The sequence below is a fragment of the Pezoporus occidentalis genome, unplaced genomic scaffold (assembly GCF_034315485.1).
Source record: "Pezoporus occidentalis ecotype Australia unplaced genomic scaffold, CSIRO_AGI_Poc_V1 ctg54, whole genome shotgun sequence".
In the NCBI taxonomy this organism is placed as follows: domain Eukaryota; kingdom Metazoa; phylum Chordata; class Aves; order Psittaciformes; family Psittacidae; genus Pezoporus; species Pezoporus occidentalis.
The window spans coordinates 5,430,752-5,541,902 of NW_026915877.1; the positions used below are offsets into that span (position 1 = coordinate 5,430,752).

The 111,151-nt window shown below is 44.7% G+C and overlaps 2 protein-coding genes and 2 long non-coding RNA genes across 5 annotated transcripts; 2 read left to right on the forward strand and 2 right to left on the reverse strand.

The window, feature by feature from the left end:
• Positions 1-4,584: 4,584 nt before the first annotated feature.
• ACVR1 (activin A receptor type 1) lies at positions 4,585-69,933 on the reverse strand. 2 transcript variants are annotated; one of them, XM_062637849.1, is made up of 10 exons: positions 69,777-69,933; positions 37,693-37,766; positions 28,767-29,012; positions 28,061-28,278; positions 23,317-23,416; positions 20,865-21,011; positions 18,388-18,663; positions 14,736-14,933; positions 11,176-11,306; positions 4,585-10,168 (listed from the first exon to the last, which is right to left on the reverse strand). In XM_062637849.1, the coding sequence occupies exons 2-10, from the start codon at positions 37,757-37,759 to the stop codon at positions 10,034-10,036; spliced, it is 1,518 nt and encodes a 505-aa protein (XP_062493833.1). In that variant the 5' UTR covers positions 37,760-37,766; positions 69,777-69,933; the 3' UTR covers positions 4,585-10,033. The 2 variants fall into 2 exon arrangements, with proteins under 2 accessions (XP_062493833.1, XP_062493832.1); XM_062637848.1 differs by lacking the exon at positions 69,777-69,933 and adding an exon at positions 69,296-69,512.
• Positions 69,934-76,630: 6,697 nt separating this feature from the next.
• On the reverse strand, positions 76,631-88,755 carry LOC134173636 (uncharacterized). Its single transcript, XR_009968331.1, has 3 exons — positions 87,798-88,755; positions 77,803-78,090; positions 76,631-77,318 (listed from the first exon to the last, which is right to left on the reverse strand). It is a non-coding gene; the product is annotated as an uncharacterized LOC134173636 (long non-coding RNA).
• Positions 88,756-91,364: 2,609 nt separating this feature from the next.
• On the forward strand, positions 91,365-93,813 carry LOC134173637 (uncharacterized). Its single transcript, XR_009968332.1, has 2 exons — positions 91,365-92,128; positions 93,488-93,813. It is a non-coding gene; the product is annotated as an uncharacterized LOC134173637 (long non-coding RNA).
• A 4,563-nt stretch (positions 93,814-98,376) lies between these two features.
• UPP2 (uridine phosphorylase 2) lies at positions 98,377-107,663 on the forward strand. Its single transcript, XM_062637850.1, is given in 8 exon segments — positions 98,377-98,573; positions 99,166-99,283; positions 100,321-100,479; positions 102,638-102,752; positions 105,335-105,544; positions 106,578-106,625; positions 106,628-106,720; positions 107,222-107,663. Coding segments are annotated over 8 exon segments (942 nt in total). The 5' UTR covers positions 98,377-98,547; the 3' UTR covers positions 107,395-107,663.
• Positions 107,664-111,151: the final 3,488 nt, after the last annotated feature.

A 111,151-nucleotide genomic window follows, 5' to 3' on the forward strand; every position in this document is an offset into this window, starting at 1 on the left:
GCAAAAAAAGAAAAGAACAACAAAACAAGGGAGGGAGACAAAAAAACCACATTTCGAGGTATTGAGGCAAATGTGCTCCCAAGTTAGATGTTTGCATGGCATGGTTCATAGAACAGAAATAGCATATCCTGGGGATTTAAGAGTCTCTGGAAATGGATAACACCATAAAAACAATTGCCAACTGGAAGTACTTCTAGGGCTGGCTAGAAAACAAGAATCTTATTTTGTAATTTGTTTTGCTCCACATCAGGACAGCACTGAGACCTATTGAAATTTTGTGCAAGCAAAACAAAATGAAGTCTGTGGACATCCCCGAACGGCCAGCACATCAGTAGTTACCACTTACTTTGGTCATCTACATCCCAGGTCAGTGTTCTAACTACAGAGCTGTCTCTTTTGTCTTGCAACAAAAGAGTCTTGCAGTCTGTTTCCCACTCTGTTCATCCAAAAATGCTATGAAACCTTAAAGAAACTACCATCAGAATGATACATTCCTGTAAATACATTATATTGCTGACCATAGCAACTAGAAAAAGAGTCAAAAAAATCCCAAACTGTTCCAAGAACCATTTTACAGTTCCCTAGTCACCACCCCTACCCCCTCTCCCCAAATGCTGCTTTCTACAGCTCCAGAGTCTTTGTAGAATGGGTTGGGTTGGAAGGGACCTTAAAGATCTATTAAACAGTAGCTGCCCATAAACCTATATTAAAAGTCCACATTAACCTGAGCAGGTGTCTTCTTGATGAGGAGGGTAACATCAGAACGTCTCAGAACCTTTTAGCATCATTCAGACATAAGAAGTGTTTAAAGAGTGCAATTAGTGCAATTAAACAGTTAATTCTCTAATGGGACTGCCCACTCTGTCCTTACCTCTGTTTCTTGGGATGACTGGCAGTGTTCCTCCTCTCACCATGGCAGCATTGACAGTGACACCTCCTCCTCATGATACTGCTGGTGCTGAGACAGCAGTTGCTGCAAGGAAAATGGCAGCAGAACCAGAGCATGATGAAGCTGCTGACTCAGGCACTTGGTCCTTGCTCCTCTTTGTTGCCTTCTGCAGCATTAAGTATGAAACATGAGCTAAGCCCAGACCAGCTTTTTAGCTTGAGCTCTGCTTCATGCCCAACCTAACCTAGCAAGGACTTGACCTTTCATTATTACCTGTGAAAAGCACAAGCAGAGACCACTGCTCAGAGGCCAACAGTGCTGGGGATGTTCCCGAGACATGTCCTCACCAGTTCTTTCTATTCCAGTATGGACAAGAGCACACCATTTTAGTCTTCCTATGGCTTCCTACCACTAATCCTGGCTTTGGGTCAATCAGCATGTACTGGGCATCAAGGCTATGCAGAGTATTTTCTGCGGGGAGCTCCTGGAGGCCCAGTTTAGGAACCACCTTGCAGGGGAGCGAGATAACAGAAAATTCATGAGGAAAAGCAAAAGGAAAACTGAACCATCCACTGGTAATTGCTGGAAATGGCCAAGGGAACAAAGGGCAGGAGTGTTGATGTTCAATGGATGAACTCCTGACAGAAAACACTGTTGCTTGTGTTCCACATTTAGAATCATAGAATAGTTAGGGTTGGAAAGGACCTTAAGATCATCTAGTTCTAACCCCCCTGCCATGGGCAGGGACACCTCACAATGAACCATGTCACCCAAGGGTGTGTCCAACCTGGCCTTGAACACTGCCAGGGATGGAGCATTCACAACCTCCCTGGGCAACCCATTCCAGTGCCTCACCACCCTAACAGGAAAGAATTTCCTTCTTATATCCAATCTAAACTTCCCCTGTTTAAGTTTTAACCCATTACCCCTTGTCCTATCACTACAGTCCCTAACGAACAGTCCATCTACAGCATCCTTATAGCCCCCCTTAAGGTTCTGGAAGGCTGCTATGAGGTCTCCATGCAGCCTTCTCTTCTCCAGGCTGAACAGCCCCAACTTTCGCAGCGTATCTTTATACGGGAGGTGCTCCAGTCCCCTGATCATCCTCGTGGCCCTCCTCTGGACTTGTTCCAACAGTTCCATGTCCTTTTTATGTTGAAGACACCAGAACTGCACACAATACTCCAAGTGAGGTCTCACAAGAGCAGAGTAGAGGGGCAGGATCACCTCCTTCAACCTACTGGTCACGCTCCTTTTGGTGCAGCCCAGGATATGGGGGGATTTCTTAAACAGCTCAAGATTATGACAAATATGCTATTTTTAACTCCATGCATTAAAGACTCCAAGATCCATGTACAGTAAATAGTCAAACAAGAATAAATGGGTAGGCATTCTTTTTCCCCTCATTTTTCAGCTTCTTTGTACACTGAGTTATGGTAAATTTTTCTCTATTAGCAGTTCCACTATCCTTATTCCTCTCAATTTTCTCCTTTGCAGCACTTATATTAAAGATACATTCTCTTTATTGGAGGTAGGCAATGTAATGTGCTAGCTATTTTTGAAAGTTCCTGGCTAGCATCCAACAGTTCTCTATCTCCCATGTCACCTTGGGTAGGTTTTAAAGCCTCAGGTTTTCCAGGAGAACATTCCAAGAATAAAAAGAGATCTATGCTGTGAATCTGAAATGGTATTTGGGGTAGGGGGTTCTTGGGTGGTGAAAATGGAGAAGACTGCTGCAGAGACCTCTGGGGAAGAGATTGGAGCAATGCAAAGCCCTTGAATCTAGTTAGCAACAGTCACTGAGCTTCAGTCAAGCATGTCACGATCTTTTAAGATCAAAGGAACAAGTTGACTGCAGATTTTAATGTCTTTAACAAAAAACATCCCTGGCCTAGCTAAGTGCTATTTCCTTCTGGCACAGCTTTCCATAGCTGATGCACAGCTTTTCTCTCAGCCTGGAAGGAAAAGAGCAGTTCACAGAGATCAGAGGAAGGTGGGCACAGCCGAAGGTACTGCCCTCAAGAAGTTGTCCAGGCACAAGGACAACTTCCCAGACAGGTGAGGGAGGAACAGATACAGAGAGGGAGTTTGGGAAGGAGGAGACAGAAATGGTGGCAGATGGGCTCCAGTGTGCCCATGGCCAGCAAAGAGAGGGGTGGATTGGGCTGGGAAGCGCTGTGGAGGGGAGCAGGGCATCAGACGTTCACACAGCTCTTCCACAGGGTGCATGCCCAACGCTCAATGCAGAGAACTGCTGCAATCCTCAGCTGTCACACACATATCCCAGTGAAGCTGCTGGAGTGGGGATCAGGCATGCACACTTGAGCAGCAGCATGTCCTGAGGTCTGGGCAGCACACGGCTGAGCCTGCAGCATTCCCAGACCCTGCCCAGGCCCAACTCCACACCTCATGGGCTATTCAAGGCCAGAGCTCAGAGCTCCAGGACACCAGCCCAGCTCACAACCCCTGGCGAGACCACACAGGCTGGCTGCTGTGGGTACAAACAAGCAGAGTGCTCAGCAAAATCCACCGTGCTGCAGACACCTGCATGTATGCATCAGGAAAACCTGGAACAGACACCCCACTTCCAACAGTGGCACTGAGGCTCTCTGTTGTATTGTGTTCACAAACACCTGGACTAAAGGCACACAGCAGACTGAGCCTGGGCAGCAAGTTGGCTGTTGGAGGTCACACACCTCAGTGAGCTATCACATGTTTAAAAGCTCTTCCTGCAGTTTAAGTGATTAGGAAAACATGGAGACCAGGTAAAATCCTGATGCAACTCGCAGGGTTAGATCCTGATTTTACACCTGTACACTGGCAAGGTATAAATATTGCAGCTTTACTCCACCTAAGGCACTCCGGTATCTTTAAATCAGTAAAAAGAAGCAGCCATAAAGTGTAGCATTAACTCTGGACTGACCTGAAAGCTGTGCAGTACTGTAACCGATTGCCTCTTCCTCCCTTTCCTAAAGGGCTGTTTTAACCCCAGTTAACCAGGTCAGAGTGTACTGGCTCCTTCTAGATGCTGTGAAAGCCACCAAAAAAAGAAAAAAAAAAATTAGAGCTTTCCAAGATGCTTACAGAAAGATTAAAAATATACAGGTGTTGAGGCTGAACACAGCATCAGCTTTTCACTTGTTGAAAGGAACAGATTTTAGCATTATCACAAACACAAGGAGCTGCTAAAATTGATGCCAGTATCTGAATGTTAGTGATTTTAGGAGCTCAGGGCTTCTGTGACAGTGAAACCCTCAGTTATTGCACTGGAAAATATGGCTGGCATTTTGGTAGTGACTGCAGTTGTAAAGACAGAATTTGTAATTATCAGTGTTAGGTAATTGTTAAAACACACCTTACATCATCTGTGAATCAGCTGCTTCATCACTCATGCAGTTCACAAAGATGAAACATGCCAGGACGAGGCCCTTTGAAGCATGGGCTCAAGCCCCACAAGCAGCTGACCACACAGCAGGGAGGAGGACAGAGCAGCTCCTGTGGGATGCTTCCCTCTTCTGCTCCCAGGGACACTGCACATCCCACACCCCACACACCCTCCAGCAGAGCCATGGCCTCCATGAGCCTCCCCATCTGGTGTAACCCCCTGCCTTGCACCAGGTCAGGGGGAAGCACAGCCCATGGAGGCTGCACAGCGCTGCTGACCCAGCCAGAGATATACAGTAGGAACATCTTGGTCAAGAACAAGCAGAGATATTTATTAGATCTGTAAGTATAAAGAAAGTCCTTGAGGAGCTACACCAGACTGGAAAACAGGACATGCTGCTGTGCCAGGGCTACACCCCCCGATTTAGACATGTTGCTGGGACAAACGCCACTGCACACACAGCAAGACATGGCAACGACCGTGGCGGAAAGGGGGACACCTTTAAAGAAAAAACAAAAAAAAAAAAAAACACAAAACCCAAAACCAAACCAACAAAAAAGCACCACCAACAAAAATATCCCAAATAATTGAGTCTCCCAAGGCTGATAGCTGGCAGGCACTTTGGTGTATCATTTTGCAGGCCACCATCCCCACAAGGACCATGCTCCTCGACCTCTGAGCAGTCTGGCTGGCACAGAACATGTTGACCCAGTGAGCAGATGTCCCACACCCATTGGAAGATCCCTTTTGCAGACTTCACACAGCTCTTTTAACAAGATGAGTCCGTAACCAGAGAGAAAGTGCACTTTCCACAGAGAGCATTCCAGCTTCTCCTCCACGTTTTCCGGAGGTCCCTCTTGCAGCCCCTCTTCCACCATGATGAGCAGAGTCTGATGTAAACCATGTACGGCTGTGCGTTGCTTTCCCTGGCGTGCTTTGGCCTGTGTCACGGCACAGTTTTTTGGTTCAGGCACTAGAAGCATGGTGGGTTTTTCTTCCTTCCAACTGGGAATAAAGCAAACGTGCTATTCCCAGGTGAGCATACCGGTCACGGCAGACCATTAGCTCTACAGCTGACAAAATGCTTGCTTTTCCCACATGCATTTTAGCTTTAAAACATAAAAAAAAAAAAAAAATTGTATTCAGTGTTTGAGAAAGAATTAACTTCTCTATAAATGGCACAGCACCTGTAAATTGTTGTTTCCCTTCTCCTCTGCCAACCACTAAGCCAAGGTTGATCTTTCTGCACAGCTGCCATTTCACCCTGCAGGAAGAGAATTCCTCCTTGTCCCTCCTTACCAAAACAGTTTAATCCAGGTAAGTACAAAATTCTAGAAGCCCAATATAGACTTTTCATGGACAATTCCAGCACAGAGGCTCACGACGAAAGTTACAGACAAGTGGGAGGAAGCCTCCAGTGACTTCACTACCACAACACTAACTTGAGTTGCTGGCCTTGGGCTGCTTTAGCCAGCCGTCCCCAGACACTTCTCAAAGTGCAATGTATTCCTAACCAGTAAGCAACAAGCCTCCTGCACATGAGAAAAGAAATCTAGACAAAAAGCAACAAGCTCCCTGTCCCCCCTCCATCTATAGTACCTCTGTTTTTTTTCCCAGCCTTCCTCCTGTAACTGGCAGGCAGTCATAACTATCAACAGGAAAGCTGAATCAAGCACTGTTACTCATGCCTCCTCTTCATAGGGCTCTGATATATGGCCAGGCACTGTTCGAATGACAGCACCCCAGATCCATACTGGCTGTGTACAGTGCAAATCTGCCATACATGAATAATTCAACTACGGAACTGCTTGTGCCATCTCCATAGTAATAAATGCAGCGTTAATGCAGCATATTATATATAAGCATTCCAAATCTCTTTAGAAGATTAGATTTTATGGGAGTATTAGAGGAACATTGATTAATAAACATGCTAGAAAAACAGCATGAGGGATGGAGGTATTACCTTCATATACATCACTTGGAGACTCCCACATACACACTGCCAAAACCTTCAGGCCTTGAAGGGAAAAGCAGCAACCAATTTCTCCTGACTGTCCAGACACCCAAAAATGAGGTTAAATAACACAGACCACACATAATCAATCCTTCAGTGGCTGTCACTCATCTTTTCCTTCTCTGCTCCCAGGCATACCACCATCTAGTTCCCAAAGGACTATTTACAACACTGTCATTTCTGATTTCTGAAAGTACAGACCTCCACTATCCTCAGTAGCAAATATACACTAGAAAAGCAAAGTGCTGAATGACTTACCCCTAACTCCAGGGATAAGAAAATACTTAATTATTTCCACTCAATTTGCTTGACTCAAGTTTGCCAGTCACCTAATTAAAAATAATTTAGTTAACAGTTCAACTAGTTCAGTCAAAGCTGGGACCAAAAATACTCCATTAGCAGGGTATGAATATGAATTGTTTTTAAAATAATCTCTGCGTGTTTTGATACACAAAAGGAAGCAGCAGCTGCACCAATGAAAGTGACCTTGTCTAGCACATTGATAGACATAATTTTTTACCCTGCCAATGACTTGCTTCTTTAATCTTCTTCACCTAACAGGGGATAAATGGGATATTATGGAGTGCTCTTATGGTTTGTGTTTTCATCCTGCAGTTGGTTTTCCCTTGCATGCCCAGTGAAGGGCAACAAAGGTGATGAAGGGTCTCGAGCACAAGTATCACGAGGAGCAGCTGAAGGAACTGGGTTTGTTAAGCCTCTCTACAACTACCTGAAAGGAAGCCATACAGAGGTGGGCGTCAGTCTCTTCTCCCAAGTGACAAGTGTCAGGACGAGAGCAAACAGCTTCAGGTTGCACCAGGGGAGGTTTAGATTTGATCTGAGGAAAAATGGCTTCATTGAAAGAGTTGGCAAGCACTGGAGCAGGCTGCCCAGAGGAAGCGGTGGTCACCATCGCTGGAGGGATTTAAAGATGGGGCACAGTAAACTGCTATGGAGTATACAGAGCTGTTTCCAACCTGAAGTCATGTCCTTCTACTTTTCAGAAGATGCTACAACAGAGAGAGGAGATAGATCAAGTATTTAACATGACCATCTTCCCTAATATCTAGTCAGACGCTGTGACTCAGTACCTTAGCATTAGAGAAAGGCACTGCAAATTCAGCCAACATGGCCAGAATTGTTAATCATCAGCATGACAAATTGTGTCTCTCCTTCACTAGCTGGTGCTGGAAAATGCTGCAGATGTGAAAACTCCAAGTAAAAAAAAAAACCTCACCATCCACTTCAAAAAATCACTGCACACTGAACTTCCACCTCTGGCTCTGTCCCCATCTGTTGCTGGAGCCACCTCCTGTCTCTCCCTCCACTGTCCAGACACCCCCACCCAGCTGTCCTCACTTCTGAGCGCTGCAGCAGCCTGGAACCCCTGCAGGAGGTTGCCTCACTCCCCTTTTGTGTTAAAAACTGATGCCGGTTCCATCATGCAAATACGGTGAAAGAAATACATACACATGCACTCCAGGCACCTAGAACTTCAGCAATGCTCTATATCAAAAAATTGTCACCAATACAGATACTTATTTGCAGCTGTAACTGTCTCTAGTTACTTCCACTGATACAGCATCTTTACTCCAACAGACTGATTTGCCCATGTTGGTGCTGAAACACTGTCCCCCCTGGGCTGCAGCTACTGAACAGTTAGCTCAGTGCATCACATACACAAATCAGTTTAAAGCAAACTAGAATGCATTCAGGCAACAGAGCCTTTAACTTCCTACTAAAACCTAACAACTAATCAGATCCTGCTTTTCTTAATTTTTTTCAGCACTGCATCTGCTCAGATTCTCTTCAAGTATAATTAAGAGACCCAGCAACTGGTATCAATTCAGTCTGCTTTGAAGAGTGACTGGACCATGCTGCCTCTTAACCTCATGCAGAACATGCCCTGCAAACCTGGCTGCCACTTCTACACTGGAAATGCAGAAAAAAGAAAGGTATGCCACGTGGCTGGAGTCAGGCAAGGAAGCCTGGGCTGAGAAGGAAGAGTTGTAGAGAAACAGGAGAGCACAACCTGGTGGACTTACAGCACAGAAGGGAACCTCAGACAAATTTAACCCAGAGAGAAAGTGTCTCTGAATCTGATTACTATTCAGGTCCTTAGATTACTTGGAAGATATCAAGCCCATGAAAAAAGTTCATTATGAAAGATGAAAGGGCACCGTCACTTCCTAGTTACTCTTCCACTTGGCGTAACAAATAAAGAGTTACCAAGAGGTATGGGCAGAGAAAACAGTTCTCTCTGCACAAAGCTCAGCTCTTCCCCATAAGGCTAGGAGATGGCATTCCACCTCCTGCAAGGCATGCTCTGGGAGGTTTGTATGAACATGGGTGATGTCACATCTAAGGAGAGTACACCAGCTCCCTGCTGTACTATTTTGGGATCCAGTTCAGGACAGGAAAAACACACCTAGACAAACAATTGTTAACAGCTTCAGTCCCTCAGTGTTCCACCTGATATTGACTTCGACCAGGCTCTATTCACCTGCAAGCACATGACTGGCAATACCCACTGCTGCATTAGTACACCCTTGTTACTGACAAGCAGTAAGAGAACTAAAACACTTTTGTTTGACTTGAAAACATTCTATTTAATTTATACAAATAACTACTAAATAGAAAAAGTAGGTTAAAACAAAATAGTTATTTTTCTGGCAGAGTTTAAATGCATATTATATAGCTTAGAAGAAATAAAATGCATTTTCCCCACAGCATCCATGACCTAAAATTCTAGTTAATTCCTCCATAGCTTTCCTTTTCTAGATCAGTAAGATACTAGACACAACATCATGTGGGTAATGGCTATATATATGTTCCGTATTTGAACTGAAAATATGTTACAGACCACACACCTACAAATGTGAAGCACTTAAAATGTGACTATCAAGTTGTAATATGATAATACAGAAAACAATTTATGTTTCAGGTTATACTGTGTTACAAAAACATCTGTGTAAGAAATCATGAAAGAGGCCACATAAAAATAAGCTTTAACTTTATGCACTTATTTTACAGTTTAAAAAAACTGGCAAGTGCACTAGTAATAAATAATTTGCAAGTTTTGTATAAACGAGAAATTCCTAATGTTCAGCATTATTGTAAACATCAGTACACATGTAAAATGCAGCTAAAATCTGACAGTTACATTTTCAGTTTACCAAATTCATTTCCTATTATTCAGGCATCGATCAATGTAGTGTACAGCCAATCATATTTTTGGCAAGTCATGTCATTAAAATTAACAGTGACAGTGCAAGTAAGGAATGCAAAGAATTCCTAGTGCAATAAAGAAGAGAAGCACAGGCAATATTGCTGATTAAAATTTACCACTTCCATGTGTTTGCCCTGGGAGTGATTAGGAGAATTAAAAGTAAAAAAATAAAAAAAAAGAAAAAAAGGAAAAAAAAAAGAAAAAAAAGAAAAGAGCTGTTCAAAGCCATTATTTAATGCCCTGATCTTGTCTTAGGATTTCTCTGTCTTCCTTCAGGCCACTACCTTTGCAACAGTACATCCAGCGTGAGTCCTTATAGCTTGACCATTTGTGAAATGCCCATTGCAGTCACTGAGCAAAGTCCATATGGTTCCGATATCTCCCACACAGATGGCTTGGTAAGAACTTCTGCCTCTATAAGTAGCCACATGGGGACCAATCGTATAAACTGTCTGTCCAGACTACTTCTGAACCAGACAAACGCCTTCCTATCAGGAGAGCACCACGAGAAGAAGGTCAACAGTCAGCTTTCAGTTTATCTAAGGAATTATCAATTTTGGTCAAAGTCTTTTTGATTCGCAGGGCTGTTAGTCTCGCTGATGGATTTTGATACCAGCATTCTTTCATCAACTTGGCAAGAGATGTTAATGTCTGGGAAGAATAAAAAAAAACACAACAAAACACATATTAAGTCCACAAATAACAAGCCAAGAAACCACTAGATTGAGTTTTATTGCCTTATTAATACTCAATTTTCAGGATGTACAGAGAGCTTATAGGTGTTGAAAAGCCCCAAGTTTGATAACTTGGTTAAACCCAGAGAATAACTAAACCATGGCCTGGCTGGAGAAACAAGCTAGCATAATTTTAAACAACGGAGTTTTGTTTTTTTCCTAATTGAGAAAACACTCCACAGAATCTCTTCTCAATGAAACTGACTCCAGTAAGATTGATGAAGGAAGCCAGACAAGGTACAGATTTCATCATGCCTTGTACAACTTTAAATGGCTGTGATTCACAGCTGGCTGGTGCAGCCAGCTCTACAACCAAAACCATATAGCTCGGACATCTCCTCTTAGTTGACCCTAGCCAACCACCCAGATTCAACCTGACCTCCACAGCTTCAGTAATAAGGAACAAGAACTGGTCAACCTGGAGAGTCCAGTGCTGAGGAAAAACTTCAGCAGCAGCCTTTCAAAAAGGACAACAAACCCTTATCCTGTAGGCAGGAGAGAGACCAAAATTCTGTTCTAAATCTGCATGCTTATAAAAACCACAGGAAGTTCTACATGGGTTACCTTTCCCTTAAAAAAAACAACAAACAAGCAACGAAACTCTTTGAAAGAAAACAACAACATACAAAGAGTCGCTTTATAATAGTTATTGTTAAATCATGCTTCTAAAAGAGTCATCTGTGAATAGCTCAGACTCCACAGTTAGGGGCTTGCTCACTACTCCAACTAAATTTGCTCTTACTGCTCCAACACAAAGGTCCATGCCAGCATGCTCCTGCAATCTGTACAGGTAATGCTCTCAACAAGTAGCACTGAGACCATTTTAATTTCAAGTGACTGAAAATAACTTTCATGACTTTATTTCAAAAGAAGAAAGGTCAAATTGTATCTTTGCAAACCACCCACAGGCACACACCCACTTACAGGGTCTGAGAACCATCTGTTGGGAATGTTCGGCCTTTGCTGATCTACACAGACCACTTTTCTCATGTCTTCAAAACTGGGATCATTTGGAACCAAGTCATAAAATGGTGGTTTGTAGTCTTCCACAATACCTGGTGAGACACAAACAAGAGGCATTATTTAATGACTGTCAGTGAAACAGCATTTCTGCATGCATGACCTAGCTGTCTAAAAAGCAGAAAAATCTGTGAAAAGTTAACACCACTGCGCCAAACAGCCATTAAACAACAAAATAGCACTGGAATAGGAACAGCTTTTTCTACCTAAAATGTTAATTAATAGTATCCTATTACAGCCCCACAAAGAACTACAACCATTTTACAGACGCTTGACCTGAAATCATGAGGAACAAATTCACTTCCCAAAAGCACATCTTTTATAATGCACAGGGGTTTACTGACTACCATAAAACTGTGATTTCTACTAGCAAATGCAAAAGAAAATTAAGGTCTGCACTGTAGTTTTTAATAGGCTTACCACATACTTTGCATAGTTTTATGATTCCTGAAAGTGTCCAATAAGCATGTCAGCATCTACAGACCCTCACGCTGGTGCTTCAAATAGTTTCTTTCTTGTTACAAATAGTAAAATACCTAGGGTAACTGGCACCACATGCCATCACAAAGCCAAACGCCTGATAGCCTGTAGCACCCAGTGTCTGAATGCATGTTCTAGGATTCTGCATTGAAAACCAAATATGTTATGTGCACTCTCACAACTTGCCAGCCAGCCTACATCAAACTGGCAGGATGAAAAGCCTTTTTCCTACTAGCACATGTGTGCATGGCTGCTGTTTCATCAGTTTTGTATACCAAACATCACCTACAGGGCTGAACTTTTGGCTTTACAGTCCTCCTGCTTCCTCCCAGAACACAGAATAACATTTTGTGTGAGAACTCAAGAGCACAAAAAAAAACCCTCCTGCATACCCACACTGTCCATGCCTCCATTTCAAATACAGTAGTGGCCTTATACAAGCCAAATGCAGAACTTCAGAGATACATCATATAACTCTGAAAATACTTCCAGGGTCATTAGGATGTTACAGATGAACTTTATCACTAGAAAAGTCTGGCTCTAAATTACTGTTTTCATGGGGTCTTTCCAAAGTATAGGGTACATAACTGGCTGTTACAGATAAAGGTGGACAGTAAAAAGAAAGAAATGAGGTGGGTCTAACCTTTACTCCAATAGGGCCAATCTAGTTCTACCATTCTCTGTTCTACCACAGCCAAACGTCACAGGCCCCAAGGGACCACTGCTGGCTCCACCAGCAGCCTGCCAGCAGCATCAGCAAGCCACTGTGACCTCTAGCCCACACCGCCCCTCCTCACAAAGCCAGCACTGAACTGTGACACGCTTCTCTTGCTCACGCCCTGGAAAGCCAGCCACTTGCTTCAAGGGATGCCCTAGTCCCTTCAGCACAACTTCTAGCATGCTGCTTTCTGGTCAGCTTTAAGATGACTTCTGTCATTTATAATATATTGCATCTCTTGTGGTTGCTGCCTTTTTGCCACTCAAATAAACTAGAACTTGCACATACATCCATATTTTCTTCACCTTTATTTCTCATTCCTTTAGCATCAAGTCATCCTATGCATGCACAAATGTAACTGCTGGAGCAAAGCAAAATCTACACAAGCAACCAAGCAACAGACACATCCTTGCACACATAATGATGATCACACACCAGTGCTGGCTTTGAGCAGTAACCATCTTTCAGCTTCTAGCATCACTATTAATATCCTAATACTGGGAACAATAGTGAAGATTCACAAGGAACAGAACCGTAAGTGCCTGGCACCAGACAGTGATGATGCAGGGCACTGCACGCTAGGAAGGGAGCACATCTGAAAAGCAGCAACCATCCACTCTGCAAGGAACAAGTACTGGTCTATTAAAGAGAGTAAAATACTGATTTGGGGCCTTAAACTGCATTTCCATGTTCAGAGAGAAATGCTGATTGGCTCCTGCTACAGCACAAAGACAACAGACAAATACTCTTGGTTGTGGTAAAGGAATTTCCTATCACATTTTCCTCCTTATACTAAGCCACAATAGAAAAATACTGAGAGTCACCAAGTCACCTTGAGGACCATTAAGTGTAAAGAAAATATTAAAATATTAAAAATTAAAAATCTTAAAATAAACATTTTTAAAACTTTAGAAATATTTTTATCTATTTTTTAATATCAGACTTATTAGCCAGATTACACTTCACAGTCTCCACAAAACTGAAGTATTAAATCAGGCTGACTTTCTGGAACAGACTTTGCATCCCGACCCAGTAAATGAGATATGAAGAGTGTCCATCAGTATGGAATAGCAACATATACACTACCAAGTGCCTCTAGCCCACCGAAGGCACGCCCTAGCACACTACTGCCTTGACCTCAGCATGCTCAGTCCTGGTGCCAAAGTCTTACTACAAATCAAACAGGGTTATCTGAGCAACCACCTGATGTAATAATGATTTCCACAAAGCTAAACACTCAGATTTGAGAGAAAATGTTTGCTCCATTTCAAACCAGTGCAAGGAAGTGTAATTACCTATGGAAACAGCCAGAAATACAGAGCAACTGGAAAGAAGTATTGTGGAATTAGTATCACCATCATGTTAAATTTAAGACTCTGGCGGCACAACAAATGTTATTACATCTCTGTATTACTTCTTCCATTGTGGCACTGAGCTCAGCCTGAACAAAATTACTGAAGCATTTACCTATCACCTCTGCCAGGTCTGCATACTGAGTTTCATACCATCCTGGCAAAGCTGCCAGCATGCAAGGTAAGCTTGCTAGTTTAAAAGTAGCTCAGGTAAATTTTCTGTGAACTGCAGATACTGCAGCAATACATACAGAAACTTCAGCCCAGGAATATTTAGATTACAGCTACTGTTTCATAGAATTTTCATTTCAAGAAGTAACTAGGTAAGACTGTATTTTTAGATATGTTGCACAGAGTATACACATGCACACATAAGTACAAATATGTATTCATAAACAAAGGGAACAAGACATCTAACATTCCACAAAGGATTACCAGCCTCCAAAACAGTGTGGCTTGACAGATTACAGATGAACTACTCAAAATTCAAGACTGGCAATGAAAACAAACTTATCAAAAGCTTACATGTGAAGTTTTGTCATCACATAGGTCAGCTGCAATGTTCAAACAGACAACACTCTACACAGTGCCTATGTGCAAGCACCTATCTCTGGTAAACCCTGCTGGTCCCAACACATGGAACAAGTTTATAGAGATTTTATGATCTAAAATTTTCAATGTAACTATTTGGTATAAATTATTTCTCATCATGATTTAGAACATCACAGAAGACAGGTCTTTCTTCTCTCATACCAACAACTTCAACAGAGGCGGCAAGGCATCAGGAATTACCATACTTCAGAGGTCCAGTATTTTACTGTGCATCCTGTGCATTTTGGTAGCTGATGCTTTGTTGTGAATTACCATTTACTTAACTCCTTCTAAAAACAAGTAAAGGAGTCCCAAATACTTACCATTGCTAACCATGCGTCTAGCTACTTCCCAAAGAACTAGCCCAAAAGCCCAGATATCAACCCTTTTATATGAGTCAAAGCAGTCTGCCTGGATAGTTTCATCCAAGACTTCTGGAGCCATGTAGCGTTTGGTACCCACACGGGGATTGTTCCCCACATCCAACTGATTCGTGCTTTGGGAGTGCATAACTGCAAGGCCTGAAGGAAAGGAAAATAAAAACCCACTGTTAAACTCGCTTTAAAACTATAGCAGAATACATTTAAAATTACATGTGAACTGTGACACCCATCAGACAGTTTCTTAAAAAGAAAGAGCTGAGAAACCAATTGACCAAAGACCAACTGGGTCAGCTCCAAACTAGCTATCTAAAACAGCCACTGTGTCGGCAGACTTAGACCAATTATCTCCTCAGGGATTACCATTAAGCACTTTATTGCACTGTTGCAAAATGTTGTCATTAAGTGTTCTGCAGCCACTGGATGTCACCAGTGCTCTAGGCACGTATACACAGAAGGCCAAGCATCTGTTACTTAGGAGAAAACAATTTGACACAGCATTCAAATTTATTTATAGAACTTTGGGGTAGGTGGATATATCCGAACTGTGGGGAAAAGAAGAAAAACACCGCATGATGGATATACACAAGTTACAAAAAAAATAAAGCTGGAAAAGAAAAAACCAGTAGCTTGAAAAATAAACATCCTCAAGCTGATCTAAAATGAGTCAGTCAAAACCACTCTACCTGGTTTCTACTAATTACTAAACATTTAAGCAAAGAACATTATGTGAGGGACTAAATTACAGTAAATTTGGAAACACACAGAGTACTCATTTTGCCATGGTAAACAGAGAGCACTGCAAATTGAACAGCAGCAGGTGCATGACATAACTAAGCAATAGAACGGACAACACAAATGCTCCTAATTTCCTCAGGAAATCTTGTAAGAAGAACATATACCATTTACATTTAACATGAGTTTATTTTAGATGAGACTTAAAAACCTTATTAGCACTGTCCCACAAAAATTTAACCTATCACCAGGTCATTAATAATATTTTCTCTTCCTGAAGAACAGTCTGTACTTCAATAGAAAACTTTTCTACAATTGCACTTCAAGTAATTTCAAGGTACCAAGAAAATGCTTACAGCACTTCTAGAACGATACCATCTACTAACCCCATGACTACTGAGAAGATAACTTGCAAAGTTTGCTCTCCAGATAAAAATGTTTTGTCATATATATGCTCATACAGGACATTTACGCACATTTGTACATACATGTTTGTTTATATTAAATTATACAGTATGTATGCATTGTAACATTTTTCTGGGGGGAAAAAAAACAAAACAAAACAGCCAAGCAAAAAAACCTGGCACACTGGAAACAAAGGTTAAAAACAAATTTCCTGGCAAACTCTGAAGACATCAAGACTTTGGAGAACACTTTGACAAAAACCATAATAGTCCATCCAAATTGGGCAAACTAGATTCAATAGATTGGCAGGTCAAAGGTCTACAGCTGAGGGATGCAAGTCAGCATCCTGTACACTACAAATTGAAAAAATGTTGCAATAAGGTCAGGGGACAACCATGTTGTAATCAGGGTCTCATCATGGGGCATCTGGGCTGTTTACAAAAGTCAGGAAACAGATCTTGCACTGCTTCAGTTGCTTTTCACCTCAGGAGATCTCAATGCATATTTAACTTAAGTCTGCGTAAGTGCTTGTCAGAGAAACTCTTTCAAGATTCTACTTCTTCAAAAAAAAAAAAAAGAACAAAAAAAGAAAAAGGCTTGACAGGCATACAAATCGATGAAACACACTGGTTTTCAAGACAAAAAAATCCTCTTTAGTATACTGGAGTATCTGCTAAAAAAAAAAAAAACAACAAACAACCCAAAATTTAGCTAAAATAATAAAACCAACATTTTGTTATCATTCTTTATACCTTCTTCACCAATACCAGGCATTCACTGCTCTACATGGAGGGGCAAGGGGATGGAAGGAGTTAAGAGGAAGGCTAGGGTTTTTCTTTTTGTACAAACGTTATTCTGCTGTTCTATAAGGTTGCCCAACTAAGACCTATCACCATGCATGCAAATTGCTTTAGGAGAGCAGAACTTCTCCACAGTGCTGACAGACTGAGGCAAGATTAACATCCATCCTTGGACTTTATCACACAGTTTCTGCTTAGCTAGAACACATCTGAAACAGCCAATTTTGTAACTGCGACTCCAGATACTCGGGTTGCCGGTCAAGATACTGGTTTCCACGATGCCTGGTGAATGATGAACGGCCAATTCATAAAGCTCTCGCACTTACTGCCAGCCATTAGGACTAGGACTGAATGGCAACAAACACCCAGGCTGCCAGCAAACCAGATAAGATCACATCAAAGCAATTTTTTTTCCTCTCTGCTTTGAGAACTGACATCTATTTTTAACAGGTACACTGCAAGTCCAGAACCTGGTATGACCCACAGAACCCAAGCCCAGCTCATGTCTGGGCAGTTAGTGAATCTTTCCTTCTGCTTATACTTAATCAGTTTCTAAGTGCCATTTTTCTTGTATCTTGCATGTGTTGAAACAGAGGAGGCAAGTTAAAAAACAAACAAACAAACAAAAAAACAACACAAAAAACCCCACAAAGCTATACAGCAAAGAAAAGACAGCATAAATATATGCCAGAAGGCAACAAAATCTTTGGTAACTCTCCTTTACAGATAAGGAACAAACATGTCAGATACATGCCTAAGGATTTCAAATTATAAAAAGCTATTGCACCACCACAAAAACCTAAGAAATATTTATTGCTGCTCCCAGAAAATCTCTCAACTATCTGAAGCCTCTAGATAAATAATGCAGATTTCACTTTATAGCGTGATGTTAATCAATACCAGTGTATGCTGCCTCTCCTCAGTGTGAGCTACATATTTACTTAAAAGCCAACCTCTGAAGTTTTATATTTTCATTTTTTACCATTTCCCCTGCAAATTTAGATTGGCCCAGGTGTGTGGCTTTCATGCATTCCCTGTGTCTCTCTCATGTCCATCAGGCAAAAGTGATAAGAACTGTGCAGCAGAATTACTGGAAAAAACTTCCATCCCCCAATATACTTTTTGCCTAGTCAATGACTCTCCAATACTATTTTTCACTTTCTCTCTGCAACTGCAGACTGGTTCTCAGCATTCTACCACCTTAAAGCCTAAAACTTGGTCATGAAGAACCCTATTTTGGGCTTGCTGAATTATCTGGTGAAAGACTCAAGCAAGCTGTATGGACCCAGAGAGCTTGGGACAGTGAGCGCACTGTTCTGAGACTGCAGGTGGAAGGACCTTTATTAATTCAGAAATGAGCTGCAGCCTAGTAATTGCTACACTCTGGGATCTGTGAATGGAATTTACGATCAAAAACCCAAGAAAATACCAGCTCTGCTCCCAAACGCGGAAGTTATGCTAGGGCTCCTCAGCTATGGAGCAGGATTTCCAAGCTGTAAGTGCCATCTAGTGGCTGTCATAAACCTTCAGAGTAACCCCACATCATGGAAAGGTTACATTAAGGTTTACTTTAAGACTTTGGCAGTTGGGAGTTATCCAATGTATCTGATTCCTGAAGGAATGCACTGAGTATATTAGCATCTAAATGAACTCACCTAAATCTGCTATGCAGCACTGTCCATTTTTCTTAACGAGGATATTTTTGCTCTTCAAGTCCCGGTGAGAAATGGCAGGCTTCCCCTGGGTTCCAAATATCTCTATGTGCAAATGTGCAAGACCACTAGCTATGGACAGTACTATACGCAGGCAGCTGACAGTGTCCAGGGTAGTGAGCTGCAGGTAGTCATACAGAGACCCCATTTCATGGTAGTGGGTAATTAGCCACAACTGGGTACTAGAGTTTCTGGAAGTCATATCGGATGCAATGAAACCTACAGAGAGGAAGAAAAAAGGAAAAACAACAAAATAAAATGTCAGAGCTCCTTCAAGACTCCTTCAAGAAAAGAATCAAGGTTACTAGGCCCCTCTTGCAATTTAAAACTGTTTATTTAAAACTCTTCCACAACTGCACTGAAAACAGACTGCAGGTATTACCATGATGAAAAAAGAGCCGATGTATTCTGGAACTCTAACTCAAGTCTGTTCACAAGAATGTTCTTTTTAAGGACTTGGGGGTAGGGAAGTTTCCAGTTAAACAAAAAAGAGCACCAGGCTGTAGCACATCTGCTGCTGTCCACTCAACAGGAAAGAGCAATACCTCAAACAGGCAAGTCATAAGAAATGTAAGAAATTATTTCCATTTTTAAGGACAAGTGCAGGCTGCTGAGAAAAAGGTTAAATGCACATCATATCCCAATAAACAGACACCATATGCTGTGCCAGCTTCACATTCACAGCCAAGGTAAGCCTACTCAGCACTTTCAACAACTGACCTCAACATGTCACAAGCTTGCTGTCCCCGCATGGCACGTCACACCCTTCTGATCAAATACAGGTTGAAGAAAGCATATCCCACCAGAGCAACAACTTGCTCTCCAACGATCTCCAATTGCTTAAAAGGCTGCAGAGACAATGCTGCAGCCTAATAAATCAGACTCATAGGACTGCTCTAAACCACTGTGGGCTCCGAACGTCCGATCACCTTAGCCTTTCACCAGCTCACGTGGGAGCCACAGGATATAAAAAGTGGCAAATGGCAAAGGACAGCCCCAGAAGATCAGCATAGCAAAAAAACCAAAGCAGAGCAGTTATTCACTTCAAATACTAGACAGTTCAACTGATGTGCAACTGACTTCCATGGTAAAATAAGGCAGAGCACTTTAAGCACAGTAGCTGTAATTCACGATTTTCTACAAAGAAACAAAAATTTCTCTATGTAACTCATGAACCTCAGAAGCGGCTTTCAAGAAAGTGTTGTCTTAAAACCGAACCCAAAATTCAAGAGTACCTCCCTTTCCGTTGCACAGTAAATTCAACCTCAACAGGCTGAGGCTGAATTGACCTCCACAGCTTTAACTGGGAAGCAACAAAAGTTTTGTTCCCAAGTTAGAGGAACAAATCATGTTTATTAAAAGCCCACATACGACATTTGTCAGAAAGAACGCCCACTACTTTCTCTCCTGATGTCAGATTACTTCAACAATGTGACACTTCTGTAATCTGTGATATTGTTTAATACTGCATCTACAAAATTCTATAAAACAGCTGACAAATCTGACAGTTATCAAGAAAGACTAAACACAGACAGAGGAACATGGGAAACGTGTAATGTAATTTCAGCCATGTTACTTTCTCTCTCTGGAATTAAAGTTCAATAATTCACATTTCAAGAGGCCACCAAATTATTTCTGTAGTAACAAAGGAACTGCTTCAGGAAACATTAGACAAATGTCTAGGCAGGGTGAGCTATAGAGCCAAGGAATATTCTCTGACAGGAAACAAGAATAAGTAGCCCAAGTAAAACTGATTGAAGACAGATAGATTGTGGGTGAGGTAATGTCAGCACTCAGAAAACATGCTGCTGCTTTTATTTGTAATGGTGGCACACCAGTGAAAGGTCATGCCTGCTAGGAATCAGAAGGGCTGCTTAGACTTCAGCCACGGCTCACAATACAAAAAAGCCATTTGCTAAGCTTTTAGAACAGAGCACACAAGGTACAAGGGATGCAGAAGATTCAAAATCATTGAACTTCTGTATTACAGGGAAATGAGATACATCATAAAGGGTCAATTCCAGTTGAAATCTGAACACCAAGGGACCCTGAGCAGAACAATTAAACAGAGGAAAGTAACAGATTCATACTGCAATTTATTCAGGCACAAGGAAAAGTATTCTAACATTTAAATCTCACTGTAAAGTCCTCTCCACTTTTTCTCCCTTCATTTCTTCCAGGTAAGGTGAAGTTAGAAGAACTCACAGATCACTACATCTTCTACACCTAACACACTGTGCAAAACACTTTTGTCATTTGGCTGTCCTGCAGAGCAGCTGCAAGGGTGAATTCCTAGCACACAGGTCTGCAGCACCTCCATCCTTTACATGATACCTGGCAAAAGAGCAGCACTTTGCAAGCAAACTGCTCAGTTAACTCACCTTTACACCATGACACATGAATATGGTTGTTCTACTTACCTAAAATATTTTCATGCCGCAGCAATACAGTGTTGTACAATTCAGTTTCCCTGAACCAGGATTTTTCATCCCTAGAAGAGAAGATCTTCACAGCAACATTTTCTCCTTGCCACTGACCCCTCCAAACTTCTCCATAACGGCCCTTACCTGGTGGGGAAAATCACAGTAAAAGTTGTCAACTAACAATCTTCAAAACGTTAGGACAGGGTTAGCTAATAGAATGGAAATAACAGTTATGGCCCAAATATCACACTGATGTAGCTGGATCACCCCTGCATACCACTCTACAGTCAGGCTGTGCTCCACTGTCCCTTAATTTTTCCTGTTTGTTTCAATTGCAAGCTCCGAGTATGGACCTCTGCTCCTTTCATGCTGGAACAGTACCCACAGGGTTTGTACTGGACAGGTGTAATCATTCAGCTACCTGCAATGGAACTGCCTCTGCAGCTTAAGAAACTTAGGCAGCATACAAGGCTGATGTGAATAAAGATTTTAAAAGACAAAATACAAACAAACAAATCAAACTAAAAACCCCAACCACCACCCAAAAAACCTCCACAAAACAAAAAAAAAGCCAAAACCCAAAAATGATAAAGGGATAAAAAAAACCAAACCCCCAAAACAAAACCACACACAAAACCAAAACACCCATAAACAAAACCCAAACAAGAAACCACAAGTGACACACACAAAAAACCCCCACCCACCTCTGTTTTGTGGAGATCGGGACACACTGGCTTGCATGCCAGGCTTTTTACCCAAACAGCTTAGAAGAAATGCATGAAATTATCAAGTACCCAACAGCAAAGTAATGTCCTGGACAAGGCACACCAGAAAAGTTCTGGTCATTGACATTTTCATCACAGCCAGAGCACACCAGCCTCAGGCTTTGTGCAACAAGTTGTGCTAGACTGGACAACAATAAGAACAATAAGAGTTCTGCCCTTTCACTACTCTGCCATTCGGTGTTCTTCAGAGGCATGTAGTATGAATAAGCTGCAGGTACAATCAAGTGGGGAAAGATGCCCAACACTGATGTCTCAATGCTACCACCCAGAAGATACTTCCTGTGTAAGTGCTTTCATCTAGTCTGCTATACAGGCTCAAACACATGGTCTCTGGGAACAGTGCTAGCCTGGGTTAACTTGGGAGCAGGCACAACTCCAGGGACTCACACTGATTCACACGCATATACATGCACAAAAAGATGTCTCTATTGCAGGTGAAATCATCATGCATACCACGTTCCACAGTTTTTGATGAAAAGAAACTGCAGAGGATGTACATTTGGATTTAACGCAAGCGTGAACATTTTTACCTACTCAAAACTTACTATAAGCCAAAAGCAAAGAAACTGGTTAAGTGCAGGCCCAGTCCTACAGACTCACATTAATCTGGTTTAGCCAGGCTGGATTTAACACCCTGATGAATTAAAACTTCTAGTAACTTACAGGAAGGTGTTAACTCGTTCCAAGTTCAAATCACTGAAGCAGCAGCATAAAATATATTTATAAACAGGCTGGTTTTCTTACTAGGATGAATCATTATCAAACTTTCCTCACCTCTTAAGTTCCAGTACAGCACCTCATCTCAATGTCACCGCCCCAGTACAACTTTGACCCAAATGCTTCCTAAAATGACTATACTCAAATTTAACATTATTTAATTAATAATATATATATGCTGAAGAAAAATCTAATGAATCCTTAAAATTAACACTAAAAGTCCTGCAAAAAAATGAAAGACTGAGAAGAGTTTTAGGGCAGAATTACCAGAAATATTTTCTCTTTAAGGGGCAAAAGAGCAGCAACAGTATATCCTTGCCTGCAAGGTGCCCCAAAGTAACACTACAGACCAAGGGAACTGTATGTTTCCATTCCAATTGCACAAAATCAGTTGTGGGATTTTTGTTTGGTTGGGTTTTGGGTGTTTGGTTTTTTTTTTGGGGAGGGGGGGGTTTAGGTGGTGGGGTGGTTGGTGGTGTCGATGTGGGTTTTTTTGTTTTAAAATTCCACATCAGCTTGATGCTTCAAATCCAGATCTCTAATCAAGGTGATCCTTTTCTAACTCTAAATCTAACTGAACACTAGTTAATGAACATGTCTGTTTCACAGTTTGACAGTTTCAAACTTCAAATTGAGCCTGCTTTTTCATTTAGTTTACAAAGTACCCAAACAAGCCTAATTTGTATTTCTTAAAATTGCTTTACTAAACAAAACTTAAATTTTTCAATTGTAAAGCACAGATGACATTTGAACCTTTCTTTTGCATAGATCTGAGATGAATTTTTTCACTTCACTTTCTAAAACCAAATATGTTCCATCAGCTGATGCCTGAAGTTCTGTATATTATATAAGCAACTGAGGAAAAACAGTTGATCAGGAAGGAGATAGTCTTCTCTTTGCATTGTTGCCAAGACCGGGCAATAAATGCAAACAAGAACTGTACTCACCTACACACTCTACGAGTGTGATCTGGCGAGCCACCGTTCTTTGCACCAAGAAAGGAAGTCCAGAACCACTTCCAGATGTGCAGGAATGATCCAACAAATCCTGTTCAAAAGGAAAAGCAGAAGATTACAACCTATGAGAAACTGTAGCTCCCCCACACACACACCCCATTTAAATACACAAAAGTACACCACAGGACAGGTTAAGTTGAAGCCCATTGGTATCTCAATGGCTCTGGCATGCCCTTTGGTCAATCAAGAGTCAAGACATGCTGTTTTCATCATCATACAGATGGACAGAAAATGCTCTTCACAAGATCTTACCACTTCAGAGAACATCCCATGCCTAGATGAGGCTGGTAAGGGAATGGTAACTTCAGCATCATCACTTCCTCTTGGAAGTTTTATAAACAGCACAACAAATCAAGGACCAGAAAACAAATCAAGCATTCTCAGATTTCATATTCTGTCTCTATCTTATATTTGGCATTGCAGTATCATTTCATTTGCTAAATAATTCTGTTAAATAAATTACAATAAAATTACTGTCTGTGAACCTGGAAGCTCACTCACAACCAATCAGCTATCCTCTGTGGTGAAATTCCTCCCTGTTCCAGCATTTTGCTCTCGCACTTTGCTTATGCTCTCCCAGGCCTGTACGTCACCTATTTCAAATAGCTTAGTAACAACATTTTATTGCAAGACAGAAAACTACAGGAAAAATCTGAGCCACCTCAAAAATAAACAAACTTGTTTTCTCTGACTTGTATGTCCAAAACCTTCATCCCTATACAGTTAGCAGGAAGAAAAACCACAGCTGCATTTGAACATTCCCTCAGACTTTTTTTCCATTCTTCCAGCCACCTGCAGTTTCCTCCTACAAAAGAAGACTAGGAGGACACAGCAACATAAATGTGTTTTCACTAATTAGAGCTAAGGTCATGTTCCAGCCCCACCAAACTGTGGTGTAGAACACTCTCAAGATCTATTTTACAAATCCTTATGAATAAACATGTATTAGAAAGAGACATTCAGAACTGAACTTTAATTACTATAAACAGACTCTTGAAACAGCCACTGCTGCAAGTTTTTAACTCAAACAGTAAAACAAAGCCAACATATTCCTGCAATACAACTTGCTTTTTCAGCACCTTTTTAATCCAGATTGTGTGGCCTGCACACAAGACTTCTTTAAAAGACAATGCTCAGTTTATTATAAGTTTCCTTCCCTAACTTCACTGTTACGGAGGCAATCTGCCAGGTTAAGATTTGCAGACGCAGGGTCCTCTGCAGTATGGCAAAAAGCGGTAGCTACAGAAGCTACACCCCCAGAGAGGGGAAGAGAGATGCATGCTTTGATTACAGTCATTTCACATGCATTTCACAGAAAATTGAGATGATAGAAAACTGTTACTCCCCAACTACAAGTTCTCCTTCAGCCTTGGCATGGGGAGGAATTGTGCCCTGACTCCATGGAGAGCTCCATGCAGCATCCATGGGGGAACAGACTCACGTGCCTATCAACAGACATTTTAAACCACAAGCCTCTGAAGTGCCTGAAGACTGAGATCCCCGAGAGAAACGGCCACAAGCATGTCTGGCACCCAGGGGGTTCTCTGATAAATCTCAAGTCTCTGCTACAAATCAGAACTTCTTTAAAAGACAACACCCAAATAATTTGTCATAAGCCTCCTCCCCTCTGGTGGCTGAATTGTGCTAGATGCACAGTCCCTCAGGAAAAGAAAACAAAAAAGCCATTCTGTGGTAGGTAAGTCATGGGAAGTTTTGGCCTAAGCTATTCAAGTTTGGTACAGTTATTTATAACGGAAAATGGTTTGGAAATGGACAAGGCGATAGGAGATACACCTGTATCACCTACATTAAATGTCATTTATACTCCACAAGATTTGCGGTAACAAGTCTTCCTTGAAAGTTTTTATCTGTTTATGGTATGTTTAGTGCAAGGAAACCAGATTTCAAACTGTAAGCTTATTAAAAAAAAAAAAACAACAACAAAACAAACAAACAAAAAATAAAAACCCCAAACTGAGATTCTAATTGAATGTTAAGATCCTCTTAGCCTTTTAAAGTACTAATACCCAGCTGCTTTCATAGCTGGGACTTACACACTACTTTCAAAGCATTAACTACCATCTTACTGGAGGGTTTTTCTGTTTTACAAAGGAAAATGGGATAAAAAAATGCATAAGCATAATCAACTTCCTAGTATTTCCAGCAAACTGTACAACTGGGCTTTAACCAGATGAAATCTTTCTTCTAACAATTTTTTAATGAGTGCTCAAGAAAACGATAATCTAAGAAGGCCAGGAGACTGCTATTTTGCTTTTTAATACAAACTGAAAGCTAATTTTCCTTCCTGCTTGTATGAGAGGCAAAAAAAAAAAAAAAACAACAAACCACTCCACCATAAACTTATCTGCAATGACTGTAAAAACAAGATTTAAAGAGGCCACAGCCCTTTCCAGTCCCCATTAGGAAGCCTGGTGATTTAAGCATTTGCTACACCATGGAGACTAATCCTAAATGTAAACCTATCTAACGTGTAACAAACCCAGCAATTTAAACCACACAATGGAAAAGAAAAATCGGGAATTTAAAGACTACTTACTGTTTAGATTAACTTTTAGAAACAAGAAACTATCTTTTTTTTTTCTCTCACATCATCAGCACTCAAGAGCTACACCAGAGGCATACTGATCATAAAACTAAGAGCGTCTTACACAAACCAGCAGACCAAGCCTTTACAGTTAGCAACTTCTCCACTTTCTTTTTAGAAGAAATTTTGATTTATTCTTCTCAGGTTTTATCACTGTTTCCAAGTAACATTAAATGACTGGATGTGCAAAATGTTCACAAATGGAATGGAAATGGTCTTGCACTGATAAGAGATAAGAGCTGGAAGCCAGTGCTTAAAGACAGATAAACAATTGCACACATGCCTAATTCATGGTGAACACATCAAAACTGGCTGGTTTTGAACAGTAACACAGAACCAGGCCTTCTGGGTTAATTGAAGAAACCCAAAGGCATTCAAAAAAAGATTAACAAGTATAGTTTATAGAGGCCCAAGCTGAAGCAATCTAGCAGGGCAGCAATAGACAGCTGCTGCAGTTTGTACCACAGCTGATCCTGCAGTCCCATGAAGCGGCTGGACACATTAAGCTCAGAGGAAGGCAATTTCCCTTGCTCTATCTTACTAAGGAAGCAACCATTTAGAAGCCAAAACTCTTACCAGAATTGCCACCCTGAAGTCCCTCTAGATCAGTATCTTGTCTCTGACTACACCCAAATCCCATGCCTTTCATTAGCATATTACCAGTGGAGCAAACTGGAGTACTAGACATAGGAATATTAGATAAATGGAACTATATAAGGGCATTAGGGTATTACACTATTGGGATACTAAAGGTGGAGTGAATTAGAAGCAAATATAGGAATACTTTCACACACAGGATACTTTCATCTAACGCTCTCCCAGTCTCCAAGCACACTGAGCTCAGGAACTTCCTTAGCTGGACTTTTCTTTAATGTGTTTAGCATAGTCTTTTCATCCTGTTGCTCTTTGAATGTATACAAACCTATAGTACCTTGAAAAATCATCAGGCAAGAATTCCACTGGCTGAATTACCTCTGTGTTAAGCACCACCTTCCCTATATTTATCCCTGCTCTTGCACACTAATTTTGATGCCTTCCCGTTACCATACTGAAGAAGGCAAACAAGCTGATTCCTATCCATCCTCTCCTATCCCTTGCCACACAGTGCATCTTCATCATACCCCATACCTCCTTAAGATAACCAAGCTCTTCTTCCTGACTGAAGAACTGGTTTACTTGTTCCCTACACAGGCTGTTTCAAAAATGCGTACTGGGGAATCCAGATCACCATAAGTCTGATTACTCAGTTTTAACTTATTCCTCCTTAAAAAAGGAATCTTCCCTGCCTCAGCAGTATCCCTTACCAGCCATCTCAAACCCTGAAAACTTACTTGTCAGGACATACTGTCTTGTGAATGAAAGGCTTTTCCATGTGACCCCTGCAGCACTTATTCACAGCAGTATTTTACAGAAGCATCACTGCCTCAAAACACAAAGATGCAAGAAAGTTTCCAAGCTGCCTAAAATACTTCATTTTCTTGAGCAGTCCCATGGGTCTTTCTTTTAATAAATTCCCATAGCTGGGCCTGCAAAGTAGTTGTCAACTTTCAGGCAATGAGGTGCAACCATTTTCTGGAATACTTTTTGGACATAGTCAAAATTGCTTCCCTAGTTGATGGTAACCAACACTTTCTTCTAAGGAAGATACTGAAGGCAATTCTACACTTAAAGAAATATCTGTTTCAGTTTCTTCCTCCTATGGAGAAAAACACAGTCCAAAACACAGAAAGAAAATACCCAGATGATTTATTTAGTAATATAAAAATATTTGGGGTTTGGACCATTTTTCTTTAGCCATTTAGACATTGTTTCTACAAACAGTTTGACTACAGTTTATAGCAATTCTGCAAGTCAAAGGAGCTCTATTTGCAAAAGCTATCTTTGAATAAATTTCATTTAAACTATGCCTTCACGAGCACAGGAATGTCACCACAGAAGTCCTGGTCCTAAGTGACATCCCTGGCAGCAAAAGGTCCTGTTATTGACAGGGCTGTATCTGGAGGGTACTAGAGGGGAGTTGAGAAGTGAAGAAAGCTCACATGAATTTTCACATGCACACAGGTTACTTACTGCTAATGTGCTGTCTCCAACATTTGATGCAATGAGTCCCTCAATTGTGCCATATTCTGCATCCCTAGAATTGAGCCTCTCCATATGGTTTTTCTGTATTCTCCGGAAGACCAGCACAGCTACTGCCGAAAAAACTATCAACACTATCACAGGAGCCAGTATAACGATGATTAGTGTTTCCATGCTGTAACCTGCAGCTTCACCTTGAAAAGTTTGCCCTTGGAAAGAGAGAGAAGGGGAAAAGGGCAGTAGGTGAGGGTAAGTGAGGAAAAAAAAAAATACATATTTCCAGAGAAAGTCTTTAAAAGCAGTAGCACTGACACCAACATTTAACTTGGTAGCCATCTAGTCTGAAAGAGAGGCCATGAAGCAGCCAGGGCTACAAGTGTGCACTTACAGAGACTACTACCATGACTTCCTGACTGCAGAGCAGTCAGAACAACCCAGATGCTTCAGAACACTCACAGGCAGTAACTCAACCCTGACTGCACACTCTAACCGCTGTCATTCATCCAGCCATACAGATCATGCAACATGTGGACATCAGACATGTGCCAGTGGACCCCAGGCTGGGGAACAAAGTTGAAAGGGCCTTACTGTATTGATTAAAGCCTGCCTTTGGCTAGTGCTGAAACTATCTCGCTCACATCACACAAAAGCAAAACTTCTTTTCTTTCTCAAAATTCACTATTAATAAGCCTCTCACCTTTAGAAGAAGGCAACTGTGCAGTGATATTCATGTTGCACAGGTATCCTTGGCAGCACTCCACAGCTTGGTCAGGAGATGGTGGTGTTTTGCACGTCATTTTCCCTTGTTCATAGACTTGGAAGCAGCCTTTCTGGTAAACCTTAGCACCATCATTAATGCTCAGGGAAGCAAAACATTGCTGCCCTTGGCATCGATCTCCATTCCCACAGGACATGCCTTCACACACACATTCATAGGGTTCATCTGTAAAAGGGAAGAGTTGAGGAAAACACACTATTGTATTCTTAATAGCTTCGGTTACATAGAGATAATGAAATCATTAGACAATAAACCCCTCTGTTTAAGGGAAGAAATATTACTTGCAGCTAAGCGTTGAAGAACCACCAAGTAGGAGCTAACAACACTGATTTAGCCATTGCAGCAGGGTAAAGATAAGAGCTTGCACCAAATACCAGTGCTATCTGCCCACTCCAAGCACTCAAATTCTAGAGTGTAGTGACATTTTACATGAACTTTCTCACATATGCTACTGCAGGTATGCAACATGAGAGTGTTATCTACACAGCTATGCTCAGCAGAAAAGAAATCCCTAACAAACAATACAAATTTAAAACAGATATGCTAAACCACATTAACTATTTCCACATAAAAACATTCCCAAGCACTTTGGCAATTACCTTAATCAAATTAAGGCCATTTAGATTTGCAGTGGACATACCTACACAGGATTTAGTGGGTCTAACTACCCTGCTTGAAAAATAAATCTGGCCCTACTTTCCCAGGAAGGCAAGCCTTTGGGGAGTATCTTGCAAGTCTGAGTAACCATAGAGATAAAAAGGCAAGCAGCAGCACATACTAGCAGCAGGTACACCATCTCCCTTCCAATGCCAGAAGCTTCAGCTAAGTAAAAGGATAAACTTTTAACAGAATGTACAGGGTAGGATAGTAAATTTTTAAGTATCCTCGGCAAAGTGCTAGCCGAGATGGCTAGCTGGAAGAAACCGGCTTTCCCTGTGCCACTTTCAGGAACGGCACCTGCCTTTAAACATGCAGCACTAGATCACTCCAGTTCCTGCAGGAGAAGGAACCACCCTCAGCAAGCTAATGGAGAATGCTGGGAGCTCTTCAGTTTCCTCAAAAATGCAGGTACCTGCAGTGGTAAGCAGCCACACACACTCACACAGAAGGCTAAGGCAATGAAAAAGTCCTGTCACACACACACAAATCCTGTGGGACACACACACTTATGGCAACTTATAGTTACATTCTTCTTTTCCGTTCTAACACACAAGAAGAATTTCCAGCCACACAAACAGTGGATGCTCTTAAAACAGGAACTAAGCATATCACATGTTAGACTTTTTCAAGCCTATCATTAGGGTTTGCCCACTGGGAATATAAGTCAGCTTGTCTCCTGCTTTGTTTTCTTCCCCTTCTTCCACAATGAACAAAAACACAAATATAAATTTTCATTTTTAAACTACTAACAAAAACAAAATTGGGGAAAGGATCCTGAAATCAAACAGTGTCACATTGATTTCAAGTACTGGAATGCACTGCACCAGTAACTTCACTAATTTTGTAGAACTTAAAGGAAAAAATCTGCCAAACATTTCTATAATAAAATATGTTCCTTCTCCTCCCACAACAGCAGCAATAAAACACAACCGGTATTGTAACACACAAGCCCTTAATCTTGGTCCATCTGGCTGCAACTGCCACCGGCATTCAACGCCAAGACCCTATTTCCTCCCAAGGCACGGTCACAACTGCCTGAGAGCACAAAGAACTGTGCCTTCAGAAAGGACAGCCTTCCCCAGGATTTTGGTACCTCCCAGTGAGTGAAACATTCCTACTGTCACTGACAAAACACTGGCCTGTGTGACAGACCTAAAGAAGTTCACATTCTGGAGTAACACAATTTCAGCTATTAACTGACAGCAGAACAAGCTGCTATATGAAGGACAACTAAGCTACCACTGGAGATCCACACCAAGTCCACAAGGAAAATTAATCTATTTTGCAGCCTGATCCAGCCTAAATCTTCCCTCTTGACCCAAAGTCCCTTTCAGGTTGAGCAAACCTCACACAAGCCAGAGGAACAGTTTCTAGCAGAAACACCTCCCCTCATGTGCCACCTCTTGGAGGAGCTGAGCAATCTCCAAACAGACCAGAAAGCAACTGAACAGCCACAAGGCAGTTGATCAGTCCACACACAGCAAACTCGATACCCCTTACAAGCAATGAACTAAGGCACTGCAACTCCAAACACATTACCTGTGTTTTGGAAAGCCTGTCCTAGACTGAAGTCAGGGCAAGTGATCTAACATGATACAATGGCTCTGGATCTACTTAATAGACCAAGAAGACACAGCAACACTGACTATATATGTTAACTGCTGCAGATCCCAATGTTTCCAAGGGGCAATACAGATCAATTAGATGTAGAAATGACAGATTTCCGGTAAAGAACTCCTGGATTGGAAACAGAGATTCCCACAGATGACTGTTACTACTTCTTATGCCCAAACTGCTCCTTTCTTTATTTAGTTGTTTTTCCAACTCAACAGTATATTACCGTGAACTGGCCAGCCCTTCCCTTATTAACGCTCCTACAGTGCCACACTCCGCTTATTCAGCAAGACTTTATGAACAGCAAGGTTTATTCAGGCTGCAGAACCAGCCAAAGCCCTGACCATATCCCTCCTGCTCCCGTCTCCGTGAGCCATCAGTTGAGACAGAGCAGAGGTCAGACACCTGAGAGCAGACAGACGGGGCAATGCTTCAGTGAACACATACAAGCTGAACACTGTACTGCATCAACAAAGCACTCTCCCGTGCACAAACCCAGCTGTGAAGGGCTGGATATTTGCGCCGTATTTCCCCAAAGTGAAGCCAGCTGCACTTGCAGAGCATAGCTTTGTTGGCATAAGGCAAATCCACAGCAGAGGCAGAGCTGGACTGGGTGATGATACTTCTCCATGGCTCTTATGAGCAAGCAAATCTGCAGGACAGACAAGACCAGCAAATGCCACTGGCCAGTTACAATCAAGAAGTTACGTCTGAAACACAACTCCCCCAACACACAGGCTCAGAGGTAAGCACCTGCTCAATAACAGTTCCAGGATTGGAAGGCTGTCAGGGTAGCTACATACACAGCAGCCAGACAACACAGGCAGGAAGCCAAGCTTAAGAATACTTCCATTACCTAAACATGTTTGCTGCATGTATTTTTTTTCATAATACAGAAACTCATTGCTGCACTTGTGGCATATATACCTTGTGCACAAACACACAAAAAATCTGACTTACCACACAAAGATAGATATTTGCATCAATTTTCATAATAATGAACTAATAAACCAGTTACTGACAAGTGTCAACATTGAGTCTCCTGGTTTGGTTTTTTTTTTTTTTTTTGCTTATTCACTTTGTAAAAGTCAACAGCTATGAGCACTGACTTTTAATTACCTAGGTATTTCAACAGAACAAGAACCAAGACACTCCACACAGCCCCAGCCAGAACCCATAGGGCACGAGAATACTGGTTAGTGATGGAAACCTACAGGTGCAAAGAAACACAGTTACTTCTGTGTGAAGTTTGTCACCCAACCAGTTACCAATCTGTAAATTTTGTTAACTGTTTGGGAAAATACCAAACTTCTCTCCAAGAAGCAATGATACACTACATATATTTCTGATTAACATGCCTGAATTTTGAGGTGATCTTTTCACATTCAGAAGAGTGATTAGTCAGGGGACACAAATTAAGAAGAAACGTCATCTGAACACACAGAAAAAAAAATATCTTTTAAAATAAATTGCCTAGAGAGCTTGTGAATTCTCCACCTTATGTGGATGTGCAGAACCTGACTGGACCTGGTCCTGGGTAACCCGCTGCAGCTGGCACTCTCTGACCAGCAGGGTTGGACTAAATGATCTCAAGGGGTCCCTTCCAACCTCAACAGTTATGTGATTTTCCATTGAACAACTATCACAATAGGCACTCAGCCTCATTTTCTTATTTGCATTACAGCAACACAGTTTACCTCTGACTTTGAAAAAGGCCTATGTTAACTGTGTGACAGTGCATTAATTTTGTGTGTCAGCAAACACTGCAGTAGTTTTTAAAAGCATAAAAAAATTAAGAACACATATCACTAGAGTCTTGATTTTCTTACTGAAGACACAGTCTCTAATTACAAGACAAGTACCTTTTAAAGTAGGGCTTTAACAGTATCACACCACTGCACCACTCCCGCATACCTTCCCTTTCAAAATTTCACATAATCATAAAATAACTCAAGTTGGAAGGGACCCATAAGGATCATCAAGTCCAACTTCCCGCTCTTCACAGTACTAAACTTTACCTTGCAGATAAAGATTAGCATACCCTACTACATAGATACAATATACATTTAGCTCATGCCTGCAAGTGTTCAGAAGGATAACCTACACAGCACCACAAGACCTCTTACTGTGTGGCTGAAAAAAAAGCCAGGTGGCCAAGGATGAACAGAGGTAAATGACCCTTAAACAAACCAGCCTTTTGCTCACCAAGACAAGACTTTATAATTTATTCTTCTTTACGAAAGAGTGAGGCAAAGCAAAAAGGAGCAACACCTTCAGTCACTAACTAGTGGGCAGAGAAGCTCCATCCGGTTGCTCTCCTCCAGGCCAGCCCACAGCTGTGCAGCAGGAAGGCTCCGTGCCTCCTTGGTCACATAGTGAACATGCACAGACACTGCAGTCATCAGCTAACCTCGGGCACACACAGCCAGTCCCAGTCCTCAGAACCACTGTGAGCCAGCTTCCCAACCCGAGACCTCTCAGAGTTGTACTATGGCTGTTGCCCCCCTAGCAGGCTTGCTGCTAGGCTTTGAGTGGGATCATACTTCCCAAATGGAAAATCCTGAAATCAAACCAGAAAGCTACAGTTCACCAGGAAGCCTTATTTCAGAGAGCTGCTGAAATCTCTAGTGGAATGAAAGGGACTTCATGCTCAAAGGCCAAAATATGTCAAAGCAGCAATATTAACTCCCTTTTTCAATAACTAGGATTGGGGGAAGAGATGGGATTTGCTAGGGCTTCATATCACAATGAACTGAAGATGAAGGAAAGCAGACCTGAAAAAATTACAGTACCTTCAGGGTCCATTTAACTGTAACTCAGTTCTTTTCTAGTGGATAGCTTCCCTTTATGATTCTTAGCCATTTCAGAGAAACAGCAAATAAGAAGCTTGTAGAGATGCCCGCTCAATTCAGAGTTTTATTTTCTCTATGTGTAAAGTAACAAGCATTACACAACAGCCATAATAATCACAGAATCATTTACGTTTGAAAATGATTCTTAACATCGAGTCCCCCTTGCACTGCCAAATCCACCACTAAACCATTTTCATGTCATGTCCCTAAATCATGTCACATCTACACATCTTTTAAATACCTGCAGGGATGGCAACTCCACCACTTCTCTGGGCACCCTATAATAATTGATTTTATATAGGATTTACTAATTTAACAAATGCCTTTGAGGTTTCCACCATTAAGAAACAGCTGTTTAGCCTTATTATTGTTTTTCATCCTACAAAAACCCCTAAAACCAGGAAAAGCACAAGTATTATGGCCACTGACCATCAGTTATAAAGCTACAAGGCTGGGCAGATGGTGCCCACCTCTGCAGAGGGACATCCTCCTGAAGCCCAGCTGCCGGTGACAGAGTGAGGCTGCTCCCAAAGCCAGCTTTCCACCAGCCACACAGCAGCTTCTGGACTTCCAGCAGCTCCCAAACACTTCCTGGCTGTGGTGTGACATGAGACCCTTCTCAAACTGCTTACTCCTCATACCCAAGAGTGAGGCTGCATTTGGCAGGGAAGCCAAGCTGCAAGAGGAGAGCATGGTCCAGATGCCTTCCCCCAATCACTGGAGAGGGCAGCAGCATCTCCTGCACCATGCTCCTGACATGGCCATCGGGATTAGGAAACTCCATTGTGCACAGTTACCAGTAAGTGACAAACCCCATGCCTAAGCACAGGCATTGCATTATTTAGAAAGTGCTCTGCCTTAGAGCTTAGTTTCTCGGGAAATGAAAAGCCTTTTTCCCCACTTTACAGGGCTAATAAAGAAATAATACAGAAGCAAGCACTGCAGTAAACCTTTAGAACAAAAGGATTTTCTGGACACTCAAGTAGGGAAGTAATATGTTTCTGCACTTGGAATTCTATACACTGTTTGGGTTTTTTGGTTGGGCTGTGGGTTGTTTATTTTAAAAATGGATCATGTTTAATCCCATCCTCTGAAGCCTAGCAGCAACATAGAACTAGTCAAATCTGCCTCTGAATGTTACCCAAAGCTATGCCCAGACATTTTTCATTCATCAAAAATGCACAAAAACGCACAAAACCCCAAACCTAACACCCTCCCAAAAAACCCCAAACTCACAAATAACCTAACTGGTCCAAATCACAGTGAAAGTAAATGGACTGATCTGTTATGAAAGACATGAGGGGGATCAGAAGGTTTTGTAACTTCTTGTTGTTTTGTGCAAAGGGAAGACAAATCAGTGCTCTGCCCCAAAACATTAGCTTTCAAAAGTATTCAGAAAAAGCACATGGGAAAGCACACTGGTCAGGGTGCACCAGCCCCACCGCCATGGCCTGCTCACAGGCAGCAGAGCATCAACTTCCATTCCCTCAAAGGATCTCCACAGGCATGCTCTCCCTTGATAGACAACCCTCTCCACAGGTTTGCACCTCTGGGCTTACCGCATTTGCCCTAACACAGGCTGCTGGCACATAAGCACCAACCAGCACTTAGACACTCAGGGAACAAAGCAGTGAGTTCTCCCATTGCTCCCACCTGGTGAGGAAACCAAACCCTAGATGAAGAGATGTAAATAAAAATTTGCTGAGGGGTCCATTAAGTATTTCTGCCCCCCCAAATGCTCAACCACCAGCTCAGAATTAGGAAACTATTTCCAAAAGGAAACAACAGCACTACTACTATCAAACCCAAAAAGGGGGAAGAGCAGTATTGTTTACATGCATTAGACAAGTAACTGCTCACAGAAAAAGAAAACTAGGAAGTATGGGGGGAGAAGAAGGGAGGGAATAAAGCAAGAAAAACAAAGCAAGATTGTCTTTCACAGGAGCTGTATCACTGTGAGAGAGAAACACAGCCCCAAATACATAAATCTACAGGAAGTGCTACTCGATAAGCATGGCAGCTCACATCACGAACAGGAAACTCTGTACACCTCCAGTTGGCACAGGCAGACAGGCAGCAAGAAGACATCTGTGCATCTCCACTCACATGCTCCACCCCTCCATGCAAACTCCATCCAAAGCCTGTTCCAGCTCCACATCTGGCCCAGCTCTACCCTTCCTCGCAGCTCAGCAAGGAATGATCCTGTACCTCCAATCTTAGCTCACAGTCCCAGCAAAACAAAACCTTGGCATGGATTTCATTACTCTTTTCTTGCTGATCACTTACTGGCATGTTTTCAAGAGAAAGATAACACTGAAGCTCTAGAATCTACTTTCCTATTCTTAAGCCGAGTCAGGTCAAATCACTATGGTATGAACACCTGCAAGGTACCTTTAGTATGGTTGGATAGGTTGACAATACTGCCCTGTGTGCTGCACTGCGTGGGCAGCACAAGTATCTGATTCCACACATTGAACAAGAGAAATTAACCAGAACTTCAGACATTAACAGGCACCTTTTCCCCATGTTTCTCTTCCCCATCTACTGCTCTTCAAGTTAAGGATGTAAAGACATGTGATTTAAGATTTTTAATATATAAGCAACTCTGAAAGCCAAAACAAATGTTTGAGAAGCAGATAGCTGCACTTCAAGAGTTGATAAGGTACACTGTGATAACTGCTACCAAACTTTATTTCAAGATACTGCTGTCTCAATAATATTAACAGTTTAACATATTCTGACAAACACTAATCCAATGTTCCTCCCTCTTTAAATTTTGTTTCCTATTCATAGACATGACTGAAGTCAACCACCAGACCTCCATGCATTTTTAATCTTGTCCTTCCACCATCCATTGTAATATTTAAAGTACTCTGCCTTTTATCATTTGCACCAACATTTGAAGATAAATGCATTTCAGCAGAGCAGTTCTGATAGGTATTTCACAAGGTAAATAAGAGAATAGATATGCCATAACAAACACTAGATACACCTCGAGTAATGTAAATTTTAAAACTAAGAAAAGCAAGTTACTTGCAAAAAATCTTTATTCAGCATTTTTAAGAAGGCCACCTGCAAAGTAGCAATTATGCGTCTTTCAGGAGGTCATCTCCTAGAACATCCAAACCACCTTCAAATGAACCATTCCTGCCTCTCCATGGCAGTGGAAATACCCTTTCCTCATTTTGCAGAGGCAAATCTTAACACATTGTCATAAAACCTTGATGTGCACATAAGTGCGCAAACAGTTAACGATGTAGTTGTTTTCCATATCCAGAAACCTTACTAGAGCAATCACGGAGAAGTTATCGAACACCCCACTAAATATGCCAAATAGCATTCCCACAGAAAAAAAAAAAAAGAAAAAAAGAAAATCACTTTATGATAATGCAACACAACTGCACCTCAGCCCATGGGCTAGACAGATCTACTTGTTACGTAGCTGAATAATCTGGTGTTCAAGTAAGGCTTTCCACACCCCACCCACCCCCAGCCCTGGACAGACCTATGCCAATTGCACATGCTGTAATTTTTATACAGAAACAGGCAAAAAATGTCCTTTCAATGCAAAAGCAGATCTCTTGTACCTGAGAGGAGCCCGCCCATGCTGTCAGCTAACAAGGCAAGTGGGGTGCCATGAAGCCATGTCCAGCAGCTCCAGCAGCTGAGCCAGTGCTCAAACCCAGCTCTTCCACAGCACCACGACACACATCACTCACCCTGCCAGCTTGGAGAGGGAAAGGCCATCATGATCAGCACAGGAAGAATCATCACTCCATCTACCATTGTAGTGCTGCAGAAAGAGAAGAGACATGAGAGCTGTGTACACCTGCACTGCTGTCTTAAAACATAACCACCCCAAAAATCAGTGTTCAGCTATGCCTTTTGTCAGTTTATACAAAATTATACAAAATGCAGAGCAACCAAGGTTGACTGGTCTCTTTTTTGCTGTCTCGTTTCCCAATATCCTTCATTTAAAATGTTCATAAATTTACTGCAATTTCTTTATTTTTATGGGTTTTTTTTGGTCACAGAAACATCACATGCAACTACACTGCATATCTGGAAGCATGCTACTATGAAAACAAGAACCCTCTCAGTCCCAAACAGGTATGTAAAATAGAACAGACATTCTTTCAACAAGGTATTAAAAAGCCAAATTATTGTCATCTGGAAAAGTCTGTAAAACTGCATGTTATTTGGACATTGAGGGGAAAAACAGAAAATATCTCAGGGAACTCAGAACGACTTTAATCAGCAGAACCAATTGCTAGATGGCAAGATCAAGATGTATTTAAGGAAGACACCATTCTCAGAAGAGTAATTTCCCAGATTAAGCTGCTTTTCCAAGGATTTTCCTTTCAGCAGCCCAGCTTCACGTTCCTGCTGTTGAAGACAGGTAACTACATCTTGCATGAAAACATGCAGTTTCCAGCACATATGCAGAAGAAGAACATGCTGCCTTTAAAACAGTAAATAAAGGAGTGAATTCTCCTGTGCATTTCAGATCTTTTTCAGGATACTTGGTCTTTACAGGAAAAGGTTTTTTTTTTTTTTGTGGTGAAGTAAGAATTATTTAATAGGCTTCTGAAAAGAAGATTTTAAGAGTTTCTTAAACTCTGCATTTAACTGATCACCAATACGAAGGAATAGAGATTAACTACAGTAAATCTTTACTGGGATTTAACCCAACAAGCAGGGCTGGATGACTCAGAAAGGCTTGTCAGTCCTGTGCTACTTTGTTCCTATCAAGACTCTTTGGATAATAACATGCCATAATATTTCAGTTGAAAGCAGCAAAGTGACTCTCCTTGACCAAGGCACTGAGCCATTACCATTCTTCTTACATGTAAGTATTTGTCTTCATTTTTCAGATTTAATTTTTCTGAAGCAGATGAAACTTAAATTTTATATTGCCATTTTTCTTTCAGATATCTTCTGTTGCTTCCTTTTCAGATCGTTAGCTGACTGATTAAGTGCTGGGTGATGAAAGCCAAGCCATTTACTACATTTGTTTCCTGACACAGATTTGTTTTGCAGAATATGAGAAACATTTTGGTAATTGCTTCACCATCAGTTAAAATGATCAAAAATTTCTGAACGCAAGTACTCAACTTCTGTCCTTAGAGAACGGATGAGGCAGTGCTCACCACAACCTCCAGCAGTTTCAAATATCCATTCAAATATCCATTCACCAAGTGACTTTGCCTTCCTCATTCCTGATGCACATCAATGCATTCTTAACACATGCCAATATTTAACCTTCAACAGTCACGCTGGAAACATGATGAAGTTACACACAGCATGATCACTGAGCCATCCAGTGCAAAAAGTTTAAAACAACAGCTCAGAGGGGCCTGTTGCTCCCAAGGTGGGTGGCTGCAGGACCCGACAGCGATGCTGTCCTTCCTCCTCAGCCCCTACGTGTGCTTCCTGGGGCTGAACAGCTTACACCAGCATTTTCCTCAGCATTACACCAGGTAACTCTCTGCAAGTCTAGACAAAGGTGGCTCATGAGACATGCCCTCTTTCTTTCAGCACATCAATGGTTCAAAGAGCAGAGGCAGAACACTTTGATTTTAATGATGCCGGCCCGCAGCCGCAGCAGAGCTGGGCAAGCCAGCTGCCCTAGAGGCTGCTGGGCCGAGGGGAATGCATGGCGAGCCCGGCAGGAACTGGCAGCCAGTCTACCTGGAGAGCCCTTCAGACATGAGGGACACTGAGCACAAGGGAAAAGAGCTTTAAAAGAGACAAAAAATGACTTTAACAACAGAGCAGGTTAAGAGTTAAACAGCAGCATGTGGCTCACACGCAGAGTGGCTGCTAAGTTTTTTTTACAGATTCCTGGCTGCATCCTCCATGCTCAATTAAAAAACAACAGGGGTTGTTATCTGCTGGTGGGGAGCCATCATTTCACCTCCAAAACTGCAGGTCAGCTCAGAGACCTGCACACACTGCAGCCTCCCCTCCACCAGCTCCCTCCCTCCTCCCAGCACCCACCATGTTGAAGTCCCCCCCACCCCGGCCCCTTTTTCAACCCTTTCTTCCTGCCTAAAACTGGCTGAAGCCAGGAAGGACCTGCAATGAGTTCAGTTCTGTTCGGTCAGGAAAGGAGGCTGAACACAAGAAACATGAGCTGGCTTGAGTGCAGGAATTTAAAATATAGGAAGCGGACAACAGCATGGAAACCAGGAAAACGCTACCAGTTGTATACGCCTATTTATTTTCTTTTCCATTTATTTCTATTCCCTAAAAGATGTTTTTATATCTATTCACAAACCCCTGCCCTGCATTTTTCACGGGAAGGAGGAGGAAGCAAATCCAACCTGCATTCCCCTAAAGAGACAAACAGCCTTCCACAGCTACAATGAAGGAGTATTGGAACACTCAAGTTGATAAAATGAGCTCCCCATCCTCTGATTCCACACATCCCACATCCAAACCAGTATGGGTTGAGACAAACTGCAGTTCAGCAAATACGAGGGATTTTTACCAGTCCTCACCAAAGTGATCAAATAAGGAAAAAAAGCCACAAAACCACAGTAAAAGTCATTCTTAATCCCCCATCCACAACACTCTTCAGAATTCCTCTTCAACCAAGCCCAACTATGACTTCATTGAGTAACACACCTGAAATTACACCACATTTTTTGTTAAATGTATTTAAGTGCCCAACAGAAGAAAGGCTGTCATCCTTCCCCTGCCCCACAGCTGCAGGGGAGCTGCACACCCTGAAGAGGGGAAGCCACCTGAGGTGACCTGGCAGGCAAGCACCAGCAGGAGCTGAGTCAGGGACTGCTCAGGTCTGGATCCTGGTCCTGTGGGTCAGGACCAGCTTGCCCAGTGCCTGCAGAAAGTCCTGCCAAAGGACCCCACACTCAGTCCTGCATTAGCAAGCACGTACTTGTGCAAGCCTCTTTAGTAGAGTTACTTTTATTAATAGACTTTCCCCATTATAAATGCAAACAACAACAAAATCAGACTATTATCAGGCGTTACACATTTCACAGCATGCACGGTCCTCTCAAACAAAGAAGCCAAATACTAAAAATTTAAACCCTGTCTCTATGAAACTTTGTTCCTGTAGACACTAATTTTCCCCAAAGCCTCAAAGAATATTTTGCGTCCTTTTGCTCAGAAGTGCTGCACATACTTACAGCAGCCTATAAAAAACCCATCCTGCATATACTTATCGCCAATTGAAATCCTGCGCCATGTATGCACGGATTCTGTAAAGCTCTGTGGCTTCTGGCAAGCTGCCCATGCAGCCCTCAGCAGGCCACAGCCCAGTTACACCACCTCAGCCAGGTCTGCAGACACTGGGAGACCAAAGGAGAGGGAGCCTCTACCCAATACTGATTTTCCCCTTCAATTCCACTCTAAAAATTAAAAGCTATAAATAAAATTCCTCACTACATCAAAGGCATGTCAAGTCCTTAACCCCTGCTTCAAGACAAGGGAACATTTCAAGTGGCAGCAGGCAATGTCTGCTCTGAGACCAAGCCGTTACCCAGTGCCAGCCGACACACTGCTTGGACAGCTGAAATCCTGCCAGAATCTTGGGAGAGGTGTCACTGTCCCTTGCTGGCTGCCATTTTGCTCAGGGTATGCTGTATCTGCCACGCGCCTGTTAAATCAGCAGTTAAAAATAAGCCTGGAAGCATGCAGATTGCAAGGGGGTCGTGGGATGTGGGCTGGGAAGGCCCTCTCCAGGGATCCCACTGGGCACCAGCCCCACTCAGACCCACCGGAGGCGCCAAGAAGGGAATGGAGCCATGGTGTTCTGCAGCTCTCAGAGGTTTCTGGTTTTCACACTCATCTGCATTTCCCTTTCAGGTTACCCCAGCTGCAAACTGCAGACACAGCAGAGGATGAGTTTAAAGGTCCTGATTCCATTGCTTAAAAAAAAAAAATGACTTTCACAAAAATCAAGACAAAAACAATAAAAACAACCCCCCACACACCCACCAAAACATAAAAACAGTAACACATATGTATGAACCAAAATCTGGCTCTGGTGACACAAGCAAGCACATCTCTTCCACTTACTACTTGTTTAGAAAGAAAATACAGGAACAAAACATTCTTTTATAAAACTCCATGGCAAGTTGCTATGAATCTGGAGGTACATAAGATATCCACTTACTGTCAGGTGTTTGAATTCATGAGAACGTTTTCTAAAGGGGAAGACTAGGATTTAATCCAGAAAGAGAAAGAGGAAGTAGAAAGCAACCAGCAAAACCACACAATTTATTTTCCTTTCTGGACATACCAATCTTCACAGCGACTTACCCACGACTCCTCAGCACATCCTGCAGCCCTCTCAGCTGCAGAAGCCACCAGAGGGCATTCCCACCAACACCACCTGGGTCAAACCAATCAGGGCCATGTTGCAGAGCTAGAGGCAGGAAGCAGCGACTGTGTACACCCATGTACAGTGAAAAGAAGGTAATTTGGTTTTAACTTTTTCCTACAGAAGCAAATAAGAAAACCTGAAACTTGCTACAGGTCACAGTGGAAAAGTCTCTTTTAAAGCAGCAGCTAACAGATTTTCAAACAACTCTTCTGTGAAGTTCAGGCAACAAGGTGAACCTAGCTCCAGAGCAGGCACCTCGTATCTACTCTGAAGTCAGCTTTGGACTCCAAAGAAGGAATCAGTTAAACAGTTCTCAGAATCCTAAATGAACAGTAAAAAGCATATCATATGGTAGATAGAATACTTGGTTAGCATACCCAACTTAACATACAGATGTGCAACTGTTTTTTTAGATAACTGCTGTAATTCTTCCTGTTTGCATTAATAAAGTCCCAATTCACTTAAAAAAATCCATCCTGAAAGCCACAATAACTTTTGTACTTTCACAGCAAATGGAAATCACTTTCTCTTTTCTTCCTAAGAAAACTATTTGTCTCCTGCCAGATCATTCCTTTACAGCCTGACAGCAACGTGGGGGTGAGGGAAACCTCAGATCCAGAGCTGGGAGTCTTGAGATCACTGCCACAACAAGCCACAGGGGAGAGCAGAACCAGGAGCTAAGATGACATGGAACACCCCACCAACAGCAGCACAGGCTGTGGAGAAAGGGTGTTTAGTCTCCAATGACACCACACAGATACAGAGCAAAGACCACGCCAGACAAAAGAACAACTCCAATTAGTGAAGAAATTAAAGATTACAGTTCATCTCAATATGACAAAGACATGGGAACATGAACCATTAGAGGCGTTCAGACTTTTCTGATGAGATCAGAGGCACCCACACTATCACTGACAGTCCCAGTGGCACCCTGCCAAGAGCCCAAGGGCTGTACATATTTTGCATGTACCTCGCCAGATTTGTATCAAAAGAAAACATCCATAATGCTGGATTGTAATTCTACCATCCACACAATAGCCACACACAAGCTAAATTCATCAACAGCTGTGTCTTTAGAAGGAAAGCCGTACATTCAAAAGCAGTAATTCACTGCTTGCTTTTTTCTTCTTTTTTTAATTGAAACTCACACAAGCTAACTAACAACCTCAGAACAGCCCACACAAAGGCATTCCTAACGTCAGAGAACGGCAACCCTGCATATTCTTTCTGAAAGTCTAAACTTTGTTGCCAGAATTCAGCAAGATGGAAGCCAGCCACAAACTCCATTTGGCATCCACCTGCAAGCGCACAAGGCACACATCAATCCGCTTCAGTTCAAGAAAATCTGCAAAAGATTGCCACCTTGAAAGGCTGAATGTCTTGGAGTCAAATAACAGAGAGTGAAGTGTGCAAGACACTGGCTCTCCTACACTCTTATTCAAAGCAAGTATCATGACACTGCTGAATAAAACCACCAGGAGGAAAACAATCCATACAATGTAAAATATCACACAAGTTACTTTTTATGAAGTTAATAGCTCTGAATATGCCCATGAAGAGCCACTCCTTAGGTTCTTAGAAGAAAATGAAAGAGGTAACAAAGAACAAGTGCCACTTACAGAAACAAAATCCTGTTTGGTCTCCCTCCTGGCACATGCCAGTACAAATCCATTTATTGCCTATGCTGTCACCCAAAGGTTCCAGCTGACACACCAACTGCAGAAGTGACATAGCATGGGATCACAAATAATAAACATTCACAGTGTCAGGGTGGGCGGGGGGGACAGACACATGACAATACAGAGGGACAACACAACCACTTACCCAAGAGAGATAAAAATAACTTACCTAGGCAAAGAAGTGAACCCAAAGCAGCACCAGCCCCTTCCCAAGTGGGATGGGGAGGCATGGGTCACACACACAGAGCTCCTCCTTTAATGGGGGTGAAGGCAGAGCTCCCTGGTGCTCACAAGGGGGGAATTCCCAGGGAACAAGCCAAGCAGCTGAAGGCCCAGTATTCACAAGGGGCACAGAACAGACAAAAAATAATGCTAGCTTCCCCATGCGGGTCAGCTGGTAAACAGGGGGACTCACAACCTTGTATGTGGGCTGGGGACAGCTGTATGAATTTCAAGGGGGCTAAGTGCCAGGTCCTGCACAACCCCATGCCATGCTACAGGCCTGGGGAAGAGGGGCTGGAAAGCTGCAGGGTGGAAAAGGACCTGGGGGTGTTGGTTGACAGATGCTGAATACGACCCAGCTTGTGTCCAGGCAGCCGAGAACATCGTGGCTTGTATCAGCAATAGTACAGCCAGCAGGACGAGGGCAGTCATAGGCCCCTTGTACTGGGCACTGCTGAGGCCACACCTCAAATCCTGTCTTTCATTTTGGGCCTCTCACTCTTAAGACAGACATTGAGGTCCTGAAGCATGAAGGGCAACAAAGCTGGCGAAGCGTCTGTAGCACAAGTCTCATGAGAAGCAACTGAGGGAACTGGGTTTGTTCAGCCTGGAAAAAAAAGAAGGCTCAGGGGAGACGTTATTGCTCTCTACAAATGCCTGAAAGGAGACTATAGTGAGGTTGGGGTCTGTCTGTTCTCCCAGGTGAAGAGTGGTAGGATCAGAGGAAACAGCCTCAAGTTCAGTTTTCAATTCCTTACCCAAAAAAGAGTTGTTCAGCACTGGAGCAGGCTGCCCAGGTGGAGTCATTATCCCTGAGGGGTTTTAAAAACATGCAGATATGGCACTTAGAAACACTGCTTAGTGGTGGGCTTGGCAGTGGTGGGTTAGCAGTTGAACTTGATCTTAAATTGCCTAAACAGTTCTATGATTCCATGTGGGCAGCAGAACCTGTGTGGCTGAAGGAGACAGAAGTGGCTTGTTAGGAAGTCCAAATATGAAGATTTGGGTTCTGTGTAGGTATTGCATCAATACAGGTGTGTTATGCAACCCAATACTAGATGGCTTACTGAAATGATGAAATAAGCACAGCCATTTTTAAATTGATTTAAAACCCTCAATATATATTGCAAGTTCCTGGTGCCTTTGAAGACATGTGCATGTCTTTCCATAGCATTTACTGCCTTGCAGGGTAAATAAATTCACCAGGAGGCAGCTATCAAGGATTAACATTGCACCATGGAATAGCTTTCCTCTTCAGAGCCTGCACAGAAGCATAACTTAAACATGCTCATGTTCATATGGTTCATTAATTATGTCATCGCTATGAGCATCTTGGAAGTTAGGTATGGAATTCCAAATGTGCAAATAGCCAGCTACACATGGTTTCATTTATACAGGCAAATTAACAGACATTAAATTGCAAGCAGTACCATGAGACAGTCAAGCAAAGAATCAAGCATGCAGTAGCTTCATCTGAAGATACATTTGCCTGAGGCATCGAGTAGGTATCAGTTCAAGACATTGTCAGATATACATGAATTATTGTGGCTTCTCACACATTTCAAACATAAACAAAGATGTTATTATACTACCTATGTCTTACTGCTACACAGGTATTATTACTACATGGCACACAGACAGTTCCTACCAGAGGGCAACACTGCAAGGCCCCATTGCACAGCTGCAAAGTTTTTTGGACATTTCAGCTGTAGACAGCCTTCGGTAGCACTCACTTTGCTAAGGCCATTCCAAGTGTCCACACAAACTGGAGACAATTTCCGTTAATATCTGGCAACTTAATTTGTGCGGGGCCTTGGGCATAAGAGGCAAGCAAAATGTCCTTTCAAATCCTGTTGCAAAACACACTATTTTTCTGATACAGCTGTTCAGAAGCCAGAATCTGCTGTTAGATCTCAGCACAGAACTTCCAGTGAAGTTATAAACTCCTCTAAACAGTAAACCAGCGGTGAATAAGACCCAAACACAAATATTTTCGACTGACAAATTATCAGAAATCACCTGTAAAAGATGTTTCTGTGGTCTTCAGAAAGTCACCACACAAACCCAAAATGTAACAGCTACTTATTTTAACTTACTCAAAGTCTACCTCTTTGAGACTTAGCCCGCTTTCATCCAGCTAGCAATACTTTATTTATTAAAGATTTTATCTGTGCAGTATGTGACGAAGGAGCACAGGGAAGAACACACTTTCTCAGCTTGCAGGTGTTTCAGAATTGCCTGTCAAACACTGTTTCTATCCCGTCCTGGGTGTGTCTGTCTTGACAGGTGAGAAAAACAAGAAGCATGGGCAGAAACACTGAGCCTAGATCATAGCTGCATAGAAGGGGCATATAGTCAGACAGAGGATCAGAGTAAGGTTTTATTAGGATATTGTTTCACAACCAGTTTGGACCCGTCTAAGACATAGGGAGTGCCAAAACTGGTCATCCAATCACATCCTTAGCTCTCTGCCACCACACTAGGCAGGCTCCCACCCCTCCACTTGGCTGCAGTGATTTCAAGGCCATGGGATAAGCCAGATGAGGCCACTGATCAGACCACACACTGTTTAGTCTTCACTGTGACTAAACATGTGAGGCTCAGCCCAGCAGTGCAATGGTGCCAGTGCTAGCAGAGGAGAGGTGGTGGGAACACAGCACCTCTCAGAGATGGGCATCCCTTCAGTGGCAGCAAAATCCGAGGTTGATAAAACACATACACCCCATAACCCCAAACCCAACCAATGATGCTGAAAACACGCCTTCAGTTAAGACACACAGCAGGGTCTTAACTGCCCCCTTGCCCTCCAAATTAAACATTTTTTAAAAGCAAAATCCTAACTACCTGCCAAGTAAAGGAATGTTTTCATCAGAACATTCCTCTAGTTTTTTTTGGGTTTAGTCTAAAACAAAGCTCCCAATTTTTTTACTCGCTTTCACTCCCCTTTTGCCAAGCAATTGTCAGCTCCCCCTCCTAACACAGGCTCGGTTCAGCACAGCACCCTCCTAGCAGGCTCCTCCTTGCCTGCTCATGAGAGCCCTGAAGGGAAAGCTGCTGGTATATCCCCAAAATATATCCCCTTGCTCCTGAAAACCTGAACACCCCAATCAACCCTGGGAAAGTTTCAGAAGGAGGCCTGTGAGACAGGATGACAGAAGATCTCTCTGCCCTGCAGTCCTACCAGATGGTCAAATACCTTGCATCACTTTGGACTGACACCAAGTATTAAAACCGCTGCACTTATGTCAAGCCCTGCAAAAGTCCACAGTTATGTCACAGTTTGCGTACATTACCAAGACAGTGAACATGGCCCTGCACTACAGTTTAACTCTTCCAGAGACTTGCATTACAACCTTAATAAAAACCTGGAGACAGCTGAAATTGGGATCCAAGTAAGATCAATGACTATTAATCTAAGATCAGGATTTCATAAGCTTTCCATTAATTATTTATATATTACACAGATTGCCTGTTAAAAGTTTCTTGCAGAACATTTCAGAAATGCTTCAGCTGTGTTGGCTGAAAACTAATCTTTAGATTCGGTATCAATAAAAATCCTATTTTTTCCCCTCAAAAAAAAGTTGGTTTTTTTTTCCAATTCTGTTCTCTTTTGCTTTTATGCAGATTTTAAATGCACATTCTTTGCCTTAGGTTGCTTTTCTGGGTTTGGTTTTTCTTCCAGTAGAGAAGCTAGGGTCTGATTATGTTATGTGAATAGCATTTAAAGACCATCTGGAAAGCCCTGCTGAAAGATAAGAAATGTAGTCTGGTTGCTACAAATGTATTAATTAAGCAGTGTCTCATTACAGTCTAGCTCTGTTTTCACACATGCAGGGACCCTAAGATGTGCAAATGTTTTTTTGTTTTCAGCCTCTAATGTTATCAGGCCAAATCATTCAGAGCCAAACTGAGTTGATGGGGCTGCTGGAAGCTCCTTCACTGCCACAGGACTTGTCTCTATCAGTATTCCCCCACCAGCAAGGACCCTCATTTGCACATCTCTACTCCCAGTGGGATTTTGCCTGCCTAGGTAAATCTGAGCCTCTGCAGTTATTTTCACATGGCTGTGACCGCAAGAATACTCTTACTTACATCCAGCCCCTTAGCCCAAGCACCCTAACCAGAATGCAACTTGTCCATTCCAATGGCAGAATGTAAGTGCAGCCTGATGCAGCAAACACACAGCCGTTTGCTAAAATAAACCCACCAAATCTATAAAAATGAGGACGGGAGAGCAGGACGTGCAGAGGCACAACAGTACACAGTTGCTGGGTGGAGAGAGCTGCTGTGCCAGAACTGCCACAGCAGCCCTACAACACGTGCCCCTGCATGTCACCATGGTGAGGGGCACAGAAGAGAGAGCAGACTCCAGGACAGCCAGGCTTTACACCCCCAGCTCGCTGCTCATGGATTACACTGGGATTAGAACAGCATTCTTCAGGAGCGATGGGCTTCTACAAAGTAGGAAAGGTTGAGGGATATGGAAAAAAATCAGGTATTTGTACTACGTACCACTTAAAGCTTCACTGTTCCCAAACACCAGTGAGCCAAGGAAGCCAAATACAAATTAACAAAATATTTTTAGAACAATCAGACTGAGAACAGAAGTTCCTAACACTCCACAGGCACGTGTCGCTGAACAGCCTTTCATCTCATCAGATTCTTTCATTAAACTGTTACTTTGGAATCCAAAGAGCTGAATGCAATTAGCAATCCAGAGAAGAAGGAAACACCCTGCTGCACAAGAAAGTAAAATTCCTCAGAGATTATATTACACCACCTCAGAATTTTAACAATACTGTTCGACAATTTGGTCTTGCCTGTTTGGACAGGCTGGAGATGTATTATTCTGTTCTTAAATACAAAGTACAAGCAAAACCAAGTTATATTAACAGGCATGGTGGTCTACAACCTTTCTTCTTCTGCTGACATCATGCAAATTAGACAGTACTGTGCAGAGACATACAGAACCTTAAAACATAACCTCAGTCATCACTTTACAACAAATATAACCCAAAACTGATTTTAAGGAGCTAGTACGATAAAGGGCAGTTGGGTTTTTTCCATCCTAGAACTCTCCAATATTTGTCCACCCCCTCACCCCCCCACCCTGCAACACCAACCTCGAAGTTACCTCTGCTGCTGTTCACAGCTTTACTCTGTTTCACCCTCCACCACAATCCTTTCCCATTGCTCTGCTCCAGCTCCCTTAAGGCATCCTTGCAAGCTGTTCTTCTCACCTGAGGCTTCATAAGGCTCCATAACCTCCACCACAGGTCCCTGTTCTGCTCACATTTTACCTGTGGCAACCCCACCTGCCAACACTAATCCAGCTAACATTCAGACCTATATGCTAAAACAGCTTGAGAGCTTTCTTTCCAAATCACTGTCCTGACATTGCTCAGCTGCTGTTTTAGCTGTGTCTGTCTTGATCTCACAGGCAAACATCTGTGCCTCTCCCGGTAACAGAACTATCCTTTCACAGTCACAGAACTATTCTTTCACAGTCACAACTGACATTCATCACTGCCACCCTACACAACCCTCAGCTTAATAATCGGGCATATTGTCACCTTTCCCTACATCAAATTTATTCCAAATATATACAAAATATACAATTCTGACACTTCCTTCCAGAGCTGTTAAGTGTTCACTTTCCACCTATTCAGCTGTAAGCTTTCAAATTCACACATAGCCTTGCCAAACCTGACCGTATGTATCTTCAGAGAACTGTTCCATATATTTACCCAGACTTCTGTTTTAATTGGTGTTACAGGTACCAGAAGCAATCGATCAAATTACTATTTAACAGCTAAATTACTGTGGCTGACCTCTCACATACTCCTAGCTGCAAACATGAAGGAAAACAAAACCCAAAATTCTCTTTACAGACAAATCTAGCTTTGGATCCCTGAATGAAGAACCATCTAAGAACAACTCATCTATCATCATGTAGAAACGAAGCCATACTCTTCATTAAAGTGAGCTTATGACACACATCCACTGGTGATTTCTAAGGTTCTTCATCTCCACACAGAGGATTCAGCCATGATTGTTAACAGAGCAGGCTGAAGACAATTAAGTCAAAAATAACCCTCACCAACTGCTTCTGAAGGAAGCACCTAAATATGCTTTGGGTCAACAGCCCTCCTCACTAACGGGAAGTGATGGAGTAAGAGACTGTTCTGAATAGGATACAAGACAGCACTTGTTTGTGCAGAGCAAGTGACCACACCACTTTCTTTTCAGCATCAGGAAATATCTGGCATAAAGCCAAATGAATGAGATGGAGAAAGCACAAGTTAAAGGAGCAAATATACTTCCCTGGAAGTATCCCCTGGATAGTTATTGTCATGAACCTGTCAGCACAGACAATAATACTGATTAAAAGGTCCAACAGTCAGTATGAAAAGATTTCCAGGTCCTTACTGCTGCTCAGTGGAAATGGAAAGCTAGATCAGTCAGAAAGGCCAGACCTACCTCCACAGAAATCTGTCAAGTTTTCACCTATTTCCTGCTCACAAGACAGGCTCTTCCGAGTTTCATGCTGCAAAATTTTCCACTCTACCAGCAACAAAACACAATCTCAGGTTCTCACCAGTGTGGATCTAATTCCAAGTGCTCTGAAGTTATCAGGAACACCATTGTAGAGGTAACGCCATGTCTGCCTATGAGCATTCAGTTAGGTGAGAAATCAGCTTAGCTTCAGCTGGACTAGATGCTAGGGAAACCACAATAAAGTGGACTGAGGCATCCAAAATTATTCTCAGAAAATAGGCCAGACCAGGCATGAAAACATCTGGGCTTGGCTTGAATCATGAACCACAGGAGCAAGACACCCCACTGCTGCCTCCAGGCAGCAGAGCGAAGGAATGCAGAGCAGCACAAAGGTAGGCAGCAGGACTCTCCTACACCCAGATTTTCTTTCCCCATCTTCTTCCAGCAAACATATACAACAGCACATTTATTCTGAAGTTTTCCCTACAGCCCAATCCTGTAGGATTTCTAAGGATGGTGCTTCTGGGACATCAAGCAATGCTTATAAAACCACAGCTGATCAGCCAGCTCCAGGCATGTACTTCTACCTCTGTGGTAAAAAACAAGGCAAAAAGGGTTAAAGCATTACAATCCTAGCCTATGTTAACATGTATGTCTAACTGGCAAAGACCATACATGCATGTTCCAAGTATCTCTTACTATGTAAGACCAAAACACACCAGGTCCCCCCCACCCACCAAAAACACAAATCCAAGCCTTTGTTTCAATAAATTACACAAACTGTGACATAGACAAGTTTATCAAAGATAAAAGCAGCAAACAGACATGACTTCAGATACCACAATCTGCAACAGCTTGGCTCCTCCGTAGATTAGATGAGTCTGTGTCAGCATTATTAACTTTGAACTTTATAGTATTAAACAAGGCAAGGGAACTGAGCATTCTTACACGAACTGCTCACAGAAATCAAAAAACCCTGAAGGACAACTATGCCACAATGGAAGGGATAAGCAATGGGAGAAGCAGGCCAGCGACCAGAAATTGCTATTTCCTAGACTCGAAAATGAAAAGAAATAATTATTAAGGAAGAAATAGGCAGAACTGTGTCAGCCATTTTAAAAATAAACTGCTCAAACATTTTAGGAGTACGCATGAAAGGAGGAACAGGTCAGGAAGAGACACAGAACACAGCACATTTATATATTTAATACAATGTAACATGGAAAATAGATTATTCTGCATAGAACCTATAGGCTAGTACAGGAAATTGCATTCCTGGCCACTACATACACTCCTAACAAGCATTTCAGCAGTTGTGATTTATCCTGGTCCCTTTACTGGAAGCTGCCACTACCACATGTGGCTCATAGCTGTCCAGAAGAGGCCAAGACTTACACCCACGTTTTGGAATGGAGTGCCATCTGATATACACCAGAAACAGAGCTTGCAGCTTAGCTTCCTACAGAAGGAATCGAGCACATGCACACCCACACAATTCTGGCAATCAATGGAGCTCTTCACTCTGGTGAAGCCACACTGGTGCTCCAAGACAAAACTCTGAAGAGCCCTCTGCCCCTCAAAGGAGGTGTCACTGCCATCCAATTGCCCCAGCCTTGTGCCACCACCCAACATCCACAGTCAGCTACTGAAGGTGAGCAAGTAGGACTCTAAGATGCTGGGGAAGGGGAGAGGGGGAGAAGAAAGGGGGCTAAGAGTCAACTTTTAACTGGAGGAAAACAAAAAGGGGGGAGGGATTTGCAGACCAAGCAAAACCCCACTGCTATCCAAGGAAGTTAGTGTTAGTTTTACTTTAATACTTCCCAGCCTCTGCAGCTGTCTCCTCTCACAGTTGGCACTGATCACCGCCTATCTGGGACTTACTGCCAGTGAAGAGGCATTGTTTTACTGGCTACTTAGGCAGTGAGTGCATCATTAATGGAGGTTTTATCTCCCCATTTTTCCTGTCAGTACAGAACCAGCCAGTCTGACTCTGTTAACATTAAGAATGCTTATTTTTCCCCTACTCACTATCTCCAAGCCAAAACAACATCTGGAACTTTAGACTACCATACAGAGAAGAGAGACAGATTAAAACTGGAAAAAGCTACACACCAGCTTCCAGAGCTTTGTATGTTCCTCCTTTTATCCATATTTCCCACACATACCTTCCAAAACAGCTCTACTGAGAGAAAAAAACGAGTCACTCACACTCACAACACAATGTAAAGGCCTTTTCATTTCAAAAACATCTCAAAAAGATTATCAGAAAAACAACAGGAACAAAATTGATATGAAAGTTTAGAGTAAGAATTGACCAGTGCTCTTTAAACAAAACAAAGGTGACATACCGGTGACCTAGAAAAGGAAATTAAAGAAATATTACTGGTGTGTGTTACTTGTTAAAGTAATGGAAAAACAACCTGGCGCCATTTCAGCACACATAAATGTCCCACTTTAACAGACAGCTGTCTCCAGTGTCATTTAAGTATGCTTTTTGCTTAGATCATGTTCAATGAATCATGAAAATCAATACAGAGAAAAACATAAAACCATGCTGTAGACAGGCACAGAGATCGAGCATGTACCAACTAGCACCAGCCTTTTCTGGAGAAAGACATGCCAAATAAACACAGACTAGTTTTTCCAACAACATTTAACTCTTAGTAGTTAATTAACAGAAGTCATGACTACTGGTTATTTTCTAACCACCTATCACACTGAGGAGAATTACAAACTTAAGGCTTACCTCCAAAGAAACACTCTCCCACTTGTTTGCCTGCCTTCTCCCCCCAAGAGACGGCACACCTAGTCTCGGCAAAGACCTGGCTTCCAGCCCAGCACTCAGCTCCCCACCACGGTGTACATGCAGCATAACCAGGCGCTCCGGGAAAATTAAGCCTGGCGATCGTGGCAGTGATGTTTTCCACCCACTGCTCACCAGCAGCACCCACCAACTGAGGCCAGGGCTGACTGAGCATGGTGCTGCCTGCGGTTGGTCCAGCACTGTGGGCCTGCTGCAAAACCCACCCTCAGTCCTCAAAGCAGCGGGTATATCAACCCAGCGCTGCCTCCCATCCTCCCCACGATGTTGCTGTGTGCAAAGCAACGAATGCTGTCACAGAAGGAATTTTCTTTCCTGTAACGTACAGACCCCCCAGACAAATTATACAGTTTATGGTCCTGGGCCACAGAAAGCTGCCTTGCTGATAAAGTGCTGCAAAACACTTTTTTTTTCAGCTGACAATCACGTAAAATGAATGTGAATGACCAAAGCAGAATAAAACGTATGTTTGCAGGAACAAACAAAACGTGTCACGGGTTTCTAGATCTAGCAGCAGAGTTTTAACATAACACAGACTGGAAACCAATTAAAACAGTTCCTGCTGAACAGAATCCATCATGTTGCAAGTGGAAGAACAGAGTGCCAACCACTACATTGTAGAACCATTTTAACTAAGTCTTATAGCAATGACAATCAGCCTCAAATAGACATCTCATGCCAACTCTGGAGAAGCAACAACAGCATACGCTCAAATGGCAACCTGCTACTGAATACATACAAAAAAACTCTATGAAACACTTCAGAAATTACTAATGTTTTAGCAGAATTTTCCTTTGCACGCAGCTCTTGCCTATTTCCAAGGCACCTAGTAACTTCCTGGCTATTTCCTTTCTGAACAGAAGGATTAACTAGAAGCAATAACACTCAGAAGCACTGTCATAGCAATAGCCTCCCCACACCCTCAGACCTGCTAACAGCAAGCTGTGCCATCACCCAGTGCCCCCTGCCACTACAGATCTCCAAATCCACACTGCAGGCAGCCTGGTACTCCAAATAATGCTAAGCACAGGAGAGCAAGCAAGCAAATCAGAGCCAAATAAATTAATGCTTTATCAGTGCTTTTAATAAACTGTTTTTTCTATGTCAGCTGGCTGAACAAACACAGAAATTACTAAAACATCTCCAAAACTCCCAGAATTGATTGAATAATATGAACTTGGCAATTTGAACTCATGAAAAAAGAAAAAAAAGCCATCCCTACAGTCAGTTGCCTTCTCTAGGTGTATCATGCATCTGTCTGTACAACTGCATTGTAGTTGAAACTTTGGGCTTGAACTAACTGTTGCCTGATGGAAGGAACTTCCTTCTTGTCCTACTTGCAATTTTTACAAAGGATCATCTAAGATTCCTCATGGATTCCCAGAGCAGAGACAACTGAGACCAGGACTGGCAGTGCCTGCAACTAGCAAATCAGTGAACTGCTACTGCAGGAAGTTCCCTGTTGGTCAGGTTTGGTTTCTTATGAAGAACCGCTTATACAAAGTCTTCTCTCTGCCTAGAATTTTTCTGAACAAGAGCAATGCAGTATTTTCTTAATATCTAGTTCATGACAATGCATTAAACTGAAATTGAGCTACCTACAAAAGTTACATGGCACTTAACTAAGTCAATTAGCTAAGAAAAGCACTTTGGTTTCTCCTCTTCTTATGTTCCCTTACTAACACCATGACCATTTTCACTCACTCCAAGTCCTTCAAGGAGATCACTTTCACTCCATATTCTGGAACTGCCCCTATCCTTCACCTTCCCCCATTTGCTTTCCAGCTCATGCACTCTCCCTTTGACCACCGTCTCTTTCAGCTATCTTCTGCTCTAGAGCTTCAACAAACACTAAATAGCAGATAATTTTCAATCTTACAAATCTTTACAATCCTTACAAAAGGGTTAGCTTGAACCTGAGCTAATATCACAGAGAAAAGTTAAAAAAGGCAATAATGAATGGCACCTGAAATATTTCCTCCATCAGCCATACAGCCAACAGGAATGTGGAGCCTGGGGTCAATCTCATCGGGGCACTTCAGCAGCAGAAGGCTAGGAAGAGAGGGGCAATTCACTGCCTCTTCCACCCTCACACCTTTTTTTTAAGTAGCTTTCATAACTGAATGCAGTGCTTGATCTCAAAATACTTTTCTCCAGAAGGGGTCAATACCTTCTTTCCTATCTGCTCTGAAGGGTGCAGCCAGGGTGCCAACCAGCTGTGATATTTTGCAATGACATTCAACGTTCAACACAGCAGCTGGAGTCTGGTGAAGACAAGTGTTGCTGGACACAAGTTAACACCGATCCACAGATACAAAAATCATGCTCTAAGGCAGATAATACTAATAAGATGACTTCTTACCTGCAGCTGTTTAGAAGGCCATGTATTTCAGGACCTGCAACTGTACATTACCTTCCAGTTCTCAAGCAGCAACTAAACTATACATATCTCACTGCTGCACTCCATCTATTTTCTTCCTCTAAAATCCTGCAACTCTTGTGCCTATGTATGACCAAAGGTAGACAACCTCGTACTAGCACCCCATGCAAGACAGAGAGCCTAAGGCACGTCTTGCCTACAAACTCCTGGGAACATGAATTCTTGCAAAGACTTTGCCTGATGGTCTGTATTTGACCATATCAATGCAACCTGAGCTGGAGAGGAAAGGGTAAGAGATGTCTGAATGGCTCTGTCATCGCCTGTGCTGCCATTGAACCTTGACACAGGCACTAGCAGCAGCACCAGCTCAGGGCAGGCAGACTGAGCCATGGTACAGAGCCCAGAAACTCTGTGGTTCCCACAAGCAGGACTGCAAAGAAATCAAAAGGCTTCAAAATAATTTTGTGGTAAATGTCCTAGGGCAGAGTTGCCAAACTAGCAATTCTGGGGAGGGCTGTATGAGCTAGGGATCTCTGCAGGTCTGCACTGCTCCCCAAGAGAAAACAATCCTTGGCCACCTGAAAATCCAGCCAGTCTACACAAGCTGCTTCAGGCAAGCACCACACAGAATTATTTAGCACTACATAGAGTATTTCCATCCTTCTTAGGCTCCTCCAATTCTCTGAACCACAGCTTTAAGGGCTATGTTAAGCCACACTGGCATTAGAGAAATTCTCTTACAGAATGGTAAAGGTTTCTTTGGACCTTCCACAGCACTTTAAGAGTTCACTTCTTCATCCTCTTCCTCTCACCTCCTCCCTCAAATTCAAAAAACTTACTCTTACAAATACATAAAACCACAGCAAGATTATTTCAAAACATTTCGTATCCCCAACCCATCCCAGCTCACACTGCATAAATGCACAGAATGAACATCCAATACCCCTTAGTACAGCCACACTGTCTCTTTTACTGCAGCCATTCTACTCAAGCAGGAAATTCTGTACGCAGGATGGATGCATGAAATGGAAGTTTCTTTGGACTCCTAACAGGAAAAAATTAGCTACAGAAAATGTAAAATAAGCCCTACTGAGTAATTACGTGAGCATAATAATTCAAAGAAAAGCCAAGCAAAATTCAGTGTTAAAAACAAATCAACCCAAGAAAACCCCACACCATCTGGGTCTTTACCTGGTTTTCTGAAGTTGTTGAAACAGCATTTTATATTTGCACAGATGGAATACTAATTTCAGGTTTTGGTATGTATTTAAATCCTTCCAAGTTGATCAAGGCGATTTAAATTACCAAGGTGAGTCACAATTTAACTGTTACACCTGATTTTGCACTTATTTTTTGTTCTTTTCTAAAGAAAGGTTAATTATTGTCCCACACAAGTGAACACATTGTTAAAACTAAATATGGAGACTTTAAAAAAACATTTCCTATTTGGGGGGGGGGGGGAAGCAGCCTTGTTAAGAATATCAGGGGACAAAAGGGAAGAAGATAACTTTTGACTGTTACTGAGAGTATGCTGTGCCAGCTTGCAGTAATGAGAGGTACAGCCCCCCGAGTTTCTGTAGCAAATCTTTGCTCACTCCAACCCATAATTCAGGCAAAAGCAATGCAAAAACTATCTGGTGTAACAGAGAGAGAGAGAAACAGAACAAGTGTGCTCTAAAAGAAGCACCCAGCACAGGAAGGAGTGGGCACACAAGCAGGAGCTCAGGTGAAAGGGCAGCACAAGTCACAGCTGTTGAGGAAGGGCTGGTTTACACTGTTTGGCATATGGCATTAACCAAGCCTCAACCAAGGCAGCTTCATGCCTCTAGTTTCATATACAGGAACCCATGTTCCCAGTTCACAGAATCATAGAATCAACTAAGTTGGAAAAACCTTGAAGGTCATCAAATCCAACCTCTACCCCATGACTGCCAAGTCCACCATTAAAACATGTCATAAGGGCATCTACACAGGGTTTGAACATGTCCAGGGACGGTGATTCCACCATTTCCCTGGGCAGCCTGTTCCACTGCCCAACTACCCTTTCGGTGAAGAAATTTTTCCTAATATCCAGTCTAAACCTCCCCGGCACAGCTTGAGGCTGTTTCCTCTTGTCCTATCACTTATTACTCAGAGAGGAGACCAGCCACCTTCTCACTCCAGCCTCCTTCCAGAGGAGTGGTAAGGTCTTCCCTGAGCCTTTTCTTCTCCTCACTTTTTATAGTTCACATTTGACTATAAAGTGACACGTATATTTTGATTACTTGCTCTTACAAATAGAACATTTCAAAAGTTTCCTTTTAAGCGGCAAATAGGCTTACAACAGCTTGACTGTGCTAATTATGCATGGAAAGTTATCACAACATTTTGCTATTAAACCCCATTTATTAGACAAAGGACACTACACAGGCAGTTATTGAACTAAATAAGCCAAAAACCAGCCAGCTGATCCTGCCATCTGGGTGACCTGGGGGAGCTGGGAAGATTAGCTCACCCTGTTTCTAAGTTCATAGATCAGATAGAAAGATGTTTCTCTGCTTTTGGGAGTCCCCGTTCTGAACCCACCAGCCCAGCAGGGTGGAGGTGCCACCCTCCTGGCCAAGCGGCTGCCACTGTACCTGACTATGGGCACTGGCCACCAACCTGCATTAACCCCCTTCAGCAGCAAGCACCCACCAGCCTGCACACCACCCCAAAGGGACAGACATGAAGAATTTTTGAACAATCTCCAAAATGTCTTAGATGGAGAGGGAGTGTTTAATCACCTTTAAATCATCTTCATTATGGAGCTGAGGCAAGCGTTTAATAAACATTATTTAGCATTTACTGTGTTCTTTTATGAAAAACAACAAAGTAATAGAAATACAAATGAAATTCAACCCAAAACAGTTCAACCATTTAGGTTAGTTTCAACTTTTACACTTTAAACACACAACAGCAAAGGTGAAGTCTACTTCTTCAGGACCCCAGCCTTCATATCGCTTCAGGGGTGAGTCAGCTCGGGGATTAAAATCTCATTATTTCCTCAAATTCTTCCACAGAGGTCAAAGTTTCAGCTTGCTAGTTTTTAACTAAATTCAGAGTAAAATCCAATGCTAATTTAGTTTATATGTTTTACATGGAAAATCTTTACTATGTTCATTTTATTTAAACATTTTAAATCACTTGCGACAGAGAAGGTGGTTTTCCTTTTTTAATGTTTGTTTCAAGATCAGTAGACCAACAGAACCCCCTTTAATATTTAGATACTTAAATACTTCCTCAGTGTCTTAAGAAACTGATCGAGTACTGTGTCTGAAAACCCTCTGTGCTTTCTTCTTACTATGTGAGAAAGTACTTCAGTACTAAGCTACAACACATGGTTACCCATACAAGCCTCATTTCTTTGCTTTCTTTGGTGTTGCTTTGCTTCTTGACACAGTAGCATTCTTGACCAATAATTATTATTACCCCAAAAGACAACATATGAAGCATTTTTTTTTCTTTCAGTTGGTAGAACCAGAGATGACTGCATATTGGCTGTAATCCTAAAAACAATTTGGGTAAAAACTATAAGCTGCATCAGTCTGTCAATTAACACATTTAACCTACATCTTTTTCATACAATTGTGATATGTAAATTGTGTTAAATTAGACATCTTTACCTTGCCCAACACTTTTTTTTTTTAATTAATATGCCATTACAAACTGAAACAAGGACATCCTTCATTCTCTTGGGACATTTAGCAGCACTGACGGTGCACACAAGCCACCCTACAGGACTTCACACATCTCTGCAGAGCACCTGGAGCACAACACAAAGGACAAGCAAACCCTTAGCATAAAGCTAAGGCAAACATTAAGCTAAAAAGTGAACTGTATTTAGGCAGTTGTTACAGGAAGGCTGTAACACCAAAAGATGAGCTACAGAGAAACTGGAAGAATTGTTCTCAAAACACCTTTCACAAGCTGAGGATGAGCAAGCACATTTGGGGTATACTACATGTTTACGCACCAACTTCTACAACTGCAACATGTTCATTTTCAGGAAAACCCCTCACTTCATAGACAACCAAACACACCTGTGGGACTGAAGCGAGATCAATCATGTCAGAAAAGCCTTTTCACTTTATAAGACTCAGAACTCTGAGGGGGAGGGGGGGAAACAAATACATTTCATACCCTTTCACACTACTGGCACACCAAACACTATATCCAGTACTTATTTGTTTTAAAGCTAATCCAAAATCATTCAAATGCTAACATTTCAGGGCCTTCAGTACTCTTGCTTGCATGCAGTAGGGCCTCTTTTAGAATAAAGAGCATCCATTTGGGGAACTAAACCAACGTAACTGTAATTGGTCTACATGTCAAAGTCTTACAAATCTCCAGACTGAGACTAAAGCAAGTTTCACTCCTAGCAGACCCTTTGTTAAAGAAAGCCTAAAACAGCATTGCAGACTCAGAAACACCAATTTTTCACCAGAGACTCCAGTAACTGCAGAAGAAAACCAACAGCTTCTAAAACTGAGCTTGGCCTTCTGGCTCATAACTGCATGTCATCTTGGCTTTCCTAATGGAGAAACAAGATATAAGTTTCCTCAAAATCCTGGATGCTGTTGTACATTAGAGCCCAATAAATGTTTTATTTGAATACCTAAGTAACATCCAGGATCAAATCCCAACTAAAGAGATGAAGTCAAAGACTTTTCCAGCCATTAAAAAAAAATTTTAAAAAAGCCACTTTTGCACAAGGGATGGAAATACCATATTTCTTTGGATCAATATTTTAATGGCACTTAGGATTTTATAATTTAGGAACAGTCATATCAGCACACTGATTCTTCAGAATATTATTTGCATCATAAAGAATGTGTATGGAGGGCTCTAAATAGCTTCAGATTTTGGAACAGGTTTTGCAGAACAATTATGCACAAGTTCGCTTCAGAGGTATGGACACAAGTCTTAGAAATGTGTAAAATGCCTACACAAAGACAGAAAAAAACCCTCTTGCTTAGGCAAGCTGGAACATATTACTCATTAAGGTTATTCTCAACTAAAGACTGATGCAAACATGCTGGGTCCACAAACACACACACAGAAAGCGTCTACGTGGCATTTCTGGCACGTTTGTAAAGGCCTAATTGACAATCAACTAACATGAGGTTAAGAGATAGACACAGCAAAGCCAAGGAGTTGTTCAAGAATTTTTAAGTAGCGCACAGTCCTGACAACAAAAGCCAAGGGGCAGGATCCATGAGAACCGACATGGAGGAGAGACCAAGTTATGATTCACATGAAAAACAGGAAGCCACCAGTCATACTTCAAGCTGCACCTTTACCAGTGCCGCATGCACATGATGCAGGAATTTGCAGGTAGGGGCAACATATCCCAGGTTTCTTCGCAACCTTTTAGGTGCAGCTTTTTCTTTTCTTCCAGTGACTTGAAATAACTTGCATGTTTCTTTCTGGACAGAGTAGGGTTCACAATATGCAAAGATGTTGAAGGACAGCCAATACTCAAATGATTTAACCTTCATCATAACCACAAAGTGAACGCGTACTTCTGCTCTTACACAGACCTGTGTTCAGTTGGCTAGTCTCCACAGACAGGGCTTCTAAATTGCAGCAAAGGGTTCTGCAGGAGAGAAAGAACTACATCAAAAGAAGACCCTTAGTGAAGACAGCCCCTGAATCAAGATAAGCAGAGACAGTCCCACACTACATTTATACCTTTTTACCCTTGAGATGAAAAGCAGGCAGAGTGAAAACTGCCGTGCAAGCATCTTTTTATCATCAACATTTCATTTAGACTCAGGATGTGTACAGGTTTTACAATTCAGACAAAAAACACAGGTCAAGTGGAATAAAAACTGCTTAGCTCAATGCCCACTAAGTAAGAATGAATGTCTAGAAAAGAAATCAAGAATTCTAGCTTAAGTTCTCCAGCTATATATTTTTCTATTTTAATCACAATCACCAAGAAGCACAAACACATCCAGCTTGGTTTTGTGTTTCTGATTTTGGGGTTGGTTTTTGCCGGGTTGTTGGTTTTGTTTGGGTTTTTTTTCCTCAAATTCCCAAGCATCAGCACTTTTTTTCCGCGAGCTACAAGTACATCTAAAATAGATGGCTTTTTTTTTAGAATGCACAACTTATTTTAATTCCACTCCTAAGTAGATATGAATTAGTAATTTAATACTCAGACTAGTGCACTACAAGTCATGTCTTTTTACTCTGACAATAAAAAATAAGAAGTCACACATGCTATAATACTACAAGATTGACTGCCACATAAAACCCATTGCCAAATCATCCTACAGCCTGGGATTTGCCCAGCCCATGCAATCAAAATCGATGTTTTAAACGGCTGCTACACAGACCTGCAGCTTCAACAGGCAGTTACACTCAAGCAGCAGTATAAAGTGTAATTTAATGGATGAAAGAAACAACCCAAAAAATATTGCTCCTTATGAAGTCAAGAAGAGTTTCAACATGCAACATGGACATGATTTTTAACAATAATAAACAACCTACAAGTTTTTCTCTAACATAACACGGTACAACTAATTTATCCTCTTAAACCAAACTATTATCTTTTCATTTTATTTTCTCTTTTAAGATTCAGCCTTAAGATGAGTTAATTGTTGCAGTCCTCCTACACAAACACAAGAGACAAGTTTATTGCAGTGGAGAGCCCTAAATAGCACAGTCTGTTTTAGGCTGACTAATACAAACACGCATTCTGTTTAATTTTACATTTGTTCCTAGGGAGATTTAGCTCTCATCTCTTCTACCTCCAATTCAATACTAGCTGCCGTCATAGGAAATCATCCACCCCTATGGGGACGAGTAACGCAGGCAGATCCAATGTTGTCCATGGCATCTCACAGGGGACAGGCTGGCTATCATGCCAGTCACAAGCCCTACAAGAAGGAAGGACAAGAGGGCCCTGGGGCCATGGCATGAAAGCCACGCCATGCAGAACTTCCAAAAACCAACCAGGGCCAAAGTGCACGCAGGCACCAAAGAAACCCACAGGAACTCTTCCAGGGGAGTGGATCACACCAGGTCTACTCTGGCACCAACAAACAAGTCCAAAGCACTCTGCAAACAGCCTTGGTCACAGCCAGAAGAGTCAACACACCCGTAACACACAAAGTAAGGCAACGGTATTCATAAAGACAAGGTAGCACACAGAGTCCACCACGTCTACCCAACCACTACCACCCTCCTTAGCAACAGCATGAAAAACAACAAACCTGTAATTAATTTACATTACAACTAACCTGGCAAAGACAGACTAAGTTTTAATTAAATTAATGCCTTATCCAGTTCACCATATGGCCGTAGAGATGCCAGCACAGGAGAAAGAACAGCACAGGGAGAGGGACAAGCATGACTGCTTACTTCCCTGGCATAAGCCAGCAAAATGGCTTGCACAACCACAACACCAACTGCCTAAAACTACTCAGTCAGAAACCTCAGGCCATTCGGAGAGGAAGGTTGAAGGGGCCTGCTGAGGCACACCAACTTACGAAAGCAGAGATCAGCAGCTTGCAGGACTTCAAAAGGAAGCCACTTCTAACCTCCAAGCTATCTGCTCAGCCAAAGGCAGCTGTCAAAAAGCTGCCAACCTGCTCCTACTGTTACAGGATATTTGCCAGACAAGCACCAGACCTGCAATTAGAAGAGGTGTTTGCTGGCCTCTCTTCTGCAACTTATTAGCAGAGAGGTAAAAGCTGGCAGTCAGCACAAGAAATGCCTGATCTCCAGTGAGCACAACTCATTACAACTGCTCCGCAACACAAGGAAGAGGTTCTCCTACCAGTTTCCATTCAACTAAGGACGATCTGTGTCTTCGGCATGCAGAGGAGGAATATTCTAAGTACATAGGATAGAAGGTTAAGAGTTGTAGCAGCATCTCCTCTTCTGTAGAAAGGCCCAGAAAATAGCTGTTGGCATTCTCCTCTACCACCTCCTACCTCCCCATCTTTGTTCATTCCAGACAAGGCAAATGAAGAGTTCAAACTCTGCCTTGAATAATCACCAAGCATGAGTTCTTCTGTTTTAATAAGCTTCTTCCTGAACAAGCTGTAGTCTTCCTTTTCCTAAATCAGACGAGTTAATTTACAACAGGCTACAACTTCCACATGCATCTTTTCAGAAGCATTACAGGTAGCAAACAGTAATGTGGCTTGACACTCCCAAGAGCATTTCAAAAGTGGGGGATGCACTGACAAAAATGGCGTCTAGCGATGAGCAACCATTTAGCTGCCTTTTTCAGGTCAACAGGAGAAACAGAAGAAGCACAAAACATACACCTAACTCAACAGTAGCCTGCTGACTCAAGAGGCAAGCAGAAGATGCTTAGGAAGAAGCACAAGGACACAGCATGCAAAGGTCACACTTTCACCTTCCTCTGGCCCCTGACCCCATGCTTCCCAGTCAGAGACAAATTCCAAAGCCTAAACTGCATCTGGACTACCGTATTTAATGATCCATCCACCGACCTACAAACATACCCAATTCCTTACAAAAAAAAAAAAAATAAATCTTTTGAATGTCCCACTGCCATTATTCTGTAACTTGAACAGGCACTACACAAAACCTTTATTTTTCCCAATTTCAAAACTGCTATCAACAACACACAACATTCCCCATTTCTTGCATCATAAGAAAAAAAATATAAAATCATCATTTCTCATTTACTCACATTTCAGTTGTGACTTTAAGACCTCTAATACCATACTCTCTGAAACACCTCCATCCTCAGCAAATCAGTTAAGTCAGACATGTTGCACCTACACCTCCTTACAAAGCTTTGTAGAACTAGACTGAGCCAACCCCATGTAAAACAGCAGGTCCTGAGCACAAAGAAACTGGATCTGAACAAAAAAGGAGTTACTCCAATTGCCTAGAGACTTATGCTGCCTTTGTACTCAAACAGAACAGAGCACAACCACTTGAGATGAGGGACGTTGATCTTGGGATCTTTAGAGGAGTTTAAGACCTGGTGGCACACTAATTTTCAGACACAGAGAATGCAAAACATGTTCAAACGAGAACTGGGCAGAATCCTCGGTCCAACAGGCCCTGGGATCCAACCTCACTGCCTGGCCTGCCAGGCATAGCCACTATGCCACAGAGCAGTATTCACGGTTAGCACTGGTTCAGCAAACAAGGTGGAGCACCAACAACCAGGATGAATTCAGCATGAAATGAAAGAGCAGATCAAAAGAACCCTGTTTAAAGATGGGATCATATAACAACTGGCAGACCGTGATGCAGCACCTGATGTTGACTACTTACCAGCAGATGAATCACACGGTCAGTTCTGACCTTCCAGGGGAAAGACAGCATCTGAACTGCTAGCAAAGAGCACCATCAAATTTCTAAAATGTATCACTACTTCATTTCACATGAAAAAAATAGTAATGCACTTATTTCACTAGGAATATCAGCACACTTCTCATGTTCCTTAGAGAAAACAGTTGGCATCCCACAGAATTACTGTCAAAGGCTAGACTCAATGCTACTTTATCACCAGTTAGTAACAAGATCTGCAGTGAACAAGAGTAAAATTTTGAGAGCATGTACCAAATACTAGCAAGACTTACAAATGCAAATCACCTTAAAAGAGGAACCTGTGAACTCTGAGCTGCATACATATAATTGCAAAAGAACACATTTTAAGGAAAGGATCTCCTATCAGCTGAAACTGGGTCATGTGCATGATCCTGGTCCAATATACCACAGAAAATTATTTCATTATAACTACTTAATGCCATTAGACTACACTGTCTTACTTTTGAAAGCATTAACCTAAACTGTGTTTTGCCTGAAAAAAGGAATTTCTTGAAAGCATTTCCATGGAACTCCATAAATTTCACAGTCAACAGCATCTTCTAAATTCATACTATCAAAATACTTGTAAACTTTTGGAAAGCTGAATTCACATCACTGCTAAGAAATACCATCATTCCTTACTTTACAGATACACACAGATATGCAAAAGATGCAAATTAGTTATGTCCTTAACATGTAGTTGCTGAACTTGTCTAGAGCAGAACTTAAAAGGTGCCTTCTTAGACAGTGTTGGATACCTTTGTAACTAACATGCTTTTAAACTGTCTGTCTTGACTACCCTCAAATCTCAAAACAAATAACCTATCGCCTAACAGGCAAGCATGCCCTCATCAAGGCCAGCCTGCAATCCACCCTAACCAATCTGCATGAATTCTTACACACAGAGAGTCTGGGAGAGAGCAATTACCGCTCAGAAACCAACTGCATTCAACACCACCACTGTAATCTTCTACAGCTCTATATAGCTGCCTAGGTGAGTGGGCTAAGTTTTTAGCCTGTTTCATACACAGTCGAAGAGATGAAAGATAGAAGAGCAGAGAGAGATACCCATTTGAGAGTTCAAATACCCAAGAAGGCAAGTGAACACAAGCAAGGCTGGTTTTTCTTTTTGCAGGGATGAGGGGGCTAAAAGGATGCCTAATTATTTTACAACGGCTGTCCCTAGATCCTATTTTAGCATCAGGCTTTCATTAAATATAAGCATGACTTCAGAGTACCAGCTGTCCAAAAAAACTGAGAAAAACAACAAAAAAAAAACATACACAACCCACCCATAACACCCCACTGGTGTTCTTTCCCCCGCCTTTGTTCTCTTCCTACCCCAAGAGCTTCTTCACTGCTCAAGAGCCCACTGCTTTCTCCATTCCTAAGAAGCATGCAGCTTGTGAAAGAGCATAACAAGGACAGAGCACAGCTTCAAAGAGAGAGATGATGTTTCTCCAAATGACTTTTATCCCTCTCTCAGACTCATTTCCATCCCTCCAAATAAGCTATTTGATGCTTCTGCTGCTGCTGTGTCTGGCAGTTTTGGCAAGATGATGCAAGTCTCCATTCCTTCCCTGCTGGACACAGTTTGGAGGCAGGCGAATGATACCACCTCAAGTTACGTTGCCACATGCCTTGCCCCAGCCCTGGCCACCAAGCCTTCTGGTTTTCCCTTCCACCTGCACCGGGATTTACTGACCACAGTCAGGCTGCAATGGGTAAAACAAGAAAAGAAGCCCCCCTCTGCTGGCTTGGGGAGACATGAATTTATTCCGGAGAGCTAGCCTCAAAAACAGGCAAGTTCTGCAGGAAACGGCTATATTTAGACCTCCCCTTTCACTTCAGCTCCTCAACACATTCACACTCTCCTGCAAAAGAATCTTCCTAAATGGTGTTAGAGGTAAGCTTTCGCAGGTCACCTCAGCAGAAAAATGCAACCGACTGAATACATGCTAATATAGACGATTGTAAACAATCATCAGAATATCAAAAATCCAGCAACTAAGGCACAAAAGCACCTCTCATCTCCCAAAGCATGTTACATTGCAAGCTCCAAGAACATAATATGGCCAAAGTCACTTTATGACTTAAGTCCACCAAGCGTGAGGCTGAACTTCTGCATGCACCACTCAGGCCTTCACAAATACTTTTAAAAGTTAACTACTGGAGCCACAGTATTCTCTACAGAGAGCACAAACACGAATTAACAACATCAACAGCTACATGATCCAGTTTCCTAATGTACATATAAAAATAAGTGATGAGAAAATGAGTTAGCAACAGTTACTGTGCAATGGAACTTGCAGAGTCAACAATGTCTCAGGAAACATCACCAGTCCCCATCAGTAGGATTTCCCTTTCTCAGCTTGCAACTTTGAAACATAAGACTTAAAACTGAAAAAAAACAAAAAAAAAAAAACAAACAAAAAAAACACAACAACAACAAAAAAAAACCTAAATATGTAACAGTTTTCTTCCCTTAGGCTGTTCCATTTAACTAACAGCCTCACCTCCTATACTTTTTGGCCTAACTACAACTCAGAACCACAACACTGATTATTTATAAACTGAAACGGTTGAGGAGTGATCCAAGTCACAGCAACAGACCTTAAAGTTTGTCCTGAGATGGAAACAGGAGCAGACAAAAGTAAGCACCTGTCTTTACAGCATGAGAAGACAAATAAGCAGAGATTTCCAATCGATAACTACTCCCAAGTCCCATGCCATTAGGCAAGGAGTAGCACCCCCACCCCCCTTAAACAAAGCAGAGGAATGCAGGCCTTATCCCAGCAAACAAAATACTGAGATGGAAGGTAAACCTCTCAAAACATCACACACACTTAGCACCTCCCAGGGAAAGCAGAGTGTATACAGGAACTTTTTGTTCCCCTAAAACAGATCTGTAACACCTCCTCAAAAAAAAAGTTGTGGTCATCAAAGGACCCAGACATGCACTTGAGAGCTTTCCACATTCAGGGCATCAGCTTTTGCTGATTTCAATTTCAAGGCAACCCAGTACTCTTCAAACAGCACTAGACCTTCAAGGACCAAACCTGGAGATTATTTACAAAGTGCCTGCTGCATTCCAGGTCACTCCTGTTTCTCTGAAGATGAAGTAGAAGGATCATAGTAAAGATCCTATGACAGGAAACAAAAGAAAAATGAAGACTTAAAAATAGACCTGTCATTGCCCACAGCAAACTGCTACAACCATAGTTTTCTTAAATGAAAGGCTGAGATCCACTACAGATGCATTTCAATGCATACCACAACCATGTAAGACTGGAAAAAGAACCTGTCTTCCAAAAGCTCAACGCATCGCTCATAAGTGCCAGTTCTGCAGCTCAGTCCAGAACCTCAAAGTTTCCACCTGATGATGCCGCCAGTAATACCACAATCTCTCTCTCAGTTTGCAGAAAATAAAGCGGTTCAGCTCTTGGGTACTGTACAAGTTCTGCTAGAAACAAGTTACTTTAACACATTTTTACAGACTAACAGAGTTGGAAAGACTGCCCAGACAGCTTCCACTACTATATTCATGCATCAGATTTCACAGCCCAGCATGTAGTTTTAAAAGCCCTGAGGTTAACACCCAGAACTGAGCGGGCTGCAAAAAAGTTTGCCTGCGTGGAGCAACCCGTCCTCCATCACCAGCAGTCGTGACAAGAATTCAGGCACCAGGCCTACTGTCCCCTTTGTTTCCTCCCAAAATTCAGAGCTGCATGACTCTAAACAGGCAGGCTGGCTTAGACCCCTATTGACTCATGGTGCAGAACACCATCCTATTTGGCCAGAAAAGAAGTGCCTTGAACAGATTGATATGTACAAGGGACTTTGGCCTGTAACTTTCTTCTTCCTACCAAACCACGGACCTGCAGCATACTTACATTAGTAACGCCAGCACAACCATGCTCAAAGAGCTCATTCGGTTGTAGCACAAGCCTGCACCTCCAATTTATATCAGTCTACGTTGTTAAAATTAAGGGGAAAAAAAAGGGAGCCGAGTCGCCGCCCCTCGCCGCAGCCTGTTTACCGGGGAACCGAGCAACGCTGGTCACCACCATACGTGTGCTTTGCAGCAGCCGCAGGGAACTGGAATCCTTTGTGCCTGCCCCCGGGCTCAAACACAGCTCGGTGCGCTGCGCGGCAGGGTGGGAGCCTGCGCCGGTGGTCGCAGCGCACTCAGCTTTCCATCCCGTGAGGAAAGCCGCTTGCTCGGTGAATCTCCCGGAGTCGGGAGGCCAGCCCACAGGAATTTCCCCTCCCGGATTTTACGACGTTCCCTCCTCCTTCCCCCCCCCCCCCCTCAACCTCGGGCAGGGGCCGCGACGACAACAGCCTCTGGGCTGGCGGAGCAGGGGCAGGGCCTGCGCGGCGGGGACGGGCACAGCCCCTCACACCAGCCAGCAGCGGCCGGGCGACCCCCGCCGCGGCTCCCCACGGCCCAAGGCGGCTCCTCCCGCAGCTCCGCGCCTCTCAGCCTCCGGCCCGGCCGAGTGCGCGACTGCACTCACCTCCTCACTGCCGCGGCGGGCTGGCCATGGGCGGCGGGGCCGCCGCGCTTAGGCCCGGCGCTGTCGCTGCCCGCGGCCCGCCCGCATGCCCGCGGCAGCGCCGAGCGGCGGCGGAGCGCTGACAAAGGGGACGGCGCGGCGGGCGGGGAGGCGGCGGGGGCTGTGGCGAAACGCCCCGCCCCGCCAATGGCCGCCGGCGACCGTCACTCTCGGCCCGACGCGTCACTTCCGCCTCATCGCGCCCCCTGGCGGCGGCGAGTGGGGCTCGGCAGCGCCGCGGGTGAGCTGTGGGTCTGGGCAGCGGTTCCGGACCGGCCTCTGACCTGCCCCGTAACCGCGCAGTGACCGCGGGGAGCGCCGCAACCGGATACCCACGGGGCGGGATGGGGCAGCCAGAGCTGCTCTGGGCAATCTGTGCCAGTGCCTCACAAGGAAAAGCTTCTTCCTAATATCTGATCTAAATCTCCTCTCTGTCAGTTTAAAGCCATTCTTCTTCATTCCTACAGGTCCTTGTAAAAAGCTGCTCTCCAGCTTTCTTGTCAGCCCCTTTAGGCACTGGAAGCTGCTCGTAGGTCTCCCAGACCCTCCTCATCTCCAAGCTGAACAAGGCCAGCTCTCTTGGCCTGTCTCCATAGCAGAGGTGCTCCAGCCCTAGGAGCATCTTTGAGGCCTCCTCTGGACTCAGACCAACAGCTCCATGTCCTTCTCATGTTGGGGGCCCCAGAGCTGGGTGCAGTATTGCAAGGGGGTCTAACAAGAGTGGAGTAGAGGGGGGAGAATCCCACCCCCTGACCTGCTGGTCACGTTCTTTTTGGTGCAGCTCAGGACACGTTTGGTTTCTGGGCTGCAAGCATGCTAATTGCCAAGTCATGGTGAGCTTCTCATCAACCAACACCCCCAGTTCTTCTCCTCAGGGTTCCTCTAAATCCAGTCTCTGCCCAGCCTTTATTTGTGCTTGGGATTGCCCCAACCCAGGTGCAGGACCTTGCACTTGGCCTTGCTGAACTTCATCACATTTTCCCAATCCTCTCTCCCAAGTCTGCTCAGGTCCCTCCAGACAGCAACCCTTCCTTCCAGTATGTCAGCCACAACACGATCTGCTCCAAGACCTTGCTGGACACTGAGGTGAGACTGACAGGCCTATAGTTCCCTGCTGTTTCCCTTTTTAAAAATGGGGGTTACTTTTGACATTTTCCAGTGAGTGGGACCTACACTGGACTGCCACGACTTGTCAAATAGGATGTATAATGGCTTGGCCCCTTCATTGGACAGTTCCATTTGGATCCATGGATGCATCTCATCAGATCCCATAGACTTACACATCTTCAGATTTCTTAGATGGTCTCAAACCTGACCTTCTCGTACAGTAGGTTTTTCCATTCTCCCAGTCCCTGCCAGTTGCACAAAGTAAATGTCAATGCAAGTTCCTGAAAAGGTACAGGTTTCTCTCTAAAAGGAATAACAAAGCAGATTTCCAGAATAGCTGCATCTATTTACTATCAGCAGAGCCTTTAAATTATCATATGATGGATTAAGGACATGAAAACCTACATTTTATACAAGCCTGAGCAACTCTAAACAGACTATATCAGAAATTCCCAAATAATATTGACCTTGTGGTGCTCGCATACCTTCCTGACTCCAGTCCCATGATACAGGGCTTCCCTGTGACGCTCCATGTATCCTCCAGACAGTGACACAGTGGCAGAGTGCTCAATGGCAATGAAGAAGGCGAGTCCCATGACACCAGCAGCTCAGGCTGCGTGAAACCATTCTGTCAGGCCTCATTTGTCATACCCTGTCTGAAACATTAACTTGTTCCCAAAGACTTTTGACTTTATCAGGAGTCACATGTCCCTCTGTGATCAGCATGGGGCTGCCATCATTGCCCCATGGTGTGCTCTCACTTGCCTGGGAGCATCATTATGTGCTTGAAGCTGAGCTAGACCATGGTTGTTTTCCCAGGCAACGCTGCCCAGCACAGCTCTGCTGCTGGTGAACATGGAGCACATCAGGCTTTAACAGCCTGCAGCACATACCAGCAGGTGACCCACAGAGGTCTCCTTCCTGATCCAGGGAAGGCAGACACCAAAGGTCTGCACAGGAACACTGTCAAACCATGTGCTTATGATGGTAACGAGACCCCGAGGCTGGCTGAACTGCTGCTTGCAGCTGTAGAGAGTGGCACAGAAAGATTTCGGGCCAGAGGGGAGGCATGATGCACCCTATGCTGCTTCTCCTATATGACTTATTTTGTTCTTTTTCTCAACACGTACAGCACTTTCCAAGCAGTGATGTGAGCTGCTCTGAGACAAGAGGTGAGAGACTAAGGGGAGTGAAAACAGAAGACATGGTGATGTAGCATGAGTCAGGCTGGGGCAATATGGGTGGTGATCACAGCAGTGGTGGTGTGGGGTGGGAAGTGAATGCTGATTCCCTTGGGAAAAGCCAGGTGCTCAGAGGGTTTGTGAAGTGCTCCCTCAAAAGCTTCTTTGTGTGTACAGCCCATTTATGCACCATTCTCCAAATGGGGCCAGGATTTGACTCATTATGAGTAATAGGAATGTTTTAAACAGAGAAAAGAATACTAACTCACTTAAAAATATAGATAGGTCTACATTTGGCTGAACAGTACAAGGCCAGTAATTTTCCACAGCATACTGCCAAATAACTGAATGTGACATTCAAGTAGCTCGTGTGTAGGTGTTCCTCAGGAGAAAACACAGCTTTAACAAGGACCATTTTCCAAAAGAGAAGACTAAAGGTTGGGTATCTAAATAAGACTTTACAGAATCTAAGTAAACAGCTAAATTTCCAGAAATGCCAAGCTTCTCTTGAGGCTCTACAGGTGGTGCTGACAGCCAACACTTCTGAACGTCTAGCTGCTTATTGGCAGCCTAAAGCGCATTTGAAAATAGTAGCCCATGTGGTTAATAGAGCTCATAACAAAGGGTGACATTGTTGGATTAAAAGCCATCTCTAACTAATGACAGGTTGCAGGATTTCCAGGCGACATGAGAAACTGCACGGTTTAGAAACACTTTGCATGAAAAAGTTTCCACTTCACGTTTGGTAGAACAACATGGGTTTTGGAAACTGTCATTTTCTGAGTAACCCACGCATGGCTTGCTAAGGGACAGCTGTTGCTAAGTGCTCGTTCAAAACCACAGAAGGAACCAAGGCTGGAAACTGGAATTAGGACTCAGCAGCTCCTGCCCACAGCTTGGATCACGTACAGTTTACATGCAGCTGATTTTCAATTAATAGTGAAAATGGGGGAAAATTAGTAAAGTAATCTCAGGATAATCTGTAAACATGATTGTTTTCTGTCCTTTTGAATACCACTTCTTATTCATCATTATAAGCATCCTTACAAATAAATTTGCTTTCCAAAAGGTGCAGGTTTTCTTCAATTGTGTTTTCTACCAGTATTGTAATTGTTGATAAGAAATTCCAGCTGTAAGTAGAATTTTATCTATAATGACGTTATCTGGGGGAAAAAAAACCAAAACAGGGCTGAAGTCTAAGATGAGTACTGTGACAATGTGTTTTGTTTAATGGCTGTCAGTGGTGTCCCAGAACCAGGACTGCTGGTTCTGCTGCTGGCCGGTGACTTGGGGAGGATACCAGGTGTGCTCTGCTTGCAATTGTTTTCTGGGGCCCACATACGTGTAAAGAGCAGGATATTCGCATGCAAGTGTACAGTGTTTGTATTAAGGTGTGATAATGGCATGTCCATGTGAAAGGAGTACTATGCACATAAATTGTCATGCACAGACATTAGAATAAACCTATTAATGTTAATGCAAATATCCTGCTCTTTAGAAGTATGTGGGCCCCAGAAAACAATTGCAAGCAGAGCACACCTTTTGCTGTAGAGCAGGTTTGCCCTGTCACCCTTCCACGCAGAAAACTCTCCCAACCAGACTGCAAGTATAGCAAAAGCAGGCTCCTCTGTTTTGAAATTATTACCATGGTAACATGAAACCCTTTTGTACTTCATAAATTCTGCCTCTTTGGAGCAGCTGAAATTTCAAGTAAAACCACTTCACAATGCTTTGTGAGCATAGAAACAGCTCACACAGTTTAAAGATGACATAGAGGAAATTTTTTGAGTACTAAGGAGTTGTTGGACCCCCAGACCAGTCACCTCATTTAGTAAAATGATCTCTTTTCAGACTCCTGTGTCTTTGCAATTGAACGGGAAATCTGCCATCCTGAGGAGTGGAGCCCCACTTGGCCCAAGCAGCCATTGCCGAAGCAGCCATTAGACAGATTACTGGGCACTCTCAAAGCAAATCCACCCCAAGAAGGTTTATGGGAATGTTCCTGTGCCAGTGCAGCCCCACAGAACCCCATGGGCAAGGCACAGGAGGCTTCATCGTGCAGCAAGCAGCATGGTCACAATGCCGTGCAGTGGTAAGCGCCATTCCCTTCCCACCACAGGAGAGAGCAGGCAGGGCTGTAGGGACCTTCCCAGGTCCAGGCTGCCTGGACGGGCACTGCTGCCAGCAGAAGCATGGTGGGATGGCTCAGGGTCAGCACAAAGCTAAACAATGAGGCCTCTTCAGCCATAAAAAACCACACAAGCCAACACTATTATTCCTTCAAAAATACACAGTAACAGATATTTTTGTTAAAGTACCTGAAATGAGGCTGTACATGAAAAAGCCTAACTAATAATTAATTGAAGCATTGCTAAGGTTTTAAACTCTTTTAGCATCATTAAAATCTGTACATAAAGACTTTGCCTATGTGCTGGAGGTGAGCTGCAGAAATAATAACCCAGATGACCTTCCAAGCTGCTGCTTGTCATGAACTGTTTCCTTTTGCCTTGGGGAAATTTCTAAATATATATATATATGTATGTATATAAGCAAATAAGCAAGTCTTTCAATTGCAAGGTAGCGACACTTGCATCACTGCCCTTTCCCAAGTGTACATCACCATTCTGAGTGCAGCTGCTGAGAAAACCCCGGGAAGTATTGGGTTTGAAATTAAAGAGTTTGCTTTAATATTTAGCTGTGATAAATTTGACTGAGAGTACATGTATTTCATCAGGCGTCTGTGAGTCAGGCGCATGAGTCACAAAAGGAGCCAAGCTCGAGCTGTTGAAGCCAGCCGGCGAGGCCTGTCCTTGCAGTCCCAGTGCTTGCGTGCAAAACTCTCATTAATTCCTCTGAGGAGATTTAATTAGCATCAGGACAGGACGGAGGACATGCATACTCTGAAGAGGGCCTGACCCTGAGCACCTTCTTTATTTCTCCTTGTTCAAGTCCTTACATCGCCCGCACACCTTTATGTTGTAAATCCCATGGACTTGGGTGGCATCAGGGAGCCAGGTGCAAGCACAGAGAGGAGAACCCCACTCCAAGTAATTAACAATAACGTATAATTGCTACTAATTCAGTTTTACACAAATTACACAGTATTATTAAATTAAGCAAACCATGTTCTTGCATCTGAGCGTTAGCAGCATAACTCATTTTCATTCCATTTTTTGAAACAGCGCTTGTAATTAGTCCTCTGCTTTCCAAACCGATCACATGCAACATTTTGTTTTTACCAAAACACCCACCAAAAAGTGTTCAAGTTCTCTAATTGCAAAGATTCGCTTCACACGGCTGTGCAACGTCTTTCTGCTCTGGGTGTTATTTAGGAATAGCCAACTGGAATTTATTGAAATTATGTTGAAAAATAAATGATTAAAATTGCTCCCCAGCTGGGTGGGAGACCTCGTGTGCCAAGTTTCAGCCCATGAGAACTCTCACAACGGAGTCACGGGATACGTGGCTGAGCATAGGAGGTTGGAGTGGAAAATACAAGCTCTTTACTATCTCAAAGGCCAAGACCATAATATGGGTGAGCTCTCCCCTGCGGTCACTGGCTCCATAGGCACTTGGCACACCTCTGCTTGGTGCCCTGCATGGTGTCACGCTCACAGGGCTTTGCTGAGCAACGCACCAGCCCCTTCCTCCCCACAGCCCCAGGCACCATGGCCAGGTTGTCCCCCCTACCCGCTCCTGCCTGGTGTGGGCTTCCCCAGTGCACCCAGTGCCGGTCCTGTGCTTGCCGGCCCCGCTGGCGCACTCACCCCCTTCTCTTCCCACTTGGCTGGGAAGGGTGCTTTTTTTGGCCTCTGCTTCCGTCATCTGGCATTTAAATGTAACAAGATCTCTCATTGCTAACATTTATAGCAGCAAAATATTTAAGTTCCAGGGCTTGTAACACATGTTATTAATGTCCCGTTGCCAGGCCCAGCTGAAGGCTCCCCAAACCCTTCCCTGAGCTCACTTCGGGCCCATGCCAGCAAACAGACATTGTCCCTGGCTGCACAGCAGCAGGTGAGAAGGAGCTGCTTGGGGTGACCGCTGAGCACCACAGCCACTAGCATACCCCGGGGTGGCTCTGGAGCCCTGGGCACACTCGTGGCACCAGGAAGGAAAGGAAAAGCCCACCAGTGCTCCCCCAGGGTAATGCCTGACTGTGAGTGATTGTGGGGCCTTGCAGCAGCAGTATGGTAGTGATGGCTGCCTCTCAGCATACCCTCATGGGGCTTCTCCCATCCACTGCCAGTGGGCATCAAGTTGCAGGCACCACCACATGCTGGCTGGGCAGGAGATGGCAGCAAGTGCAGAGCAGTGATGGCCACATCACCTCTGTCTCCCACCAGCACACTGACTCCATGAGCTGCACCCAGAAAGGATAGTTAGGGTTGGAGAGGACCTTAAGATCATCTAGTTCCAACTCCCCTGCCATGGGCAGGGACACCTCACAGTAAACCATGTCACCCAAGGCTCTGTCAAGTGGGTCTATGTGATGGGGCAGAGAAGCAAACAGAACGACAAGCTATGACTTCAATCAAAGGCAGTAAATTAAAGACAATGTTTTAAAGTGGCTGATTTAGTAATGCATGTGCTAGTGCATGTATTTAAATGCTCCCACCGCTCCCACTCAGCCCTGGCAGCCAGTCTGCAAAAACTGCCTGGAAAGGAAAGGCAGAAAGCAAGCACAGCCTGGTTTGTCTCCTGCCCCTTGGCCCCTCCTCACCCCTCTGTGGTGTCCACAGTGCCAGGCTGCCCAGCTGGACACTCCTGCCTCCTCAGCACCAGTGCAGCACAGGAGGGGAGCTGTGCAAAGGCACTGACACAAGCAGAAAGCAATACCTTGGTTCCACAATTCCCTAATAAAGATGTTCCTGACTTTTGAAAAAGCCTGAAGCAACATCAGACCTTTAAAAAAGAGTTTCTTGTTCCTGCTCCTGTTTTACATTTTGTTGCGATAAGCTCTGAGCTTTGGAAGCTGGTCTAGATTAGTCTGTGCCAGGCGCTGCATGTGCAGGTGTTCTTCCCTCATGCGCACGTGCTGCTCAGCGCTGCTGCTCTGCAGTGGGTGAGCGACAGGGGTGGCTCCTGGCCATCGTTCACCAGTCCATCCTGGCAGTGGTTTGGGGTCATCTGAAAGCCATGGATCCTCGGGGCACCTCAGGGGGTGCAAAGAATAAGACAAGAGGTTTCTGTTCCTTACAGTCACAGCAAAGAGCTGGAAATATAAACCCCAAAGGCTCAGCCTGGCAATGCAGGGAAAAAAAAAACAACACATTTTTAAGGCTCCAGATTTTTGAGCCAGTCTCCAGATCTATCTCTTTGCAGTCCGAAGCCCTGGGTGAGCCCTTGCCTCTGCAGGAGCAAAGCAGGCAGCCAACAGCTGTCTTGGCCACTATTATCCTTTCCTCCCATATATCTTTTTCAGGACTTCCCACCTCACCGTGGGCTTAGGAATCCCTCAAAGGTCCCAGTCACCTGCACCACCCCTAAAAGACCTACTCTGTGACAGGTTTCTTCAGCCTTCTGCTTGGAGGTCATGGCCAGGCTCTGTGCTGGAAAACCACACTGAGTATTCCAGAGCAGCTCTTTGCACATGCTCTTCTATTTAAGGAGCAGACACAGGAAAGAGGAGGGGACTGCAGTAGCCAAATTTAGACCTAGAAGTGAGAGGAGGTATTGTATGTGAGGGCTTGGCCCACCTTTTTACAACATCTGCCAAGCAGAGAAAGTGATTCAAATGCCTCCAAAGCACAGGGCATGAGCTCAGAGCAGCAGATGATAGGTCCTTAGCAGCTCCTCTGAAGTAAAAAGGGTGGCAGCCTCAGCATGAAGGTAGTTCTCATAAATCAATTCTCATAAAGCCAGGCACCATTTTTATTTTCCTCTCCAACAGCTGATTAGGTAGCTGGTGAAGGGAAGATGTGTAATTCATCCTCTGACTCAGGACAAGGAAACCAAGTCTGCTCGGCTGTGATGCTTCTGAACAGCTGGAAAGGGAAAGAGGGAGAATGTCTGTTAATATTGGACGTGACAGAAATAACCCAGCAATATATCAGAGGGTGACAGCCTAACACAGTTAAGGGCAGCATGTGCTGTGAGATACCATTATATTTTAAATAAAGTACTTTGCAAGGTCCCAGATTTCTTCATTTCTTCCGTGACTGGCATGGATGAAGCTGCAGCTTGACTAATGTCCTTCTCTCTTGGGCAAGCTCAAAACAACCCAGCTGGATGCTAATCTGCAGGGTCCTTTCTGCAGAGCGCAGTTGTCACATGCATGGTAAAACACAGCTGAAATATACTGTGGTTCATAGCAAAGTGCCACTGCCATAGCTCAGCTCCAAAGAGTGCTTGGGTGAGCTGGGTGTAGGGAATGGGAAGCAGTTACAAACAGTTGTATAACATCCCCTCCCCATGGCAGCTGCTTTCAGCAGACAGGAGTGCAAGCATGAAGTAAGAAATAAATCCAGGTCATAGCTGTAAAAACGATGCTTTACTTTACTAGCCTTAACATGATTTATTTGGTTTAGGTTTATTTTTGCAAAGCAGTAAGGAAACTTTATAGATTTGCTGATAATCCTAGACTCATGTGAACAATAGAATCACAACTGCTGACCAAATAAAGGAAGGGCTTTCATAATTTAGGAAAGTGAGAGATACATATATGAAAACAAAGAACAACTACACAGAAAATACACTACATGCACACACGAGTCTCCTGCCACATTATAATCCTGTGTAGTTGGATATTTGGGAATTAGAGGAGTTAACAGCTCATACATAGCTTGACCTGAAGTTGTGAGGCTGAAATCAGGCTCCTCTATGGATCAATTGGTAGGCTGTGTGCCCTGGCATACTTAATTAAATTGAGGTTGTCTCATTACCTGGGATGCGAAACAAGCCAGCAGTCATACCAGGCACAGCGCTGACCAGGCAGAAGGGCAACAGTGAGGAGTGCCTTAAACTCAGGGGCACAGCCAGCATGCATCTCCTTTACTAGGAAAACAAAGGGAGGGATGAGCAGCTTTCACCAGTCTGCCTTAGTTTTGCGTTCTTTGACTTGTCTCCTCCATGAAAAAGACACCAGAGCCACCATTCTACAAAGATTCAGACTTAGTGCTGGCATTTAAAAACATGAGTTACTGCCCAAAGCGATGAAACTGACCTAAAGGCATGTTTACAGACCAGCTGCAGGGCAGGGCTTCTCTACTGCTCTGGATTTTCACTGGGTTTCCACTGCAGAGCCCAGCAGATGTCCACGTGCAGGCCCAGTGTACCAGCAGCATTGCACTACATTAAGTTTTGTTCCTTGCCTGTGTCACCTGTGGCCTTCTCATGCCCAGTACACAGGTACAAAAACTGGAAACACAGCAGGAAGAAAGCATAAGCTGTGATTTTGCTTGGCTGCACTGGGATGACAAGTCCTGGAGTACCGAGTGACCGTGACTGGGACTAGTAACACAACGCAGGGGAAAGGGAGTAAAAGGGAAGTGCTCTTCTGGATGGGGGCTGCTTATTTAGCTTTAGTGCCATTTAATTAAAAAATCTGCTCTAATGAAGGCAGAAGAAAATGAGCGTATTTTCTCGAAAAAAAACCATAAAGTTACTGAAATTAGTTCTGAAGCATTTCCGTTTAAAAGCCTATTGCTGTGCTGTACCTTATGTAGTAAAGGTAAAACTGAGTAATGCTCCTTTGTAGTGGTCAACACCCTGAGCTGGTATTTTGTAGGCAAATACAGCTGCAACCCCCAGGTTCACAGATGCCCTCTAAGTCCAGCCTACAGCCCACACCTGAGCTGCCCATGTTGTCCCCAGGTGCTCAGCTGGGGTCTAGCCCAAATGCCTGCAGTTTGCAAAGTGATTGCTCTGCCACCAAGGTGTTGCCACCAAGTTTGGCGGGGCTGATCAGGTCAATGGTGGGGGTCAGGATGAGGGACAAGGATACTCTGCGCAGTGTAAGGATATGCTGAGCTGCAGGGGAAAGCCATTACGGTGCCTGGAAAAGCTGCTTGGGGTCTGACCTTGCGCAGCAGCATCCTCACGCCAGCAGCCCCGCATTTCCTTGGCAGTAGACATTTCCTGTGTGGGAGCAGGTGCCTTAATTTTTCATAGAGGCCTGGGATACACAGCTCTGGTCAACTGCTAGTGCTGTCTTGAAGACTGCTATTTTTATCATCCTGATAAAATAATTACTGCTAGAGCTGGAGGTGAGTGCAGGAATGTAAATATTTGTCAGTGGGTTTGTTGCAGATACAGAGATGCACCACCAGCTTGTGTGAGGACTGATGTCTCATCAGCATGCCTGCCCAGCCTGCCAGGTCTGCTGGCTAGCACATAAATAATTACTGGAAACTGCATTTGGTTTTACAGAAGGAGTTTGTACAGTGTCTGCAGCACAAACAAGGTGAGGCTTTCAGAGCCGCAGTGCCTGTTTTAGTGCAAAGGCACTGTAGCACAGAGCTGCCCCAAGGCCATTTGAGTAAGCCAAACGGCAGTGGTAGGACAAGTAATTAATAACCAAAACAGATGAACAGCAGGGAGAGAAGATGGAGCACAGTGCTCCAGTTTCAGCTCTGCCAAAGCTGGGATGTACAGGCTGGTGAGAGGGACCCATCGTCCTCCCTCTGGCTCATCCACACTGCTCTTCCGTCCCAGAAGTGCTGTGAAAGGTAGAAGTGCCAGTGCTGTCCACTTCAACCCCTTAATGATTTGTCCCATCAGTTTGCTTCATTATCAGCTGCACCACGTCAGGAAGGACAGCCTGCTCCTGCTCCAGTTCAAGAATCAACTGAATGGCTCTGTTTTCCTCACTTTTACATTACGTACGTTTCCTCAGGTGGCTTTTAGCAGATTGGCTACAGGACATTTGTTCTGATGACACTCTTCAGCACATCCATTGATTTGCTTTTATTGTTTATTTTCCTGCCTTCAGTCTTTGGCAGCAGCGATAAGGGTGCCTGCTGCGTAGCCCGACAGAGTGTTTGCTGGCTGCAGAGCAGTGCGATACCCCAGAGCGCCTCCGATGGACGGCGCCGAACGTCCCCACGGGCCCGGAGACCCCAGACGCATACAGAAGTGTGCGCTCTCCGTGTGCGGTGCAGCCAGCTGGCCTGGCCAGAGTGCGCAATACCAAGAGCAGCCTCCCCTTCCACAGTGCAGCGCACAGCGTGGAGGTTACCTGCCACGGGGCAGATCGGGCTCATCGCTGCATCGCTGAACAAGCCACTCTTCACAGAAAATGACTCTGCTGAGACACCTACAGCTAGTCAGTGCAGAAAGTACTGCTCGTGATGGGGCTGATGTCACTTACAGCAGAAATTGATGAAAAATGTGACTGCTTCGGTTAACCCTGTGGATGTCCTGATCTCACTTGTCTCTTGTCATTCGGTTTTCAGCTTGCTTTAACTGAGTATGCAATGCTGCAAGCCTTGAGAAGAAATGAATGGGTCTAGTCCATCCAGAGACAGCCAGTGAAAGTGTTCTGTGCCACTATGCATTTTTAAACAGCTGGCATGGTCTAATAAAGAGCTGGCTGCATTTCAGTTGTAAGTGAAGAGCTTGTCAGAGATGTGGCCAATAAAAAAAAAAAAAAAAAAAAGGAAAGAAATTCTGCGTGCCTATTGCATGAGAAGCATTTCCACACAAGGTGGCACCTGTCTCCTTCCCTTCTAGCCTTGCTCCGGAGAAGCTAAAAAGCATGTGAAAATATGCTCTGAAAATTAACTCCTAGCAAATAGGATGCATAATTCATCATTAATTCACTCATTAACTAACATTTTTTTCCTACGTAGTGACAACCAGAAACAGAAGTAAATTTTGCTGTGATCAACACCAGTATTCAGCAGTGAGGAGTGAGCACAACAGATGAACCTGACAAAAGCTGCTCACACGAGCCCAGGCTTTGGGACAGGCAGATATTCACTAAGAGCCTCCCAAGGCACAAGGAGGGTCCCAGGAGCCCAAGTGGACCCTGCCCAGCCTCAAGTCCTGCTGCAAATGAGGTTTATATACTCCTGGCAGGTCTGCCCTGCACTTCATCTGATGGAGCTTAATGTTTTGTGCCTATAATTTTAAATGACAATTAAGGTATTTAGAATACTTCCTCATACACAGTGCATCAGCTCTGCTGATGACATGCTTTTGCATCAAAATGCAAGGTGCTGAAGAGGCTTGCCTTCCACTGCAGGCTTTTGCTTCTGATCCTGGCCTTTCCACACAAAGAAAATGCAAAATATTGTTACATATTAGAAGGGCAGTGTAGCTAGAAATAGGCTGTTCGACCAGGTAGCAGAATGGTAACACCATTTTTTCCTGGCTGAGATGCCTGGGCTGCACTGGGCAAGGTAATCAGTGCCTATTAAAGTGGGATGTCCTGAGTCTCACAGCCCAATGTGCCCACAGTCATCCCTGGTCCATCCCAGAGCTGGTCCCAGGGCTGATATACTCAGGGAGTTAATTTTCTGCAGGATCTGTCTGGTCTTCATAGAACAGGAGAGTTATGAAGGAATTACAAAAATAGCACCTCTGTCATGTTTTCTGTAAGAAACTAAGGATCCTGGATTAGGTGGTTTTGCCAAGAATTTATAGACAGATGCTTCTCATTCTTTAGACTCCTCTTGAAATGCAACAAACACGCCACTGAAGGCTGGGACTGGCCACCAGGAGTGCATCCCTGGAGCCAGTCTCAGCACCAGCTTGGACCCATCCATCAGCAAAGACACCCTGGGCAGCATGGGGGAAAGCACACAGTGCTCTGGGCCAGGGTGCAGCGCAGTCAGGCGTCCTGGGTTCAGCAGTAGCAGTCATTTTTCTCCTTCTTGGTAGCTGGTGCAGTGCAGTGGGGTTCTGGAGAATTCACATCCCAAATTACAGTTTGATTGTAAGCCCTATCATGTGACCCAGAAGAAGAATGATTTTAAATGGGGCCCTGAGCAACAACAAGCCTTTGAGCAAATTAAACGTGAGATAGTTCATGCAGATGTAAAAAATGTACTGTACACTGCAGGTGGGGAGAACGGTCCTACCTGGAGCCTCTGGCAGAAAGCTCCAAGGGAGACTCGAGGTCAACCCCTTGGCTTTTGGAGTCGGGGATACAAAGGATCTGAGGCCAGCTATACCCCAACTGAGAAAGAGATACTGGCAGCCTATGAAGGGGTTCGAGCTGCTTTGGAAGTGATTGGCACTGAAGCACAGCTCCTCCTGGCACCCTGGTTGCCCGTGCTGGGCTGGATGTTGAAAGGCAGGGTCTCCTGTACACATCATGCAACTGATGCTACATGGAGTAAATGGGCTGCACTGAACTCGAATAGGAAATCTCAGTCGTCCAGGCATTCTAGAAGTCATCATGGACTGGCCAGAGGGCAAAGATTTTGGAACGTCACCAGAGGAGGAGGTGATGAGTGCTGAAGAGGCCCCACCATATCATGAACTGTCAGAAAGTGAAAAGCAGTATGCCTTGTTTACTGATGGCTCTTGCCGTATTGTGGGAAAGCATCGGAGATGGAAGGCAGCTGTATGGAGTCCTGGACGACAAGTTGCAGAAACTGCGGAAGGAGAGGGTGAATCGAGTCAGTTTGCCGAGGTTAAAGCCATCCAGCTGGCCCTGGACATTGCTGAACGAGAAAAGTGGCCAGTACTTTACCTCTATACTGACTCATGGATGGTGGCAAATGCCCTGTGGGGATGGTTGAAGCAATGGAAGCAGAGCAACTGGCAACGCAGAGGTAAACCCATCTGGGCTGCTGCACTGTGGAAAGATATTGCTGCCCGGGTGAAGAACCTGGTGGTGAAGGTACGTCATGTAGATGCCCATGTACCCAAGAGTCGGGCCACTGAGGAACACCAGAACAACCAACAAGTGGATAAAGCGGCTAAGATTGAAGCGGCTCAGATGGACTTAGATTGGCAACATAAAGGTGAATTATTTTGGGCCCGGTGGGCCCATGACATCAGGGCACAGCCCCAGGCACCCAAAACCAAATCATCCATAGCCCCAGGCACCCAGAAACTCAGGCACGCACAGCCCCAAGGAAGCACAGCCCCTCTGACCTTGCAAACTTGCTGCACAGAGCCTTGGTGCGCTGCAATGCAGAACTGTTGTTAGACTCATTACTCCCGTTGTGGGATACAAAATGCCATTCTTGCCAGCAATGCTGGTTAATTTCTGTCCCAGCACTGAGTGGAAGTTAAAGGTTCAGTATTTCTCCTAAAATCAGAGCTGGGCTGGGGAGGGGTAGGTTTTTTAGTGTAGCAAAGCACTGTGCTACAATTACAACTTTTTTAAAATGGCCTTTTCTAATATAAAAGGAAATATATTTCAAAGTAATGAAGTTCCTATATGGCAGTCTAGACATCATGCTCTGAAAATGTCAGCTTGGGATGACATTAATGAATCATTTTTTTGGTTAGGTATTTTGCTGATGTGGAAATTCATCAAAATCGACTCTCTTCACTGAAATGTGTTTGCCTTTGACAGACTGGCATTTTACAATGGGAAAATGGTCTGTGTGAAAACTGCCAACAGTCCCAGCCAACATGATGCTATTGAGAGCCTTTTTCCATTCTAAACGTGACCACTGCCGGCTGCAGCCTGCACACATTCACTGCACCTCACCCAGGCCAGCTTGATATCACCAGCTCCTGTTTTCCCATGGGTCAACCCAAAATACCTTGGCTTTGAATAGTTATCAATGCCAGCTGTTTTTGGAGGTTAACCATTAACTCTGATGGCAATGTCTGCTGCATGCTGCTGTGGGGTACTGCAAGTAAAACAGCCTGGTTTCAGTCGTGCTGTTAGACAGGTGTGTTCTGTCCACTGCACTGACTCTTTGGTTCTGTTTTTTCACAACTTACCTGTGGATTGGGGGTCAGCTTCTGTGCTTTCTGGGATTGCAAATGGGAGCCTGAGTTCAGGTTTGGGCAGGGGTCAAACATTGCCGTAAGTGAGCTCTTTGCAACACCTTGATCACGCCCCTGGCTTTACAGGACTGGCATTACTTTGATTCATTGTTTCAGCACACAGAGCTGTGAAAGGTTAATTTCAGATCTCATGAACATAGGCAGGGTGTTACTGCCTTGGAACTGCAAGCTGAACTGGTTCAGATTTAAACCCATGTAAGTGAGGGGTGGTTGTGGGTCTGAGAGATAATTTATCTAAATTCCTGAGTCATGAAATGTAGCTACTCTTAAATGTCCCATTTCAAAATCACGCCACTCAGTGCTAAACACTGCTGTAAAGTAAATTTTCATGTTCCCAAACAACAGGAAACAGAATTCTTATGCTGCAAGTAGATTTGACTATAGCATGAACAAAATCACAACAGTGCTTTTTCTACATCTAAAACTTTTTTTCTGGCACATGACAGCCTATGGAGGTACTGAGTTTCTGTGATGGCTTATGCATATTTAACAAGCATGCATATTTGCACAACAGCTGGAATGATGGCAAACTGAATTGCTGAAATATCTGAATATAGAAATATGCATACATGGTTTAGTTTGTCCAAGACTGCAGATGGGGTCTGACCTCACCACAACAGCCTAGATTCGGATGGGGCTGGCCCAGCCAACCTCCTTGGGTCCCTTCCAACCCAGCCATCTGATGGCTGTTTCCTCTAGGAGCTGTGCTGCAAGGTCAACATCTGCCAAAGTCAGCAAGGTGTTCCAACACACAGGTCCTCTGATGATAAACTCACACCCAGTGCCAAGGTATGGAACTCTGTCATGTCTCTGACAGAGAAATCACTGCAAAAACCTCCCTGTGCTGTCCTTGGAGACAGAAATTCAAACCTTGTCTCTCCCGCAGCTGCTAACTGGATGGGCTCACGGGAAAGGCCTCCTGGTTGAGAGGATTGCCTGTCCCATGCTGCCTGTTCTCTCCCAGCAGTGTTGTGCAGGGGCCTTTATAGCCATCATTACCAATCGTTGCTATAGCTGCATTTAATTCTGCAGCCCAGTAACTGGATGCTGTGTCACAGCTCCCCCACATGCCAGTCAGCCAGGACAGGAGGGATGCAGGCTGCCTGCGCAGTTTGTATAATGCCACGCTTCTGTTCTTAGCTTTGGCAGTAGGATGGGTGCCCATGAGGGGAGCAGAGACCCTCACACCCACAGGTCCCCTGGCCTGCATCCTGGGGACTGTCCAGGCTGGACCAGAGCCACCCCTGCCCACCATCTTGTTTACACCTAGAATAGGAGAATCTAACCATCTGATAGCCACTGGTACCTCTGGGCATGCAGAAAAAAAAACCAAACCCAGTCACATACTGACTTGTTCATAAGACTCTTCTTCTGGCTTATTTTTTGTTTTATTCTAAAGCCTCTGTTTTACCCATCCTGGCACATTCTATGCAGGCTGAGAAAGAGTCAAAGTCACAGAGCTCTCAGCTTTATGACTATGAAAATATATGAACTTCTTTTTTTCTGAGTTGTAGAGGTCAAATTATTAACCCACTTGTTTCTGCCCTGGCTTCATGTGTCATTTATTTAGTTTTCTAATGAATTTCTAGTACCTCATCTGTTTAAAATGCTCAATTTTATAAAAACAGACTGTTTCAAGCACTTCCAATCTCCTCTGTTTGGTATAAGAACAGAAGAATATAGAGGTTTTCATATGTTAGACTAGAAAAGAAAAAACTTGGAAGGTCAATTTTATGGATGACTTTCAGGGTGATGAACGGACCTGAAGATCAGATGAACATCATGTAATAGGGACTTAACGTGACTGCTCATTAATAAATGCTTAGCCAGTCTGGAACAGTTTTAAGATAACCTGTGACTCTTCCGGGATATTTACATGCTTTATTGCACAATTTTCATCTGCATCCAGTAAGTGCTTGGCACAAACACTTAAAAAAATTAAATGGAACATGCCAAAACTGTATTTCCAGAGAATTACCGCAGTTCTTGAATGACTAAAGCTACTTGCCCTTCAGTCCCACACCTCCCACAGCAAAGTGCAGAAATCCCTTGTCTTAGTGTGCAAATGAGGCATAACAGTGCCTCAGATCTGCAGCCTTCAGAGATACTAGGGTTGGATAAGGAAGGGATCTTGGGGGTCATCTGGCCCATTTAATTCCATCTGCAGGTAATTTGGGTTTATGCAGAAGGGCCACACTAATGAAAGTCTTTCTGAGCCTTGTTCACAGGGTAAGAAAGGAGCAGGGCTGTCCTCCAGCACCCTGTGACCTCAGTACCATGCCACCCTACCCACCCAGAGCCACTGGGCACTGTCATGACTTGCCATCCCGGCAGTCAGGTCCTAGCACAGGAATGCCCTTCCTAATCCTCTTCTCTGGCAGCACTGTGAACAGCCCAGTTTCCACACAGCCCTTCTCCAAGGGCATGCTGTGGCACACAGGTCCACCACAGCATCCCTTTGCATGCATTTTCCAAATTCAGCTCACATATCTGTGAGAACACTTATGGCCCCATTCCTGCCTCCCTCTGGCCTCCAGGCTTGTTAAATCTCTGCCTTTGAGGGCTGTGAGATTTCAGCAGAATCCTTGCCCTGTTTGGTGATTTAAAACCTTAAGAACCGTGGTGAAGCTGTGGAGCTGCAAGATCACTTACTTGCATTAAGGTAGGTCTCTGGTCCTCAGAGTTGCAGAGAACAGCAAGGGTATGTCCTGAAGGCTGCAAGAAACCAGTTTGATTTTCATATTATGATTTTTAACCCCTCTCAAGCTTCTCCCACCTGTCTCCAGCTGCATGGTCTCTGCCTGTCCAGTGCTGTCACAGGCCTTGGGGCCTTGGACTCCCAAGCCTGTAGAGTGGGACAGCAGGTTGGGGAGCAGTGCAGGACAAACGCTGCTCCAGCCTTTGTGGAGAAGGGGAAAGGCCATGGGGACACATGGCCAAGCATGAGAAAGGAGATGTGTAAGAAGAGAGAAATGATGATAAATACAGGGAAAAGGAACCATCTGAAACCCTCAAAAATACACATTTCAAGTCTGCTTGATTGGGACTGGGTGCAGGAAATAGGGAAGAAAGGCAGGGATGGCTTTGCAATGCTCCTGCACGTGTGTCCACAAAGCACTGAAATACAGAGCCAGCACTGGCAGGACCAGGACATCTCGTCTGAAAGCAGCATTTATTCCCTTTATGGGCATTCCATCTCAATAAAGTTGGATAAGGTAAGGTCTGGACACCTTATTTTAATATAAGGGAGCTGGTGTAGCTTCATCATTACTTGAAAGCCCCTAAATCCCCCAGGGCTGTAGGAAACTGTCTGAGCAGCCATGCAAAGAGAAAACTCAGATGCTACAAATTTAGCACACAGAGCAATGCAGCAGCTACCACCAAGCCCAGCCATGCTGCCATGTCCCCCTGCTCCAGCCCTGAAGTAGCCACAGGCACCCCATCAGTGCAGGGCATGGTGGCAGGAGCTCACAGCTTGTAAGAGACAGGGCTGGGGCACAGTCAGCCAAACACCACCTAAGGAGAAATTTTTTCTCCTGTTCTTGAGCTGTGATTGGGCTTGACAAGCACAGTGGCTTTATGAACTCTGCTTCAGCCCTGTGTCATGTGCCTTGTTGTGGTTGAAATCTCCACTCAGTTCTCCCTCCTGCCTGCACCCACAGGCACCGGCATCTGTAACATGCACTCACAAGCCCTGAGAGGGAAGGACAAAAGGATGAAAATACCCATGGAAAAAAAAAAAAGTAGACAAAAAAAGGAGAAAAAAAAAAAACAATCAAACAACAGGCACTATCTGGATTCAGAGCCTGGAGAGGAGGAACATGCTGGGAAAGAAAGGCGCAAGCAGAGAGGAGGAAGAGTCAGGGAGCACCATGGAGCCCATGTTTGCTCTCCTGCCAGCTGGTGTCCTGAGTGAGGGAGAGCTGCTTCCCTGCTCCATCTTAGCAAACCAGGCAGCATTCCGTCCATTTGCATTTTGTATGAGCCTCTGTGGATGCTCTCAGCAGATGATCAGTGAATGCAGGGCCGCGAGGAGGGCTGGCCAGGAAGGGGCTGCTGCTGGCTGCAGAGGGGATGGAGCAAGCTGAGAACTTGCTGGCAATGGCATTCGCCACAGTTTATGTAGGACTGGAGCAGCTAACTCCAATACAAAGAGGCACAGAGAAGCCGACAGCTAATGACAAAACCTTGCAGTAGTTTCTTGTTGTATAGGACAGGACAGCAGCTGGACCACTGGTGAGCTTTAAAGGTTGGAGAGGGACCATGGAGAGACCTGGCAGCCCTAGGACCTTCATGCTCCCCTGCACGTCTCACACCTGTCCTGGGGCACAGCAAGATCCAGCCCTGCAGCAAATGCTTCCAGCCAGCCCTCCCTCTACATCTCCATCACTAGCTCCTGAGCCACCGTCCCCAGCACTTCTCTCCCTGTCACACTGAATGATGCATAAACAACAGAAACCTGTGCAGACATACCCTTTTTAGGCCACACATAGTACAGAGCACCACAAAAAATACTAACAATTAAGCTGAGAATATAATGGAAATCCTTTGATTTTTCAGGATTGGGTTAAATACAGCCCTTATTCAGGATCTTGCAGATTGTTCCTGTTAAGACTGGAAATTCACAAGGAAGTCAGGTATTCATTTCTTGAAACCTGTTAGTTTAAAAAAATAATACCTCTAATTCTTTTATTTTTTGCACATACTGCAGGAGACAGTTTTCTTGTTCAAAATCAAAATTCCCTTTTACCACCAGTATTACAGCCAACAGTGTTCACCCTGTTCCACAAGCCTTGGCTCTTCTGCTGGTCTGTGGCTTCTTGCTGCCAGCACTGCCTGCAGCTGCTGTTTATGGTGGACACACTCATCCCAGTGCTTGTAACCAGCTCCCAGCCCATGCCAGCCCCACACAACCACGGTGGGTACATGCCCTGCCACGGGGCAGGTACGCTAACCCCCCAACAGCCCCCACTGGGTCAGCTCATACAAGCCAGTTTCTAAGTGGGGACAGAAATTTAACAGAGCTGATGTCTTTACCAATTAACAAAACTATGTCCTGAAGCTATTCCTTCAGCTCCTGCTTCTGAGTACAAACCATCGTTTTATCATCTACAAGCATCTGTGCATTTGGAAGAAAAAGAGGTCTCACGTCTGACCCCGCAGCAGGCATTCTGCTTGTGAGGGCTGAAGAAAGAGAAGTCTAGGACTCTGCTCTGCTGTGTAGAAGAAACTGCTGCCGCCTCCGCTTTGCGCTCGCTTTCATGTCCCTGCCCTGGCACACTGCTGAACCAATTTGTGATTGCTAGTGGCAAAGCAATCCAAGGTCGCTCTCTCCCCTCAGCCATGATGTGTCTGCACACTATCTGCAGCAGGGAGACACGCATCCCTTGCTGGGGCTGCTCCAATGTGGCCCTAAACAGGGCTCTCCATCACCGCAGCTCACTCTTCCTCAGATCTCACCACTCCCCTCGCCAAGTCACACAGCTTGTAGCTGCCACCAGAGTGGTACCAGGGTCAGCCAAGGCAGGAACCTCTTTTGCATAGAAGAGCACAAGGCAGGTCAGGATGACAGACCAACCGGTTCCAGGCACCCTGCGCCCATTGGCACAGAATCCCAGCTATGGGATGGAGATCAACAGCAGTGACAACTGTACAGCACTGCAACGCTACCACTGTGTTTAGCAAGCACTCAAGAAAATTGCCTTTTGGAACAGGAATGATTTATGGGATAAAGTATACTTATTGTCTGTGCTACCGGCTGAGGCAGGGTGAGGATAACAAACGAACCGCAGGGCAATGGCAGAGGTCTGGCAGGAGCCACAGGTTACTTAGGGGCGGAAGAAGAGCGCTGCTGGCAGCCAGAGCAGGGAAGTGGCGGGCTAGCCAACAGCGCGACCGTGATACAAGAGAGGACAGGAATGACCTCATCAGCCATCGCCTCACTGTGTGCTTTCATGGCGAGCAGCTCTGCACTGCCAACCCCACTAGTGCCACGGATGGGACTGTCAGCACGGAGGTGACACTGGAGAGGGAGCACTGACAGCAGAATCTGCTGTGCTGCAGGGACAGTGGCTGGCTCAGGGTGTGTGCGACAGGGCTGTGAGAGCCCAGCCTGGGCATGCTGCCTGCTCAGCTCTCCCGTCAGATCATGACAAAATGGAATTTGTTGTGAAATAGGTAAATAGGGGACCAGAGGCTGCCGAGCTACTGTGCCCAGGACCCAACTGTCCTCCTCCTGCGCTTACCCTAGCAGGGTTGTCCCTGAGCCTCTGGTTAACAAAAAAAGACACAAATTCCTGTAGTCTTTCATTACAGAATCACAGAATCATTATTGTTGGAAGGGACCTCTGGAGATCATCTAGTCCAACCCCCCTGTGTGGGCTCACCTGCTGTGCTCCCCTCATACTTTCAAAACACTTTTTGTGGCTGTAGCGAGCAGGAACAAAAAGCAGTGAAGGAAGGCAAGGTGAAACCTAACTTAGCCTGGGCATGAAGTCCCTGCATCCAAACAATCCCACTGCTGATCTTTCTTCTCACTTTAATTGCCATCATGCATGAAGGAATGAAAGGAACTCCACATTTGGAGAAGCAATATGCCAAAACCAGTGTTTGCTGTTGAAACTGATCCTCTGTGCTGGGCCAGGGAAAGAAGTTGTCCAGGAAGGGCACGGATGGGCAGCAGTGATAACGCAGTAACTACAATAAACTCTCACACTGCTGGCTGTGGAGACAGCAGTGGAGTGCATGCGGAAACACCGTGTGGCTGCCTGTGCTGAGGCCACCAGGCAGGGCTGGGGCAGTGCCCCAAGCTCCAGCAACAAAGCCAGTACCTACTCAAACCAGTGGGTTTAAACCCAACGGGAACAGCTTTTCCTGAGGCGCGCAAGGGACCAGCCTGGTGCTCCCAGAGCATGGGAGCGTGGGCCAGTGTGCATGGCTGCTGCCTTGGGCCTGCACCTCTTGGGAGCCCATTGCAGCAGGGCAGGACACCCCGGAGCATGGGCACGGCACCTCTCATCTGCCCAAACAGGATTTAGATAGAAAGGTGTCTGCAGAGCACAAACTCCCCACCCAGCCCCAGGAGGGAGCCAGCATGCCATGCTCAAGGTAACTTACTGGGTGTGGAGAGAAAAGCAACTCAACTTTGTCCACAATTCCAAGAAATATTCCGGCAGTGAAGCAACAGCACTCAGCCCCTCTGGCACAGCAAACACAGGCAGATCAGTGGCTCGTTGCATAGCTGCAAATTTAAGGCAGCTAATTTTTGCCTGAAATAAATGGGCTTATGACGGTGTTTCACTCCAGGGGAAAACATGTCCTGACAAGCTGTAGTTACTTGCCATGCCCTGAAGGTTTGTGGTGCCTGGTTTCTTCAGAGCATTTTACCAATTTCTCCCAAAGCCAGGAACAGGTTTATACCAATAATAAATAAGGCAAAACAAAGAACCAGAGCAAACAGTTGATAAAAATTCACCTTTTGCCCGCCCTGTTTGCTGTTCTGGATCTGCAGCACAGTGAAGGGAAGGGGAAGGGGCCAGGGCCAGGGAGAGGGAACGCTCTGTGCTACTGTTGGCATATAACCTTGTTTCTGTCAGGTAAAAAATCTCCCCAGTGCCTTTTCTTCCTTTATGCTGATTGCCAGAAATCATTACTAGAGGAATACACCAGACATCTCTTAGATTGTGAATTTTCATGAGTTCTCTGCTAACAAGCAAGATCTGCTAATTTAAAAGCTGACACTAATGCACTTGTGTGAGCATGGGCTCGCACACACTGCTGTGATGGTGGTGCAAGAGCCTGCTCCTGCTATGAGCACAATCCGTCCCCTCCTGTCCAGCCCCGGCACCCACAGCCTCCTGCCTTCACTCACAGACCAGGGCTGCTCTCCAGACTGCCCTAGTATCTCGCTTAGCAGCAGCTTTAGGGAGCATGGCATTGCAACAGAGGTGCCACAGGAGAGACATCAGGAATGAGCTGACCCGAGAAGAAATTGCTCAGGCTTGTTCAGAGCAGACGTTACAGCAGCTCAGGCAGGACACAGCAGGTGAAGCATCTTTCTGCCATGCAAAGGCTGACATGCGGCTGTCTATTTTAAAATAGCATTTAACATTACTAGAGGTGTTGGATGGGTGCAGGAGCGCTGGCTCTCCTGAGCTCTTCTCTTGCTGAGAGCCTGTCTAGATTGCCATATGTTATTCTGCCGTATACTTCACCATGCTTTATTTGTCATCCTTTAGCACATATGCTAACAGCTCTACTGCCTGGCACTCAGAAAGTCTGAATTTAGCTCTGAATCAGTTACAAACAAACACTTTCTTGGGGCAATGATCTCCGCTTCTCACCATCCTCACTTCCCCTCCTTGCTTTGCAAAAGAAGAAAACAGGTAGTTGGACTAGATGATGATTGTAGGTCCCTTTCAACTGAAAATATTTTCCTTTCCCTTCCTGTCCCTTCTCTTCTTGCAGCCTCTGCCATGGCAAGCAGGAAGGGAAACCACGCCTGCAATGCACGAGTCGCCCTGCAGTCGGTGGGAGAGAACAGCCACGCTTTAGCTGGGATATATTTAAAGCTGTCCTAAAGGAGAACTACCACGAGGAAAGTAATCACAAAGGAGGGAACCAAGTGTGAGTGACTTTCTGTACAGGTTGGGCAGCAAGCCAACCTGCAGAGAATCAGGTGCCAAAACCTGTGCAGCCATAGCAGCTGCTATCCCTTCCCCTCATCATCAATTCTGGGAAGCCAAGCGCACGAGTCAACTGTTTCTCTTGATGCAATTGTGTTTACTTAAAAAGCACATGCTTGTTCCTTTTACCTTGGACACAGCAGGGACAAACACCACCAGGAACATTGCTTACTCACAATTTCTCAACCTACTGTTCCAGGAGATTTCTGTCTCTGCTCACTCAGCAGGGCCACCCTCCAAAATCTTGCCCCTTGCCACATGCAGGGTGAGGGGTGGGTCCCTGCACAGAACAGGGCACACTGGGGCAGAGGGCTGTGGTGGGTCGGGGATAGGGTTTCACTGACCACCAGGCAAGGATGTAACAAATGACAGCTGGGTGTGCTGGGATATTATTTTTAGTTCATAAGTAAATATTTAGCTTAAGAAGTTGTCCGTGCGCTCTGGGAAATTGTTATATCATGAGACCGTTTACAGTCCCTGTCCAGCCATGCCCTGCAGGTTGCAGAGCACCCATAGATGGGCTCAGTCCGCTGCAGAGCTGGCATTCCACAGGAGAAAACATCACTGTGCTAGAGCGACACCAGGGTCCGTCATCCTCCAAACCCCCTTGGGGCTTTGGATTTCAAGTCAGCATTGGATATCCAGGATAACAATGGAGCAGGGTTAGGACATGTGCCATTCCTTTCCTATCAGCTGTGCTCCCTTTGCAATCAGGTGATTTTTGTGCCCACTCATCCCACAGACTCATCTGGACTCAACGCACAAGCTGTTCCTTCTCCTTTATGAATCCACAACAATAATATGGGCCCTGTGTGCCAAATTAGCCTCTTGACAATGGCTGGGTAACTGCCTTGGATCCAGCCCCTCCACAGCCTGTGGCGGGAGGGCATGTGGCGAGCGAGCGAGCGGCTCCCAGCACACAGGGAGGGGCAGAAGCCAGCGGTCCTGCCCAGCTTTGCACCTCCTGTGGGATCAGAGCCTCCGGCGGGGAGGTGTTTCCACTGTGGAGAGAGCAATGCTGAAGGAGGCAGGAGTGGGGCTGGGGAGCCTTGCTTTCCTCCGCTAAATGAGAGTGCACCGAGGGAAGCCAGCGAACCTGTGGGAAGCCTAAACCCCGATCTCACCTCCCCAAAGTGTTTACAGCTGCCATTTGCAAGTAGCAAACCTTCCTTATTGTACTCCCTAAATCAAGTAATGCTAATTGGACAAAACTGTAAAGATCTGCATGACAATCACTGCGTTAATGGCAACGTGCCTGAAATGTTGAGGTTTATGCTGAAAAATACAGCAATTGCACTGAGTGACTTAGGCAGCTCAAGGCTGCAGGTGGAAGATGGGTGCATGGCCTCAAGGAAACTTTTCTCTATATACCTCATGGTGCAATCTGGTGCACTCTAAAAGTAAAAAAGAGACTCCAGATTCTTCAGGAGTGCTGTGGAGCATCAGTAATAAGTCATCTTTGGCAGGCATATGTTAACAGTATCCAGGGAGGGGAGAACTTCATCTCAGCACAGAAATCATTCCAGCCTGACTTTGGTACAACTCCAGCAAGTCTGAAATATCCATAAGGGCTCTGCTCTCATCCCTTTTCAGATCCATCCTGACCCTGACTTGGGCAAGATACCAAATTTACACTTTTCTGTGTAACACTGGTTTGTAATGCTTATTTGCTCTTACAGCATTTTGCAATTTTAAGGGTTTGGACATGTATTTGCCCTGCAAAAGGCTGTCTCAGTTGCAGCAATTACCTTCCCTGCCCCATTAGTGAAATAGGACCTTGTTACTGGCTAGATGTTATGCTGCAAGCAGGCCACACACAATATGGTTTTAATTAGGTCTGTAGCTTTGAATGGATGGCCATCGTGCTTTGATTTTCTTTCAATTATTTTTAGTGCTTATTAACCAGCTAAATGGCAAAGAAGAAAAACACCATGCACAGACAGTAAAAGCATCTGGAAGGAGAGGGGCTTGCATATCACTTTGAAAGAAGCCAAAGCTGTCCTTAAGTACCAGTACAAAAGATGGAGGAACACCACAGCAGCAGGAGGGGAGGTGGGCAGGAGCAGGGTGGTGAGCCCGGCAGCCTCGTTGTCCAGCCTTGCAGTACACCTCACAGCTCATGACGCAGAAGACCTGCCTGTCATAGCCAAGCAGGATTTTGTGCTTATTTTGGGCTAAGCCTGGCCTGCTGGGCCCAGGGTCACAAGCCCAGCACTCAGCCCAGGACCCCGGAGGTGCAGGTGTGGCCAGTACGCAGCCAAAGGCAGGACATCAAGGGACCAGCTGCTGAACCAGGGGCACAGGGGCATCAGCTCCACTGCAGGAGGCAAACCAGGCTGCTCAGCTGCCCCTGGTGTGCACAGAGGGGTGGCCAGGCTGGGCTCCCAAGAACAGGAGCCCACCAGCACCCAGAGAATGCCTGGTCCCCACCTCATAGCTGAACAGTTCAGTCTCCAAAGGCAGGCCCTGCCACGTTCACACAGCTGCAATTATAGAGTTGTCAAAGCTTAAAAAAAATAAAAACCTCTGTAGGCAATTAAGGCTACCCAGAGCCTGTAATGAGCATGCTGACTACTTCTGCAGCCTCTTCGTGCTTCTCTGCATTTCACTGCTAGGATGAGCATTTGCTTTAACAGCCAGGGGACCTGCGATGGCAATCACATAAATCATAGAGAAGTGATCCAAGATGGCAGCAGATCAAACGCATTGGTTGACAAAATCTGCACTGAAGTCAGACATGGTTATTGGTTCAGGTCACCATGGTAATTAATTACCTAGCACTTACCTAATTAACCAGAGCTTTCGCCTACTACTCCCAGAGGCCAATAGCAAATGCCAGATTCTGTCCCTCCAGCCAGTTGCCTAAAATATCTTCCAGGGCAATGTCTCATATGGTGTCAGGACAGGCAGCAGGACCAGTTTCTCCAGTCTTCTCCCACTCCGGGAGCACAGGTCACTTGTGCACATCTGTCTCAAACAGCACCACATTGCTGACAGGATGAACCCGGAAACACTGAGGCAGAGACTGAGTGCCCACAGCCTTGCTCGGCATCTTACTGTTCACACCGTGAGCAGGGGGACCTGGCCTGGCCAGTGCAGCACTGCCTCCATGCTGCTCTTTGGTCTGAGCCACAAACAGGGGCTGTGGTGGCTGCTCTGGCACTGCTGCTTGTTCCCCAGACCCCACCCGGCACGCTAAGGCATGCCCCACATCCCACCACATGCTCCATGGCCCTGGGGCAGCAGGCAGTGGTGTGTGATGGAGCACAGACATTGCGCAGTCCCATCACACATGGGGACAGTCACCAAGCACTGCTGTGACACCCACAGCGGACATCGGGCTGCTGTGCAAAGTCCCTTGTCTCCTTGGAGGGAAAATGTCTGAGAAATCACCCTGGCTGGGGCACAGTGACACTAAAAGCAGCTCCTGAATCGAGGGAGCCGAGGGAAGGGCTGCCCTGGGGAGAGGCCCCAGGGAACCAGCTTGCACTCCTCCCTCAGCCCCACTGCCAGCCAGCCCCCCTGGGACCAGGGCAAGCCTGCCACTGGCACCCCTGACCGCGGACTGTCCGGAAGGGCTCCCCCGGCTGAGAGGAAGCGGGGTGCAGAGAACAAATATCATTGTCTGAACATTGCCAAGAACAAAACCAGCCTCTCCAGGCTGGGACTAGTTGCTCCAGGACCCGTTTCTGACTGGCAGTAGCCTATCTCTGCCCATCGCCGTACCCGGGCACCTCTGTAGTAGTGAGCCGTGCTGCCCTCTGGGGAGCTTAGCCAGTGAGAGAAACAGATCTATTGCAAGTCACTTTCTTGCCTTAAATTACAAGTGTGAAGACAGGGATTAGTGGGAACGGGGCACATCCAACTTTTGACACTTACCTTGTGTTTTCCTTCTCACATGGTTTTCCGGGCTACCCAAGAGGTACCATGACAGTTCAGAACATAAAATGTGTGTCAGCCTCCAGCAACTCCACGCTCAGAGAGGCCATGCAGGGCTGAGGAGCCAGTCCCCCCCAAGCCCCTGGGCAGTGTGTTCCCTTCTGAGCCCCCTGCCAGGTGACACCGCACTGACAGACAGCCGAGGCCTGCAAGCACCAGCGAGCGCTGGGTGCAGTGTAGCTGCTCGCTGGCACGGGGTGATCCGCACCCACACAGGGACCCATAGAACTGCCCCAACTGCTGCAGATGCGAGACGTGGTGTTGAGGTGGGACTGCAGCAGCCACTCCTAATGCACCGTCACTCTCCTTCACGGAGCCTGTGGAGGTTTGCTGCAGCACTAGCGCTTCCTTTGTGCACCTGAGATAAAAGCAGGTTGGTTTCCAATTTGCAGGGAATGGGGCTGGAGAAAGGCACGGCTTGGCTGTGGGAGTGTCAGTCCAATCCTCAGGATCCAGGAGAAGCACATCCCAGGGGAGCAGCGCCACAGCATCAAACTCAGACAAGCCCTTGGCACGAAGCCGTGGCTGGAGACAGTCAGGCCTGCACCCCGCTGCGCACGTGTGCCTGACACGTGCCCAGAGCCCACCGCACGGGCCAGTGGGTCACCGGCCTTGGCCTCGCCCTGAGCATGGCAGTGGAGGAGTTGAGGTTGACAGTGACACACCTGCAAAAACAGCCAGTCCGCAACCAGTCACACCTGAGGGGGCAAAGGGGAGCGGGCAGAGGACGTCCGGTCACTGTTGATCTTCGGAGCCAAACAAAGACAGAGAAGGTATTTAACCCCCTGCAGAGCCCTTAAAACCCCTTCTGAGCTCCAAACCCCAACAGCTGAGGAAATAACGGGGTGTTTTCCTTACCTTTTCTGCAGAGTATCGCTTTCAGCTGACTCTGGTAGAGCCGCTATGACTGAAACAACAGTTTACTCCGGGTGAGTAACTAGGGAAGGTTTGAATTTGTTTTAATAAGACAAGAAAAATGTTCTCTGGGTTTTGTTTCAGCCTTATTTATAAAACTGACCCATATTGTTACTTGGTTGCTTTCCCTCTATTAAAGCAGGCGGGAAGGGAAGGCAAACTGGCCTCCTGCTGCCTGCAGAATCTGAATTTAATTTGCACTTGTACTGCTAGGCAGTTATTTAGGACAATAGAAATATAAAATCCCGATTTGCTAAGAGCTTAATAAGCTGTCACACACAAAACAGCACAGCACATTACCTGCTAGGTATTTCTGGCAGAATTATATGATAGAAAGCTGAGGTTGCCATTGACAAAATTGATCATAAATGCTCAGAAACATTTTTGCCAAATACACAGACATAATAAAAGAGATGTTGAAGGGGTTACCAATAGCAGAAAGGCAGCCACCCTGGATGGCATGCAGAGCTCGCTTGTCCCTAACACCAGGGCCCTGCATAGCTCTTGCAGGGCTCCCAGGCCACCCCATGTCCCGTCCTGCCCTGTCCCCATTCCTGTGGGCACTGCCCAGTGCCCCTAACCCATCTTTGCCCTATCTCCCTGCAGCAGCGGGCTTGTCCATATTAAAAACCCACACTTGGACTCAATGGAGGAGGACATGCTGTATCACTTGGACTTGGGAACCAAGACGCACAACCTGCCAGCAATGTTTGGGGACATAAAGGTAAATAGAAGGTGAAAGAGTGAGGTGGCAGATCCCAGCCCCTCATCTCACACCTCTGCTGTCCCATGCTTGGGCCCTCCTGCCTTGGATGCTTCCGCTGGGGACAGGGTTCAGCTGCTCAGCAAAGGGACTCAGTGACTCAGGGCAGCCTGGGCAGGGAGGTCATCTACCCTTGCTTGTTCCAGGCAGAAATCCCAATAGACAATTATCCTTTTAGAAACCTGTTCAGTTCCATAGAACTGGTTTTGTATTGGCCCCCATATTGGAGGACAGATGGAGGAAGCATTTGTCTAAAGTATCTGTTCATCATCTACTGGAAACAAGAGAAAGAGGATGTTGTATTTTTGGCCAAGACCTGCTGTCAAAACCAGCCTGTCACGACTGCCTCCTCCTCCATTTTAAATTGGAGCATTTCCCCAGCAGCACAGGGGAAGAGCTGTGGTGCCCCAGGGCTTCAGCAGCCCTGCCATGCAGGGGTTCCCACTCCCCTGCACCGCTGGCAGCCAGATCAGCATCGGTGCCCTTGCAGCTGCATGTTGGTCTCCCTCCTGTGTTCAGGGAGCATTTTATCCTTTAATATGTAAAATTTGTCCTTTTTCCTTTGTGACTTTATGGCCTCTCTGTCATCAGCAGTACTCACTAATTGCAGCCCACACTGTTGATGGAATAAATTAAATGATGAGCTACTCTAACATCTGGGTTTGCTTTGCAATCAGTAGGAACACTAACAGCGTAAATTTGCTAAAATATTTTAGATTTTTCCAAGTACTTTAGATATCCAAGTACATGCAGCTGTACAGGTGTCTGGACCTAGCATAGTCACAACCCTAAAGGCGTAATAGCTTGGGTATAGTTTTAACTCTTGGTTTTGAGACCCTCAGTTGTTCTGATGTCCCCTGGCTGCCAGTGAGGAAACAGCATCCTGCTGTGCTCCAAGGGGAGATGTGTCTGGCACAGCCTACCACTGCCAAATTAAGACTGAATCTTGGTACCTGTTTTAGCTAAGAAATACCAACACATTCATGTTTTACATCCAGTTTGTCTGCATTGGTGGAAGCCCAAACAGGATGAGGGCATTCGCCCAGTTCATGCGCAAGGAGCTGGGACTGGCAGGCGATGGGGAGGACCTGGCAGACATTTGCGCAGGGACGGACCGCTATGCCATGTACCGGGCTGGGCCAGTGCTCTCCATTAGCGTAAGTACCGCACTGTGCTGCGCTGCACTGCACTGCAGGTGCTTTCCATCCCAGGCACTCATGACAACCCCTGCCCATGGGGCTGCTGCTGTCATGGTCCTGCAGCAGGCTGGCATGAAGCTCTCTCTTCCCTTCAGCAGGGAGGGTGGCTAGCATGACCTTTCCGTCTCCATCTCCCGCAACTCCTGCCAGCAGATTTAATTCTTTCGGTTTCAGCCATTATCACCAGTACAACCTTCCAGCCATGGTAAAGCTTCTTCTGTCTGAATGATATTTCTCGGCACCTTACATGTTCAGTTTGAAAAGCATTGTAGTAAAAATGAACATGCAAGTATTTTGTTCAGCTCAGCAGCCTGGCAGTTTGAGAGGCAAAGACCACTTCCCACCACGCATGAAGTATGAAATATTGCTGGAAGTATTACACTGACATGAGCTTTAAAGTTAAAGCCTTGCTTTATTATTAATTATTCTTTAAGAGAAGAATTTTTTTGCACCACACAAAATAAAAAGCAAATACAGGCTATGCTGGCGAGTGCTTATGCCCCAGGGATTGTCCTGCCATCATTTCTTCAGGTACAAGATTAGTCTTGAATCTGATTCACAGGAGCCAGCGTCACTCATGTGACAGAGCTCACGTTTGGTCCCTCTGACAAAACATAACCAAACCTGATCGATGGAAATGCCAGAGGGAATCAATCTGACAGGATCTCAGGGGAAAAAGAACCCACAAGTTTTGCTATTCCCCTCTCTCGCAGCAGCTGTGACACAGCTAGAGGAAAAGCCTATGCTGAGCTCTTGGCCGTGCACCAGTTTTGTGCCAATGCGGAAGCCATCCACCGCTGTGAGGGGATGCCGGGCAGAGCGTACAGCAAGCCTCCCCCAAAATGCTTCATGCAGAGCAGCTGCCAGCATCACATTTTTGCAAGTTGCTTAGAAACACAAATGAACTCAAACCAGAGGGAGGAGCACAGTTTCCTGCTTTGAATATTTACAATGAGAATAATTTTTTTAGGTATTGGCAGATAAGTCAGGCCGATGTTCCAGAATAACAACATACAAGAAGTTTTCATATTTAAAACATGATACAAGCCTAATAGACCATCAGTCTCACAGCCAAATGAAAAGAGACAAAGCAATGTGAAAACTGACTGCATACGTTAACTGTGCTTCTTTATACGTGGTTCCTTCAGGATTTTGAACAGGATAGCAAAACCAAAAAAATGTGAGGCATTTTTCAGGGGAAAAAACAAACCCCACACCACCAAACACCTTTTGTTTCTAAAAGTAAAGCTGAGAAAAGCACGTCGGTTGAGTGATGAAGCAGAAAACAAAGATGATCAAGTGCAGCAGCGCTGGGCAGAAAGCAGAGGCAGCCTCGACAGCTCCAGATTTGCAAAACATCTGCCAGCCTGGCAGAGTGGCAGCGGAGATGGGACAGCAAGGCACAATGAGCTGTGGCAGAGGATGGGGAACGGGCTGGTGCCGGTGGAAGGGAGAGTCTACAGGCAATCAGGCAGGCACAGGGAATGGAGTGAACCCAAGGTGGGTGATGTGAGCCAGGAAGCAGGACAGGTGGCCTACAAGGCTCAAGACTTCACGTGGCAGATGCCTGACCCTGAAACCAGTCCTCAGTGAGAGGCACAAACCCATCTGCTGTCCTTCGTGCTCAGCAACATGGGTAGAGGTGCTCTGGTGTGGGGTGAGGACAGGTTAGGAGGCACCCAGAGAAGCAGAGGCTCAAGTTCTCCTCACTGAAATTCACCACTCCAAGAGTACAAGCAGGACACAACAAAGAATGGACATCAGCATGTGGCATAAGGATGGGCACTGGAAGGAAAGACCTTGGAGCATTCAGACATCCGGATGCATTTGTGGTGAGATCTTTCTCAAAGGAGAGACACCGTTTGCGTGCCTGGTGTACTGGTCCCCAGGCATGAATACTAGCTCTATTGATAAGAAGAGCCTTAAAAGCATCAAGGGGAGAAGAGGGTTAGACTTTTTACCTGAACAGGTTACAAAGACCCTGAGATGTCTCAAAAAATTGGTGTCATCAGTGGAAAGAGGCCACAGCATAACTCTGAGCTCGTTGCAGTCACACACCTGTCACCTGCCACAGTATCACAGGGAATGACGTTTTTCATTTCTCTCTTCCCAACAGCATGGGATGGGTATCCCTTCCATTTCCATCATGCTTCATGAACTAATTAAACTTCTGCACCACGCAAAATGCTGAGATGTTACTATTATACGCATTGGTACTTCTGGAGGTTTAGGTAAGCCACCATGGTCTTTCTTCAGAGAAAAATAAGTTGCTACTAAAAAAAAAAATCTCAGCAATAGGTAATGCAGTTATGAGCTCTAGCACTTTGTCAGGTCGCCAAGTACCAAACAACATGATATTTTGTTTTGGGTTAAAACCCAGCAAACTTCTAGTGACTGGCTTAGCAGAGTGCATATTTTTATAATGAACAAAGGCTTTGCATTCTAAACAATTGGATATCACTTTTCAAACTGGAAACACTTGACTGGAAGGTGCCCACTAGACCTGTTGTTTGTGAACAGAGAAGCACTTGTGGGTGATGTGGTGGTTGGAGGCCATCTTGGGCACAGCAATTGTGAGCAACAGGTAGTTTTCAGTTCTTGCAGCAGTAAGGAGGGGGTCAGCCGAACTGCTGAGTTGGACTTGTAAAGGACAGACTTTAGCCTGTTTAGCAGACTGGTTGGCAGAGCCCCTTTGGTGGAAGTCCTGAAGGGCAAAGGAGTCCAGGAAGGATGGACATTCCTCAAAAAGGAAATCAAGGTACAGGGGCAGGCCATCCTCATAAAGACAAGCCAGCAGGAAAGAAGCCCAGCCTGGCTGAACAGACGAGCAGAGAGCTTTGGCTGGAACTCAGGAAAAATCAAAAAAAAAAAAAAGAAAAGTTTTATGACCTTTGGAAGAAGGGGCACCTGCTCTGCAGGAGAACTACAATGATGTTGTGAAGATATGATGTTATCCTGGCTTGTATCAGCAGTAGCATAGCCAGTAGGACTAGGGAAGCAATCTTCCCCTTGTAATCAGCACTGGTGAGGCTGCACCTCAAATCCTGTGTTTGGTTTTGGGCCCCTCAGTCCAAGAAAGACATTGAGGTGCTGAAGCGAGTTCAGAGAAGGGCAATGGGGTGAGGGGTCTGGAATACAAGTACCATGAGGAGCAGCTGACAGAACTGGGGTGGTTTAGCCTGGAGAAGAGAAGGCTCAGTGGGGACCTTCTTGCTCTCTACGACTACCTGAAAGAAGGTTGTAGTGAGATGAGAGTCGATCTCTTCTACCACGTAACAAGTGATAGGATGAGAGGAAACGGCCTCAAGTTGTGCCAGGGGAGGTTTGAATAGATATGAAGAAAGATGTCTTCACCACAAGGGTTGTCCAGCAACCTGGAATGGAACAGGCTGCCCAGGAAAATGGTGGAGTCACCATCCCTAGGGGTACTTAAAAGACATGTAGACGTGCCGCTTAGGGACATGTAGCAGACTTGGCAGTGCTGGGTGATGATCTTGATGATTGATGATCTTAAAGGTCTTTTCCAACCTAAATAATTCTATGTTCAACATCTTTGTCCGTGACATGGACAGTGGGATTGAGTGCACCCTCAGCAAGTTTGCCGATGACACCAAGCTGTGTGGTTTGGTTGATACCCTGGAGGGAAGGAATGCCATCCAGGGTGACCCTGACACACTTGTGAGGTGGGGTGATGCCAATTTATGAAGTTTAACCATGCCAAGTGCAAGGTCCTACACCTGGGTCAGAGCAATCCCAGGCACAGCTACAGGTTGAGCAGAGAAGAGATTCAGAGCAGCCCTGCGGAGAAGGACTTGGGGGTGTTGGTTGATGAGAAAATGAACATGAGCCGGCTTCAATGTGCGCTTGCAGCCCAGAAAGCCAACCGTATCCTGGGCTGCATCAAAAGGAGCGTGACCAGCAGGTCGAAGGAGGTGATCCTGCCCCTCTACTCTGCTCTTATGAGACCTCACTTAGAGTACTGTGTGCAGTTCTGGTGTCCTCAACGTAAAAAGGACATGGAACTGTTGGAACAAGTCCAGAGGAGGGCCACAAGGATGATCAGGGGACTGGAGCACCTCCCATATGAAGATAGGATGAGGAAGTTGGGGCTGTTCAGCCTGGAGAAGAGAAGGCTGCATGGAGACCTCATAGCAGCCTTCCAGTATCTGAAGGGGGCCTATAGGGATGCTGGAGAGGGACTCTTCATTAGAGACTGTAGTGACAGGACAAGGGGTAACGGGTTAAAACTTAAACAGGGGAAGTTTAGACTGGATATAAGGAGGAAGCTCTTTCCTGTAAGGGTGGTGAGGCACTGGAATGGGTTGCCCAGGGAGGTTGTGAATGCTCCATTCCTGGTGGTATTCAAGGCTGGGCTGGACAGAGCCTTGGGTGACATGGTTTAGTGCAAGATGTCCCTGCCTGTGGCAGGGGGGTTAGAACTAGATGATCTTAAGGTCCTTTCCCACTCTAACTATTCTATGATTCTATGATCCTATGACCCCCAGCCAGGGTAGTAGTGCTGCTTGTGCCTGCAGAAGCTAGTGGTGGGCCATGATCGCCACAAGCCAGAAGCAATTAAAATGCTGTTGCTCATCACGTTCCCACAATTGCTCTTCTTGACCTGATTCTGTACATTTTACTTGTACATCTGTGCTACTGCATGAATTTCAGTTATTCTCTCACATCTGTTTTACTAAAAAGAACAACCCCACAGTCACTCATACATCCATAGAGATTTTCCTGTCATGCTGAATTTTCACAGCAGTCACAAGTGTTATGAGCTCTGGCTTAGACTCAGCATTTTTTTTCACAGGCATCAAGCCCGGGACTGTTGTGATCACAGACACAGCAATGGACTCCTCCTTCAAGCCACGGTTTGAGCAGGTGGTGCTGGATGACGTGGTGGTGCGGAGCACAGAGTTAGACAAGGACCTTGCAAAGGAGCTTCTTGCCTGTAGCAAGGAGGTTCCTGACTTCCCTACACTCATCGGCCATACCATGTGCACCTATGACTTCTATGAAGGTAAAACAACCTTTGCCTGTCCTTCCTCCCCACAAACATAATGCCAAGTCTTATGTTCTTCTGTAGGCAAAACTGTTCACGCTTTCAAAGTCTAAGAAGGGCTGCAGGAGCAGACCCACCTGATAATACATTAGAGGTTATTCAGTGGTCAGAACAGGGTACGCCTTCAGAACATGCAATACTAGTTTTGGGGCTGTCTGGGCAAATTGGTCTCTTGTGCATCTGACAGTTAAATTTTGTAACGTTACCTGCAAGGCCAGTGCTGCTGTAGCTGATGGTGGATCATGAGCTAAGATCCACCCAGCAGTGGTAGCTCCCTGGGACAATGCAGATGCCCAGGGGACCTATTCTGCCCTGGTCCACCCATTCAATAGGAGTTATGTGCAGTCACAGACCTGCTGAAAGCAGGAGTAGCTGCACCCTGGCAAAGAAAACAGCCCCTCATCCACAGCTGTGTGGTGAGCCTAGCAGATGGGTTAATATTGAGTGTTTCCTACAACAAAGATTGTAACTTCAGAACTACCAAACACTAAGGAAATGTTAGGAAGCTTGTAACATTTATGTAAACAAACTTTGGTTACTCTGGAACCATTTTGTTTGCAAAATTAAATGCTGATTGCAGAGTAGATGAAATGCAATAAATGAAGAATTAATAATATCAGGACTATTTATAAACTGTTGGATCTGCTTGCAAATGCAGCCATCTGTGTATTGCTCAAGGCCATGTTTTATTTAAACAAAAATCCATTTGAGCGGATTAATAGTAGGAACAGCAATAAAATGAAGTATGCTGCCCAGGTTAGCACAACTGCAGGTATACATCTGGCTTGCATGAAGGACTTTACATGCTGTGTGAGAGGAGTAGCTGTACTGGACATAAGTACAACTACTTAAGTAACTAGTCAAAGGAAAACTTAGGTGGCTTCAGACAAACGCAGGTACTGCTGGACTTTCCATTTGAAACTACACCCCATTAACTTCAACTGTAAAGCTAGGCAGGGCCAGCAGTGACACTTCTCTGCTTCCTTTCAAGGTCAGGGGAGATTAGATGGAGCATTGTGCTCTTTTTCCAGTGAAAAAAAGAGTACTTAAAAAGAGCTTACAATGCTGGCGTGAGGAACATCGAAATGGAGTCCACAGCATTCGCTGCCCTGTGCAGGTTGTGTGGCCTGAAAGGTGAGTGCTTCTGCATCCTTCCCTGCATTCCACAGCTTAACCCAACCTGAGGGTTTGATTTGGTGCGAGATTCAGACAACCCAAGGGCCAAAACCACATTCCTAACTATTTTAACTTGAAACATACACTAGAACAAATTTTGTGAGTCAATAAAAACCAAGTTTGTTTTAGAAGACCTGAGTGCATGTTGGACAAAACAAAACTTAATACTCCCTCCTCCCTTTCCTGGCCTTAAAACAAGCCTTGGCTACACAGGCCAGCTGCCTTCCTTTGTTTTGCTGGAAGAGCGTGAGTGGGGGGCACCCAGGGAGTGGTGCTGCAGCCAGCAGCTACCCAGGGACCCTGCCGCTTCAGCCTTCCCAGTGTGGCAGGATGCATTCCACAGCGAGCTCTGGGGAGGGCAGCAGTAGCAGAGCATCCGCAGCCCACGGGGCAGTGTTCTAAGGCAAAGGGTGCTCATAATCAGGTGTGAGGTAACACAGTGCTTCGGCCATCCTGCAGCCGCTGTTGTTTGTGTGGCACTCCTGGATCGCCTGGAGGGGGACCAGATCCGGGCACCCCATGAGCTGCTGTGGGAATACCAGCAGCGGCCCCAGCGCTTGATTGCAGCCTTCATCCGAAAGCAGCTGGGGCTGTGCCCTCCAGCAGGAAACAAGCTTTTCTCCACAAACTGATGGGTGATGCAGCACAAGCAGTGCAGGCTTGCTCTCCCATGCCAGGCACACCACATCCCCTTTTTCTGCGAAATCGAAAAGACTGACTTGGTCACGATGCACTCCCATGGACAAGTGCCCTCCATGGCTGAGTGGGGCAGCTGGATCCAGTGAACATCACCATGCAGGAGCTGGAGACCTCCAAAGTGGCTTGAATTACACCAACAACCTGCTCACCCAAGGACAGCTCCAGACAATATTTGTACACAAATTAAGAGTGTTTTACCAAACTGCATGCTCCTCAGTCCCATCTCCAGTGATCATAAAGGACTGTACTGTTAGGGTCAATCCTGTCCACAGCAATCCTCTAGGAAGGAGTTCACAGTATCACAGTATCACAGTATGCTGGAGATTGGAAGGGACCTCAAAAGATCATCTAGTCCAATCCCCCTGCCAGAGCAGGAACACCTAGATAACGTTACACAGGAATGTGTCCAGGCGGGTTTTGAATGTCTCCAGGGAAGGAGACTCCACAACCTCCCTGGGCAGCCTGTTCCACTGTCACCCTCACTGAGAAGAAGTTTCTTCTCAAGTTTAAGTGGAACCTCTTGTGTTCCAGTTTGCACCCATTACCCCTTGTCCTATCATTGTTTGCCACTGAGTAGAGCCTGGCTCCATCCTCGTGACACTCCCCCTTTATATATTTATAGACACTTATAAGGTCACCCCTCAGTCTCCTCTTCTCCAAACTATAGAGACCCAGCTCCCTCAGTCTTTCCTCATAAGGGAGATGCTCCACTCCCACTCTCTCCAGCAAAGAGGGGCCCAGAACTGGACACAATATTCCAGATGGGGTCTCACCAGGGCAGAGTAGAGGGGAAGGAGGACCTCTCTCGACCTAAAAGAAGAGTTCCCTCTTCATTTGGCATAAAGCCAAAAACTAAGTAAATGACGCACAAAATTAATCCGCATTTGTGACTATTACTATTATTCATTAAGGATCTGTCAACAACTGACATGTACAAGGGCATTTGAAGATAAGAGGGAGTGTGTGGGAAGCCCACTTTGCACAGGCTGTCCTCAAGAAAAGCAGACTGCACGGTTGGCAGCTTTAGGGGTGGGGAGCACAGAGACCCTTGAGATGGAAAGGGATAGGAAGCACAGGTTACTGATATATCCTTCACCAGATTTCACCTGAGTGCCAGGGACTACATCTTTCATGTTCATCTGCTAATCAGCACACATCAACAGTCCAGAAACTCATTTGTAAGTGTCCCCACAAGCTGTGCCTGGGTTGCACAGAGGGTTTTTTTCAGAGGTCACCTACAGTCTGAAGAATTTCCCATCAAAATCACTTCTAGTTCTTAAGTTTCACTAACAAGCTTGCTTCCAGTTCTGCTAAGTCCAAAGTCTGCTTAAGAAACTTCTATACTAATAGTAATGTACCTTAAGTCTGTTGTGAAAATTTAAAACCACTCCAGGAAAAGAAATATGATACTTTAACATTTTGCCTAATTTGATAGGTGATGTTTGTTCTGCCCTAGCTTGCGGAAATATAGATCCAGTCATTAACTTTGCAGGAGGTGAAGAACTCTCTATTTTCTAGAACAATGTGCAGTAAAGAGACTCTCGTTTTACTTACTTTGCTCTTAGCTTAATGATTATGCTATGAAATGTTTTTTCTGCTGCACATTCTAAGTTTGACACTGTTTAGGGCTTTCAGATGAGTCAGTAGTTTACACAGCTCAGAATGCATGTCCTTGGTGAGCTCTTTTTCAAAATACTGACCATTATTGCAGGGCCCTCTCTATTCTTAGAGGGTCAGAACTGGCATCTCAGTCAGTTACGTTCTTCTTTTTTCTACAGATACATATATGTGCATATAAGCTTACGTGCACATAAGCTGGCACAAACTTGAAGTGTTTTGTAATGGCCAGATACCACACCAACTGATCTTGCACCAGTTGGGTGCTCAACTTTCAGGCACTATTTAACATTTCAGCCAATTTTCTGCCTACCAAAATTCACAAATAAGTAGTATGCCTTGAAACTGAGCCACCTCACTTTCACAAAGAAGTTTTTCTCAGGCTTTAAAAACTCAGATTGTTAGTCAAACTGCATACACTTTATTCACTGGCATAAAGAATAGCTGACTTCTGAACTGTTACCCTCAGCGAGTCAAGACCAACAAAGTAGGGCTGCAAAAGATGCTGGTTGAGAAGTCTATTTCCCATTAACATTTTTCAAATCACTATTTTTATGTGCAAGTAATTTCACACATCTTTGTACAAAAATAACTTTCAATTTTATTTTATTTTTTTATAGCATTTATCCTGAAAACAAACATCCTTATAAGCATCTCCATTTCCTGAAGGGCTTTCATCACCTTTTGTGAACAGTGCTAAGGTGAGGACAACAAAGTAAGGCGAAACACCCACCTCCTTCCACAGGAGCACAGGAGAGAGGCACTTGGCCAGGCTAGGGAGAGTGGCTGAGGCAGTCTGCAGGAAAAGCCTCTAAGTGTGCTGAGCAAAATACTTGAAGCCAGTTTCACTGACCTGCTTGTTTTCCACGCATCACTGTTACATGAAAATCCCTCTAAAAATCTTCATTCTGGCCTCATTGTATCAATAACAAGCCCCAGCTCCTGGCTGCAGTGAGCTGGCACAGACTCATGTACACTACACAGATGTAAGCGGGCTTCTACTCACTCTGTTCCCTGAGAGACAACGGACAATCACAAGACAGTGCCTAAAAATCAGTGCCCTTTATTTAAAAACATGCCTGCTTCATTGAAACTTTCTCTTTTCATAAATGTTTTGGTATTTATAAAAGATGACAACTATGAGCTGAAAAGATTTTGCACCACTGAAATTATCTTGCAGATCTGTTTTTAAAGGCAAGTTAAAAAAAAAAAAAAATCAGTTGCCTTAAGTTTGGAATCTTCTGTTCTGAGAAAGCAGTCTAGCAGCCAATCTGGCCTCTAAATAGAAGAAAAGCAGTGCTGGTCTCCCTGCAGGAACATCCAACAAGTTGTGAAGATGGCCAAGTATGTTTTAAGAATGAGTTACCCCAAATGAGATACCAAAATAAAATGCACAAATACAGACAAAATAGCAATTCTAGCACAAGCATGCAAAATTACATTCAGAAGACACACAGCTCCCATGGCTTTTGGGCAGTCTCTGTAGCATTTTCTTCCCCCATTAAAATAACATAGCTTCAATACTCAGATTACGTTGCTCCTGTTCTTAAATTTGCTTGCACTCAGGAGTCTGTCGCATGAGCTCTTCCCCTGCCTTTCTGGCACCCTTCTTACAGTCTCCGTCTGCTCTGACTTTGCATCCTTGCACACTCGTGCTGGAGCAAACCTCCCTCCCCCAGGTGCTGAGACACCTGCTGAGATCAGGCTCACGCTGCAAGATTTTGCCAATGTTACTAACAGTTTGAGTGTGAAAACTCAACATTGCTTGTCTCTGATTACAAAACATTTGGTGTAGAGTCACCAAATATGTCAAGAGAAGAGGGACTGTTGTCTGTGCCAGGGAAGGAGGTGCTATACAGTGGCTAGCAGCAAAACCACTCTCTCTTGGTGTTTGCACCATGGACTCCGCTGGGAGAGCACAGACTGGGCTTTCAGCTGCCCTGATCCGCAGTATTTCACTGTGACAGTTACTGTCTGTTTCACAAGGTGTTGGAGGTATGTGATCCATTAATGCCTATAAGCCATTACAATATTACATTAATGAAGTACCTGTAATTATCCAGATACACAATG

Excerpts from the sequence above, each read along its gene's own strand:
- ACVR1 (XM_062637849.1), bottom strand. The coding sequence starts at position 37,759 with ATGGTAGATGGAGTGATGATTCTTCCTGTGCTGATCATGATGGCCTTT. Across the intron at positions 28,279-28,766 it reads ACAGTTGCCTTCTTCTAAAG|GGCAAACTTTTCAAGGTGAA; the intron begins GTGAGAGGCTTA and ends TCTCTTTCCAAG. Across the intron at positions 23,417-28,060 it reads TTGGAGACAGCACATTAGCA|GATTTGTTGGATCATTCCTG; the intron begins GTAAGTAACCTG and ends CCTTTTGAACAG.